Consider the following 110,528-nt stretch of genomic DNA (forward strand, 5'->3'; position numbering starts at 1 on the left):
GTGTTCCTTGTGAATATCCCATTATCCACGTGTGTGCTGCAAGCACAAAGCTCCCTGATTTTCTTGATAATGTTGAGTTGCCCTGCATTTAATCTGCCTAGGAGGCAGTTTGGCCTGCCACATCATGATCCATTATCATTTATCATCATGATCATCATCATCTTATTTTCTTATTCTTATTGCCTTCACAGCAATCTGGCATGCAAGAGATTTTGCATTTAAATAGATGTGAGTATTACAATAGATGTTGGCCTGCAATAAATCTTTTGCTAATTTAGACCAAAATAGTGTGCTGACATCTTGTCAAATATAGTGACAGAATCATAGATAGCTGGAAGTCAGCTAGAATGAGTTCCACAAAAGTAACAAGAGATGTGCCTCGTTGGCCACTGAGATGCCCAGCTGCGGAGGGCTTGGTTCTGATCCCTCAGAGCTCTTTTTGTATACCAGAAGCTTGGCAAGACCAGCCTAAACCATTTTGTGCCCAATGTAAAGAAGAATGTACCCCTACCCTTTTTCAAATATAAAAGCCAGAAACATCACAGTTAAATTTTAGTTTATATACATCATGTACTGTTTAGGTATTTTATTTATCTGCTTATGGAAATTGTTTATGTAATTTATGTGTTTTTATGTAATTTTATAAACCGCGTCGACCTTTTTGGAAAGGCAGTATATAAATAAATGCATTATTATTATTATTATTATTATTATTATTATTATTATTATTATATCTTCCTTCAACATGGATGATTGGAGAGCAACCTCCATTATACCTGAAAGCTGTAAGCAAGTTTATGGGGTGCAAACCAAAATGTATGGCACACATATTTCTGCTAACACCTTGCTACCAGCACCCAGCCTCTGCTGCCTGAAGCACCTGTCCCATTCCCATTGATAGGTCCAGCCCTGAAGTGGTGAGGGATACTGTTCTAGAGAAGCAAACTTAAAACATCAGTCAATGCCTCTATTTTAGTACAGTGGGGCTTGGTATCCTCTGGGGTTTAGTTCCAGGCATCCAAAATCCATGGATGTTCAAGTCCCACTAAATACAATGGCATAGTAAAATTGTGTTCCTTACATAAAATAATAAAATCAAAGCTGTCTTTTTAGAATTTATATATTCTTTGAATATTTTCAAGCTGTGGATACTTGAATCTGTGCTTACTGAGGTTATAGGATCAGGTACTTTTGACAGAACAATCAATTTACTGGGAAAGACAGGCCACACCAAAATGCTCTAAATTTTGATAACTCCCAGCCTAAATACTAAATCCAGCCTTGTCCTCTACCCTTGCTTCCTTCCAACACCGTTTCATGTTGCTCTCCCCCTGAAATAGCAAAACACAAAACGCCCATTTAAAAAGTAGGATGTTTTGCAATACAACTTGGCATCTTGATACCAAGATAGCATTAAAGCCAGAGATAGCTCTCCACGAAAACAGGTTCCTTGCTACAAGAAGTAACACGCTGTGTCCAAAGCAGACCTGTTTTCCAAAATGTTTTCTATTTTGGTTTCAGGCCTTTTGCCCCTGTCTGCAGCTTCATGTTACAGAGACTGGCTGGCAAAGGTCTATCTCAGGTTCTTTTAAAACTCTCTTCTGCCCTCTCCTGACTAGGATTGCTCCAAGGCAAGCCTTCTTTTACACTTCTTTTAGACTTCAGCCAATGCAGTGGTACTAAAAAAAATTACCTTTGGGATCCTTCCCCCTTTACACCTACGTAAGGACACTGAATTTCACCACTGGACATAATATATGTATACAAATATTTTGCTTATCTAGTGTGTGCATTTTCATTCACACATTCACATATATTTGGGATCCCCCTTATATGTCAACATACAGACATCAAGTTTTGCCACTCGACATAATATATGAATAAAAATATTTTGCTTATCTAGTGTGTGGATTATCAGTCATACGTTCACGTATATTCATATTTTAACATGTTATAAGGAAACAACATTGTTCAAATTAGAAAATTAGTTTTATTTAAATAAATTCAATATTTAACTCAGCATGTTTACATTTTACACATAAAAAAGTGTGGGAAGATGAAGAGAAGAAGGGATCAGAGCCTCCAAGTCTCATGCCTCCCAAGGGGGTCCCAATTCACCATTTGAGAATGATGGTTAATGGGCTAATGGGATCATCTTTGGGTTTTCCCCCCAAGGACCATTAGAATCTAGGTTAGGTCTTCCAAGCAGGGATCTTCCTGCTGGGATCTTAGGTCACATCTTGCAAGCAAAGCATAGTGGAAAAGATGTACACTCAGTCTAAAGAATCCTGACCCCAGGAATTTGTTTGGTGTCAGGACTGAATGCTGTCAAATCTGTTCCTGTTACAGACGGCCAAAATAAAGCTGCTTGGGGTCCCTTTGGAGGTATGCTGTTTAAATGCTGCATGCATCCAAAGAATCCGGAAGCTGCACCAAAGCTTCGCTCCAGTGCTTAGGAATTGAGTGTGGCTTTGGCGCGACCTCCGGACTCTTAGGACCCCTGCGTCATTTAAAGAGCATACCTCCAAAGAGACCTGAAGCAGCTTTATTTTGGCAGTCTGTAACAGGCCTAGGTTACTCCAAACTTTTCTGAATTTCAACAGTGTAAAGGGGGGGGGGGGCAGTCATTTTGTTTCTTGCTATTGTTGCAACTGATAGTCAGAAATGTTTGTCAGTTTATTGTCTTAGGCGCTTATCACATGGGGCTAGTAAAGCACAATTACAATAGAACAAGTGCATCTCAGCAGGTATTTATCATTAGTCTCTCTCCTGTTATTGCTTTGATTTGCAGCCCAGCTTACTGTAAAAGTTGCGGTACAAATCAACCCGGCTCCGCCATCTATAACTGGCGACTTAGGTTTACAGCGCAGTCCTGTAGATGTCTACACAGCCCCATTAGGTTGAATGGGGCCTGGAAGAGGTTCAGTTCAACTAAACAGGAATTGCTTCTTAGTAGACAGGTATCGAATTGCATTCAAAATATTGTTTTACATTATTTGATCCTTGATTGCACTTTTTAAAAAATGGTTTAGTTTCCTTTTCCTTAAATACCATTCTTTCAAAAGGAGGATCGACAGCAGACCTCTTACAAACGGCAGAGCATTTTTTCCACCACGGAGTATCTAGAACTAAATCACAGAGAGTAACATTTAGGTGGCAAACATCATTCCTTCTTGAAAGTAGTCACCGAAGGCAAAGAATGTGCTCCCAGAGCTCTGCCTTTGGCAGTTGATAACCCAGATGAAACCTCCCCTGAAATCTCAAGAGGAGATGCCCTCCTTTCACATTAGCTTTCTGTCTCTCAATTGAAAAAGATGGGAAACCCCACGAAGGAAAAGAATCCCAGGCTTTCCCTACAACCTGAACCCATGGCTCACAGTCTCTGGAGCAGCAGAAAACAAGCTTGCTCCCTCCTCAGAGTGGCATCCCTCCAAACCCTCAAACAGGGCTCTCCTCATCATATCCCCTCTTAACCTTCTCTTCTCCCGCTCCCTAAGCCTTTCCTCAGAGGGCATGGCTTCCAGACCCTTCACCATTTTGGTCCCCGTTCTCTGAACATCCCCTTTTGTAGGGACTGTGGTGCCCCAAACTAGACCCAGTCATGCTCCTCCAGGCGAGGCCTGAGTCAGTGACCAAAGCAGAGGAAGAGCGGCGCTACAGTGTCTAGAATGGCATTGGCCTTTTCAGCTGCTGCAGGACGCCTTGGGCTCCCTCGGCCGAGGCCTGGCCTGGGGAGGGGAAATGGCTGCCTTGCTCCGAGGCTCGGGGCGGGTTGCGCAGGCGCCCCAGGCCTTGAGTCCTCCTCCTGCTGCTCCTCAGCCGCCTCCCGCCCAGAGGATGAGCCCCGAAGAAGGGCCTCCGAGGCCGAGACCCTCGCCGCCTCCGCCGCCGCCGCCATGCGCCAGGCCCTGACCCAGGCCAGGCCGGCCTCCTCCTCCTCCTCCTCCCCGGCCTCCGGCAGCGCCCTCCCGGTCTCCGTCTCCCTCGGTGAGCCCCCGCCTCAGGCCCCCAGGGCGGCTCTCTCTCCTCCACTCGGGAGAAAGAAATCATAACCCCAGCCCAGGGCTCCATGTTGGGGGATGATGGGAGTTGTAGTTTGGGGCAGAGGAAAGGCCACAACACCAGCAGAAATAGTCTCTCTTCTTTGAGAGTGCTCCACGCCAAGGAATGCTGGGACTTGTAGTCTGACAGAGAGACCAAAGCACACTGAAGAAACAGTCCCTGGACTGCCCTGGATCCATGATAGGGGATGCTGGGACTTGTAGTTTATTGTGGCACTACTATTGTACTGTTGTAGCTATTTCCCAAGACCACTGAAGTGAATATAATGCCTGTGGAAGGCAGTCCCTCTTGCTACTGACTTGGCTGATTCTCCCCTTCTTTTGTCTGTACTGTGTATCTATGTCTTTAGGATCCTTCAACAGAAGAAAGAAGAACGCGCTCTACGTAACGGTGACGCTTCTCATCGTGTCTCTGCTAATTCTGACCATTGGCCTTGCTGCCACCACAAGGACCCAAAACGTCTCAGTCGGAGGTTATTATCCAGGGGTTATTGTAAGTATAGAATGCTTAACTTGGCTGAGAAACATCGTTGTCTGTCTTGAAGTCCATGTGAATCTTCCAAATCGTTCGGTCTGCAATGTCTTGAAGGGACAATGTTCACTTATTCACTTGCTTTGGCTGTTGAGTGTTTTCTTGTGACGTCTAGGTGGCCCTTTGGATATTGTTTAACTACAGCTTCCATCGGTCCTCACTGTCGGCTATGCTGGCTAGGGTTGATAGCACTCCAACAACCAAAGCCTGGTACTTTGATTGTGTATTCCTGCATGGCCCTTGTGGTCTCTTCCTACACACAGAACACATTTCAGTAGTCCTTAAACTGAACTGAGCTTATTGATTTGTATTTGAGTGTATGAAAATGTTCAGATGTAACATTTTGGAAATGGTTTTTCACTTTGCAGAAGCCTGGAATTGGCTGCAGCTGGGACTCAAACCAGCAGGTGATGTCCAAGGTCCCAGTGTGTGCCAGAAGCACATAGCAAGACGTCAATATACTGTGTCATCTTTGCCAGGGGGAAGATATTCCAAGATGCACAGGGAATTGTACAGGAAGGGGTTGAGCTAGATTGCCACATGGCAAATGTGTATATAAGCTCAGATGTCTGTTTGTACATTTTGTGGGTTTGTAGTTGGTGATTGTTCTCGCGTGTGTCTTTGGCAACAAACAAACAGAGTGCCTCTACGGAGATAAGCCAGGCGTCGGTGTGCCTTTCTTCTAGCAGCTGGCATGCTCCGGCAACTAACAGTTGTTTATCTTCAACACAAGGCTTCCAAGTTTACTCTGCGCGCTCACGTTTGCATCAACATCTCTAGTCACTGAATGTTGCCCTACCTGTAGCTTCTGAACAGTGCCTTATAGAATAGATTACAGTTGTTGAACTGAGAGGTAACTAGCTTCCCTCTCTAGGAAAGGAAACAGGTGGTTTCCCCAACCAGATTTGGGCAAAGCCACTCCAGGCTATAGTAGCTTTCCAGGAGCTCAGTTTAAGAGTGCCCCCAAGCTAAAAGCATGATATTTCAGAGGGAGCACAACCTCATAGAATCATAGAGTTGGGAAGAGACCACAAGGGCCATCCAGTCCAACCCCCTTCTGCCATGCAGGAACTCTCAATCAAAGCATCCCCGACAGATGGCCATCCAGCCTCTGTTTAAAGACCTCCAAAGGAGGCTCCACCACACTCTGAGGGAGTTTGTTCCACTGTCAAACAGCCCTTACTGTCAGAAGTTCCTCCTAATGTTGAGGTGGAATCTCTTTTCCTTTAGCTTGCATCCATTCCTCAGGGTCCTAGTCTCTGGAGCAGCTGAAAACAAGTCAGCTCGCTTCTCAGAATGACATCCCTTCAAATATTTAAACAGGGCTATCATCATATCACCTCTTAACCTTCTCTTCTCCAGGCTAAACATCCCCAGCTCCCTGAGTCGTTCCTCATAGGGCATGGTTTCCAGACCTTTGACCATTTTAGTCCCTCTCCTTTGGACATGCTCCAGTTTCTCAATATCCTTTTTTAATTGTGGTGCCCAGAACTGGACACAGTATTCCAGGTGATGCCTGATCAAGGCACTATTACTTCCCTTGATCTAGACACTATACTTCTATTGATGCAGCCTAAAATCGCATTGGCCTTGTTAGCTGCCACATCGCACTGTTGACTCATGTTCAATTTGTGGTCCACTTGGACTCCTAGATCCCTTTCACATGTAGTCTCGTTCAGCCAGGTCTCCCTCATCCTATATCTGTTCATTTCATTTCTCCGCCCTAAGTGCAGTACCTTACATTTCTCCCTGTTGAAGTTCATTTTGTTAGCTGTGGCCCAGCTTTCTAGTCTATTCAGGTCATCTTGAATTTTGATCCTGTCCTCTGGGGTATTAGCTACTCCTCCTAATTTGGTGTCATCTGCAAATTTGATGAGTATGCCCCCAATTCTGTCATCCAAGTCATTGATAAAGGTGTTGAATAGCACTGGGCCCAGGACAGAGCCCTGTGGGACCCCACTGGTCACTTCTCTCCAGGATGAAAAGGAGCCATTGTTGAGCACCCTTTGGTGCTTTGGGTTCAGCCAGTAAACCAATTACAAATCCATGTAACAGTTGCCTTGTCTAACCCATATTTTACAAGCTTACTGAAATTAAGATATACTATATCCACAGCATTCCCTTCATCTATCAAGCTAGTAATTTTATCAAAGAAAGAGATTAGATTTGTCTGGCATGACTTGTTTCTCTGAAACCCAAGTTGACTTTTTGTGATTATGGCATTGCCTTCTAGATGTTCACAGAGGGAGCCATCAGGCAGACCCAGCAACATCAGGGACTGCCTGAAGGAAGAGGCCCCTCCCTCCTCAACTGTCATCTCGGCCTCAGAGGGAGCCATCAGGCAGACCCAGCAACATCAGGGACTGCCTGAAGGAAGAGGCCCCTCCCTCCTCAACTGTCATCTTGGCCTCAGAGGGAGTCATCAGGCAGACCCAGCAACATCAGGGACTGCCTGAAGGAAGAGGCCCCTCCCTCCTCAACTGTCATCTTGGCCTCAGAGGGAGCCATCAGGCAGACCCAGCAACATCAGGGACTGCCTGAAGGAAGAGGCCCCTCCCTCCTCAACTGTCATCTTGGCCTCAGAGGGAGAGATCAGGCAGACCCAGCAACATCAGGGACTGCCTGAAGGAAGAGGCCCCTCCCTCCTTAACTGTCATCTTGGCCTCAGAGGGAGCCATCAGGCAGACCCAGCAACATCAGGGACTGCCTGAAGGAAGAGGCCCCTCCCTCCTCAACTGTCATCTTGGCCTCAGAGGGAGAGATCAGGCAGACCCAGCAACATCAGGGACTGCCTGAAGGAAGAGGCCCCTCCCTCCTTAACTGTCATCTTGGCCTCAGAGGGAGCGATCAGGCAGACCCAGCAACATCAGGGACTGCCTGAAGGAAGAGGCCCCTCCCTCCTCAACTGTCATCTTGGCCTCAGAGGGAGAGATCAGGCAGACCCAGCAACATCAGGGACTGCCTAAAGGAAGAGGCCCCTCCCTCCTAAGCTGACATCTTGGCCTCAGAGGGAGCGATCAGACAGACCCAGCAACATCAGGGACTGCCTGAAGGACGAGACTTCTCCCTCCTTTGTCACCTTGTATTTTGTATTGCATTATGATTTTTACTGTACACCGCTATGATCATTGCGGAATAGCGGTCTATAAATAAAACATATTATTATTATTATTATTATTATTAATGATCTGCTCCAGAATCTTTCCTGGGATTGATGTCAGACTAACTGGACGATAATTGTTGGGATCCTCTTTTTTCCCCTTTTTGAAGATGGGGACAACGTTTGCCCTCCTCCATTCTGCTGGGACTTCTCCTGTTCTCTAGGAGTTCTCAAAGATTATTGTCAATGGCTCCGATATTACTTTTGCCAATTCTTTTAATACTCTTGGATGTAATTCATCAGGTCCTGGAGATTTATATTCATTTAGATGAACCAGGTATTCCTGTACTATCTCTTTATTTATTCTGTGCTGAAATTCCCCTATTCTTTCCTCCACTCCATTATCATCATGTTGAGCACCCTTTTCCTTTTCTAAGAAGACTGAGACAAAGAAGGGGTTGAGTAATTCTGCCTTTTCTCTGTCCCGTTAGCATTTTGCCATTTTCTTCACACAGTGGCCCTACCGTTTCCTTCTTCTTCCTTTCGCTGCAGACATATCCAAAAAAACCCTTTTTGTTGTTCTTAACCTCTCTAGCAAGCCTGAGTTCATTCTGTGCTTTAGCTTTTCTGACTTTACCCCTACATGTGCTTGCTATTTGTTTGAATACCCCTGTGGTGATTCCCCCATTTTTCCATTTCTTATACATGCTCCGTTTAAAACTTAGCTCAGTTGAAAGTTCCTTAGTCATCCATCCTGGTTTCTTGAGACATCTCCCATTTTTCTTCCTCATTGGAATTGTTTGAAATTGTGCTTTCAGTATCTCTCCTTTGAGAAACTCTCATCCATCTTGAACTCCCTTCTCTTTTAGTATTTCTGACCATGGGATCACCCCCAGCATTTCTCTAAGTTTACTAAAATTAGCTTTCCTAAAATCTAGAAGGTGTGTCTGACTATGCCTGGCTTCTCTTTTCCATTGTATAACAAACTCCAGGAGAACATGGTCACTTCCACCTAAGGATCCCACCCCTTGCACCCCATTAACCAGGTCATCCTTATTGCTTAGGATCAGATCCAAAATAGCTGATCCCCTTGTTGCCTCTTCCACCTTTTGGACAATGAAATTATCTCCAAGGCAAGTGAGGAATTTGCTAGACCTGGAGGATTTGGCTGAGTTTGACTTCCAGCAAATATCAGGATAGTTGAAGTCGCCCATCAATACTATATCTCTCTTTTCTGAATGTGTGGTCATCTGTTCTAGAAAGACATCATCCAGTTCCTCAGTCTGACTTGGGGGTCTGTAGTAGACTCCCACATAGCATCCTTATTGTTTCCCTCCCCTTTAATTTTTATCCAGATGCTTTCCACCTGGCTTCCAGGATTTATGTCCTGAATCGCTTCACTGGTGTATATGTCCCTGACATATAAGGCTATTCCTCCTCCTTTCTTGTTTGGCCTATTTCTCTTGAAAAGGTTATACTCCTCTATTCCTACATTCCAATCATGAGACTCATCCCACCAGGTTTCAGTGATGCCTATTATATCATAAAATATAATCTCAACCCAGGTATTTTCCCTACAGTATTACATGATGTGGATTAGGCTCTATAATGAGCTATAATCCATACTTGATCAAATTCATCCTGAGTCTTTCTCCACTGTCACTCTAGTCTCTTGTCCAAGGGCTTCATTGGCGTGAGCTCCTCAGAAAATCAAAGAGTCTATGCTCTGCATCGAAATAGGATCAGTTCTGTCACCCACCCAGGCCATCTCCCTATTGCACAGATCAACCAGGGCATCAACAGATTTGCTAGCTCTAACAGTAGGAAGATTCTCCGGAGCATTTAGGTCTTCTCCTGGATCCCTTAGTCTCTGTGGGCTCACCATATGTGTTGGCCCGTCACCCCAGCAGAGAATAGAAGTCCCAGCAAATCAAAGCTATTTCAGGCAGTGTTTTGTTAATAGAGTTTTTTCAAAAAGCCTTACCCCAGATCATTCTCATCCTAACTGGCAAAAACCAGATCCAAAGCTTGCTTGACCCCATCCTGGGTCTAACTAACTAGTGTACAAACATTTTCAGACTCATACTGCACATATGCACATCCACAGTCACATTCCCTGTTCAAACACATGCTTGTTAAGGAATCAATCTCCACAAGGTGTTCAGGCAACTTGAAGTGATGGCTGCTTTGGGAGTCAGCTCTGGGCAACCCTCCTTACTTTCCCCATCAAGAGCATGCCAGTTCCAGTTACCTGGCACAACTTGAAGTAGCAGATTTCGAAAAAAGATGCTCCATTCACACTTCACATTTCTTCTCAGTGAGGGGAAGAGCTTGTAGGGGGAGGAAGAGTGAACTCTCTAGGAGTCCCGGAGGCATGTGGAGGAGGCTTATGGGCCTACTGTAGCCTGTAGACTCTGGTTCCCCACCATTGCTCTAGCATGACCTGGGGCCCTTTATATCACCATAATTTCACTTTAATTGCCATGGTTCCATCCTATGGAATCTTGGGATTTGCAGTTTAGGGAGGTATGCTTAAAATTCTTACACAGAGCTTTAGTGCCTCAGCACACTGCAAGCCCCAGGATGCTTCAAGATGCAGTCACGATGGTTAAAGTGAAGTGCTATAACTAGTGTAAAAGAGTACCAGAAAACAGAATGCTGGATGATGTCCTGCAGATAGAAGCAGGCTTTCATCTTGCTTGATTAAGTTCTCAAAACTAAAGCCTTTAAGAATCACTTTGACTTGCACCTAGTTGTGTCAGCAAGTGCACACACCTTCTTTTTCTATCAATAAGTCAACAATTGTCATGTGCTGGTATGAGGAAGGTATCATAATATGGGAACAGGGTGACACTGAGAACAAAATCTTCCCCCACCAGGGAACCCACCATGGCACAGTGTTTATCTCTGAGCACATTCCATCCTCCATCAAGTGTGGGCCTTTGAAAGCTAATTATTCTGGGGGGGGGGGGGGATTGTTTACTTCTGTGGCTCAGGTGGTGAACGTATTTCCAGCAGAGACCATAGGGACCTGCAAACAATCCTAATTGTGAGGGAACTGGCAGCACAGGCAGGCAGAATCTGTACATATTAAATAGTATTCTGAAGAAGAAATGTTAGTAATGATAAGAGCATCCATGTGACAGGATGCAGTTAAGGGAGTGTCTCATCGTAGAATGAATTATCTCCATTCTCCCTCATTCACATTCATTTGGTCTCACACACAGTTTCGCTCACACCTGCACAAACTAGAGGATGGAATATGTCTGTGGTGAACTTGGTCACTTGAAAGTTTTAATTCCTAAGTGTGTGTGTTTAAATTGGCTTCAGCAGGAAGGTTTAAGAGAATACTCAGAGTCAAAGGCCAGGTTCACACATACATGGACATCATCCAGTTATGCTTGCTGTTGTTCGGTTGAATGCTTGAATTGACTCAGTGAAAAGCATTGCATTTGAGTTGACCTTGGATAGCCCTGAAGTCCTGATTGTGTCAATAGAGTAGTTTACACATACAGGTCCATGCTTTACACTATAGTTAGCCTGTTTAGAAAGGATAGGACACAGAAAAGAAGTGCGTTAAGATTCTGGTCATCCCTGCAGCCCTTGGGAACATGCAAAAACACAGAATCCTTTTCTTGTTTATAGCCTGAATCTCTCTCCTCTTCACATTGCAGTGGCCAAAGTCACTTTAGCTAGAGCACTGTCCAGTGTGAGAAACAAATATTTGGCCTCATTTGACTGCCCTGGCATTAAGACTTTGTGTACTGTTTTTTCTCTGCTTTCACCATTCTAATAAAGAGACGTTTAGGTGGTACTTCTGAGACAATTTACTGCTAAAGCAGCACCACCAATGACAGCAGATTTTCTCTGGTGCAACTGAAAAAATTGAGAGACAGGTTGCATCTGTCCTGCAAACTTAATGCATTTTGACATCACTTTAACTGCCATGGCTCAATGTTATGGAATTCTGGGATTTCTAGTTTTGTGAGTTATTTAGCCTTCTGTGTCAGAGCACTCTGGTGCCCCCAACCACCTACAAATCCCAGGATTCCATAGGATGGAGCCATGACAGTTAAAGTGGTGTCAAACTGCATTAATTCTGTAGTGTGGCAGCAACCACAGAGTAGGTTCCCTTCCACTTAGTACTGTATTCAAAGATTCAGCTGTAGCATCACAGTAGTCATGAGTGTATTTATACTACACAATTAAGGTGGTTTGATGTGATTGTTACTATCCTCAGTCTGTCTTATGGAATCCTGGTGTTTGTAGTTTGGTAAAGTATTTAGAATTCTTCACTAGAATTCCCATGAATAATAAACTCCCATGAACAACAGTATAAGGGCTTTCTAGCAGAGAAGCTCCTCGTCAACTTACAAATCACATGTTTCCATTAGAGAGAGCCATGACAGTTTAAGGAATAAACAATGTGTAGTCTATATATACTCCTTGTGATGCCTCTGAAATTGGTGGCACCTTCTGACTAAACCCAAGATGGGGAATGTCATGTGTTTTGTTCCACTTGTCATTGGCCTGCAGTTTCCATAAGGTCTACCAACATAGAACAGTGAGGAGAAATGCTGGGAGTTGCAGTCCAACCATCTCTAGAGGGCTTCATTTTCCCAGTCTGTAAGTGAAATCCTAGCTTAAGGTCATTGGTTCAAATAGCTGTCTGCTTTCACTTATGTTGAGCTACTTCAGTAATATAAATATTTCTAACAATCTTGCTGCTATCTGTCAACCTTCAAAAATACATGTCTCTCTTTTCTTGCCTTCTCTCAGTTGAAAACTTTCCTGTTTTATCATGCTATGGGCAATAATTTTTGCCTATAAAAATTAGGAATGCTATTATGATAGTGTTCTTTTTGAAATTTTTGAGCCCTCTGGATTGGTAAAGTATTCAAAGTAATGAAATACAGTTGTCCCTCCATATGTGACTACTTGGAGTCCGCAGTCTCACTCTTTGTGGGAGGGACGAGCTGCTATCTTTAAAAAGGGAGCGCACGCCATTCTCTATGGTACTCGCATATGTGCAAGTCGCCATTTTCATGGGGGGGCGGGGGGGCGGAACAGATCCCTCACATGTTGGAAAAGGCAACTGTATTTCTCTGTGTTTTTGGTGATCCCTTTCCTCCTTTCTAATTCTGTGTATGTGCTAAGTGGTTATCCTGGATTACTTCCAAATTTAATGCTTTTCAAATCTTTGCCTTTCAGCTTGGTTTTGGGTCATTTCTTGGAATTATTGGATCAAACTTGATAGAAAATAAAAGACAAATGGTAAGTTAAACAGCTGTAAGGCTACTATTTTTTTAACATCATAGAAAAATGTTTTAAGAATTGCTGTGTATTTCCTTGTTCTAGAAGCAGAAACTGCTACCTTTTATGTTACTCTGTGAGGAAAATATAGTTTGGAGCAGGCTTGACTTTTGGACTTTAAAAAGTGATGATGTGGGATAGATACAGTCATGAACATTTAAATGGCCAATCATTCCACCTAGAAGTTGCTGGTGGTATAACTGGCCATTTCTTTTCCATATTATTTTCAGTCTAGCGGGTACCCCCATCTTTTGTTATCATCTTATAAAGTTTTGAGAATGCTTTGATTCTTTTCTTTTTTCTGGATTTCTTATGAGATTCAAAAGTATACTGGGTGCAATCCCAAGTGTGACTTGGCAGTGGATGATGGTACAACCATGCTGTTTCTAATTGCTATAGAGATTTCAGGCTGGTCATTGTTTGGATGGGCCACTACCTGAGAACCTTAAGTTCCACAATGAAGAAAAGCAGAACTCTCAGTGGAATTAAAATAAATAGTCAGCTCCCCAAGTGGCTATTTGCCCACTGTGCTCAGGTTCTGATTTAGTAAACAACAGTAATATTTAACCATGTGTTGCTTTCAACTTTTCTATAACTGAATGGTGCAAAAAGAAGGTCACAGGTTCAGTTCCCTGCAATTCCAATAGAAAGGATCAGGCTGCAAGCAATAGCAAAGACCTGTATCTGCCTGAGACACTGGAGAGTAGACAATATTGGACAACCTAGAACAGGATACTGAATTCCCACATACCAGCTTCATATGCTCATGCCAGAATAGCATTGAAAGCCAGCACCTAACCAGGTGCGTCCCTGCTTTCAAACATCCCCAGGGTGTCATAAGAATTGGCCTTTACTCCTCACTTGCAAATGTTGGTGTAGCGTCTAGCAGCTGGCTCAGGGCATCTTTATCTGAATAACTGAGGTCATATGTTGCAGCTACCCACATTCCATTCATGGTCCCTTCTCAAGTGACAGTGTGATTTAAAATTGACCCATGCTGCTTTTTTAAAAGCCATGGTTCACCTGAGAACCTAGCACCTTTATATAACCACCACAGAGTACACTAAACCTGTGGATTTGACACTCTTGGGTTTCCTTATAAATGGATGAGTGAAAAGATCCTTAAGTTGCTTCACTCTTGCCTGCAGTTCCTGATGTGGAAATATTCACCACATTTTAGTACAGGATCTGCCATTGAACTGTGAAGGCTGTTAATGGAGCTGCTTTTTTATGCCAAGTCAGAACTTTGCTCATTCTAGCTCTTTGTTGCCTTCGCTGACTGAGAGTAACTCACCAAGATCCGAAGCAAGAGGTTTTCCCCCAGCATATGCTACCTCAATTTGAGATGCTGGAGATTCAGTCTAGGATCTGTGGCATGGACTGTGTCCAAATCTGGTTCTGGAAAGAAATTCCCAGCCACCATTCTGGGAGGCTGAAGTTCAAAAGGTAACCTTTCCAGCCTCTGCATTTCCTCTACCAGAGAGCCTGCAGCTTTTATTCCAAAATGTAGATCAAACAGTAACTCCTAAACTACACTACACACTTTCACAGTTCAGATAGAATGGGATAGAAAAGCAGGGAGCCAGACCCAAGCCAGATGGTCACCTAGGCACTCAGACTAAGAGGCCAGCAGGAACCTGTCTGCATCAGAGGGAGAGGTGAGAGAACAAACCCTCTCCATTAGCTCAGAACAGTCACTGGACAGCTGCTTCAGTCAGCCATTGTTCCACTTGGCTATCCTTTAGGGAGAGCTGAGTGATGCAGCAATGACCTTTCTCACCAGCTCAACCAATTGAAGGAGCTACTTCTCTGAGTTAGCAGCTTTTATGATTAGTTAGCCCAGACTGAATCCCTCTATATATCTCTTCTACTCTTCATAGATCAATAGTTCCCAGCCTTTGTTCTTACAGATGTTTTGGACTTTTCTTCCACCAAGCCCCAAACATTGTGGCCAATGGTTAAGGATGGTGGGGGTTGAAATCCAAAATGTCTGGAGCTTCAAAGACTGAGTACCACTACTCTGGAAGGAAGAACCTAGAATCTGGACTATGTCATCAACTGTCATGGAGCAAAAGAGCTATCCATGGAAAAACACACACACACACACACAAATATTAAGTGGTTATTTGCCTCCTGCCCTCCCAAAACATATCTTTTGTAGTTCCATTGTATAATTTGATTATATACAGCATAATCCTTGAGTTGCCACATTTCCTCCCACCACTCTGTCCTCTCCCTCCCTCCTTTTTTTAAAATCCTATTTCTCAGCTGTTGTCAGAAATTGAGAATTAAGAGTAGAGAACCTCTTTAAACCAAAGGCAGAAGGGTGGGATGAAAAATAGCAACAGATTTTAGCAAAAAGCTCTTACTACCAGCGACTGAGCTGTGGTGGCACTTTTTCAACCTTTTAGAATGAAGGAAGGCCTGTCCAAAAACTGGGAAATCACCAGATGATGATGACATAGGAAAGGAGGGTGGCCATCTGGAGTTGAATTTGCCCCTTCCCCCGGGTCTGACATTTCCCACTCCTGTTATAAACCATCAATTGTGAGAATTTAATCTGTCTGTACCTTGGAGCAAGCAGCCAGGTAAATGTCAGATAGGTGGAACAACGGGAGTATGGCAGCCTTGGGGGGGATGTGTGTCCTGGTAGCTCTCCTCATTGACCAGTTGTCCAGGCTGCAAGAATCACATTGGGGGGAACGGCTCTCTTCTCATTCCATTCCGTAGCACATTCTCAGTTGTGTTTCCAGAGTTCCGATTCTTTGTCTTGTAATATCAACAGTCACAACAGTTGATGCCTACCACCGTCAGATAGTCTGAGCAACAACAACAATAATGCAGCCCCAGAATTTGGGAAGGAATACAGTCTGTGCACATAGCTGACTTGTGGCTACAGCATAATAGAGTGTGTGCTTTTGATATTTATTTCATAAGGGAGAAAGCAGATAACCATTAGCTCCCATCAACAGATTGTTCTGGTCACTATCTAGCAAAGGAATGAAAGATAGTCAGTAGCATCATAAACAACAAAACTGCAGGAGAGTACGTAATACACTTTGTGTCCTTCCACAAAGAACTCCAGATAATACAATTAGGAAACGGAGAATATGCCCCAAACATCTGGTAAAATGTGTGTTTGGGAGACACACATTTCAAAAAGCTGACTCTCCTTGTGCAATAGAAGTTGAAGTCCTTAGTGTTTTCACAAAAGGGCTTTTTACATGGATATGTTGTTGGTATGTTACACCCTTGACGCAGAAACAGACAGCTGCATGAAACATTCTCTTTTTCCTTCCATAGCTGGTTGCTTCGATCGTGTTCATCAGTTTTGGTGTTATTGCCGCCTTCTGCTGTGCCATTGTGGATGGTGTGTTTGCTGCCAGGCACATAGTGAGTATGCATCAAATGAGGTTTGTGGGTGACGATTGCCAAGTATGTAGGGAAGGCTGTGTTAATGCCTTTAAGCTTGGGGAGCACAGAATAAGGCATTGGGGGGCAAAATTCAGTTCTTAATATTTTTAACTTTAGATTTCAGAAAGCAAGGCACTATTCCTCATGGCTGTAAACATGTTTGAGAGTATGGGCATTTTGTAATATTATTTCAGAAGCCAGAGAGATAGCTGAAAAAGCTGTTAACATAAAGTGAGGAAAAGGATGAAGAGAGTCTCTCTTTAGAGACTGTATTAGAATTCATTAGAGGAAAGGTAGGATGTAAATATAACAATAAATAAAGGTAGGACTGGTCCTTTATCTGTTCACTATTTTGGTAAATAATTTGTTGAGCTGGAACCTAACTTCCATTTCTTTTTCCTTTAAATAAAAAAGGCTGCTGTTTTTCTTTTCTTTTTACAGGATCTTAGGCCCTTGTATGCAGGACGGTGTCATTACTACTCTAAAAGTACAGCCTCACCAGAGGTGGGTATTTCTGTCAGTGTGCCAAGTCTGCATCAGAGGTGGAGGCTTACAGCGAACTACTCTGCCCGCCGGGAAGGCAGGGCACTTAGCCTTTTCAGTTCTTCAGAAATTTGGTTCCCATAAATTGCTTTCTGGAATGCACCACTATAGCTGGCTGGGTAGGGAGAGGAAAGGATGTCCTCCTCTGTAGGAAGGAAAGATTCAAAGCTAGTAAAAATAGTTTTCAAAATGAAAGAGTTTTACTTGACATACTAGATTTCTGCATGCAAGGAATACCTTTGTTTATTTCCAGACAGAGCAGCATTCATCCATGTGGCTCCCCGACTTGTAGTCTGAAGGGGTACAACATCAGTAACAGGGTTTCTTGCAAGAATCAGCCTCAGAGCAGCACTGAATTGGTTTTAAACATTCTTCTCCAATCCAAGGTCCTGTCTCAGGTGTCATCCCTAGCCTTCACAACTGGCTGTGGGATGATGGGAGTTATAGTAACACCTCAGAAAGGGCTCCAGGTTGGGGAAGGGTGTTTTAAGACCATCCCACTGTGTTCTTTGGAATAACAGAGGAAGCTGCTCCCAGCATCCATATGCCTCTTTCTTTCTCATTCATTCAGGCTGTCTGCCACCCCCAACACCGAAGTACAAGTTGCATGCCCAAGATTAAAACTAACACCTGTTTCTGCTGTGACCTATACAACTGTGGAAGGTGAGTGAGGGAAGAATGGAACATGGGATGTGTAACTGAACAGGGAGCTAATCATAGGTTAACTCTGCAATTTCTGTGTGCAAAAGGAACATTCTTAGAGTGGGGTTTTAGATGGCTGCTTTCTTGAGTAAGTGAGTTTAGCTGGCAGAACCTATGGCTGATGTTGACTCAGTCTGTCCTACTTTGTCCTCTTTTCTGCCTGTTAATCTGGGTGGCCAACATAAAGCCATAAGGCCATATTCAGCTACTCATGTTCCCCTGCCCTGCCTTACTCTGTACCACACATGATCAGTGGTGCTACTCTGGTTTGAGCTGTTTGTGGGCTTTTAAAGGCCACATTAGCCTTTTTTTGGAAAGGCTGTTCTCAGCAGAACAGTATAGCCAAAATCCAGTTCTGTACCATGACTTTACACAAATATAGCTATGCTGGAGACATGCGGCATAGCCCCATTGCACAAAAATTTTGGCAGCATTGTTGTGTGTCACAACACCCAAAACTGCACAACTGTTTGTACAACAGTTAAAACAGATTAATATTGGTTTGCACAACACATTAGCATACCACCCTTGTGCAACATCCTAATAAATATAACTACTTGCACAATCATATCTATATTGTAAAGTACAACAGATTGGGGGGGGGGGGGACATTCCCCATTCCAGCAGTAACCACTTACCTGGGAGTAAGTCCCAGTGAGCTCAGTAGTGAATATACAGTACATGTATAGGACTGCATGATTCTTCTGACGGTAAATAGGCAAAACCATGTTCTTTGTCCTTAATTTTCAAAGGGCTGGATGAGGTGATGCAGCTTTTTCAGATCTTCACAGGGGTCAGTTAGTGCCAATGTGTGAAAACTGGAGCAAAATTGCACAATCAATGCCACTGTATATGCCACTGTATATATAGATGCACATTCTCAATCAATGTATATCTGTGTATAACCCATAACTCCATGTGGAAATTTACGAAACACAGACACAGCATTGTATCTCAGCCAACGTATTCAATTGTGTTTTAGTATTATAAACTGGGGGTGTGAGGTTGTCAACATCTTTTAATTGCATGAGCCACCCTGAGTCCCGGTCTTCATAGAAAGGTGCATATAAATCAAATAAGTAAATTAGGAGCCAAACTTTTCCCATATGAAGAAAAGTATATGTAGGCTGTACTAAGTACAGCTCCATCTCATGACAAAGTCCATTTCCCCTTCTTGTACAACTGAGCATATTGAGGTTGAGGATTTCTTTTAAAGCAGATGTTTCTTCAACAGAGTGGAGATTTCCGGTGGGTATTATGAGTACATTGATGTCAGCAGCTGCCAAGATATCATCCACCTTTACCATTTGCTCTGGTCAGCGACCATCTTGAACATTGTGGGCTTGTTTCTGGGAATCATCACTGCTGCAATCCTGGGTGGCTTTAAAGATATGGTAAGAGGATATCTGTAGAGAACTGTGGGGAGCCATCCAGTTTTCATTGTTGTTGTTTTTTCCATAGAAAAACTATCTTGGCAAATGTTGAGCTAGAAGATATGAAGTTGCTTTAGGCAGACTTGGGTTATTGAGTCATCTGTGTCGGTATTGTCTAAAGCAATAGTTCTCATTTTTGGCCTTCCAGATTTTTTAGACTTGGCCTAGCCAAGATGGTTAGTGGTCTGGAACTGTGGGCACTGAAATCCAAAAGTCTTGGGGGTGAAAGGCTGAGAAGGACAGGTATAAATCTGGTGCCCTTCAGATGATTTGAACTGCATCTCATAGACTTTCTGGCTGTTGGCTCAGTTGGCAGAGACAGATGAGAAGTGTAGCCCAAAACATCTGGAGGGCATCAGGTTGGCCTAAATAATTGGAGGCCACTCCCCAGATTTTCTGTTCCCCAGTTCTGCCTGGAGATATCAGGGGCTGAACTTGGGAATGTTCAAATACACAAAATAAAAATGAGCTTTTATTAAACTATGGCCAAAAATATCTACAGGAAGGCCCTTTCAGGGTTTCTCGTGAGAGTCTTTCCCATAGCTCTATCCACAGATGCTGTGTGTTGACTTGAGACCTTTTATATACAAAGCACATGTTCTCTAATTGAACTGTAGCCCTTTCCCAACTGGTTTAAAAATAATGGTGATGAATTGACAAAAAAGCTTTTATCTAGGGTGGGAATAATGAAGCCCTCCAGATGTTGATAGACTGTAATTCCTGGAGCCCCTGCCAGCATTGTCAAGGGTAAAGAACACAAGGAATTGCAGTCCAGCAACATTTGGAGGGCTGTGAGATTCCCAACTCTTTAAGTTGTGGAAACAACATTAGAAATTAAAAGTAAAAGGTGAGTGCTCTTTGGGGCAGTATCCACTAGTAAGCCTTCTGGGTTGAAATGAATGGGAACTACCCATGCAGGCTGGCCCAAGACATTTTGCTACCTGAGCCAGAGCAGCATATGGTGCCATTGTACACCGTTGTTTATCCTCTTGAATGTTACCTGTTTATGTACAGAGTTCGAAGCAAACAGGATTCATTTCTCTTCTCAGACCTCTCTGGCAATAGTCTCATTTCTTCTTTTCTTTGAGGTACACTGACCACATACTAAGTTTTCCATTCTCCATTATGTCTACAGACTCCCTCACTCCCTGCTCTTAACTGTACACCTGAAAATCCACGGTCAGCTGTATCCTATTATTCAAGACCCCAGGTGACATCTTACAATACATACTATCACAACACTCCCCACCTGCCACCATATTCGGCATATGACTTCCAGGTATGTGGCACACATCAAAATGCATCAACCAGTTATTCTGCAGTTGCCCTTCTTTGCTTTGTAGTCTGTCTGTATCAGGTTGGGAAACATAATCCTTCCATATGTTGCCAAACTACAACTCCTATCATGCCCATCCTATCACTGGTTGCTGGTTAGGGCTGATGGGAGTTTCAGGCAATATCTGGAGGGCCACATATAAAGTCCTGCTTCATAAAACCCTACTTTATAGTCTCCCTTTAGAAGAAAAGGGAGTTTGCATCTACCCTGCTGGTACTTTGTTTAGCTGTTCTTTGCACTAAAAGTTAATTTTTTTGCAACTCTGTTGCAACAAAGCTGATTACCCTTTTCTGCTTTGTTTAATTTGTGTAAATTGAAGTTTCCAGAAAAGAAAACCTGCTGCTCTTGGCCTTCATGCAGCCTTTAGCCAATTAATTGATTGATTAATTCTGTTTGTATGTTGCTTTACAATAGAGCTAGGGAAGCACAGGGTCTGAGGCCAAGTCAAGCCCAGCAGCATTTGGACAAGTTTATCCTTTATTCTAAAAGGTTGAAATTCCTGTCCTGTGGCTTAGATATTGGCCACAAGATCTTGAACTTAAAATATCCTGATATTTTTGGTCCCATCCTTTTGCCTTTGGTATGGCTGCCAGAGTTATGGCCCCTAAGAACTTGATTTCATTTTAGTCCTAGGAAAATAAATTTTAGGCTCAGGAGAACAACAATATATAAACAACAACAACAACAGGAAACATCTCTGGCTTTGAGAGATTTCTTCAGTAGGCCTAAAATGGCAGGAGAGGAACAAAAATGTGATTAAAATGCTGCCACAGTCCCCTAGATGGCATTTTGGGGCACAAAATGTTGTTTTCTAAAAATTGAATGTACTCCACTAGCCTCTGACAGTTGCCCACTCCTGCCCCAGAACTTCTCATACTGAATTCAGCTCCCAGACTGGAAAAGGTTGTCTGCTCCTTGACTTACAGCAAAAGTATGCTGTCAAGTCAAGATGGTTAATAACAACAAAGACACAAAAAAGCCCTGTAACATCACCAGCAGCCTTGGGCCTCATTTCTAAAGCCCTCTTCAAGTGATAAGATTAACAAATCATCTGAGTCACTACATGTTCTCTTCCCACATTCTTGGGATGAAGCAGCTGAGACCAGTCCATAATGAAGGCTCTCCACATTTGAAAAGTGAAGTAATCCATATTCATTATTGCCTCTCCTGTTTGTTCCAGCATTCCACCATGTTTCAAGCCTCCACGCCATCTGATCCTCCGTCATTATCGCCATCGCCGAGCTACGTGTGGTCTCCCATAGCACCTCCCCGTTACTCTCCACCGTATTTTCCACCTTTTGAAAAGCCACCCCCTTACACACCGTAGATGGAGGAGCGGGGAAGTACTGCCACCGGAACTCATTGTGAAACTTTTGTACTACAGTTAGAGGGGGGTAGGGAGTAGGAGAGGGGGCACATCACTGCATAACCAAGTATCACTATATAAAACATCTTTGCAACACTTCTTTTGAGTAGCTTTGGGCTGAGGCCAAATTGATGCTCATGGATAGCTTCTAGAACCTTCATTGGCCATGGCCATTTGTTTTGGATGGGCTTGGAAAACTGTGTTCTGCAGGATGGATAAAGAAGTGGCTTTTATATCTTGCTGTACTGTTGCTAGTTTGCTAAAGGTAAAGTTTGGGAAAATTCCGTTTTTGGAGTACAATTCCCAGAATCCCCCCAACTACCTCCCAAACTCTTGCTAAAGGCAACTGGTTAGCCAAAGCCTATTGTTGCCTTATCCTGCCCTGCTTTTCCCCAGAGGTGCTTCTAGAGCAAGGGTGGGTATGTTCCCGTGCCATAAAGAATGCTCCTACCAATTTTCAACTCCACTGTTGCTCTGGAAGATTGCAATGCACTTTAGTGGCCACCATTTTGGACAAATGAAAGTGATGTCACATCGTGCTCAGTTGTCTTTTGGTCCAGGCTGAAGAACCCCTGGAATGTAACTAGTTATGCTGATTTAAAAGGGAAGAGGCCTATGGCCATCCAAGGGTTGTAGGACTATATGGTTCCCATCATATCTGGTCATTCTGGCTGAGTTGGATGGGTGTCCATCTGCATGTGGAGGACCAGCTGGTTCTCCAGATATTAGATTGTAGTTGCCATCAACCTTAGCTAGCCTAATTAAAGGTAAGGGATGATGGGAGCTGCAGTCCAGCACTAGGAGGCCCCCCACATTCTGTTCCCATGTTAAATAGATTTAAGCTCCATAAAGGGAATTTATTATTTACGTTAGTAGGAGAGAGAAAATATATATGTGATATACAGATCTTTAATTCTGTGCCCAGAAAACAGACCTTTGAATGAGAATGAAGGATGAGCTGTTTGCTTTTGAGAGATGTCTTATTTCTTACGAACAAAAGCTTTACTTTGTCAGGAAGAGGTATTGAAATGCTGCTGTTTGCTGTGTGAATAAGATCTTACCGATATTTGGCAGCGGATTTGTAAGCACTGAATCACTGTAGAAAAATAATGGCTGCTTCATGCAAAATTTCTCCTTACACATACAGTATAGGGAAAATGTCAAAAATGGATTGCCCATTTATGTAGGTTTTTATTGTAGCAAATGAAGTGCCATAAAATAGACTGCTATTTGAATTACTGTAGTAGAAAAGCTACACAGTATGGTTGAATGTCTTAAGTAAATGCGGTTTATATTCCTCTTTTGCTGTAAAACTGAGGTAGGGAACGTTTGGGCATCCAGATGTTACTGAACTGCAGCTCACATCAGCACTAGCCAGATGGTGAAGGCGGATGAGCATTGCACTCCAACAACGTCTAGAAGACCACATTTTCCAACCCTGCTGTCAAAGGATGCGGTGAATGTAGCTGCTCTGTACTTGCAGAGGATTTCAAAGGCTCATTGGAACTTATGGATGACATATTAACATAAAGGTAACCTTAAAAGCATTTCTTGTTAAAATTGCTAATACTTTACTGAGGCCTGTTACAGACTGCCAAAATAAAGCTGCTTCGAGTCTCTTTGGAAGTATGCTATTTAAATGATGCATGAGTCCTAAGAGTTTGGAGGTTGCACCAAAGCCACACTCCATTCCTAAGCACTGGAGGGCAGCTTTGGTGCAGCTTCCAGATTCTTAGGGTGCATGCATCATTTAAACAGCATACCTCCAAAGAGACCCAAAGCAGCTTTATTTTGGCAGTCTGTAACAGGCCTGAGTTGCTTTTTGTCATATTGACGTGTACACTGGTAGTACAGATGCTGTTAGTCTAACCTTTGCCCCTCAAAAATCCAGATAACAAAGAGCTCGTTTTGACTTAGATTGAGCCAGTATGAAAGAGGAAAATTTGGCCTATGAAATTACTGCCGTTTAATAACAGAATTTTAAAAAGGCATACCAGGACATGTGAGAGCATACTGCCACAGGTAAGTATGTTTCAGTGTTGGTACATGCTTTCACATCAGTTTAGTGAATGGGACGGCAAGAGGCATTTTGGCAGCATCCACGTGCCGTTCTGCAGGCAGGCAAAAGACATTGTTTGCTGTTGTGTTTTAAAAATTTCCCATTTTAAAAGATTAGGAAGCAGGTAACTGGGAAATACTTCTGTCTGAAACCCTGGCAAGCTGTTTCCACTGAGAGTTAAGGTCTTTTTCACACTCCACAATTGTAACAGCTTGAGGTCACTTTAAGTGCCATGGCTGCACCCTACAGAATTGTAATCTGGCACGGCACTGGAACAGAATTCTAGCAAAGAATTCCAAATACCTCACAAAACTACAAGTTCCAGGATTCCATAGAATGGAACCATGGCATCTGAAGTGACATTATAGTGCTCTAATTGTAAGTTGTGAAAGAGACCACATTTTTGGGCAAATAGAACCAGCAGTCTGCTCTAGTCTATGGCAGCTTCCTAGGGCAAGTTCTGTCTGCTCTGGTTTTCAGGAAGGTGCTTGCAAAGTGTATTCATCATTTCCTATAGCCCCTTTGGCAAAACTGCTAGTTTAAGTGTAATTTAATTACACCTGTGGATTTAAAGGAAATGTGGGATACCTGAAGTTGTCCGGATGGACTGCATCTCTCATGGCTTTATCCTTGGCCTTCCTGGTTGGGGCTGATGGGAAATGGGAGCCCAACATTAACTGGTGTGAAGAGCTGTCGGAGAGTATTGCGATAGCCTGGGCCACAGACATGTGCCATATAAGCCACAATTGTGGAATCCTGCAAAATGCTCTTCATGCATTAAGAGCCATGTCATGTGCCACTGTTTTTTAAAAAAATATGTTTATTATATCTGTGGCTAAAATGCGCTCATTCACCCCAATTTTCTTGCATTAAGCCACTGAGATATACAAAAATGCTTTCATATCATTTGCTCAGTTTTATGGCTTTTAATCAAAACATTTTTAAATGATTGATTCTGAAAGCAATTCAGCAGATTTATCCCTCTTTCCCCCCAAAAAGCACCCCAACCATCTTATTATTGCTTTAGTCCCCAAGCTAAAATGCCATTGTGTTAAACTCATCTGTATAGCAAACACTGGTGTAGTATTCTGTAAATATACTAAAAAGGGACATATGTCAGGGATTCCTTCTATCATACAATACTTGCATTTCATTATTATTATGTGCCAAAGAGATTGTGTAGATGGCCTTGTGGTTGCTCTTTTAGGACAAGGGTGGGATACTATTAGACTACCTCTCCCAGCAACCATAGGAAGCATAGCCACTGGCAAAAAAAATGCTGGGAGCTGCAGTTCCAACATTTGGAGGGCCATATAATTACCACCTTTACTTTAAGAGGACACTTCTTACATTTTAAAGGAATTACTAATGACAACCTTTATCTTTGACTTGGTAGAAGTGTATACATTAAATATAAATGTAAATACAAGATATGCACTGTATCCATCCTTAAATCCATTTCTGTGAGGATGTAATATATACAATTCGTGTACCTTGAATAATTTATAAAATCAAAATAAAAGTGGTGACAATTTTGTCTGAGAATCAGATTTCTTGGCACAATGAAGGCTTGTGTAATCAGTACAAATCCTAGGTATAAGATTGCATCTAGATGTTAAAATGCTTAGAATACACCCATTGGAATCAGTAAGGCAAAACTCAATTTCAGTTATTTCCGTGGGTATACTCTAAGCATGACTAATGCTGGATCAGCCCAAAAGGAATGGCAAACAAGGGGCCTCTACCTTTGTAGGTGAGTGGTAAAAAAGGTAGGGTTCATGTCTCTCTATAATGGGCACATCTGCATATCACAATATCCATGGCTTGTCTCCTCATTTCTGGATTAACTCCCTCCCCATTTGTTACCTCCTCTGTCAGGGTGACATTGGGGAAAACAATTCAGGGTACAGTTATCACAAGTAGCTATACTTTATAAACAAGTCAGAGTTCATATTAGTTCAGATTACGGTTTGTGGATAGTTAACAAAGCATGGCTTGATAGCAGAGGTGATTTCAACCAATATGGGTTGTTGTGCAAACTCAGGCTCCTTTTAATGAAGTAAAGAACGTTTTCCACAAAAGGATGCCCTTGCATTGTCATTCTGCATCTGAGCGTAGCTGATTTTAGTTGCTGGAATTGCATATGGAAACATTAACACAGACTGGGGATGCTAGGGAGGGTAGTAGTAGGCAAGTGGAGAGCTGCAAGTTCAGCAAAGAATGGCTGAAATGGAAAGGAGGAGGCAAGTACAGCTGTTTGTTTTCCCAGAGTTTAGAAAAGTGGGTCTACAGTTCCCAGAATCATTCAGTCAGCATAGTATGCAAAGACATAGACATATTAGTCTGAAAAATCAGTATGCAAAGAGACTTTGCAATACCTTCAAGACTAACTGAAAGAAAAGCTAGTATCACGAGTATTCACAAACTTTACTCTTTTTCCTCAGATGGAGTCAGTATAGTCAATGGTCATGTCGGTGAGGACATGCTGGAAGTTGTAGAAAGTAAAATTTCCAGACTAGGCCCTGATAAGATGACAAACAGGTAGAGGCAGAACATGAAAACATACATTCCATTTTTGCAATGGCTTACAAAAAAGGAAGGCACGGCTCAGTTTTAGAGGCTATGCAGAACCTGGGTCAGGTGTCATCAACTGCACTGGGTCTGACAGCCAGATTTATGACCCTCTGTGGGTCAGATTGCCCCAAAAGGCCTACTTGAAGTAGCTGTTATCCTTGAACAATAGACAAAAGTTCTAAACAGTCAACAGTGCAGGAAGGTGTGGGGTTGAAACTTATTTTAAAAGTGAATGCCTACAGCTGGATGCTTCCAGGAGAGGCACTTCACCTTTTTTTGGCCAGAAAAAGTTTGCTCCATGCAGTGTGGAAAGTTCAAGGGCTACAGAAACAGTTTTGGAAGCCAAATTCAGCCCCAAGGCCATACTGTGCCCATTACTGCCCTAGATCTAGTCTCACCATCTTCAGAAAAGCAGCTGAAAAAGAAGTATCTTATAACTGCAGGAAGTTTTGAAAACCAATAATCCATATGAACAGAAAAGGTGGTGGTGGTGAGGATGAAAGAATTGATTTGCACTCTTTGGTGCACATCTGGAAAGGTCTCCATATGAGTGCCACACGCTTAGCTGGTCCTAATATGCATCTTTATCACTACTCTTCTGGGCCCTGTAAAACTGACACGTGCATATTTTTATTTGCTTCACTACCTAATAGCAGCAGTTGTAAGCACCAACTCACTTGTGACTGGAATCAAAATGTGGCTACTTTTAAAAGAAAACAGATCTTAAAATACCTTACACATATGTATATCCCTCCCCCCCATTCCCTTCTCCTTTTGTGTTGTGTCTTTTTAGATTGTAAGCCTGAGGGCAGGGAACCGTCTATTATCCCCTCTGTTGTAAGCTGCCCGGATTCCCAGTGATTGGGTGGCATATAAACAAATCCTATTATTATTATTATTATTATTATTGAGTACAGATGGGGTTACCATTCAGAGTAATCACCTCTGTCCAGTAGCTTATGCTTGCAATGTATGAACATTTACAGAAATCCATGCAGAAAAGCCATCAGTGGCTTTGTATACAAGAGGCACCATTTGTTCTTCAAAATAACCAATTTCACTTCAGTAGAATTAAAAGCTTTTATTTTTGCCATACAAAGCTCTAAGAACTAAAGGTCAAGTATTGGTTAAAGAAAAGCAAAACACAATTCCCCAAAGGTATGTTAACGAAAAGACTGTACAAATTATATACATTACAGTACTGTCTTGATTTCTTCCCCCCCCCCCCAAAAAAAAAAAAGAGTAATAGCTCGGTAAGACCCACTGAGCTATTAAACCGCTTTTGCATCTTTTAAATATGTTTTATGCTTTAGTAGGAAATAAGCAATGCATTGATTTTCTCTGTTATACTCATACACTGGAATGCTGTGGTATGAATTCTTAAAAGAAACCATTAAGGAGAAGTTACAGTCCCTCCCTAATACATTTACTTAGGACTAAACGCTGCTTGTACACATTATACAGGATGAAGTGGCACGCTTCTTCAGGTAAATTTGCAGGTCTGCAGGTAGGTAAAGGTGTCCTCTCTCTGTGCTAGAAATAAATCAGCACCAAAAGGGGTATGCTAAACGTTTCTCTCTGATGTACTGGCCCACTTCATGCAAGAAAACTCTTCAAGATGGAAGAATTCCATATTATGAATGCAGTCTGAAGCAATGCATAAAGCACCAGAACACCCTTGGAAGAAGTTCATTTGAAATGAAAGACACTTAATTCTAAGTAGGACTTGTGTGGAACTATCATGTCAAGACACTGGCCAAGATCCTACTGACTGCCAATGTCACCGGAGGAGATGGGGCTGAGGTACTAGTACCAAAGGCACTGCAACAGCAGAGGGACAGTGGTGAAAACTCGGGCGCTGGCAGGGCAACTTTACTTCCTAACAGACAGATTCCATGGTTGTCCTCCTGCTGCCACGTATGCCACCGTAATGGACCAAGATGATCCCTGCCAATGACTACAATTCTTGTAACCTGGGGTGTAGATTTACTATGGAATTTCTGCCAGAAGTACGTAACATTTCTCTCTTAAGCACAAATGCATTTTAGTTGCAGTAGCATACCGAGAAACACTTTCTTCCCACCTGAACATCTATAGAAAGGCCAGACTGAAAACTAAGGTTTTAAAAAAGCTCCTATAAAAAGTAACAGCCAGATGCTATTTATAAAAAACAATATGGTGTCATTCAAAAGTTAAGATACAGAGGGTCAAGCTTATTTCAACCCCCATAAATACTGGAAGCAAGGATTTCAAAAATATAAACACATTTTATAAGAACTCTTTAACTTTGGATATTGAAACTTTCTTCCTAGGCAAAGCTAGGGACCTGAGAGGTATGCAAGTACAAGTCTTCTAGCAAATCCACGCAGCTTTGAACCCTCATCTTCCAGTCTTCCTTGACATTTTATCAAAGGAGGAGGGGAGGACACCTTCAATAGGCACTGGTTTTACATTTTTAAAAGTATCAGGAACCATTATGGTCTGGAACAAGAGCATATATTAACTCCAGATTTAACATCTGCTATAGCATACACCAACTTGCTTTCTAGCAAATGGCAGGCCATCTTCACTTCGCACAAAGTAACTTCTTTAGCTGTGGGCAAACTCCGTGTTTTGTTAAGAAAAAAAGAAAGGTCTTGATAGAGCTGCTAAAACATCAGTGAAACTTAGCAATACTCACTACATCATGTGTCTTGTACCCGACCGCATACACAACTGGCAGCATATGTATTTTTTAAAGCCACCAAAATCGTGGACTTAAATCTGAAGTGCCAATTTCAAAACATGGTTTACAAAACTACTATTATAAACTCCACCTCTAAACAAGTTTATTCTCAGCCTAGAGAACAGAAGAGCTGCATTTTACACCAACACAGATTAATATTTCTCCCTCTCGTTACTACACACGCTGATTTCTGATGCTCTTCCATCATGGCTTGTTACAGTTCGGTCATTTACTCTTTAATAGAACTTCAATTTCTAGCTATAAAACATTGGTTTTTAAACTGACAGACTAAAAATTAAGGTCTAGGGATTATTGTTTTCAATATGAAACATGTTTACTGTGGAAAATGTCTCTGTAAAAAAAAAATTCCCAAAATGATGGAAAGAAATCACAAGCCGCCTCAATAATTCCCACATAGTAATTTACAAAATTTGAGTTGACGTGACATAAAGCAACAAGCTACATGACTGCTGAACTTTCAGGATCAGCATTCCTTGCTCACTCTGTACTCCTGCTATTACCAAAACACTACAACATGTGTACCAATCTGCAAGGGGGAAAAAGAGCAGGGTGGGAGAACAGACCACATGAGGCCTGATATGTTTATATCATAAAACCCCCATGAAGATGTTAAACTGAACCTTGTAAAACCTAAAAATATGTTCAGGAAGCAAAAGCATCATTTGCATGTAGCTTTGGGAAGCAGCTTTTGCATCCTTCAGCCATAAAAAACCTGTCAAACTGTATCGGTCACAACCTTTTACTATAACAAGTAAAAAGGCAAAACAAAAACCCCACATCAAGATATTTCCAGAAGAGAGAGGGTCCAACATAATTTATCAGCATGAGGAAAAACCATGGGCAGGTGGTGGTGGTGGTTGTTGTTTTCAGTGTCACTTGACTTTTTGATCGACAGAAACCCCTTCCCGTGCCAAAATATAAAACACAATGGTCCAGCCACCGGATAACGTTAACTACTAAACATAAATAAAACTTCAGTTTCCCTCAGAGGATCTCATTTCTCCTCCAAGATGGCTAACATTCACCTTGAGCATCTTGGTGATATATTTTTTTTAATGAAATTAGTATGCAGCTCCAAAAATAGCATGATTTATGGATGAAACGACTGGATCCGCACAGCACTGGGCTACAATACAAAGGTAAAGAGCATACAAAACAAAAAAAATCTTAAGCTATGCCCAGAAACCTATCCTGACTGCCCTTTTGTATTCTCAGACGTTAAGAAAGAAACCCTTTTCAGCTTTAAAGTGCTAATATGAACAAAAGGATTACACAGCAAGTGGTTCAAGTGGCAAGAAATATTCCCATTATTCTCGGTTTTGCTGGGGGCCTTTCCTATGCTTGGAAAGAAAACAAGTTTTTTCACACAACAATGTTCCAGATTTGATCAGTACTGATGAGCCAAATGCACTCAAGATGTAAGTTCCTAAATGACTTTGCCTGAATTCAAGTCAAGTTATTCTGCCCCTGCCCAATCTTTTTTCACAAGATCATGCAAAGATTACAGGTATTCTAGTCTTAAAATACTAACTTTTGCTGGCTAGGTAAAAAACACACTGACTTGTTATATAACATGAGATGTCCTACAACTTTTCTGAGCAGCCCATTTAAGAAGATTTTTCTTTGCTTTTTCTTTTTTTATATAAAACAGAAATGCTTCCATTTTAAATCATTTCAGTAAGATTCTGGTATCACAAACTCAAATTCAGTACTGCCGTCAGATGGGTTTTGTTTAAAGAGAGATTCGTTTGCCTGCGGAACAAAGATGTCATCCCATGTCATTGGCTTTGTTGAAGGATTAGGGGCTGGTTCCTGAGGAGCTTCTTTGACAGGAGCAGCTGGATAAATTAGAGTATTGTCATTCCCCATGGGTACGTTGCTGGAATTACCTGAAATATATGCATAATTTCTGATCTGCAAAGACCTACAAGGATGCAAACGATAGAGCTTGGACTCTCCAGAAGGATCCTGGCTATGAACAGACCTTATGTGTGTAGCCATGACCTGATAGTTGATGAAACACTGACCACAAGCCAAGCACTGGTACCTTCTCTCCCCAGTGTGGTGTATTTCATGTTTGGTGCGGTATTCAGCAAGAGGGAAAACCTTTTCACAGTAACGGCAGGGATATTTCTTCTCCCAGGAATGAACATTAAAGTGTCTCCGCAAACTTGTAAGACAAACATAGGACCTCCGGCACACAATACAGATGTAATAAACTTTTCCATCCATTATGAGCTCATAGTGATCATCATGCTTTACTTTCAGTCGTTTCCTGTTGGCAGAATCATCTCCTGATGTTCTGGGCAAGTCATCCAGCCGAACTTCTCCATCAGCCTCATCTTTCACTGGAATGACAATGTCGTAGGTGTCTTCACCGATATTTGCATACACCTTGCAGCCTGTTGACAAGCTTTCTATTTCAGTAGCTGTATCTAAAGTGATGGTCTTCTGGCCTTCGGTTATGTGCTTGGGTGCAACACTTGCCGAAGCATCCTTTTGGCTCCCTGAAAGAACATTTGAAATTTTTATTTTGAACTCATTAGGTTGGGGGACTGCATTTTGCAGAAAGCTGGCCAACTGCTTCTTCTGAACCGTTGTGCTGTCAGTTGTAGTGGCAATGGCAGAAGTAATAGGAGCAGCAACAACAGTAGTAGCAGCAGCAGTAGTAGCAGTAGCAGCAGCAGCAGTAGTAGCAGCAGCAATAAGCGGCTTAGGGGTAGTGGGTTGCTGGACCAAAGAACTGCTGCTTGCTGAACCTGGGCTGGATGAACCAAGGATGTCATCATCGTCTTCCACATCTGCATCATCCTCTTCCTCTTCATCAATGGCATTGGTTTCCATGTCTGTCAAAGAATCACTATTAGATGGTTGTTGATTCTCCTCGGGTATAGGAGATACCTCTATTTCGTGTGATGAACTAACATCCGGTGAAGCGCTAATCTGTGATGGATTTAACGTAAGAACGTTAGGAGTTTCAGCTTGAGGAGCAGAGGGGACAGTCACTTCTGCAGGCGTTTGGCTTTCAGTTGGGTTTGGCTGAGCAGTGGATGAGTCGAGCCTTGACGCTGTAACTGCAGCAGACTGAGGTGGCAAAGTACTACTGCTACAGTTTGTTTGCTCAGAGGCTCCTCCAGGGATTGAGCAAGGCTGGCTCTGTGTTGCCGCTTTGGGCTCTAGAAGACGGTTCTTTGCAGGTGCAAGCTCCGAACAGAAGATTACATCGTCATCATCGTCAGAATCACTAATAGTAATCTTTGTGTTGTCACATTCCTTGCCATACAATGAAAACGATTCCGTTATAACAGGTTTCTCAGCAATTAGATTCTGACCCAAAGACTGGGTTGCAGGCTGTTGTGTTTCAAGGCTGTTTGCTTCTGGGTAGGGCATTTCAGAAGTGCTGGGCCCAATACCACCAGACATGTTCTTCACCTGCTGCAGAGGAGCCCCCAGATCAGCAAGAAATTTGACTCCCAGCAACTGTCCTGATTTAATTAGCTCATCAAGCAAGTCTGATCTCACCCTGACTATTTTGGAGCTGTAGATGTAGTTGAGAATTTCGGCAAAAATCTCTGCTCTGATAAAGCTCAATTCAACCACTTGTCCTGCCACGGAGAAGAGCTGTTGAAAGTAAGTGCTTGAGGCTGAGAGGACATTTCGATGGGCTCGAAATTTCCGGTCCTCCACAATGACAGTAACATCACAAAAAAGCCCATGGCCACGTTGTTCATCCAAAGCCTTTAAGAGCATACCAGAATACTGGTTGTCTGTTGCAGTAATTAGCTTTCGGGTCTCCATTCCTATAATGAGAAAGAAATATGTTCATTTTCCCCCTATGACAGAACAGTTCAGCTTGAACTAGGATGCATTTTAAAATTAGAATATTGTTTAATTTACCTTCATTTTTTAAATGATACTATCTTGCTTGGAAGCTACATTTTAACAAACTGTGCCAAAGCTGCAGTCCAGTCCTTAGGATGGGATCGTGGCTTTGGCACAGCTTCCAGACTCTCAGTATGCATGCATCATTTAAACAGCATACCTCCAAAGTGACCCAAAGCAGCTTTATTTTGGTCTGTCTGTATGGGGCCTCAGTCACAGAGGAAAAGAGCTCTGGAATAACATCCTCACCCTATAAATGTAAGAAAGACAATCAGCCTAAAAGCAGGACAAGAACACAACTGTGCTTTTGAGACCTGCAGTCTCACCTCCAAGGCAACAGCTGGCTCAACCAATGCCACTTAAGAATGAAGCGGCATTGCTGTCAGTCTCGTTTTTCATCTCAGTTATGAATCTGTTTGAAATCATTTTAGTTGGGAGGTGATGGAGAGGAGAGGAGGAAAAGCAGTAGAGGTGGGTGAGACCACCTTCCTGAAAAGAACATTATGGGTTTTGGCTGAGATTTAGATGTAGAGTGCATCAACACTGTGGAAATAATGCAGTTTCATACCACTTTAAGTGCTGTAGCTCCATCCGATGGAATCCTGGGATCTGTCGTTTTATAAGGTCTTTAGCCTTCTCTGTCAAAGAGTGCTGGTTCCTCACAAAACTACAAATCCCAAGGATTCTGTAGGACGGAGCCATGGCAGTTAAAGTGTTGTCAAACCACATTATTTCTACAGTATCAATGCATCCATGCCTCTACAGGTATTTATTTAAACTGTTATCATTTGTCGAGTTTCTGTGCCATCAGCTCTTAAGGACAGACAATCTAAATCAGGGGGTGCAATTTGCACCCTCAAGATTTTGTTGAACTGTAATGTCCAGCAGTTCTGGTCAGCAATAACTAGTGGTGGTGGATGTTGGTAGTTTCAGTCTAATAAATGGAGGGCACAAACTGACAACATGTGATCTAAATTAAAAAGGAAGACAATGCAAAGAGACCAGTACCTATCATATTCTAATAACCAAGGAGCCCACAGAAGAGACACCAGTGAATATGGCTGCCATCTCTGTTTTTGGGTCCTGCTGTGATGCAAGTAAACCTGACACACAGGCCTGCTTCAGATGTTTTAATCTGGATAACCCAGAAATGAGATGTATGCACATTTTCTCCATTCTCATCTCACATAACTAGGTTTGACAAATAACTGGAACAGGACCTGGACCACAAAAACCTAGCAACTGAAGCTTCTCCCAATGTTTATCCACACTGCCAGGAACCATCCTCAACTCCAATACTCTTAAAGGCATAAGAAAAGTGCACCTGTCAACAAAAGCAGCTATGGATGTGAAACACAGAGAACTATCACACAGAGCACTTCTGTCAAACTGGAAAAACGGGTTTCAGTGGGAAAAGGGCAGGAAAGATCTTGGGAAACCTTTCCCTGCTTCTAACATGTATACTATGGACTATGTTCAGTTCTGTTCATCTTCTCACTGTGTTGAGATAGTGGCAATCAGGTACGCATGTCGTTTTTTTCTGCTTTGGGGATTTTTACATGAGCAAAACCTAATTCTCACAAGAATATGCATTAACCTGGGAGTAGTTACGTGTGGATATTGCTCTTAGACATTCTAGAAATTAAAAAAACCACATATTTTATGTATAAATGTTGCTCCACTAATTGGAACTGTGAGAAATTCACCCAAGGTGTAGCTTGAAATAAAGTTGGAGGAGGGAGAAGAGAGAGACAATACCAGCAGTTTGGAGGCATTCGTATTTCTGTACTTGGTAGCAAGTATGTTTGTTAACAAAACTACACATCCTAGAATTCCATAGCACTGAGCCATGGCAGTTAAAGTGGTGCCAATCTAGATTACTCCTGCAGTGCAGATACAGCCAAAGCCTCTGACAATTTTCATTTTTACAAAATCTTTTTATGCCTGCCCATCTTCCCTTTCCTTCCTTGTCATCTGTCTAGCTTGACTTTTTTAGCAGCATCTGCACTGGGAAGATGGTGAAAGAGGGCCGGAGAAACAGATTTCAGCAATGTGTCTACATTAATAAATCCAATAAAATGGGAGCTGGGAAAGAACGGTATTTCTGCTGCAGCCAATCCTACTGTAGCTCTGTGTGTCTGTCTACAAAAGGCAAGCTATACAGCAGCTAAGCTCTGATTCTCTCCCTTAGCATGTATGAACAGCAAACCAACCAAGAAGTGGAGGGGCAGATAACCCAGCCTCAACCAACTACCACTCACACATTTAAAAAAGCATATCTCTAGACATCCAGCCACCAAAATGGAAATCATAAGAAAAGTGGAAGCTGATCCCTGATGCACTTAAGAAGCTTTCAAGTGGTCTTGTTCATTTAAGCAAGACTTACCAGACCTGCTTGTTTCATTCCACATGTGTATATGGTTAGCTCTGAATAAAGTTTGCTGAAGGATGCTGGACTGCTCCGGTGTTGAACTGGGGAAGGAACCTATCCCTATTCTTTCCATTATTTCTGCCTCTGGTACCAAAATTTCTGTTAAAGAAGTATCCAGGAACATGTCTATTTCATCAACTGGGGGTATAGCGCTAGTTTCAGGCAGAACAAAGAGGATGCTGAAGGGGAAAGTGTTAGGGAAAGCATGTGTGAGTTGCTGAATGAAGCAAGAGGGTAATGGAGTGGAGAATGAGAAAAAGCAATGACAACAGCAACAGTGTTTATAGGAGAGAAAGAAGAGCAAAAACATTAGAGAGAAGTACAGAAAGTGCTATGACAAATTGGCAGGCTAGCTCTAAAGGATGGTTTCTAGAAACATAGCTGCCTTATCATATAATTGGATCAAAACAGTTGGTTCACCTGATTCAGAATTGGTACCTGACCTCTTCCACCCAATTTGGTGCCCCCAGATTTCAACTGTTTAGCAAGACAAGGGCACCACTAACTAGATCCAGCTTTCAACAATGTAATGCATTCACAGACATGGGTCCAATCTACACCACAGAAGTAACGCAGTTTGACACCACTTTCACTGCTATGGCTCAGTGCTTGGGGATCCTGAGATTTGTAGTTTTGTGAGACATTTAGCCCTCTCTGTCAGGGAGCTCTAGTGCGACAACTACAATTCCCAGGATTCCACAGCATTGAGCCATGGCAGTTAAAAGTGGCATTGACATGGATTATTTCTGCAGTGCAAATGCAGCCAGAGTGAGGTAAATTTAAAGAGAGAAAAACTGAGAGGAGATTCTTGAGAGGCTAACACTGAAAAATGAATTCAAAAACATCGCCATGTTAGTCTGAAAAAACCAGTTTGCAAAGGGAACCTGCAGCACCTTTGAGACTAAATGAAAGATAGACGTTGGTAGTATGAGCTTACACAGACTTGAGCCTACTTCCTCAAATGTATTTGGTGGAATGGAAAGCCCAGGGACAGACCTATATATAGCAAGCACTCTGTGTGTGAGAATGTCCATCGAAATGCAAAACTGTGTGAGTGTGGTGATGAGGTGACAAGTGCAGTTTTAACAATGGAGGGTGATTAGGGTACAAGGCAAGGATGTTGCCTAAAGCCAAGGTGAGCAGATAACCATATGAATGAGTATTGGGATTTAGTGAGGGAGCCAAAAAGAAGATGGGATGAACCGGCCAAGAGAGCCCCCATGAAGCTAGTGCTATAATGTGTGTAGTCTGGAAACCATGAAGCCCTATGAGGAATGACTCAGGGAACTGCTGGGGATGTTTAGCCTGGAGAAGAGAAGGTTAAGAGGTGATATGATGATAGCCCTGTTTAAATACTTGAAGGGATGTCATATTGAGGAGGGAGCAAGCTTGTTTCCTGCTGCTGCAGAGATTAGGGACAGGAGCAATGGATTCAAACTGGGGGGGGGGGATCCACCTAAACATTATGAAGAAGATCTTGATGGTAAGAGCTGCTTGAAAGGTGGTGAAGTCTCCTTTGGAGGTCTTTAAACAGAGGCTAGATGACCATCGGTCAGGAGTGCTTTGAGTGTGAGTTCCTGCATGGCAGAATGGGGTTGCACTGCATAGTCCTTGAGGTCTCTTCCAACTCTGTGAAAGATGAGGTCTGGTGGGAGCCGCAGGGCCGAGGAGGCCTGCAAAGCCATCACCACCTTGGTCAGTTTGCAAAGGGCTCTAGTAGAGTACCACTTTAGGCACTAACTGAGCGAGAGAAGGCAGGAGGAGCAGCAGCTTCCTAGATCTGAGCCTTGCAAAGGCATCTGAGGAAGGAAGTCCCTGCTCTCGTGAGTCTCAAAAGCCTTCCTAGATCCCAGATTTCCTAGTCGAATACTGCCAGGTCTTTGCATTTATTCCTAGGTTACTTTTTCAGACAGAGCCCTCTTGTTCTGGGAAATCTCTCTCAAACCTTTGACACGTTACTGAAAGAAAGAAGCCGGGAGCAGGGGCTTTCCTAGGCATCCAGGCGCCCTCCTTTTCCAGGACACGTCCTACATTCCAGCCTTCTGTCCAAGAGGAACTCAAGAGCGTCCTCCATTTGCAGCTCTCTCTATTTATGGGAGGCCCTACATTTTGTCTGGAACATCCTCCATTCTGCAGCGAGGATACCTCTGGCCTCCATTTTCCTAAGGATGTGTCCTCCCTTTCATCCTTCTGTCCAGGAGGAATGCCGAAGTGTCCTCCATCTCGAGCTCTCTCGATCTTTGGGGGGTGTCCTACAATGTCCTCCATCCCGGGATGAGGAAAGATCCACCTGCCTCCTCCTCCTCCTTTCTTTTCCAGGACATGTCCTCCATTTCAGCCTACCCAGGAGGAGCGTCCTCCATCTCGAGCTCTCTCTCTATTGGGGGGTGTCCTACAATGTCCTCCATCCCGGGGTGAGGACACCTCTGGTCCCCCGCCTCCTTCCTGCCCAATGCTGAGGACACGTCCTCCATTTTCCCCAGGACATGTAGGATTGGGGGGCGTCCTACAATGTCCTCCCTGTCTGTGAGGCGAGGCCCTCCTCCTCCGTCGAGGGAACCGGCGACACAAAGGCGGGCGGGCGGGCAGGGGACCCTCCCTCCGCCTGGGGAGAAGAAAGGGCCGCCTGGGCCGCCCCAGTCCCTGCCTCCTTGCCCTCCCAGCCGGCCCTGGCGAGCGGAGACGCCGGGGAAGGCGGCCTCGGGTACCTCTCCTCCTCCTCCTCCTCTTCCTGGACCCACCGACCGACCGACCTCCTCCTCGCCGACGCTTCCGCCTCCTCAGCCTCAGCCAGGCCTCGCAGCCACCAGAGGCCGCTCCCCTTCTCCCACGCAGCCTCGGCCATTTCCGGAGACAACTCGGCACCGCTCGGCAATTTCCGGCATCGCTCGGAAGAGAGCGAAGGCACTCGGCTGTTTCCGGAAGCGCTCCGAAAGCTAAAGCAGCCCCGAAGGCGCTCGGCTCTTTTCGGGAGGTTTCGCCACCAGCCCCGAAAGCAGTTCGGGAACTTTCGGGAGCGAAGGTGGCGGCTCCATTCTTTTTGTAAAAGCCGGGCGGAAGGAGGCAGAGGGCGCCTCCCGCGTGGAAGGGAGGGGGTCACGTGACCCAAAGCGCGGGAAAACGGGGAGGAAATGGCCCTCCTTCCCTCCCTCTGCAGCCATCAGGGCCCGAATCTGAAGTAAGGCTGCATCCACACTGGAGAAATAACCCAGTTTGGGACCGCTTTAACTCTTTGTCTGCCTCAAGGCTATGGAATTCTGGGAGTTGGAGTTTGTAGAGCTCCCAGAATTCCATAGCCTTGAGCCAGACAGAGTTAGAGCAGTACCAAACCGGGTTATTTTTCCAGTGTGGATGCAGCCTTACTCTGGCCTGTTACAGACTGCCAAAATAAAGCTGCTTCGGGTCTCTTTGGAGGTATGCTGTTTAAATGATGCATGCATCCAAAGAATCCAAAAGCTGCACCAAAGCTGCCCTCCAGTGCTTAGGAATGGAGTGTGGCTTTGGTGCGACCTCCGGACTCTTAGGACCCATGCGTCATTTAAACAGCACACCTCCAAAGAGACCCAAAGCAGCTTTATTTTAACAGGCCTCTGGCAGCCCAAAGCAGACTTTCCCACTTCTGGGCTTTTCTTTTTCTGACAATCATCTTTAGAAAGGCTGAGAGAGTGTGACCAGACGGCCTCAGCACAAAAGAGGACAAGGCGCCGCAAAATGTAGGCCTTTCGAGGGAAAACAACGGAGGGACCCAATACAAGTTAAAAAAACCCTTAATACAAACATGAATTCCCGCTTCTTAGGCTCAAAATGGAGGACGCTCTGGAATCCCTGCTGACAGAAGGGTGAAATGTCCTGGAAAAGGAGCTTAAAAACCTAAAAACACTTGAAACAAATGTACATTCTTAGGCTCAAAATGGAGGATAGCGTGGGATCCCTCCTGGATATAAAGAAGAATGAAAAAGAGGACAATATCCTGGAAAGGGGGCTAAAACAGGTAAAAACACTTAATACAAATATAAATCCCTGCTTCTTAGGCTCAAAATGGTTGCACATAAATTGGGTTTAAACGTCTGGTTACTCTGAAGGTCGCCCGGTGGGTTTCTGCGGCTGAGACAGGATTCGAACCCTGGGCTCCAGAGTCACAGTCTCCAACACTCAAACCACTTTGCCACACTGGCTCTATAGTTGGGTTGAAACTGTGCTTTAAATGTACGCTTCCAGTCTTCGCCTTTAGGCATCCTCTCCTGTCAGCAGTGGCTGAGGGCCAACAAATGTATGAATCAGCTCCTCAGCATTGCTAAAACCAAAACAATTCTAAAGCCAAGATTGAGAATCAAGGGGCCTGCAGATGTTCTTGGGCTGGAGCCCTAAGCAATAGGGCAGCAGACATGATGGCCAACGTCTGGAGGACAGCGTTAAATCCCCACCCTTGCCTTCAGTTGTACATACCTGGCCTTGTGCTATATGGCTTCATGAATACCAAATATCTTTGTACCATGCCTCCTGACATCCCAGTTAAACTGTTCCATAATAATCAGTAGGGGAAGCAAACGGTTTTAGCATCTTTAAAGGTTAGCCTTTATTCTACAAAGCTGCAGATTTTAGCATCCCTTGCTTTAAGCAGCTTAGTTCCCAAATCCACCATTCGCCACAATCAACCATGCTGGCTTGGTCAAAACATATTCCCACATAAGAACATCTGGCCTTTAAAAAGTATCCTGCAGCAACAAAAGATTTGTTGATTCTGCATTGGTTATATTCAAACTATCAGGGGAGCCATTTTAAAGATTTCTCAGTACTTTAAGCTGAGTACTTTAAGGCCCATTCACCTGAAATGACAGCAATTTGCTAATGAGCTTCCCTGGCTTAGAGCTACCTTCCTGTGTTGTGGTGTGCCTTCAAGCCATTTCCAACTTATGCCATCCATCCCTAAGGCAAACCTATCTCAGACTTGTCTTGGAAAGGTTTGTTCAGAGGAGGGTTGCCTTTGCCTACCTCCGAGGACAGGAGAGTGTGACTTGCCCAGTGGGTTTCCATGGCCAAGCGGGGATTCGAACCCTGGTCTCCAGAGTCGTAGTCCAGTGCTCAAACCACTACACCATGCTGGACCTGAAATTCATATGGTTTTCTCAAAAGGATCAACAAGTACACTGCGAAAATCCAAAGCCTGCCTACACTCCTCAGAATACTTTCTTACTAGGATGTTATCATGGGCCGCCTTCCAAAAACTGAGATTGAAGAGGTGTTTGAAACTCTTTTCCTCTCCCCTTTCTCCTCCATATTCTAAAGCGCATGACTGACTAATGTCACATTTTCATGGCCAAATGGGACCTAAAATCTTGGCATCACAGTCCAACCTCCCCTCCAATGATTTGCCCAACAATTCACATTAGCGCAAGAGAAGGGTAACAAAATGTAGTCCTAAACGTCCAAAAGGCTAAATGTTCTCCTTCCCATTACACCGTATAGTATTCTGGGGGAAACAAAAAGAAGGCAAGACAATACTTGCCTGTACTTTTTCTACCTGATAGGGCAACCCAGAATACTGGAAATACTTGTCCAGGTAGAGTCTCTCTGGACCAGTATTTCAAGTATTCCTCTTTTATTCGTATTCCTTTTTGCTAGAGTTTCAGTTCTTTAAAGCGAAAAATATTAGGTTTTATTATCCCAGACTCTATGGCTCCACTATTAGTTGCTTTTACTTTATCAGTGATTTTTTCAAGGGGGTGCTATACTATCCCTCTGTGACAGGTTTCAAAGCAAAGGTGGGCAGAGTTGCCTAAATTACTGGTGTTTAATCTCATTAAATATTGTGAGGTGAGGTTTCATAGGAACTGCAGCTTCTCTAGACAAAAAAATGAACACCCTCCGCTCTTAAACTTATTATCAAGTTACACTAATGGAAAGTACTTCTTTGCTGGGCTGCAACCATGGCCTCCCAAAACCTGTCCCCAATAATCTATAGGATCCAATCCAATATGCAAGCAGTTACCAAAAAGTTACCCTGCTTTTGGATACTGCAAGTCCCACAGGAGTTTAGGAAGCACACATATCTTTAAAAGGAGTGTACTACCTGGCTATTTAAACCCCCCAATTACAGCACATGCAAGTAAGCTGAAAGTGGCACCTAAATTTGTGTGAAGTTTATAATTACTAAGGCCTGTTACAGACTGCCAAAATAAAGCTGCTTCGGGTCTCTTTGGAGGTATGCTGTTTACATGATGCATGCATCCAAAGAATCCAGAAGCCGCACCAAAAGCTGCACTCCAGTGCTTCGGAACGGAGTGTGGCTTTGGCACGACCTCCGGACTCTTAAGACCCATGCATCATTTAAACAGCATACCTCCAAAGAGACCCTAAGCAGCTTTATTTTGGCAGTCTGTAACAGGCCTAAGACTTAACTGCCAACTTCTTTCTTTCAGTGAGTCTCAAAGGTGCTACAAGATTTCTCTACATACTGATTCTACATATCAACACAGGCTGTTATCTTTGAATACCTAGAAATTAGTACTCAGCTTGTTGGGAGCAATTGGCTTACAGACTATAAACCATTTAGAGCGCTGAGTTAGTTCACTATGAAGCAGCATAGGAATGTAAATGCTATTGCTACTGTTACAGAAATGGGGAATAGGGGTGACCTGGACTATACTAAGGCCCCATACAGACAGGCCAAAATAAAGCTGCTTTGGGTCACTTTGGAGGTATGCTGTTTAAATGATGCATGTGTCCTAAGGGTCCAGAAGCCACGCCAAAGCCATGCTCCAGTCCTAAGGATTGGAATGTGGCTTTGGTGAAGCTTTCGGACTTTTAGGACGCATGCATCATTTAAACAGCATACCTCCAAAGTGTCCTGAAGCAGCTTTATTTTGGCAGTCTGTATGGGGCCTAACTTTAGTACATCTTGCTTTCGTCTTTGTAGGACCTCAAAGGGACACAGATACCTCAGTTGTATGACACTACACTGTTACAGCGCTATTATTCCATTTTAACTGCTATGGCATTCCTGGGATTTGTAGTTCATGGAAACCTAAGAGTTGCCTGGCTGAGGATTTTGAAAAGCCCACTCCCTGAACTGCAAATCCCAGGATTCCACAGTGGAATAATAGTGCCATAACAGTGCAATGTGATACTGAGGAAGGTCTTTCTGAAATCTCTTCAAGGGCACAGTTTGGGGACCATTGGTCTAAAGGGATAAAAACGAGGAACGAAGGGGGCCTTGTGGGTATGAGGAATAAAGGTAAAAGGTAAGAGGAGAGATGGGGCATTCGTGAGGCGTGAAAGAAAGAAGAATGAGCATTAAGGAGGTAAAAGTTGGAAGGCAGGGACGTAGCCAAGGGGGGGGGTTCTTGGGGTCCGGACCCCCCCTTCCGTTAGAAAAATGAATGGTGCGTGCTGCTGCACCGCCTCCGCCCCCAAGCCCCGATATAATGGTGGCCCTTAGTCTGGACCCCCCCCCTTCCTAAAATCCTGGCTACGTCCCTCTGGAAGGGAAAAAGGAAATAAAAGGGTTAGTCAGTAGAGGATAACAATAAGAGGTATAAGGGATAAAGTCAAGGGAAGGCAGGGGTAAAAATTCCTTCCCCCCATTTATTATTGCTATATAGACGATATAAAAGCAAGATTGAAGGAATTAAAATCCAGATTAATAGATAAGATCTAAAGTAAGGGGAAGACGGGGTTCTTTTTGGTCATTTCTCCCATTTAGATGATGATGATGATGATGATGATGATGATGATGATGATGATGATTTTAGACTATATAAAAGCAGGATTAAGGCAAATGAATAAAGACGGGACAAAAGACATAAAGGAATTCAACCCCAAGTTAATAGAGAAGTGAGCCAGAGGTCATACTACGCGACTGAAAGGAAAGGAAGAGGATGTGTCACGACGGACTTATGTCTTTGGAAGAGATAAGGATTATGATACTGAAAGATTAAAAGAGGAAATGCAAATGCAATCGTAGAGCCTGAAGGAAGGAAGGAAGGGAGGAAGGGAGGAAGGAAGGGAGAAGTGGGTCATTCCGAAGAAAGGAAAGGAGGGCCTGGTGGGAAAAGGGGAGCCTCCGAAGGCCTCAAAGGCCGGGCCAAAGGGGCTCTGGGAAACCTCGCCCTCCCTCCGAGGCTCCTCGGCCTCCGGCTCGGTCCCCGCGGAGGGAAGCCGCTCTCACCTGCCGCCTCCGCGTTCATGGCGCCGGCCTCCATCCTCCTCCCGCAGCGGCCCAGGAGCAGCACAAAGGAACGGCCCCCGGAACCCCTTGCGGCGGACCTGGGTGCCACACGGGCCTCAATCAGCAACGCTCCCTGAGGCCTCGGGGGAAGGAGATCCGTGTGACACTCGGGCTGCTCATCGCGCGCGCCTCTTACGCCTCCGCTGGCAGGAGACCATAGAGATAGGAACATTGTAGAGAGAGGGGAAATGAGAACGAAGAGCTTCCGGGTTCACCATAGGCATTCATTAATTAATTACTTGCATTTTGTGACCAAGAACTGGGTTCGGATGCCTACTCAGCCATCCTCGAAGCCCACTCGGTGACCTTGGCCAAGCCACGCTGTCTCAGCCTCAGAGGCAAAGGCAAACTGAAGAAAATGGCCAGTATGCAAAGTAGGATAGAATCTAAACAGCCTTAGCATAGAGCCTTAGGGTTGCCATGAGTCAGAAACGACTTGAAGACACCCAACAACAACAACAACAACACATAATAATAATAATATATATATATATATATATAGAGAGAGAGAGAGAGAGAGAATTATATATATATATATATATAGAATTATTAATAATAATAGAACTAATAATAATAAAAATTATTAATAATCACAATATTACAATAATATAATAATGATAATAATGATAAAAGTAATAATATAATAGATAAAAATAATAGTATTAATATTAAAATATATAAAAATAGAATTAATAACAGAATTAATAACAATAAAATTATTAATAATAATATTACAATATAATAATGATGATAATAATAACAAAAGTGATAATAATAATAAAATATATAAAAATAGAATTGTATTAATAATAAAATTATTAATAAAATTATTATTAATAATATTACAATAATACAATATAATAATAAAAGTAATAATAATATAAAATAAAATATATAAAAGTAATAATAATAATAATACTGAAATTAACAAAAACAATAATAATGATGATGATGATGATGATGATGATGATGCTGAAGCAGGTCCGCATTATCCTTCTAGTTCCTGCTGCGAGCGCCTCTTGACTTTTCATGTTTCTAGGCAGGTAATTGCGCGCTGCCTGACTGTGGAACCGGAAGTGACGCCATTCCCCTCTTGGGCGAGTGGCGTCTCTGCGGTAGCGAAAGGAAGTGTCCGTTTGGGGCCGCTCAGTGATGGCGCCAGTATCCCGTTCGCGGAGCCCCGCCGCGGAGCCTCCTTCCGCCCGACGGGGCCGCGGCGGGAACGGAGCCTCGGGCAGCCCTTCCCCGCCCAGCAGGTCCAGCCGGGGCAGGAGGTCTCGCTCCCGGTCCCGCTCCAGGTCTCGATCCCGTCAGCGTCCGGGGGCCCCGCACCACTTGGGCTACCGGCTGGAGGCCAAGCCCCGGGGCCTTTGGTACTCCGAGGCCGGCAAGGAGCAGGAGGAGTCCCTCCGGCAGAGGCGAGTCGGGGCTGGCGCTGTGGGCCTGGCGGGCTTTGCTCGGCAAGGATTAGGGATGGGTGCTTTGTGGGACATTGAGCCTTCGTCGGCCCCAAACGCACTGCAGAACGGCTTGACCTGCCCCGGCTCAGCCCCAGGGGATCCACTGAGGCGCTGAGCCTTCCTACTAGACTCACAAAATGGACTTCCAGAGGAGGAAAGTAAGATACTGCGCTCAGGGCAGAAAAGCGAAATGCAGAGAGAGAGGATTCTGGGGGAGAGCTGGGTCTGAAAGGGAGCTAGGAGCCCAAGTGGGAGACAAGCGGAGCAGCAGCTAACAAGGCCAATGCCATTCTAGGCTGCATCAATAGAAGTCTAGCGTCTAGATCAAGGGAAGTCATAGTGCCGCTCGATTCCGCTCTGGTCAGGCCCCACCTGGAATCATCCTGGGTCCAGTGCTGGGCACCACCATTCAAAAAGGATTTGAACAAACTGGAGCCTGTGGCCACGAAAATGGTGAAGGGTCTGGAAGCCATGCCCTGCGAGGAAGGACTCAGGGAACTGCTGGGGATGTTTAGCCTGGAGAAGAGAAGGTTAAGAAGTGATATGATGATAGCCCTGTTTAAATATTTGAAGGGATGTCATATGGAGGAGGGAGCAAGCTTGTTTTCTGCTGCTCCAGAGACTAGGACCCAGAGCAATGGATTCAAGCTCCAGGAAAAGAGATTCCAGCTCAGCATTAGGAAGAACTTCCTGAGAGTAAGGGCTGTTTGACAGAGGAACACTCTCCTTCCTCGGAGTGTAGTGGAGTCTCCCTCCTTGGAGGCTGTCTTTAAGCAGAGGCTGGATGGCCATCTGTCAATGGGGATGCTTTGACTGAGATTTCCTGCATGGCAGAATGGGCTTGGACTGGATCAGGGCCCTTGCGGTCTCTTCCAACTCTGATTCTATGACTCTCCATCAGAGAGCCCTGGTGCCACAATAAACTACACTTCCCAGGATTCCCTATCTCTGAGTCAGGGCAGTTAAAGCAGTCTCAAGATGGATTATTTCTGCAGTGTGTTTTGGACCTCTGTCAGAGAGTTCTGCTGAAGGAGGAAAAGGAGTCTGAGAGGTGACTCATTCACAGGGAAACCATGATGGAGCTCAACACAAGGGCAGTTAACAACAAGTTCCAATTAGGTATTTACAGGTATCTAATTTTCATCTGATTTTAAGATTCCTATTAGAGGCCTGAATACCCAAAAGGCACCAGGAAGGTCCTGTCTGATCTTAGAAGCTGGTTAGTACTTGGATGGGAGACCGCCAACAAACATCAGGTGCTGAAGGCTGTATTTCAGAGGAAAGAACTGGTAAAACCGCCTCTGAAGTAACCATATGTCAACAAGTGACTTGAAGGCAGACACACACACACACACACACATGCGGTTCATGTTGCCAAAGGAGAAGATCACTGATTATTGTTCCAGTTGAGAAAAACAGAATGAAATCAAAATAAGAAATAGAAGCAGTATTAACTTCTCTCCAGCACTTTCTGGTGAGGACAGGAGCACTGCCAATAGTGAAATATGGCTAGGCTCCAAACCGCAGTTGAAAGAAACATTGCAGGTGAAGTCTAGTTGGAATATAACCTTTACTCGACACGATGTAAGTTTAATGTTGTTAGAATGCTATTAATGGAGTAGAATTAAACAGACGGGATTTGACAGAAATTCTAGCTAGATTATACCTAATCTTCTCTTTCTTGAGAACTGGGCCAAGTCCATAATAAAACAGAACAGTCCAGATTACCCCAGTTAGCCATCCTCCTTAAAACTGCTCTTCACAGTCCCTATGTTGAAAGTATGTACAGGCAAACAGTCTTCTGTGTCTTAACTGGTGTTTCTTTTACAGGCGATTAAATGAGAGAGAAAGGATAGGCGAATTAGGAGCTCCTGAAGTTTGGGGACTGTCGCCAAAAGTTCCAGATCCAGAGTAATGTTATTTTTAGCTTTGTTTTTCTTCCTTTTAGAGATCTCTTTACCATTGTAGTGATATAAAATACATATTCTCTGCTCCCTTGTCTTGTTTCTGCATCCAGTTTTCCATCTAAAATAAAACATCCAAGCAGAAAAAAAGTTGTAGGACTGCTTGACACATTTAGATCCTTCTTGACCAAATATAACGATAAGTTAGAGTTAGACCCTGGCATTTGTTTTTTGAAAAGAATAGGTACACTGAAGTCTGCCCACATAAGGGTTTCTTTGATTTTGGCCATGTAAAAAAAGCTTTTCAGTATAAGACTGCATTCTGCATTGTGCTGCATTCCCAGAACATTAAGATTGTGTGTGTTCTGCTTTAAATTTAGCTCTGATGAACATACCCCTGCAGAAGATGAAGATGGGACATCCAAAAAGAGTAGCACCTCTGATTCCAGCTCAGAAGGTATTCTGTCTTGATCTGTTGTTTTTGGGGCACCTCAGTGGCATTTCTAGACACTGAATTGTCTTGTATCCCTTGAATTAATGCACTGCATATGAAATTTCTAAGAGTAATTCAGTTTACTAGTTTCTGACTTGGGAACAGTTCCTATTTCTCTAACATCTTTGGACAAATGTGGATAAAGTGATTGCTCCCAATCTGTGCTATAGCAGTCTGTATGTAGTGTGCAAGACTGCAGTTGTGCTCCATAGCTGGGAGAATATTTCTGCAGCCAGCATACAGTAGGGATGTCTTGCATCCCTCAGTCTGTTACAGTCAAGAACAAATAATCCAAGAGCAGTGATGAGAAACATGCATCCTTCTCAGTGGTTCCCAAATTTTGTTCCACCAGGTGTTTTGGACTTCAGGTCCCAAAGGCACCAGCCAACCAGCCAGCTTGGCCAAAAGTCAGTAATTGTGGGAGCTAAAGTCCAAAACACCTGCAGGATCAAAGTTTGGGAACCACTGCAAGATGTTTTCAACTGCATTTCTTAAGGTTCCTCACCATTTGCTGTGCTATCTGGCTCTACCGGGACTTTTGACAGCATCTGGAGGCCAGATTATTTCTGACCTGCATGAAGGTGAATTGTTCTTTGCTATATCTTTCCAGAGGAAGAGAAGAAAAAGAAGAAGAAGAAGAAAAAGAAGAGAAAAGCTGCTTCACGTAAGTGTGAGCTTCTCATGTTGGGCTAATGTTCCTGATTTGTACTTCACCTCTCCCTTGTTTTAGACTGTTGGGTGTATGGGTTCATAGGAGTTGTTGTCCAGTCTGGAGAGCATCAAGTGAGGGAGAGCTGCTCTAACAAGTGCACTGTGTTGCTCTTGAGTGCCTTTCCTCTGCTCAGTTTTGTTTTTCTTTTTCTGCAATGATTAACATTTCAGGTGATGAGGAAAAGAAGAGAGCCAAGAAGAAGAAAAAGAAGCACAGAAAGTAAGCTGTCTTTTAAAACAGCAAAATGTTATTTTTAATTATATAATAGTGGTATCTAAATTGTGTTTTGTTAACTATTTTGTTGATAAATCCCAAACTGTTATCAAAAGAAGAATTTTTAAAGCCCTGATTCTACTCTCAGTTTCTGCTTTCTTTGTTTGTCTGTCCACTTTTCCTTCCTCCTTTTTGTTCTTGTATTCAGTGTGGACTAGTTGCATTAATACTGAGATGAAAACCATTAAGCTGATGAGATCATGTAAGGAAGGTAGCAATCCTCTTCCAAGATGGGAATCTCAGTGAATTATAATATGTCTGACTTCATATTATGGTGTATCATAAGGAAACTAAACGTTAGCAAAATTTACTGTATTCTAACTGTGAATGCTTATAAAAATGACCTCCCGGGTATCTGCGGTGAGATAGCGACTTTTTTCTGTGCTGCCTGCTGTGTTGCTTATTCTCCATGAATAAAAAATGATTTTGATGGAAAAGTTACCTGTAACTTATAAATGCCTTTATTCCTGCTTCAGTGACTTTCTTCTTTCAGCTGTTCATTATGCTGATAACTTCTAGCTGCAACAACAGCCTCAAGAATTTTGGTTTTGTAAGCTTTTTTTCTCTGTAGTTTTGATTTCTAGAAATTCACCCTGTGTCTTTCACTCCTCATCAGAAAGAAGTCCAAGAAGAAAAAGAGTAAGAGGAGCAGGAAGGACTCCAGTGAATCAAGCAGTGAAGACTCTGACAATGAGACATTACAAGGAGATGAGCTGTGGATTGAAAGATCAAGTAACTTATCACTCTCTTGGATGCCTGGCAAAAATCCCTTTATATGTACAACCTTTGCCGAAGCAAAAGGATCTAGCTGTTCGGCAGTGGAATAGATTGCCTCAGAGGGTTGTAGACTCTTCTTAGAAGGTCTTTAAATAGAGGTTGGGTGGCCATTTCTCAGGAGTTCTTTAGTTGTATATTCCTACCTGGTTAGACTAGATGGTTCTTGCACTCTCTTCCAACTCTGTGATCCTGTTAACATGAGCATGTGTAAATTTTGAATCAGTCAAAGAAATATTCAGTGCAAATAGGTCATAGACCCATGGGATGGTGCTTCAGCTTATACCGAGTGATTAGTTGGTGATGGAGTCCATTGTGGGAAGAGAAAATAAGCTGAGGCAGAACGACAAAAAACGTGACAAACAATAGGGTTATATCCAGTGTCATGCTAATGGGTATCAATCAGTGTAATGGGACTTTCTCACGCTTGTCTTTATTCTTTCTTTTTATTGTCTGTTGCAGAAAATGCAGATGCTGTGGATTTCATTGGGCCAGAAGCTCCTATTACCCATGCATCCCAGGATGACCGGCCCTTGAAGTAAGTGCAGTTTCCTATGGCTTATACAGTGCAGTTGAAATAGAACGTTCTCACATGTAACTTTCAACTATAACAAAGTTCTTTCCAGGTACACAGCACATTTAACTTTGCATCTGTTTTCTCTGTAATCCTTGCTAGTGGCCTGAAAAGTGTCTGGCATTATTACCATTTTTACAGGTGGAAGCCTGAGGTAGAAAGATGCTTAAGGCCATCTAAGTCATCTGTAGCCTAGATAAGATTTTATCTGGAGACTTCTTTTTCCTCAGTGCTCTCCTTTGTACTGTGAGATATAGATGAATGATGGTTCTTTTCTCTGAATGCATCATTTCACAAGTTGGAGGCTTACATTCCACACAAACTCCCAGTCTTCTCCTGCAAACGCAGGAAGGTGCAGCTGTATACTGTGGTATTGGATGATCTTCTGGTTTTAAGAGCAGATGTTTGCTGCTACCTACCCCTTCATTTTAAAACATGCCAGCTTAAGCATTAGAGGAAGTTGATTAGCAAGGTGTCACTGAGTATTTGGGGGTAGTCCAAACAAAGCAGAATTTAACCAGAGGAAAGACCAGGTGGAAGAATGGAGCCTAAGGAATTACTGTCTACCCAAGTTCATTCCATAAACAGAAAATGGCAGAAATGGTTCATTTGTATTTTGTTGAGTCCTCCACCCATGTTTAAATAAATAATGAGGTTTCTAGGCTTATAATAAAGGCACCTAATTAGACCAGCAGAGTTTGCAGCTGTGTAGCCTCCTAGATTGCTTAGCTGTAAAAGAGGTATATTTGGATTTAACAAACTTGATTTGTTGTTGTTGTTTTAAGGCATTAGGCTTCTTGGGCTGAAATTCTTTATATATATGTATTTAATCTCTTGAAGCTATGGGCATGCTCTGCTGCCGGGTGAAGGTGCTGCCATGGCAGAGTATGTAAAAGCTGGAAAACGTATCCCTAGAAGAGGTGAAATTGGCCTTACCAGTGAAGAGATTGCGTCATTTGAGAAGTCTGGCTATGTAATGAGTGGCAGCAGGTAGGTGTTTTGATGGGGGTTGCCATACAGGGTTTTTTTTTTCTTGCCTCTTTACTTCTTGGGGTGGTGGAGAAGAGAGAGATTCATGTTACAGGTGACCTGGGGTGGAAATACTATTTTGTTGCCAGTTGGTTGGGGAACATTGCTGACAAGCATTATGTTTCCCAACAGGCATCGGCGAATGGAGGCTGTGCGTCTCCGCAAAGAAAACCAGATTTACAGTGCAGATGAGAAAAGAGCTCTGGCATCTTTTAATCAGGAGGAGAGACGGAAGAGAGAGAACAAGATCCTGGCAAGCTTCCGGGAAATGGTCTACAGAAAAACCAAAGGCAAAGATGAAAAATGAACCACTTGCTGTTTTCTATAGCACATGCTAGAATGAATGTTGGCAAAGCATACCTGTTAATGGTGATTTGCAAGTGGGGGTGTCCCCTATGCCACAGCAATACTTGCAAGGTCTAGTGCTGCTGGAACTTTGGATGTTGGTTCATGCGTACCAGACAACAGCCTTTTCAGGTATCATTTGGAATGACTGTTCACTAGCTTGTAGAATATTGAAGAACATAGGCCAAAATGTGAATTAAGAAACTGAGAAAGGCAAACGGTCCTGCAGATGATACCAAAATATTGCTAAGAATCTGAATAGATACTGCCATTCTTGGAAAATAGCACTTTTTAAAAATTCTAGGCATACAAACAGGAACAAAACCTGAGATTCGATTAAGGTTGCTCTGTTCTGCATTTTTTTATCAGAGGATATAGAGACCACAGTATGAAACAAGACAAAAATAACTTGTTTTACTGGACTGGACAGTAAATGATGACCCAAATAGATTGTGTGTCTAAACCTTTGCCCCCAAATAAGACCAAAACATCCTTAACACTGGATGTCTCCTCATGAGCTTACTTTTGTTTGTTTTAGATTATTTCTTTGTTATAATAACATCAAAACATCTTAAATCATAGTCTATTTTGTGACTCAGACACCTTGTAAATAAGACTGGTTTTATTTCTTCATTTTGAAATATTGTATATTTAACAGCATGAAGAATCTGACTCAAAACTTAACAAAAGAGAACACCTTGACGACCGTATTGGATTTTGTTTTGTAAATAGTATGTCAGTTGGTTGAATGGGTTAAATATCTGTGTCTGGGTCAGTGTAAGGAGGCTTTTTAACTTTTCATTTATTCAAAATTTGGGACAGGATTCCAAGGATCATGTGACGGGGCTACACCACGTAGTGGGTCTTTAGCATCCCTCCCTCCTTTTAAAAAGAACGATGCTAAAATTGATCTCTAACTTCAGGAGCATCTCAGAGACAGCATATGAAGGTGCCATGTGAAATGCCTCCCCTCCCCAAAAGCAGGATGTATATAGAAGCCTAGGTGGGCTTTATGTGGTACGTTCTAAGTACCCCCTCTTTGCACAGTTCTAAAAATGTGTATTATTTCTGGGATCTTTTAAAAAATATTAAAGTGTTATTCCCTAGGTACGTGTGATTATTTTACTGCCACCTACAACCTTAAATGTACTAACTGCCAATAGTCATGTGGAAATGTAATGCTTTGAAAGCACACATGCATGCAATAGGCAGTGCACCACATCTGTGACAGACATATTTTGGTCCAAGACCAAATATTGCTGGTGGATAATTGTAATCAGTACTTTTCCAAGCTTGCTCAGTTGCTTATTTCTGTTAAGGAGTGATGGATAACGGTATCTGTATAGATGAGAATGAACTCATCAACCCTTGCCACTATAGCCAGTGGTGAAGAATGCAGAGAGCTGTGGGCCAATAGATTCAAACATTACAGTTAATGGAGACCAGGCTGCTGTGATCTCCCATCCCAGACCAACTGCAGTATTAACAACCTTGTTCATTCATGTGGCTGTGATTAATGTATTTTACTGTCCGCAGATCAAGTCATTTAAAACAAGGCAAAAAGACCCCCAAATCGCAATGTGCTCGCCTACACAGAAATGCAACTTTTATTTACAAAAAGAAGAGCAGAAAACATACATAAAGAAGAGCTTTCAGTTGACATCAGTTCTAAAGGAACTAAAAGTAGATTGTCTCCATCATGGTAATTTTGCTTTCAATTACATCTTTCAGCCATTTTTCTTTAAACCGAGACTCTCCCGGCCTATACAGAAAAAAAGTAGAGGAAACAGTGATTATTTAATGTCATTCAACATGTCATCCAGAGCTATGCTGTGAGAAGCCAATGCCCTAGAGTCAAATAGGAACTGTTCTATATGGCCAACAAGAACTATCTAGTATTATGTGCTTAGATTTCAGTGCTCAAAGAGAAGCTAACTGTTCAAACGGAGCTTAGCTGTACAGTTTCTTAACAGTAGCTTGACTTGCACAGAGTGACAGATAACATTTGTTTCCATGGAGTGAAAAACATTTTTACTGATTTCTGCATAATTAAACTAGATCTGATCTGTTCTCTTTTTCTGACCAACAGTTGATCTTAAATGCAAATCAGTATGACATTCAAGTTAGATGGTTCTGCCATGATCAGCAGGTTTTCTCAAAAGTAAATAATCTAGCAGAAACTTTGGGACAGCAGTTAATTCAGAGGAATGTTATTTAACCTCTAAATAATAAACAATGGAAAATACCTGTGAATAAGCTTATTTGTCTCCACTATAAAGTATACTTCGATGGGTAATGTCTGTTTTAAATGGAAAATAAGACTTCGTTAAACACCGAACTTCAATTTTGTGTTTAAAATACACAAATCAAACTTTTAAAAGGCTTTCTATTAAGCACATCTGTTCTATGTGAATTGCCCGATCCATATGTTCTTCAGAGAGAGTCTTCATTGGACATGCCTACCTCCTGAGGTTAAACAAGTGGTTGTTGGACAGAGGGATGTTTTTGCCATGCTGCCCAAATTGTAGAGCACTTTCCATCCCTCTGCACATCTGTTTCCCTTTAGGTCCTAAAGAAAGTCGTCATTCAAAACATTCTCAAGTTGAGTCTCTTCTGGGGGATGAGAATGGAAACCACCTAGCCCTCCTGGTATTATTTTTTGACTGCACTCAAAGTATTCCTCTCTTTTGGCAATACCAACTGTGTTGATGGGAACTGCAAGGAGAACTGTGCAATAACCACCCCTGTTTTAAATAGATGGCTTGGGTCCAACCTATCTTCGAGACCATCTCGTTCCATATAATCCTCCCCGCACACTTAGATACTCAGGGAGGAATTTGCTACAGCCTTATAAAACAAGGCTGTCCATGACCTCCCAAAGGACTTAGCTGTCACACCCAGATCGTAGAATGGCCTGCCGGATGGGATTCGTCAAATTACCACCCTAAACAGCTTTTAAAAAGCTATAAAGACGGATCTCTTCCGACAGGCCTTTCCCAAATAGTTTCTCCAGCCATCAGAAGAACTCTTAAGATCTCTGACCGCATTTTAGTCACGGTCTAAAGTTTCCTTTGTGTGTGTGTATGTGTGTGTGTGTGTGTGTATATATATATATATATATATATATATATATAATTTTATTTTTATGTATGTTTTTTAAACTCTTACATCGTTTAATTGTATTTTAAGAGGGGGGATTGAGGGTTTTGGAATACATGGGTTTTTTTTAATCTTTGTAAGCCACCCCGATTGCATCTTGTAGAGGGGTGGGATATAAATTGTTGTTGTTGTTGTTGTTGTTGTTATTATTATTATGTCAGAGAGTCTATTTAAATATATAGCATGTGTTAAATATATAGCATGTCACTCAATCTCCCTTCATTTTCTTTATTTTACAGTAATTCCTCTGACTTCCAGTTAAGGCTGCTTTTGCTTTTCTTTACTTTAACTAAGCATACATGGCACTCATCCAGATCAGGATCACCATTCACAGGTTGGAGAGGTTTAAATCTCCCAGCTGTTTTTTCCCTTCCTGAATCTCACATCGGAGCCAAAAAGCTGAAAGATAGCTAAGCAAAACTTGAAAAGTTGCTTTTCTGGATTCTTTGTGTGCCTTTAAGTCATTTCCTACTTGAGGTGAGCCAAGGCAAACCTATCATGGGGTTTTCTTGGCAAAATTGGTTCAGAGGAGGTTTGCCATTGCCTTCCCCTGAGGCTGAGAGCATGTGATTTGCCCAGGGCCACCCAGTAGGTTTCCTGGCTAAGAGAGAAATTGAACCCTGGTCTCCAGAGTCGTAATCCACTGCTCAAACCACTATGTCATGCTGGATCACATCCCACATCCAGTGTAGCCAGTGACCGTGTTGGGAGCTGCGACCCATAAAGTATTGTTTATGCTTTGCTGAGATAGAGATTTAAACAACTTGTCAAGAACTAGCAAACACTGCCTTCCCCATACTCAGTAACTGGCTTCTGAAATTCACAGATGAGCACTTTATTGAAGGAATGGAGGAAAAGGTCTTGCTAGGAAGATGCTTTCAGACAGATCTGAATTGCAAATACAAAATCAAAGATACATATGCAGTAACAGAAACCAGCTCTACCCGCTAAATCAAGAAGATGTTTTTGTTCCCACTCAAATACTTTCCCAAAACATTGGTGCAAAATACACAGTTCTCAAAACAAAATAATTCTTTTCCACCAATTATTTACCCTGGTTCCCAGAGATTCAAGACTTCAAAGGCTTAGTTCTTTTCGGTTAACAGCTTAACAACTTCCAAGTACCTTAGGGCAATAAATATTTGCTTTTCTCAGGGTTGTCAGGATAAAAACTGGAGAGGGTTTCTGTACCTTTAATGGTTGCGTAGAGGACCGAATTTCAGCTGGCATTGCTTACTGCAGGACAAGCAATGATTTATTAAACTCCTTCTTCCACACCACCATTAAAGGCACAGAAGCTCTTTCCAGTTTTCACTCTTAACTACACACATGTGGTTCTGGTAGTACTGATCCAGACCTTCAGCATTTACTTGGAAGGGGAAAGCAAATGTATTTGAATTAGATTTACAAGACATTCACAATGATCCTAATGAGGACACCCCAAGAATTATTGTTCATTGTGGGTATGCGTTCAAAGGAGATGTTACTGTGGAAGGGGAAATACTTACCGAGGGCCTGACTTTGGAAATCTCTAGGATGAAATAGACGCATGCTGTTGCTCGTGGGATGGGCTTCCGACAAGTGGGGATGCTCCATCGGACCCGGTAATAGTATCTTGTACTGTACTTTAGTTCTTCATCATTCAGATAGTTTGTCCAGTGAAGCCAGCTTTCATGAAGCTCCCATGTCTGTGGAATAAGTGTAAACCAAGATGCGGTGCCAACGTGAACAAGCCCTTGCATGTGTTCGCCCAGATGAAGGCAGGCATGAGAAGCAAGCCCCTTACCAAGAATTGCCATGTTATTCTGGAATATCAGTATGCAAAGGGATCGTGTAGCATCTTTCGGACTAACTGAGAGAAAGAAGTTGTAGTATTAGCTTTGGAAGATTTGGTCTCCTTCCTCAGATGTTGCATTTGATGGTGCATTGTACATAAGCTTATGCTACAGCTTCTCTCTGTCTGAAAGAAGCTACAAGATCCCCTTGCCAAGAAGTGAACCCCACTGAAGACAGTGGGAGTTGCTACGTTAGGTCCATTGTAGTAAATGCCTTGTATATATTGGTGAGGGAGAGTTGTTTTAGTTCATTTTTAGAAGATTTTGTTACATTTGGAAATTGTGCCGCATTTGAAGTGAAAAGAACTGGATAGTTTTTTGTTTGTTTGGCTCACGGCTTTGTATACTTATCTCTTACAGGTTTATTTGTGTTTGAATCCCTGTGCATTCAAAACCATGGTGGGGCTGAATTCAGGTTGCTACTTCTTTTTTTCTGAAAGGCTCTCAGACGTCTATACGACGGGCAGAAACAACATGATCCTCTCCATAGTCAGAAATGCAGTCCATATTGAATTTTGCCAATACAGATAAGTTAAATTCTTGCTTCTCTTCATTTCTGAGTTTAGCAACATACCAGGATGGGAACTTGAACAATTCAAAACAGATCAAAAGCAAGAAAAAACAAAACTGACAACGTTCCCCTTGTTCCCAAGATACTCCTTGTTCAGTGTTGCCAACAAGAGTCGAAGATATTCCCTGGATTGTTTTGCCAAAATCCATGGAATTCCCCAATATTTATTATTACTATTCAGTCAAAATTCCCGGAAAGAAATTAATTTAATTAATTTGATTAATTAATTTGCTCCCTCCTTAGAGGGAGTGAAAGGACAGGCCTGATGCCATCAGGCCCAGCCTCAATTAAGAAGAAGAGCCCTCCCTCCAGTCCATCTGCCTTGGTCCAGGCCTCAGAGGGAGAGAAGAATGCTGGACCTGATCCCCCCTCCACCATTCCCTTCTCCTTTTGTGTCGTGTCTTTTTAGATTGTAAGCCTGAGGGCAGGGAACCGTCTATTATCCCCTCTGTTGTAAGCTGCCCGGATTCCCAGTGATTGGGCGGCATATAAATAAATCCTATTATTATTATTATTATTATTATTATTAAATTCCCTGAAAATTGGCAACACTGTCCTTGTTACAGATGCCCCCAAAATCTGTAACAAGGCCTATTTCCAGCTGATGTCCAACTGTTTTCATTTTTGGACAGACCTGCCCTTTTGCCTTATACCAATGTTGTATATAAAAATACCTTACTTTCATATATTCCTCGATCTCCAGTAGCCCTTTTCCTATAGTGAAGTCTTTGCACTGCATCCATTTAATATTTGGTACTTCATATTTGGCTCCTGCAACTGAAGAAGACAGACAGTATAGATGGATTGCATATCCTCCAAAAAGGGTTCAAAAACACAGCAAAGCTTAGCTTGCAATACCTTTTTCTTCTTCTTTCTTTTGCAAGCCTCTAACAATGTCCGCTGCCCCTTTAATCACATCATCAACAATCGAGAGTGCTTTCTCCTTGATGGCTTCCAGATCTCCATTTTTATCTTCCATATCAGTATCTTCACTGTTTGAGTTCACTATTTACAACCTTAGAAGAGGCTGGGGAGAGATTAGAAGAACTTTTAGTAGAGAAAATATACTGCTAGGTAGTTTAGATGTAAAGCTATACCTCTGTTAAGGAAGCAGCTGTGTTCTCGGGCATTACTTCTTTAATGGAAAATTTGGTACCATGGAAAGAAATAACTTACTACATTCTGGTTTGTTGTTGCTGTGTGCCTTCAAGTTGTTTCTGACTTACTGCAACCCTCAGATGATCCTATCATGGAGTTTTCTTGGCGAGGTTTGTTCAGAGGAGTGTTGTCATTGCCTTCCCCTGAGGCTGAGAGTATGTGACACCCAATGGGTTTCATGGATAAGAGGGGAATTGAACTCTGGTTTCCAAAGTCCTAGTCCAGTACTCAAACCACTACACCATGTGGGTTTAGGCCATCACAAATGATGTTTACTTTCAGTTTTGAAACCCACCTGGAAAAGCTCCCCAGCACACACATAAAAAGTACACTTGTCACTCCACGTTTGCAGCTTTGACCTTTGCGGGTTTTATTTTATTATTACGTTATCTCTAGGAATCTCTGGGTCCTCCAGTGAAACCAAAAGTCGCACTGAAGGACTTAGAGATTCCTAGAGAGACCACTCCCTAAGCCTTTGTAGCATCTCCAGCAGAGTTCTATGTCAATGTCTGGCAGAAGTTGACCAGAGAGTTGCACTGGAGGACCTAGAGCAGTGATGGTGAATCTTTTAGAGGCCAAGTGCCCAAATTGCAATCCCAAACCCACTTATTTATTGCAAAATGCTGTGTCCCTCTGGCTTTCCTGTAACAAACTCTGGCAAACTCTGTGCTGGAGCGATGGCACATGTGCCCACAGAGAGGGCTCTGAGTGCCACCTCTGGCACACATGCCATGTGGCAACCCCATGGGCAAAACCGTGGGGTCGCGACCCTCTCTCAGGATAGCAATGCTCATCAAGATTGAAACGTGGCAGTTCTACTGGCAAACCATAGGACTTCGACTTTCTCTTGAGATGACAATGCTTTATCCATAATCAGATAGATAAGTCCATGCTGACTTAGCCGGTCTTCACATCCTGCTTCCACTGCAGAAAAGGGCACGTAACGTAGCAAATGATTGTAAGACAAACAACAGACTAATGTCAGCAAAATGACAATAAAAGGCCAGCCAGAAACCTGGCTGGAGGCAAGCTTGTGAGAGGCTTGTGAACCCCACTCTCGTCTCTGCGTCTCATTGCCGCGACAATGCCATAGGTTTGCCATCACTGACCTAGAGATTCCTAGAGAGGTATTCTCTCAGGTAAAAACATCGTGTTTTTGTTATTTGCAGTTTTTCGACATTCACGGGGCTCCTGTGCCCCTAACCCCAGCGAATGTGGAGGGACAAGTGCATAACAGGACTGGGCAGCCACAGGGAATGCATGGATCTGGTCCTGTTTCCGTATTCTTCCCATGCATGTCTGCAGACCAAACCCACTCGTTTTTCTGAAGGTGGAAGTGACCAAATTGTGGAGTGGGGGTACTCTTTGGAGTCCCCAAAAAGATCAGGAGGGAATCAAGCTAGTCAAGATACATAGGTGAGTGGCCACTGAATTCCTGCCTACGTGATACAGCAAGGTTACATTAATTTTTCCAAGGTGAAGAGGGTTCAGTGAGTTTTTAGGAGTGTCTATGGGTAATTGCCTCAGAGCCACATGTGGCCTATCCCTAGTTGGCACCGGGAATAGAGAAGTCCTGTGCTCCCTGATGCAGCTAACCATCAGCCAACAAATAATACTGATGGGCGCTACAGTTCAAAAGCATTCCCACACATTTATTAGCAGTAGTTCTCCAGGTTTCATGTGGAGCTCTTTCCCAGTTGCACAATATTTTCTGGGGGCTTTTTGTGCCATGTATATGCCAGTCTGCTAGCAAGCCGCATCCCTGCCTGGGTGAGATTTGTGTTTGCAAGTGCATCTTTGCCAGATTCAGCCACCACATTTTGAGGTGGATGCTTAAATGAATGGAAGGCCATTTCTTTTGTATTTGCTTTGTCTCGTTTCCAGTACCCTTTGTGATGCCAATCATGAAACATGCTGCCAGCTAGTGGCACAAGAAAGTGGATGTCCTATTGTTTTCAGAGCTAATAATCAAGGAACGCTGCATTGATGCCAAGCATTCCCTCTGCTCCTATCAACTTTGTTACCTTTAAAAAGCACTCTTCATAGCTTCTTTCCCTTTGTGAGGCCATCTGCCAGGTTTCCTCCAAGATGCAGGTTCCAGAGCTCATTGACTTGCAGGCTTCTGTGACAAATGTTTGGTCATAAGCATCGCCCAGGCAACAGCCATTCAGCCAACAGAACTGCATCTCCAATGTGCACAAACATTCTGTCATGCTTAAAGGAGAAGAGATTGTGCCACAATTTTGTGCCACATCAGATGCATGGACGATGTTATCAGGAGGCTGCAAAAAACCAAGAACTGAACATTGCTAGATGGATCGTGTTTTCAGAAGAGGAAGAAGGAGAGGGCAGTGGCTTCCTGAGCTCCACCCATTTGAATGTTTAATGTACATGATAGCTGGGAAAATAAAGCTGCTAGATCTGTTTGGTGCACAATCATGTATTTGTTAGTTTCCAATCCAGATGAGAAATGCACTTGGTTATTTTCAAGCAACTCTGTAGGTTGGTCATTAATTAATCTTTGATTAATTAATGGCTTTCACGAGTATCCTAATATATGCAAGTACCAAGGAGCTTGTCTGTCACTGTCACCAATTGTAAGGTTATTATGCTTAAGTAATTAGAAGCAATAAATAATGAATCATACAAGATACTTTTCATCATTAAACCGAGCAACAAGAAGTTTATTTCTTGTAAAACTGCAGTGTGTTCACAAATTAATTTGAAGAAGTGAACTTTCCATGCTTTGGTTTCAACCAGAAGGCACATCTTAGAAGTCTTGGGAACAATGGATCATCCTCTATTTTCTTCTTAATGGGAGAGTTCAGCCTCCCCAACTGCCTTTCTGGCTTTCCCTCTGCTGCTTGTGACAGGAAATCTGGCTTTCCATTTGAATCGATTTCCATGCTCAGACTAGTTCCTTTTACAGTGGTACGCTAGATCTTCCTGGAGAAAGAGGACAAGCTTTTTGGAAGAGGAAAATTACTGTGATTTGGCCATGGTTTTGTGGGTGGCATTTCAAATGGAGATTTCAGGCACACAAATACACACCTCCTTTTACTAGGAAACCCTCCACTACAAGGCTGAGAACAAACACTCTTTTATTAATCTCAGCCGACAGAGTGAGTGCAGGTGGTATGTTTATGAGACAAGCTGATGAAATGAAGACTTTGCAGAGAGGGTTGATAAGATGTTTTATCTCTTCAGAATAAAAATTCTGCGGTCCCAAAAATGTGGAGCCTGCCCATCCTCTTTCCTGGCTCTCAGCCCTTGCCAACATTTCTTTAGCTCAATAGCTGCATATTTATCATCATCATCATCATCATCATCATCATCATCGGATTTATTGATATGCTGCCCAATCACTGAGAATCCGGGCGGCTTACAACAGAGGGGATAGATAATAATCCATGCCCTCAGGCTTACAATCTAAAAAGACACGACACAAAAGGAGAAGGGAATGGGCTTGAAACTGAGGGTCCAATGAGCTTTTAAAGGGCACAGAGAGGAATGGAGCTTCCAGGCATATGAAAATGCACTTATAGGAATAGTTGCGGTTGTTATTGTTGTGTGCCTTCAAGTCGTTCCCAATGTATGACAACCCTAAGGTGAACCTATCACACTGTTTTCTTGGCAAGATTTGTATAGAAATATATAAATGCATACATTGTACAGATGTGTATAAATCCTTTGTTAGAAGAACGTTTGCCATTATGTACCTTCCTCTGAGGTTAGAGAGTGTGAAACCAGTGGGTTTCATGGCTGGGATGGGAATCGAACCCAAGTCTCTGGTTTGACACCACTTTAACTGCCATAACTCAATGTTGTAAAATTCTGTGATTTGTAGTTTGTTGTGCACCAGAACAGAGCCACAACTAAACTTAAGAACCAAGTTAGGAAAAGGGGATCCTTTGAAGCAGAGAAAGTCCTGGAAGCCTGACATTTTACCATGTACTTCCCTAAATCAATCTCCTTCCCTTATGATGGCCTCTACTTATGCTAAACCCAGAGAAATAACTCTAGTTCCCAGCATACAGAGCATGTGATGTGAGTGACGGCAGGGAGGGTGGGTTGTGTCCAAAATGGGTAGAAAATTATTCTGTTATGGGTCAATGAGCCAGCAGTTTACCCTTTCATTTTAAGGATTTTCTTCCAGCTGAAAGAATTCATTCTCACTTCCAAGCAGAAAAGCAGAACAAGCCCTTCTCTTGTGATCATGTCCAGCCTTCTTGGATTCTCAGTCTTTTGGACCTTGCTGAGTTCATATCATGCCTTTCCAACTGGCGCGCCTTCAGCCACCTGTGAAAATATGTTGCCTTTGCACACAGGGACAGAGCCCCAGCCATCTCCGGCCCCCTATGAATTCCTGGTTAATACACCTTCTTTCCTAAATGGTCAGCCAATTCATGGTAAGTGCTCTTTTTCTTGTTGCTGCTGCCGCTGCTACAATTGCTATTGTTATACTTAGGCTGAAATTCAGTTCATAGCTGTTCAATCCAAAGGTGACTCCCTGCCTTTAAATTTATTAGCAAAATGCTTTCTTTACCAAATATTTAATTACTTTTTCTCAATGGTTACCAATGGCTGTTGTTGTTGTTGTTGTTGTGTGCCTTTAAGTCATTTCCAACTTATGGTGACCCTAAGGCTATCATGGGGTTTTCTTGGCAAGATTTGTTCAGAGGAGGTTTGCCATTGCCTTCCCCTGAGGCTGAGAAAGTGTGATTTTCCTAAGGTCCGCCTGTGGGTTTCATGGCTGAGTAGAAATCAAACCCTAGTCTCCAACATCAATGGGGTATAAACAGATTTACGTACCACTTGAAATTGGTTCTCTTTCTCCAGTTCAGATCCTGGGGTCTGCATACAGAGGATTGCTATTGGAGGCTCGGACATTTGGTTCCCCTGATACACTGGGCTCTTGGCAAACTCCACCCAACAATACTAAATTATTAGAGGTAAGAGCTATTCTAAACCACACATCCTCACACATCTTCATTCTAATCTGATCTTTACCAGAATTGTTGCCCCTTGCCATTTGAGCTTAAAGCAAAAGATCCTAGCTTAAACGTCACACTTCATAAATATACAGTAATTGATTCTGGTTGAGATTAAATTGTTCTCTGGTGCCCAATGAAGCAGGGCGCAGTAAGCAATATTGGCCACTGAGGACAGGCCGCAGAACATCCTTCTGTACCTAATACCCTCCATGTGGGAGGAGCTACAACTCCCATCACCCTTGTGAAAGGTGAGGGAGATGGGAGTTGTAGCACACCACATGTGGAGGCTGCTGGAGTGAGGAAGGATGCTCTAGGGAGTAGGTCTATGTAGCAGTGGTAACAGGTTTAGGACAAAGACCTAGACATCATAAACCAGAAAGAGCTGTGGTAGTTTGCATGATTTTTATTCACCATAGTGGTAATTTCAAAGTGTACACAGTCTCCATGGTCGTACCTTAAAGGAGAATCTAGAACACAGGAAAGTATGTGGATCCATGTCAAACTAATTCCTAATCGTTTCATTGTGACCAGGAGCAGTCCTTTTCAACTCTACAAAACTAAGTGTGGAGCTCTGGTGATGCAATAAACTGCACTTCCCAGAATTCCATAGCACTGAGCATTGGCAGTTAAAGTGGTGTCAAACTGAGTATTTCTGCAGTGCAGATGCAGCCTAGACTATTCCATATTCTGTAGTTCACAGGAAAAGCCACCCACCCCGGCCGGGTAGACTAAGGACTACATCTAAACAGAGGAAGAATAGAGATGCCCAAAAGGATGGTAGATGGCATCACTGATCCTGCTAATAATAAGATTTCTGCCCCATCCTTCAACTCGGAAAGAGCAACAGATCCTCAACCAGCTTTAAAATATAGAAGAACTCACTGAATTGTTAAATTTATTTTCCCCCTTTGCAGTGTCCTGGGAACCCAAATGGTGCAGTTACTCATTCCAACACCAATTTAAAAACAAGACAGACTACTTATACATGGCTTCCACCCGACACCAACTGTCCTAAAGTTGTTATATTTGAGTAAGTGTTATATATTCTAAAATACTGCTGCAGAAATCATGTAGCCCATCACTTGTAGCTGGTCTGCAACTCCTATCAGCCCCTGATACATGCAGTGCTCAATAAATATGAATATGAGACTTTGATGCATAAGACAGGAAAGCTATATGTTGCCAAAGTCTGCACAAATTGTTAAGAAAGCATACTGGAATGGGAGGGCTGTGGCTTGAAATCCTTTGTCTGTCTTGGAAAAAAGCAAGGCTTATTCTAAACTCCAAATTCCTCTCCACTTACTGACAAAGAAATTGTTGCATTGACTGAGAGCAACCAGTGCTTTACTGTTTTATTAACTTCCATGGAATCGATATCTGTGAAATGGCTCAGACTGGCGCACTCCCCTTGTGAGGTATCCTGCAGCCTTCAGAGGGGCTGGCCAATATATCTGGATTTCAAAGAGGATAAATATCTATTTGGTGGTGTTAACTGCCTTCGAGTCGATCCCAGCTCCTGGCGACCATGTGGATAAGACATTATTTCCAAGACTCCCTAACCTCTATTGCTCTGCTTAGTTCCTGAAAACTCATACCCGTAACCTCCTTAATAGAGTCCATCCATCTAGCATGCGGCCTCCCTCTCTTTCTCCTTCCCTCCACCTTTCCTAACATTATTGTCTTTACAGTGAATCATGCCTTGTCATGATGTGGCCAACGGAGAACAGCCTCAGCTTTATCATCTTCAATTGTTTTATTTTATTTATTGGTACAGTGCGCCCACGTTATACGCGGGCGCGCTTTACACTATCTTGAGCGTACGCGCTCAAGCCACTGGGAGCGTGTGGGGCGGCGCGTCCCATTCAAATGAATGGGCGCATGCGCCCATGGCGCCCTGCGCGCCACTACACTGCTGCACACGAGACCCATTGTTTCTAATGGGACTTGAGCATAGGTGGAATTTGCCTTACTCGGGGGGGTCTGGAACAGATCCCCCGTGTAAGGCAAGGGCCGACTGTATTACTAATGGCAACATGAGTGATTTGTTCTAGGAACCTTTTTTTGTCCTTTTGTCTGCCCACAATATCTATATTTGATTGGCTTTTTGTCTTGGGTAGACATTGTCTCTGCATGTCCAGACCACTTAAGTGTGATTATCAGAACCTGAAGGGCACTTCACCTCTGCCCTTTGCAAACACATGTTTAGGTCACAGGTGTTGCCTTCACTCTGAGGAGTCCATTCCCCCAAGTTAGAAGGAGTTTAAATTCCCAGGCTCTCAGAGAGAGTATCTCTTGGATCTCCTCTTTTTTACCTGGCTCTCTTTCTCTGACCGTCCTCCTCTCTCTGAGGCCTGCTTCCCTACTCCAGTCGCCAGGAATTTTCTTCACATCAGAGAATAAGAAAATCCATGTGTGTTTTAACCTGTAGTCCCTTAAGTTTAGCTATACCTCTTTTAGATTGGTCAGGAGTAGATTTTTAGTTTCCATGCTGTTTGCCCCTTTGAGAAACACCTTGCATTTGAGTATACACCACTCCGTTGACTTTTTACTTGAAGTTGCTTTGGTTAATTGCCCATTTTTAAAACGTTTAAGCTTGCAATGTTTAGCAATATTTTTGAAAGTGATATCGATAGCAGTTTGAATGGATCAATTATTAATCAGACTTTGCTAATGGCATCATTAGAACAGCCCCCAGTCTTCAAACCTCTATGTAAGCAAACCTAGCAGCAAACAAAGCACCTGGTGAGGATATGGTTCCATGAAGCATCTTCAAGAACAATTTTGGATGTTGGGCCCCTCTGCTAGCAAAACTATTTTCCTACATAAACTCTACTGGCATTTTTCCTGAGAGATAAAGGCAGAGTAAATCTTCCCAGTTAATAAGGAGATAAATTAAACCCTCAGAGTTATTGGTCAATTAATTTATCGGACATAAGCTCTAAGATTTACAGCCACTTCCTTCTCCAGAAGCTGATGCAATGGGTGGATGAAAATAATATTCTTAATCACGAACAAATCCGAGGTTAGGAAAGGCCATAGCACAGTGGACCATATTTTTGTGTTACCAGTTTATATCTCTCACATTACATTTTGCAAACATGGTCTCCCTTTTCTTATTGAACCAGAGCGACAGTTGCCCAATCTCATGACATCTACTGGACCAACGTGAAATCCAAAGTGATCTGGAGAAGTGAGTAACTCACAATTTCATTGCTGAAATAATGTCCTGGTCTAAAAAATAGCAATGTATTTGTACCCGGACAAACCATCAGCCACAGATGAAGATGGCATAATCAAGGAAGTTAATTCATATCCTAGTGCAGTATCTAGTTGGTAGCAGAGCTTGGACAGTTACTTTGTAAACGTCATTTTTCCAATTGCGCATATTGTTTTATTTTATTATTTCTTGGTATTACTAATTGCAATATTTTAAAAAGTAACTTGTTGCATTGTTTTGTGTTGCTTATTACCTTTTTGCTAGTGCTCTTTTAAATTCTTGCCTAGACTAGATGGTTTTTTAATCTAATCCACTGCATCAGTTCTCACGGTTTTGTGTAACGGAGGGCAGGAGAAAGTTGGAAACTCGCACAACTGAAATATATTTTTCCCCTTAATTTTTATCTAGGCAAGCTTTTAAAAATGCTTTTTAATCTCCCTTCCAACATTACAGATGCCAAAGCAACATGTGGAGGAGGGCCGTTTGCAAACACTGCATCTGGAGTTGTGGTGCTCTTCTGTCTGCTCCTGAATTTGCTTGGATGCAATTAGAAACAACTTGAAAGCATACAACAATTAGAAACCAGCATGCAGAGCTGTACTTAGTTATTAATACATCTAGAGATTGCCAGTTTAGAACATACCCCCAAAGCTTTGCTGCCACAATAATTACAATTAACATCCTTCAAAAGTCATGTTTCCTGTTGTAACTAAAATCTGCAATTTTTCTGCTTTCTTTCTATATTTTTAAAATATTCTATAATCCATGAACTAGGAAGAAGAAAAGTGAGGCATTTTACAAAGGTAAAAACACTGCAAGTAAGGGGGAACCAGTAATTTACTACCAGGACAGTTCCCACATTGTACTGTATCTACCGCCTTCAAAAGTATGAATAAACCATAGCAGAACTTTAACACTGGCTCATTATTTTGTAATCATAGGTTTCTGCCTCCTTCCTTAGTTATCACAGCTATGTTTTGAAGCTAAATGAATATAACTTTCACCATCTTAGATCTGTGAGCTCAGTTTAATGAAAAATTAGGGATGACATTGGTAGCTGTAGAATGGAAAACCATGCATGCTTCCAAATGTTTCTGTATTGAATCTCCCAGTATTCTTTCCCATGGATTATTAAAGATGAAAGCCTCAAAGAAAGTTAAATGATCGTCTCTAGTACCTGGACTTCACATAGTTCTACTTTCCTTGATTTTCTTCACCATCTACATATACTGCTCAATAGTTTTGATGTTTTCATGGTTTAAATACTTCATAAAATATCATATGGGTGTCTTGTCATTATTAAAATTATACTGATCCATTCACTATAAAATTTGTTCTTCTCTAAGTTGGCTCTAACCAACATCATCTGGAAGGGCACATGGTTACCAACTCTTTGGTAGTTCAAACTACACCTTAATAAGATGGCTTGTTTCTGTAATATACTACAAGATCTCCACATTCCTGGGACAAAGAGCTGGGTTTTGGCTTTGGTAACTATCATGCAATTGTTGAGTTTGCTTCCCTGAAAGATCAAAAAGGTCTTTATCCTACTTTATCCATCTTTAGATGAGCCTTTTAGCCATTTTTAATTAAAGAAGTGCTTGACTTTAAAGCATTTTTGCTGCCTAATATTCCTGTTGCTGCATTTTAATGTTCTCTCAGTTTGAGTTTTAAGTCTATTTTTCTTTTCTAGCTGTTCTGTTCTTTGTGAATGCATACATAAGAACAAGCTTTGAATAACATGGCACGCATATCATGGTTGGCACAGAGAGCCCTGAGGTTGGGGTCAGTGATGGAAGTGTATCTAAATCATATGGTCTTTATTTAGTCTTACCTGCCACCAAGGAACTGAAGTGTATTGAAGCTGTCTTTTGCCAAGAACAGAAAAAGGATTTTTTCAAAAGAAATGTGGCTTGGTTCATTTGTGTAAATCAACTAATTGGGGATTGTCCGGTGCATTCCATTGTTAACTAAGGAGATAACCCATCTGCCACCACTTAAACTAGGAGTGGGCAACCATGGAAGGCTAGAGGGGCCGTATCTACTGGGCTTATCCTGTACCAGTTGCTGTTTCTAAATGGTGCTGTTTCTAAAAGGTAAAGCCACTCCATTATCAGCACAGCTGTAACTAAGGCACACGTGACCATGAAGAGATCCACTTTTTCTGGACACATCTGCAACCCAAGAGCCACTCCTAGCCAGCAACAAATAAATGGACACATGTTTTGTTGCCGTACTGCAAGCTGGGCAACAGAACATGCATCTAATTTTGAGGCTTCTACCATAATGTCCCAATGAGTTGCAGCTGATCACCTTTTGCTTCTGGCCACCCCTCCCACTTGTAATAGCTTACACACTGTAAATTGCTTAGAGACTGCTTAGTTCAGTGTGAAGTGGTACAAAAATGTCGTTGCTATTGCTATTGTAATCCCCACCAAAAACTCATCCCTGGAGCTTGGACAACAACCAAAAACGTTGTCAAATTTTGAGGGATCCAATGCAGTGTCCTAATGAGTTATGGCTACCACAGAGACATGCGTTCTCTTTTATTACAATAGATTTCAGTGTTAATAATTAGTAGAGTCTCTTTTTCTTCCACCTCTCAGGTTTATGGCTGACATATTGCACACTTCAGTGGAATCCATGTTTATCAGTGCTTGGCTGATTTCAAGAAAAGCCAGCAGTCCATAGTTTTTAATCAATATTCTCCAAACCCTGCAAAATACAAAATACAACAAAAATGTCAAGGTGCCTGACATTCATAACGTTGCTACTGTACTATCAAACAAATGTGATTATGCAATCACATTTAACAACTCTTTTCTCTGAGGTATTCCTTTCCTTAATCCCACTAGTAGAATAATGTTCTGACTTTACAATCGCACAGCAAATCTTTATAAAACAAAGGCCTGTTACAGACTGACAAAATAAAGTTGCTTCGGGTCTCTTTGGAGGTATGCTGTTTAAATGATGCATGGGTCCTAAGAGTCCGGAGGTCGCGCCAAAGCCACACTCCATTCCTAAGCACTGGAGTGCAGCTTTGGTGCAGCTTCCGGATTCTTAGGATGCATGCATTATTTAAACAGCATACCTCCAAAGAGACCCGAAGCAGCTTTATTTTGTCAGTCTGTAACAGGCCAAAGTGTCTTATAGAATCACAGAGTTGGAGGAGACCCCAAGGCCCATCCAATCCAACCCCCGCCATGCAGGAACTCACTATCAAAGCACACCAAACAGATGGACATTAAGTACTGGAGGGCATTTAGAGAAACAGAGACAGTCACTATCCAAAATGCTCTTATGTAACAGAGGAATCCTGCTAAGCTAGGGCCAGGCGGTTCATTCCTTCCAAAGAGATGGGAAAGTCCTAGAATTTACATTACGAGCTCTTTGTTTTTGAAATTAAACAATATTATGCCAATGCCATGGACTTTTGAGGGAGACCTTGTGAATGCAAACAGGTTACCGTAATTGGTTCAGGAGGCACTGCTTGGTACTTTGATATGTAGGAGACATCGAAATAGGGTTTCTAATATAAAAATGCTTGGTAAAGCTGCAAGAAATAGGAAAAGAGTACATGATGGGTAGATAAGACTCCAGCAATGAAGCTACTGCCCTGACATTGCAAGGCATGAGCCAGGCCTCTTAGTATCTGGGTGCCTTGGAGGATGTCACATAGCAACAACATTACTAAAGGTCCTTAGAAACATTACTAAATAGTAAGGAAGACCAGCCACAGTTCTATGCTCTGGTGTCCAAGACCCTGTTGCTTACTATGTACCAATCTGATCATTAGAGCACCACCAAGACACTTTGGGCAAAATGGCCATTAACACACCAGGGCTGGAATCATGTTAGTTAGACCAAACTAGAACAGACCCATTGAATCAACTGTCGAGTAGCGAAACAACACGCAAGTAAATCCAGCTGATTCAATGGCTCCACTTTAGTTAGCATTAACAATGAGATTGAAGGAAACAGAGCATTCAGACAGGCTAAAATACATCTGTTCTGGGTCACTTTGGGGGTACGTTGTTTAAATGATGCATGTGTCCTAAGAGGCCGGAAGCTGTGTCAAAGCCATGCTCCAGTCTTTAGGACTGGAGCGTGGCTTTGGCATGGCTTCTGGGTTCTTAGGAGGCATGCATCATTGAAACAGCATACCTCCAGAGTGACCAGAAGCAGCTTTATTCTGAATGCCTGTCTGTCTGGGCCCATAGATTTTTGCAGCTGGACAGCTTTGCTGAGTAAGGCTTTCCAAACCAACCTTGGAGTCGAAGTAGCGATTGGTTCCTGAAAGGCGCCTGTCTCTTTCCATCAGGTGCCATTGGTAGGTGTTCCGAGCGATCCTCTTCTCCTGAGCGCATAGGAATGAAGCGGGAGAGAGAGAGAGAGAGAGAGAGGAGGTCAGGCGCAATGCAAGGCAGGGGAGGAAGGAGGGTCTGTGGCTCATGGCAGACCCACCATCGCTCTCTCACTTATGAGGCTCAACCTACATAAAGGCAGGGAGTGTCTTAAAGGAAGAAGTCTCTCCCCCATTGAGAGAAGGAAGCACTTTGGCGCCGCCTTCACTCTCCTGGCTCCATCCTGGAATGATGGCAGTCGCAGTCTGGTCCCTGGCCGAACTACAAATCCCAGGGTTCTGTAGGATCCTCCTGGAAGTGAAAGTGCTGCAGAGCCGCGGAGACAGGCAGCCAGAGAGGCCGTTCTGCGCCTGGGCTGAAGCACTGCAAGGGACAGGGCTAGGAAAGATGGCCAAGGGATTTGTAGTCTGGCAGAAACAGCGGAAGGCCTCTTAAAACTACAAATCCCAGGATTCCATCGGGCGGCACCGGGCTCCAGCTAAGACTTCCCCCGACGGAACCTTGCTGTATTGGGATCTGGAAGGGCACTGGGCCTCTCTTCGTCCGCAGCCCCTTTTCGGCCTGCCCCGCTGCATGACCTCCGTCCGCCGCTCACCTTCCCGCCGTTGGTGTATCTGTGGATCCAGAGGGTGGAGAGGCCGGGGATGGTGAGGCAGACGTACATCACCGTCAGGCTGGGGAGGATCTCGTACCACATCCCGACCCTCGGAGAGGAGGAGGCCCTTCTTCTCCACAGACGGCACTGCTGCACTGCGCATGCGTCGCTCCCTTCTCAGACCCTCCCAACGCACTGCGCATGTGTCATTCTCCCTTCAATTCGCACTGTGCATCCGTCACTCTCCCTTCCTAGGTCTTCTTATGCACAGCGCATGCGTCACGCTTCCTCCTCGTGCACACCGCCCTCATCTTCCGCCACGCTCGCCATCTAGACCCACAATGCACCGCGGCAGCTGCTGTTGCTATGGCGACAGAAAGTCCCACAAAGCTGACATTCTCCCTTTTTTTGGGAAGACGCCAATTAAGGGACTCTATTGTTATTATTATTATTATTATTAGTTGTTATTGTTATTATTATTACGTCCTTCTCCTTTTAAGCGCTGTATATAAGTACATAAAGGAGCCTTCCGGGTTCCTCAAGGGCGAAACTACCACCACGGCTATAGCTTTGCATTAAAGGCCTCTAAGATGGCCGCCGCCCCGAGGGATGCCGGGAAGAGGAGTCTCTAGGCAACGGTCGCGGCCTAGTCGTCGTCGTCGTCGTCGTCCTGGTTCCCGCGAGAGGAGGGCAGCCAATGGGCGGGCGGGGCCGAGCCTGAGTGGGACGGAGACGGGCTTGTTGTTGACGATGAAGGAGGACAAGGAGAACGCCAGGCCCAAAGAGAAGCGGGGAGGGACGGCGCCGGGGCCGGGGCCGGGGCCGGGAGGAGCCGCCATGGCCGGGGCGGACGCCAAAGCCGGGGGGGAACCGGACAGGCTCGAGCGGCCCAAGGATAAGAAGGAGACGCTCAGCAAGGTGACCGGGTCGGCAGCCCTTTCACCGCCTTGGCTCCGTCTTATAGACACCTGCGTCCACACTGGAGAAATAACCCGCTTTGATACCGCTTTAACTCTTTGTCTGGGTCTTTGCTATGGAATTCTGGGAGTTGGAGTTTGTTGTGGGGCCCAGAGCGGAGCAGAGCAAACTCCAACTCCCAGAATTCCATAGCAAAGACCAGATAGAGTCCAAAGCGCTGCCAAAGCGGGTTATTTCTCCATTGTCAGGTCCAAAACTGCGGGAATAACCCACTTTCGAGGCCGCTTCAACTGCCCTGGCTGAGTGCTAAGGAATCCTGGGAATTGTGGTTCATTGTGGCCCCATTGCTCTCTGGCAGAGAAGGCTCAGTGCCTCTCAAACGCTGCAGTCTTTGCACCTGGCTGTTTCTGAAGTGTGGTTTGGGCAGAGGAGGCTTTTCGGTTGGCATCATGGCTGAAAACACACACAGATTTAAGACGCCAATTCTGATGATCGCAAGACCTGAAGGTTGGCGCTTCGAGGCCCAAGTGCCGCGTATTGGATTGAGCCCTGGTCCCAGCTTCTGCCATCTTAGCGGGTCGAAAGCATGCAAATGCAAGGAGATAGATGGGTACCACTTTGGTGGGAAGGTATCCGCATCCGGTGCAGCCATGCTGGCCACGCGACTACCGGAGTCGTCTTCAGACAACGCTGGCTCCTGGGCTTAGTAACGGAGATTAGCATTATGCATTATAATAGTATGTTACTCTTCAGTGGAAAAGTTGCAGATAGACTTGAGGGTTTAGGGCTCAGATCTTAGACCACAACTGGAGTCCCTTCTAGCCCACGCAACTAGTAGATAACAGGGAAGGGCGTGTTGCTCCATCCCAACAACATCCCAAAACTTGCAGGTTCCCCCAACTCTGATCATAGAATCGTAGAGTTGGAAGAGACCACTAGGGCCCTGATCCAGTCCAACCCCGTTCTGCCATGCAGGAAATCCAAATCAAAGCATCCCTGACAGATGGCCATCCAGCCTCTGTTTAAAGACCTCCAAGGAAGGAGACTCTATCACCCTCCGAGGAAGGAGTGCATTCCACTGTCGAACAGCCCTTACTGTCAGGAAGTCCCTCCTAATGTTCAGGTGGAATCTCTTTTCCTGTAGCTTGCATCCATTGCTCCATGGGGTCCTGTTCTCTGGAGCAGCAGAAAACAAGCTTGCTCCCTCTTCAATATGACATCCTTTCATGAAGGATGAAGAAGTTATTTTATTAAAGAGTGATTTATACTTGTCAAAAAATATAGTGCATATTGTTAGACATACGCCTTGTTATACTTTGGAAGGATAGTAGTGAGCCAAATGTAGTAAGCTACTACAGAGGTGTGATAGGAAGCTGATTAATGTTGTGTCAGCTCAGCGTATCTTAGGCCTGATATAGACAGGCCAAAATAAAGCTGCTTCGAGTCACTTTGCAAGTATGCTGTTTAAATGATACATGCGTCCTAATTGTCCAGAAGCTACACCAAAGTCATGCTTTAGTGCCGCTTCCAGACCCTTAGGACGCATGCATCATTGAAACACCATACCTCCAAAGTGACCTGAAGCAGCTTTATTTTGGCCTGTCTGTATAGGGCCTAAGTTTTGTTTGCATTTGAAGACCACAGCAGCACCTTTTCCAGACTGGAGATGACAGTGACATGCAAAGTAGATCTGCTTGTGGCTCCTGCTATACTTTGACAGTATGGAGAAGTTATTAACCTAACAGAGTGGAAAACAGGCTGACTCTCTTAAAACCAATTGGCATAGCTTGCTGTTTTTTGAGAAAGGATTTTAGCTTTACCTATTGTATTTGTGTTCTTGGTAAGGCAGCTTGTGTTCTGAAAGCCGGGGAGCAGAAGTCTCATTAACATCAGGTCACCTTTTCCATAAACAATCCTCTTAGTTCTGCAATTTAAAAGAAGTCAACGCCAACAACATATTTGGCAAGTTGAGGTGTTTGTAAAAAGTGAAACTTTTTCTTTAAGGTAGTGATTCGCCGCCTTCCTCCCAGCTTAACCAAGGAACAGCTTGAAGAGCATCTCCAGCCTTTGCCCGAACATGACTATTTTGAATTCTTTGCGAATGATTCCAGGTAAGAGGAACTGTGAGCATTTGGCTGCGTTGCATGTAACAATGGCATGTCATTTATGTCTTTCAGTTTGACACCCGTCTGTGTTGTGTATATTTACAGTCATCACTCAGCAACGTTTCCTTATACATTGCCATTTTCTGTCCTTCTGCAGTTTGTACCCTCACATGTTTTCCAGAGCATACATCAACTTTAAAAACCAAGAGGACATAGTTCTGTTCAGGGATCGCTTTGATGGTTATGTTTTTGTTGATCACAAAGGCAAGTATGCCTGTAACTTGGCTATGTATATCATATCTCTGTTTTTACAAAATGTATTGGCATACATTTGTAAAGTAACTAAACTGATCTGTTGGCCCCAGAAATTGGGAGGGGAGGAATGTGTCATGTGCATGGACTGTGCTGAGCCAGTGGCGTCTATAATTTACTCTAAAAATCCCATCACTACTAAGCCTTGTGAGCCAAGCAGAGAGCTTTGGGTGGGGAAGATACACTACTAGCTTCTTAGAAAAGCATCTGTACAGGCGTGCAGTCCATTGTATGGTACAGCAAGGTCTCTGGTGTTAGGGACAAGTGAGACAGACTGGGATTGATCCTGCCCCATACAATGGACCTCAAGCCTTGCTTGATAGGGGTGCTATTTAAGAAACTTCTCCTTGACCATCAACTGCTGAAGGATCATGTTGCTTATGTTATTTTGCTTCCTTACCATTCTTCATGTAGCCAAATTTACGTTCTGTGCCATTTATGATAGGATAGTTTTGTTGTTGCTGTTCAAAAAGTATTTATTAAGTAAACCCCAACAAAGGACCATATGTAAACATTTGCACTTTTATAACCAAAGCAGTAGCTTTCAGTTCACTATAAAACACTATATAAACTGTCTGCTCCTAGAGCAGTGCAAAATAATTATGCAGTTTAAGGCTAGTTCACCTAGTATGATCCTTACCCACATGACTAGTACATCTCAGTATACACTCATGTGGTCCAATGTAATGTGTGGGCCAGACAGTTTTGGCTACCAGTGCCAGAACTTCCTGCAATCATCAAAGCTTTTTGTCCCAGCTGCTGGTGTGGGAAGCCTCAGCAGAAAGCTACACGAGCAGGAATTGTTTTAAGCTGATCTCCAAAATCACTTTCTTTCATTGAGTTTACTTTTGAAACATACTTTAGTGCAAAAAAATATATAGCCTTTGCTTCCTTTCTTAACACAGTTCTTGGTTTAATTTTTCCCCACTCATCTAGGTCTAGAATATCCTGCCATAGTGGAATTTGCACCATTTCAAAAGGCTGCCAAAAAAAAGAGTAAGAAAAAAGATGCCAAAGCTGGGACCATTGAAGATGGTTAGTAGGTGTGGTTATGTAATGAAACTAATTTCATCAGAAGGATTAAGAGATTTAGATTGCAGCACACTTCCTGGAAGCAAATCACATTGAACACAGCTGGTTCTGCTTCAGAGTGAATATGAATAGGATTGCAGTGCTAGAACTGTGTTCTCAAATAATGTTAAATCGCCAGGAATTTTCTTCACGTCAGAGAATAAGAAAATCCGTGTGTGTCTGTTTTAACCTGTAACCCCTTAAGTTTAGCTATACCCCTCTTAGATTGGTCAGGAGTAGATGTTTAGTTCCCATGTTGTTTGCCCTCTCTTTTACTTTGAGAAACAGCTTGCATTCACTCTGTTGGCTTCTGCTGTTATCTTTTTCTATCTTTTCAATAAATAAATATTTTGCTGGAAATCAGCTTGTCCTTCTACCTCATTTTTACTTGGAGTCACTTTGATTAATTGTCTATTTTAAAAAAAATCTTTAGCAATATTTTTGTCAGTGATATAGATAAATGCAGCTACAATGAAATTCTAAGAATGCTTATTCAAAGGTTACGTATTGCATTGTTCAGTGGTGCCTACTCCCTGGTAAAAGCATCGAAATGCAGTGCCTTAAATATTTGGTGAATATTTAGGGGAAATCTCAGGTAGCTGATTTCCTAAATAATTGAGATAGCCCATAACATATTTGCTGATACAGTTTAGCACTCCAGTTATATAATTTAATACAATATCGTCATTACTGTGGCACACAAACTTTAACATGATATATCAGTTGGGATCTCAAGATCATAAATCTTTTGATCCAAATACAGTGAAGAGATAACAGCTACTGATGTGTTTGTTTTTCTTTAGTTCTCAGTTAAAGAGTAATATGACTAAGATGGATATTACTTGTTGCTTTCTAGTCTTAATGTCTTAAACTGATATTATGTTTTGTTCATGTTACACATCTGCATTTTTATAGAAAGCAATTAATATATTTTATTCAAAACTAGTATATATTTAACATGGCTTTGGTTGGTTGTTAATGTAGGCTTTTCTGTCTCTGTGAACATGTCCATCTTTTTACGTTCTGTATTCCTTGGTTCTTCGTTAGATCCAGAGTACAAGAAGTTTTTAGAAAGCTACAGTGCGGATGATGAAAAATTAACATCCACTCCTGAGACCTTACTAGAGGAAATAGAGGCAAGAAACAAAGAATTAATAGGTATAACAATAATTGTTACAATTTATATGTATTTATTTCTCTGAGAACATCTAGTCTGCTGTTGATTTGTATCTTTGAAATATACTTTTTACTATTTTCATGTTTTCTGAATGTTTGTAAGCACTTGTAAGGGATAGAGAATGTATTCTAACTGTTAAAAAGTACATCTGGAAGTCCCATTTTAGTCTAAATTCCTATCTTGTTTAACTTGGAGCTGAGCAACCATCTAGCTATGCTTCATGGCACATGATGATGAAGGACAGAGTAAGAAAAACTTGTGTGGCTTGTCCTCAAATCACCATTATCTGAAGATGGATACAACAAAGGTTGTATTATCCTATCCCAAAGTATCATAATAGGTTGCTACTGAACTGATCTCCACATCTTATTATTCAAATAAGGCAACGTTGAAAGTACCGCTGGTTCTCAGACCACGCATGTTTTTCAGTACAGTCCGTCCTCGCCTTACGCGGGAGATCCGTTCCGGATCCCTCCGCGTAAGGCGAATTCCGCCTATGTTCGAGCCCCATTGGAAACAATGGGGCTTGTGTGCGGCGGCGCGGCAGCGCGCGGGCCACAACAGGCGCGCGCCGCGGCTTGAGCGCGTATGCTCAAGGCCACGTATGGCGCAGGCGCACTGTATTATTATTTCCTTTAATGGTTCCAATGAAGGAACCTTCTAACACTTGCACTAAAAGCTAGTGCGTCTTTTACTTTGATTGGTTCACTAAGATCAGTGGGATTCATTCCCAAGTAAGTGGATACTAAAATGTAGACGGAATAGTACTTGGTAGTGCTGGTGGAAGATTTTTTAAATCTAATTAAATATGTGGGATGGATGGGAACATTTTTATTTCTTGTGTGAGGGAAATGAATTGTTATCTCTTTGTAATAAAAACTGGTGTTTTGATCATATGGCTTCCTTATTATAAGTATTTTTGTTGCAATATTTTCCATATAATCTTAAGGAAAAATAGAGTCAAGCACATTCTCTTTTTCTGTCTTTAGCAAAAAAGACAACTCCTCTGCTGAACTTCTTAAAGAATAAACAGGTAACAATTCTTTTCAGTATTACACAGAGGCCATGTTATCTGTGCCTCTACACATCCATTTGTGGTATCCATTATGACTTTCCTCATTACCATACTGAGGGGATATAATGCTAGACTTTGTAATTTTATTCCAGGCACATAGGTCATTTAACATTTTCTTGGGATAGGGGATAAGGTATCAATGCATGTTGTTTTAATATAATTATTCCTCTTCATTTCCTACTTTAACAGCTCTGAATTTTTATCATGTGCAATTTGGAAATAAAAGCATTTACCTGAGTGCCAATATATTTTCTTAATTTATTCACTGTACAAAAGCTCTGGGTGAAAATTCCTCATAGTCAGCCTTGAATAATAAGGTCTCATTCACCCATATGTTTTTCTCACAGAGGCTTAGAGAAGAAAAACGCGAGGAGAGGAGGAGAAGAGAAATAGAGAGGAAACGACAAAGGGAAGAAGAAAGGAGGAAATGGAAAGAAGAAGAAAGAAGGAAAAGAAAGGAAGCTGAAAAAACAAAAAAAGTGGAAAGGTGTCCAGAGAAAGAGAGGGACAGATCTAAGGATGAACCAAAAATTAAGGTATCACTTCATTCCTGTAGGATACATTGGCCATATATCTTGCACTCTCATACATGCTTTGAAATACTACAAGACAAATAATGTATTTTGCAGATGGTTGGAGTATGGGAACAAGTTTCACTGGATTCATTGAAGCTTGTTTCTGAATGTAAAAAGAGAGAGAGAAAAGGACAGGATAGTGCTATGTTACACAGCATATGAATCACCTAACAGAAAATACTAGAATGCAACCCCCTTGATGTACATCTTGAAAAGCCACCAGTAGTTGAGATACTGTGTATGAATTGACTACAATCTTAGATGAAACACAACTTGTGAGAGCACTGTTGCTCACATTCATCCCTTCTTACCATGGCTTTCCCTGTTCTACCTTCCCCCTCCCACTTTTTCATTACCAAAATTGAATTTGGAAGCTTCTCTAAGCAGGAACCTTTCAGTAGCAAAAACCCTATTTTGGTGGCACCCTATAAATGTTACACCAGTCAGTGGCAGTATTAGCAGAAGTGACAAGGGCTGCTGCCACACTGCAGAAATAAAGCAGTTTGACACCACTTTAACTTCTATGGCTCAGTGCTATGGAATTCTGGGATTTGTAGTTTGGTGGAGCATCAGAGCTCTCTGACAGGGAAGGCCAAGTCATTCATTGCATTGAATCGTGGTAGTTAAAGTGATGTCAAACCGCTTTATTTCTACAGCATGGATACACCCAATATCATCTTTATTGCTTTACTCAATCTGATGATAGTAAAACAGAATACAGAACAAGGCTGCAGTCCTGAACCCTGGTGTTCATGAGTAAATGCCAGCTGACAGTAGGACTGCTGAATGTAGGTTTCATTGTAAACCACCTTAAGGTAAAATGCAGATAAAATGAAAATTATGAAAATAACTAGTTATGCATGCTAAATATGCATGCTAAATATCCCTATTTTTGTATTGTCTACCATTATCCTCTTCTTCAAGTGGCAGGCCAGAGCACTAGCACAGTTTAGCATTAGAACTAACTTAGTAAGGAAAACTAAATTTGTTCTCTTCCTAGCTACTTAAGAAGCCAGAGAAAGATGAAAGAGACTTTGAAAAAAAGGAAAAGGTCAAGAAACTGGAGAAAGAGAATCTGAGGGAGGACAAGGCTGCTAGCACAATCGGCAGTATGCCAGCCAAGCGCTCTGATGGGGATGTGAAAGAAGAAAAGGCCAAAAAGTTAGTATTTTCTTTGCAGTACGTATCCTTGCTTCTCAGACATGCTGATTAATTGGCTGCCTTATCCCAGAATTACTTTTGAATTACATTTGGCTCACTTTCTGAATTAGGACTGTTCTGTGCACAGAAAGTTGTAGGAAGATCTGCAGTTCCCTTTGGTGTTTTAAGCCATTTGATAATGGCTCCGCTCCAAACTAGATGTGTAAATCTACAGTGCTATATAAATAAAGTGTAATAATATAATAATAATAATGGCCAAGTGCATGATGGGTAGAACCTCTGAATATATTATAATTTGAAGAAAAATCCAGTGAAACTCCCAATGTGACAAGTCCTTAAAGCATGTACATTACTTACGTTGGGGAGCTGGTTTTGGTTGCAGCAGTTGGCTGAACTACTCTTACAAGCCATGGTTTGCTGCATGGTTTACTTATAAGGAGTGGTTCGTTGCTGTGAGATGTGTGGAACTGTGTTTAGAAATCAAGATGTGAAAGATCTTTCCCATGTAAATTACAGAGGGGTTGTTCTTCAGTTAGTTGTGTTTTTAGGTGATATATGTTTTCAGTTAGAAATCTGTCTCAGTCTTATGTGAAATTGCCACAGTCATCAGTGGTCAGGGTACTATAGTATTTATCACTGTTGTCTTCTCACATTGAACTCCAGATCTCTTCCACACAGACTGGAAGATGACTGTGGAAAAGACTACAGGGAGAGAGAGAGAGAATATGACCGAGACAGAGAATATGAGAGAATCCAGCGAGATAAACTTCGACGCCAAGAAGAAGAGCGACGGAGGCAGAAGGAGCGCTTTGAGAAAGAGAAAGTTTTCAGGAGAAAAGAAGAAGATGTGAAGAAGGAGAGAGATTCATTACGGGAGAAAGGAAAAAGAACTGAATTGGCAGACTATATGGGCAATACAGAGAAACCAGAGAAACCAACCAAAGAGGATAAAAAAGAAGACATGGGCAAGAGGGATCGCATTAGAAACAAGGTGCTGGTTCTGTAATAAACAAGCTTCATTTATATACCACTTCATACTGCCTAAGCACTGTCTAAGTGGTTTACAACTGTAATTGCCCCCAACAGTCTGGGTACTCATTTTAGCGACCTCAGAAGGATGCAAGCCTGAGTCGAGCTTGAGCCCTTTTGCTGGTCTTGAACTCGCAACCTTATGGTTTTGAGTGAGTAGCTGCAGTACAGGCATTTAACCACTGCGCCACCAAGTAATATGCACTTACTTGTTCATAGGTTGTGATATGTAGCTCTTACAGTCACTTGTGTGCCATAGACACAAAGGTGTAGTAAGTAGTTAGGAATCCATACAAACATAGTCTATTACAAAGCATTTTTTCACTTCTAAAATATAATTTACTTCTGGATGTGAATACAAAGGATTGTTGTTAATTGAAGAACTCAATGGCTTACTTCCCCAATAATAGCACTTACATTCTGCCGTCTTTCTAAGAAGCTCTAATAGGTCTTTCCCATTTTCCTCCTTAGAAAAATAATAGTAGAGTGTAAGTGGCTGGCCCAGTATCTCCCAGTGAGCTTCACAACTGGCTCAGACTTTTTAAACTTGGCACACATGTAACCAACTCTCTAACTACCACATCATACTTGACTGAAATTGGAATCTTACAACTTCAACTTTTATTCTCGTTTCAGGATCGGCCAGCCATGCAACTATATCAGCCAGGAGCTCGGAGTCGAAGTCGTTTGTCTGCATATGACGAAAGCTCTGCCAAGTCCTCTGACCAAGGAGCAGATAAAAAGCAAGAGTGTGAAACCAATAACACAAAAGAGGTAGAGTGATGGGCTTTGCCTATTCTCACTAACCTACAAGCCAAAGAGCATGAACTGTGCAGTCCAGAAGTGCCTTGGAGAAGGAGGAAGAGAAGAAGAATAAAGAGGAGCAGTGCTTTTGGATGTTATCTGGTTCCTGAGCCTCAATGCAGAGTCACAACTCAAACTTGTGTTTCCTCAATGAATTTTCATTTGGATGGAGGTGGGTGGCAGCAAAAAGATAAAGGTTTTGTCACCCTAAAATAAGTCAGGTGGCTAAAGGTGGTTCTACAAGTCCTGTGTTTTCAAATAAAAGCCACAAACTAGTATTTGCACTTAAAATACAGCCATCTTGGAGCCTCAGTGGTTGAGCAAGTATTAACATCACCACTTTGTTGGAGGCGAAAACTCAACACTTTTTAGTGTTGAGAGGGAGCTGGCTGTCCTGTTGTAGTGGGGGCACTTAAGTTTTTTCTTTGTTCTTTTATTAAAAGATGTGTGTAGCCTCAATAAAATAGCTGAGCTCTAGGCTGTATAGAGGAAAGGATTTTTAAACACATCTCATGTGACATCAGATATTGTTAACAACATTTATTTTAAAGGCATCTCTGTAGTTGCTAATTTTCCCAGCCTTTTCCTTTACTCTTTTCCTAATGATCTGTAGGAGAAATGTTCTGTTTCTGTTGTGCATTGCCTTCCTTGATGCATTTGAGTAGCCTTCCCCAGCTCTGGGGCCCTTTGATGTGATGAACCATAAGACCCATCCTCATCTGCCTGCATATACAATAACAGCGATGCCTGGGGTGATAGGTATTGTAGTACAACACATCTGGAGGGCAGTGGTCTAAGAAAATTGGCATTAGAAGAGGGAGGAATCAAGCAGCCCACTCCATGTTGTTGGACTTAAACTCCCAGCAGCTTGAGTTGGCATTGTGCTGGTGGAGAATGTTGGGAGTTGCAGTCCAGTGTCTAGAGGGCTACACAATATTCACGCTTGTATTATTGAAATATCTGGCAGCCCAGAAAGAAGATGATAATGTGGCTGCTTGTGCTAATGCAACACGATTATTTTGTACTTAATAAAACTGAGATGCTGTTTAAAACGTCCTTTTGTACTTTCTTACTTGGTGGGAAAGAACATAAACTGGTCTGATCTTCATCTTGATTATATTTGTGATCCTATGAAAAGGAGTGCTCCTTAAATTCTCCCCCAAAACAGACAAATCTATGGGCCCATACAGACAGGCCAAAATAAAGCTGCTTCAGGTCACTTTGGAGGTATGCTGTTTAAATGATGCATGCGTCCTATGAGTCTGGAAGCCATGTCAAAGCTATGCTCTAGTCTTTAGGACGAGCGTGGCTTTGGCATGGCTTCTGGATTCTTAGGACACATGCATCATTTAAACAGCATACCTCCAAAGTGATCCGAAGCAGCTTTATTTTGGCCTGTCTGTACAGAGCCTATATTTAGGCTGTGCTTGAGCACATTACTGAATTTTCTGCAATTGCTTTTCCTTTCCACATACCAGTTGTGTTTTATCTGTTTTATGTAAAGTAGTCAGCATATGAATGCAATTAAAAGCAGAAGCTCCCTTGTTGCTGTATTCACAGGGTGGTCAGTACTAGGCTTTCTAAGACGTGAGGCAGCAGCCTTTCCAGCCATCTCATCCTTTTAGATTGAGATGCTAGAAATGAAACCTGAGACCTTCTGCTTCCAAGCCATGCGCCTTACCACTGAACTCTGATCCCTGCATTACAGAAGGGAAGTACTAGAACATGAACTCAAGATCATTTTATAGACATAAATTCCATCGATGGTTCTCTACTTTCTAATGATACTACTAATAAACATTCTAATAGTATAAAATAAAATGATCTTGATCATCAAAGCTATGCTATAAACATGGAGAAAAAAGAATTGATTTCAGTAAATCACGAGCCAGCATGGTATAGTGGTTTGAGTGTTGGACTCTGGAGATTAGGGTTCTATTCCCAGCTCAGCCATGGAAACCCACTGAGTAGCCTTGGGCAAGTCACACACTGAGCCCTCCAATAGTTTTTTGTGGGGTTTTTTTCAGGCTATGTGGCCATGTTCTGGAAGAGTTTATTCCTGATTTTTGCCACCATCTGTGGCTGACATCTTCCAGCCACAGATACTGGTGAAACATCAGGAATAAACCTTTCCAGAAAACAGCCACATAGCCTGAAAACCCCACAAAAACAATGGATTCCAGCTGTCAAAGCCTTTGACTTCACATGATAAAGTTGCCTTATGGTCACTGTAAGTGGGAAACAACTTGAAGGCACAGAACAATGAATTCACACTCCCGGGTACCCATAACTTTTAGAAATGGGTTTTCCATCAGAACACTAGAAATTCATAAATCCTCTGTTCTTACCTATCCAGACCAAGCTGATGCAACTTGCTTTTCTAAAATCCTGTATGTTGAAGGAAAAAAACTAACCTTGTGCAGTTTGGGCTCAAAAATCTTTGCTTGGGTAGAATACAGCTGTCAAAGAAGCCAGTGCTGTTTATGCAGGCTTTCTATTTAATAATTGGGCACCAGAAGCAGAGTTTGTCCTAAAACGCATTTGGAGTGCAGCTTTAGGGTGTGGTTTAAAACATTTTCTCAGACTGCAGCCAAGACAGAGCTAGAAAAGATCCTAAAGAGCAAAGATATACAACTGAGCACTAAAGTTAGAATCATCCAAGCTATTGTATTCCCCATCACTATACGGATGCAACAGCTGGACAGTTAAGAAAGAAGCTGCTAGGAAGAAAATCAAGTCATTTGAGATGTGCTGGAGAAGAAGGCTGAGGTACCATGGGCAGCCAAAAAAACAAATGGGGCCTTGAACAGATCAAGCCTGAACTCTCTCCCTGGAAGCCAAGATGAGCAAACTATGGTTGTCATACTTAAATCACATCATGAGAAGGCAATTAGAAAATACAATAATGCTAGGAAAGGGGGAGGGAAATAGAAAGGAAGACCACAAGCTAGATGGATAAACTCATGGAAGTCACAAGGATGGATTTGCAAGGCCTCAGCAGAGCAGTGGAGGACAGTGGGTCTTGGAGATGTCTCATCCACAAAGTTGCTATTAATTGGGGTTGGCCTAAAGGCAGTTGGCAAAAACAACAAATGTTGGGAATGGGAGAAGAAAATATTTGTGGTTATTCATATAGCACACCTGGTCAGCAGAAACCATGCTTTCATGCAGCAGCATGCAACAGCAATGGCTCTGGGGCCAGTTTTCTGGCAGGAGACCTTAGCAGGGGGAACACAGGCATTGCAAAAAGGCAAAAAAACAAATGGAGGAATTGGAAGTCCACTCCCAATTTTGCAAAATAGGGTTTTTAAGTGTTACACAGTGCAAGGGGTGGAGAATACATACAAATAATTTAAAATGTGGATTTATTTTGCTAGCGTAAGAACACTTAAGAGAGTTCAGGGGTCTGAAAGGCCAAAAAACTATTCACTGCTGCCTCCACGCTGCAGAAGTAATCCAGGCTGACACCACTTTAACTGCCATGGCTCAAGGTGAGGGAATTCTGGGAATTGTAGGTCTGTTGTGGCACCAGAACAAACCTACAAGCCCCAGAATTCCCTTGCATTGAGACATGGCAGTTAAAGGCTGCATCCACACGGCAGCAATAATGCACTTAAACTGCCCTGGCTCAGTGCTATGGAATCCTGGGATGTGTGGTTTGCTGGGACACCAGAGCTCTCTGACACAGATGGCTAAATAGTTCACAAAATTGCAAATCCCAGAATTCCATATTCAGTTCAGTTAAAGTGGGGTCAAACTGCATCATTTCTCCAATACAGATGCAGCCACAGTGGTATCAAACCGGATTGTTTTTGAGGTGCGGATGCAACCCTGGAGGTCAAAGCACCTGCTTTTCTATAAAAATCCATCAGTGATACCGTTTATTGGCCAAGCGAAATGCACAATATACTCGTTGCAAGCTTTCAAAGCTCCATGTTACATCTTTACTAAGGGCTGAAACAACATGCAGGCATCTGACTAACATCTCCAATTATTTTTTTCCTCCTTGGTTTGTAACATCTTTGCCTGATGAAGAAGCCATGGAGCTTCGAAAGCTTGCAACAAGTATATTGTGCATTTCGCTTGGCCAATAAAAGGTTTGCATTTGTTAAATGGCCAACACAGCTACTCCTGAACGTCCCCTGCTTTTCTATAGTCTTGCTTGGAGCGCTGCAATGGCACCCAGGAGCCGCTAGATGTCACTGTAGCCGCTACTCTGCGGTGCAGGAACGCCTAGCCGGATTTCTTCCCGTCTCCGCTTCCTCCCGTCATCCCTTGCGCCGCCTTTCCTTTCTCTTTTCCTCGTCGGCCATTGCGGTTGAGGCCTGAGCTTCGGACATGGTGAGTCAATCCGTTGCAATCCTTTGCCGGGGTCGCCTCCTCGGGCTCCGAAGGCCTCTTTTGACCGTCCTGAGTCTTCCTGGATGGGAGACCGAGTTGAATTGGGAAGCCGGGAATAGTCCTTGGGGCGCCTGGAGCCCCTTGGGGCGCGGCTTCGCTCCGCATAGAACCCTCCTTACTGGAATAGCTTGTGAGCATGCGCAGAACATCCGTGGCCATGCAAGTCTAGGTCCAAGGGGTTTCTTGAGCTTTAGGACAGTGATTCCCAATCTCTGGCTTTCCAGGTGTTCTGGACTTCAGCTCCCAGAAGCCTCGGCCATTTTGGCCAATGGCTTAGGATTGTGGGAGTTGAAGTCCAAAAAAATAAAACCCCCTGAAGGCCAGAGTTTGTGACACTGCTCAAGGGCCTTTCCTATTCTGCTTTGATTTACTACAGTGGTGCCAAACTCTGGATAGAGGCTTCTGGGAAATGAAGCCCAAAACAGTAAGAGTACCAGAGTTTGGGAGTCGCTGATTTACTACATTGCTGCCCAAGCAAGGAACCAGGGGTGGTTTGGGCTGGGGCTCTGGAGACCAGGGTTCGAATCCTGTCTCGGCCATGAAATCTTTTGGGTGACCTTGGGTAAGTCACACTCTCTCAGCCTCAGGGAAAGGCAATGGCAAACCTTCTCTGAATAAATCTTGCCAAGAAAACCCCATGATAGGATACTTTAGGGTTGCCATAAGCTGGAAAGGACTTGAAGGCACACAGCAACAACAACAAGGTGGATATAATGTCACCCTCTTTCCTGAATCATATCCACCTTGTTGTCATGGTCGTTGTTGTGTGCCTTCAAGTCCTTTCCGACTTATGGTTGCCCTGAGGACTGGGCTGTACTCTTTCCTGAAAAGGATTCGAACCCAGTTCTCATTCACTGAGGGTGTGTTTACACTGTAGAAGTAAATGCACTTTGACACCACTTCTAACCACCATGGCTCCATCCTACAGAAGCCTGGGATTTGGAGCCTTTAGGGGCACCAGCACTCTTTGGCAGAGAAGGCTAAGGAGCTTGTAAGACTTCAAATCCCAGAACGGAGCTGCAGCATTTAAAGTGGGGCCAAAGTGCATTATTTCTACAGTGTTCTACAGCAATGGTCCCCAAACTGTGCTCTTTAAGGGGTTTTGGACTCTAGCTCCCAGAATCCCAGACTATTGGCCAACATGGCTGAGGCTTCTTGGGAGCTGAAGATCAAAATCTCTTCAAGGGCACAGTTTGGGGACCACTGCTCTAAAGCCCTTGTTTAATATTGTGTGTGTGTATGTGTTACATATTTGTAATCTATTTGACTTACTCAACTTGTAACCTCACTTTATACAGTGGGTTCTTTTTATCCGCTGGGGTTTGGTTCCAGGGTCGCCTGTGGATAACAAAATCTGTGGCTGCTCAAGTCCCATTAAATAGCAGATTGGTGTCCCTTCTCGTAAAATGGCAAAATCAAGGTTTGCTATGTGGAATTTATACTTTTCTATTGGAATACTTTCAAGTCATAGATGCTTGAATCCATGGATTTAAAAAATCCATGGATAAGGAGGGCCAACTGTACTATCTTTGCACTACTCCTTGTGTTTGTCCTCTCTGTTGCATTATTTTGGGACTGTAGCTCAGTAGTAGAGCATAGTTGTTATTTTAGTGCAGAGTGCCTGCCTCAGTTCAATTCTCAGCGTCATCTGAGAAAAGGACCCCTGTCAGAGAAGACCCTGGGAATGTACCTGCTATTAAATTTGGGTGTCCAAATGGACATCTTTTTATGACAGCTTCTTCCTCCTCCTTTTTAGCATTTCAACATTATACCAAGCCAAGAGCATTGGGCCATTGTCCTTGTTATCTGCTGCTCATTTTTAAAATTACAAATACAGGAGGCCTTCTGTACATACAGTAGTTGTAACTGGGACCTTTTGTAAGTAAGGTCTTTGTATTTTGTTTTAATTCTGGTTGTAATTCACTTTAGGTTTAGGCAGATTATGAAATTAGAATGTGCTGTATCCCTTGGTTATTGTCCATCCCTTCAGTCCATCTAGGCTTGTTAGTACAGTCGGCCCTCCACATTTCCAGCTTTGGTTTTTGCTGATTTGATCATTCACAGATTTGATTAATATGTTCTCTTTAGGAATCTTAGGGTCCTCCAGCGTGACTGTGGTCAGCTTCTGCCAAAAGCCATGCTGGAGGACCTAGAGATTGCTAGAGAGAACTCTTCTCTAGACATTTGTAGGTCTTCCAGCGCAATTTCATGGTCAGCATCTGGCAGAACTTGACCATTGAATTGTCCTGGAGGACCTAGAGATTGCTAGAGAGAACTCTTCTCTAGACATTTGTAGGTCTTCCAGCGCAATTTCATGGTCAGCATCTGGCAGAACTTGACCATTGAATCTCTGGAGGACCTAGAGATTGCTAGAGAGAACTCTTCTCTAGACATTTGTAGGTCTTCCGGCGCAATTTCATGGTCAGCATCTGGCAGAACTTGACCATTGAATCTCTGGAGGACCTAGAGATTCCTAGAGAGAACTCTTCTCTAGACATTTGTAGGTCTTCCGGCGCAATTTCATGGTCAGCATCTGGCAGAACTTGACCATTGAATCTCTGGAGGACCTAGAGATTCCTAGAGAGAACTCTTCTCTAGACATTTGTAGGTCTTCCGGCGCAATTTCATGGTCAGCATCTGGCAGAACTTGACCATTGAATCTCTGGAGGACCTAGAGATTCCTAGAGAGAACACTTCTCTAGACATTTGTAGGTCTTCCAGCGCAATTTCATGGTCAGCATCTGGCAGAACTTGACCATTGAATCTCTGGAGGACCTAGAGATTCCTAGAGAGAACTCTTCTCTAGACATTTGTAGGTCTTCCGGCGCAATTTCATGGTCAGCATCTGGCAGAACTTGACCATTGAATCTCTGGAGGACCTAGAGATTCCTAGAGAGAACACTTCTCTAGACATTTGTAGGTCTTCCAGCGCAATTTCATGGTCAGCATCTGGCAGAACTTGACCATTGAATCTCTGGAGGACCTAGAGATTCCTAGAGAGAACACTTCTCTAGACATTTGTAGGTCTTCCAGCGCAATTTCATGGTCAGCATCTGGCAGAACTTGACCATTGAATCTCTGGAGGACCTAGAGATTCCTAGAGAGAACACTTCTCTAGACATTTGTAGGTCTTCCAGCGCAATTTCATGGTCAGCATCTGGCAGAACTTGACCATTGAATCTCTGGAGGACCTAGAGATTCCTAGAGAGAACACTTCTCTAGACATTTGTAGGTCTTCCAGCGCAATTTCATGGTCAGCATCTGGCAGAACTTGACCATTGAATCTCTGGAGGACCTAGAGATTCCTAGAGAGAACACTTCTCTAGACATTTGTAGGTCTTCCAGCGCAATTTCATGGTCAGCATCTGGCAGAACTTGACCATTGAATCTCTGGAGGACCTAGAGATTCCTAGAGAGAACACTTCTCTAGACATTTGTAGGTCTTCCAGCGCAATTTCATGGTCAGCATCTGGCAGAACTTGACCATTGAATCTCTGGAGGACCTAGAGATTCCTAGAGAGGTATTCTCTCAGGTATTAAAAATGTATTTTTATTTGTGTTTTTTCCACTTTCACGGGAGTCCTGTGCCCCTAACCTTTGTGAATGTGGAAGGTCCACTGTATAATGTACATTGTTGTTAAAAAAATATAGGACTAGATAGCACTGAACCTTTGCATGGTTCCCCTGAAACAGAGCTTGGAAAAGTTGCACTGCAATTCCTAGAATCTACCAGCCATCATGGCTATAGAGATCCTAAAGTATTGTGGATCAAGAGTTTCTAAGGATGATGGTTTCACAACCTTACCTAAGATCTTTTTTGTTTATAGTCTCACTCTTAATACCACAGTTGGTTTCAAAATGTGTGACTTTTCACTCACTCTTTCTCTTTTTCCAAACTACTAGTCATCCCACAAGACATTCAAGATCAAGCGGTTCCTTGCTAAGAAGCAGAAACAGAACCGGCCTATCCCACAATGGATCCGCATGAAAACTGGCAATAAGATCAGGTAAAGGCATTACTTGGCCTGCAAGAGGTAGCAGTAATGCAGAGGCCACTGTATTGGGGTGCAGGGTATTTATGGCTTCAAGAAGGAATAAATGCAGGGTTTGGGACTGATAGTGTGGTTGGCATGGTTTACATGACAGGCTGGCTACTTCTAAGTTCAGGAAAGGAACACTGCAGTTGTGTATTCTCATCTCAGTTCCGTCCCATGTGCCCTTGAGAACTCTAATGGTGTGAGAGCTGGAAACTGGAATCATACTGTGGCATCACAATCCCTCAAGAACATCAAGGCAGTTTTTAAAGGATGGGAAATATGTGTTATTTGTAGATCAGCACCATTTTTTTAGGCAAATACTAAATGCAAAAGTTCCTCACATCCTTTTGAATTAAGGTCTGCTTAAACTAAAAAGTTCACAGTTATTGCACTAACTGGTATCTTTCTTTATCGGGGTAATTTTTTGTTCACTGTTCACTCATGGCATGACTTAAAAAGTGGTGAAAATGTTTTTTCCTGGCTAACTAAATTGTGATGACCGCTGCTTGCTTGACCCCAGCTGCAGAGCCGCTGCCAGTCAGTATCCCCAGTATTTGACTTGGTGGACTTGGCGCACACTCCTATGTTCCATCATATGTTAGCGATTGCCATTTCATGGCCATTGTTCAGTTTCTAGTCTGTGTGAGCTTCCTAGTATAGAAGACCTTTCCTGACCGACTCTGAAATCTTTGCCTTAACTTTTGTTTTTCATTCTTACTGTTCTCTCAGATCTTGTATGTTGGTTCCTTTCCACACCACTTTATCTCTTCTGTCTCTTTTTTGTACCTTTAGTGCAAAGCTCTGCCTCATTTTGAGAAGGCGGTATTCCCCATATTCATCCACTAGTGAAGACTCTTAATTTAGAGGTCTGTTGTCACCGTTCTGCAAAGGTGCCTAAGGATTTCCCAAAGCAGGCTGCAATTACAGTGTTTCATTCTGTGGGAGCACTGCCATGTCCCTGCTGAGAGCAACTCTGGTTACTTGGAATTTGATCTCACCTCTACTGGTGAAATCAGTCTCCTTTTAACAGTGACAAGCTTTGAGAGGAAAACTTAAGAATGTAAAAGCTTTGGAGTCAAATTTCTGTTGTTATTTTTCTGGGAAAAGAGCACAAATGCACACTTGACTGGAAGTAGACAGATACATTTTATTAGGCTGGAACGGTAATCCAAACTTCTTAGTTTCAGCTCTGAGGGGGCTGGAAGCAGAATGTGAAGTTGTGCAAGAATTAAAGAAAAGTTTGCTGCTCAGACATGACCACTTTGGGCTTTTTAGGGCTAAAACAGACTGCAGAAATAATCCAGTTGGAGACTGCCCAGGCTCAGTGCTAGGGAATTTTGGGAGCTGTAGTTTGTTGTGGCACCAGAGCTCTCTAACAGAGAAGGCTCAATGCCTCCCAAAACTACAGTTCCCAGAATTCCCTAGCATTGAGCCAGGGCAGTGTTCTCAAACTGGATTATTTCTGCAGTCTGTTTTGGCCCTTAATAGCCAGACCTACTGAGAATTTCATCAGTATCACTGCACAGCTCTGTGATAGTACATTGTGGACAAAAAGGAACACAGCATTACAGAATGTGTGTAGCAAAGTACCCTATTGCATGCATCACATTTTTGAAGGCCCAAATAACTATGGACCCTCTTACATAGGCAATGTGTTTTCTTCACTAAGTAATAGTTTTCAGGAGTGGCATTTTTTAAAAATCAATATAATCATTTAAAAATTAACACAGACATAAGCTGATTGCATCTGAATCTGTGTGTTAGCCAGGGGCAACTTTGTTGAATAAAAATGAGATACATGAGCCTCTCCACTTACAGCTAAAATAAGGAATGAAAACATTAGATATCCTAATGAGTAGTTCTTTCTAGTTATTTGAATTCTTCGACTTCCCCTTTGGTGTTTCAATATAGTCCACTATGCTAGGATTGGAGGGTGTACAGATGTGTATGCTCATATTTTTCTCTTCAACTCAGTGGAAGAGGAATTCATGGAAACCTTGTGGGTCTCTTTAAAATAAGTTACATTGGGTAGATGTGTGCTGATGAGAGGGAAGAGGGAGGGCAGATGGGTGTGGGAAAGCACACTCCCCTTGCTAGCAACTGTGAAGCCCTTTGTAAAAGATGTCATACATGAATTCCAAGGGGATGGTGAGTTCACTTGCTTCCTATTGGCTTAATTCAGGCTGGGTTTTTTAGTCTGTTGGAGGCGCTGAGCTGTGCCTTGCTTACTAATGCTGTCCCTTTTGTTCTAGGTACAACTCCAAAAGGAGACACTGGAGGAGGACCAAGCTGGGCCTGTGAAAGGAAGCAGCTTTGCCCCCATCAGCATGCCTATCCTGTGTTAAGCTCTCAAGCCTAGAATGGCCCCTTTCTACAGATCTGCCACAGCTCTATTTTACAGAGCTGAACCCTGTCATATATTGTGCAGTTTTTCTCTTTCCTAAAACTTTATTTTCACAAGGAGTTTCTGAAAAGAATTAAAACTGAATAATGGGGACCTTTTGTGTTGAACATTTTCTGTCTTTCAGTTCTGAATCCATTCATATTGGCTGAGTTCTTGTTCCCAATGGAGAAAGGCTCATTAATAAATATGTGATAAAATACAGTCCAGCAAATTGGCAACTTGTGCTTGGATTTACTATTTACACTTGCTCTACACAGCAAGGCAGGGGGAGTTGGCAGCAGTACCAAAGGCTCATGGCTGTGAATTTGGCATCTGTTGCCTGGAAGGCTGAAACTTCCAACTGGGTCTTTGTGGGTGAATAGCCTGAAACAAGCTGTCAGAAAAGCATGATGCCAAGCAGGCAGCTAGAAATGGGTCTTCCATGGCTGCATCTCAGGATGTTGCTCCAGGCAGAGGTGAAGACATAGTAGGGAGAGGGGGGGTATGAGCCCTGAACAGCAAGGAATAAAGTAACGGTGGTGGTTGAGACAATGTTGGAGAATTGTTTGGTCTTGCTGTTCATTTGTCTATTTTTATATTGTTGAAAGTATAAATTATCAATTTTGGTTCACCGACCTTTAAAAAACGAATAAATAAATAATGGGTGTCTTTAAGGGGCGTCAAACAATTTTGATGTTTTTAGAGAGTTTTTAAAAATGATGTTGTTCTGCATTGAAAATGAAACTGGGCTGCTGCACTTCTAAAAATTGCAAACATCCTTACGCCAAAGCTGTCGCAAGTACAGTTGGGTTTTGTAGTATAGTGAGCAGTGGCTTTCCAGGATCTCTGCAGAGTTCCTTTCCCAGAACCTGCTGGTGAGACTTTGGCAAGAGGCAGAAGGAACATAACCTGAGAGATTTTTGCATGTGCTCTTCCATTGAGTAACATCCCCTGTCCAAATTCCCAATGAGAAAATAAAATAGATGCAAGCAAGAAAGCTTCCACAAATCTCCACAGAGGATAACTGGAGCTGTTTCTGGTTTCTGGGGCCTTCATATCCACACACAACTTGAGTTAACATAAAGAGTTCGAAGGAAAGTCATGTATGTAGACTAGAAACAAGGTGAAAAGTTTTTTACTCTTGTATGCTTTTCGAATATTATCTCCATGGTACTTGCTTTGGTATTCTGTGTAAGACTAGGAGTTCCCTTTCCATTCTACCTGAATTGGCTATTGCCTGGCTTGTTCTGTATTTCTGACTTTGCATTCAGGAAACGAAAGGGCAAATATAAAAGCTTGGCTGAACTGGAAAGAGTAATCCAGGTGTGCAGCAAACTAATAGATACATATGTGGCTATATTGTTAAGCTGAGTAAATAATGGAGGTTATGCTGTTGTACTATGAAATAGTTTCCTGGTTTCTATGGAACATACAATGATTGTGTGTTTGCAATGTCAGAGATAATGAAAGCAGTAACATGAAGGAAAAGAAAGCACAAGAGCTTAGAGTCAATTAAACTTGTGGACCTAAAAATGTTGTAAATCCTACCATATACTGCTGGCACTAATGTATTTGTGACATCATGACAGTATGAGGACCACAGTAGTAGGATACCGAAATGCATTGGTGATCTGATTGGGGAATAAAATACCTAGTCCCTCCAAGAGAGATAGTTTTGCTCCATGCTGAGCACAGATATGAACCAGTTAAAGGTCTGTATATATGCATGGCTCCATGGCTGGGTAGTTACTGGGGTCTTGTGGGATTTTTTTGTTTTTGGCAGGTTTCTTCCTGGGGTTTGCCATTGCCATCCTCTGAGGTTGAGACAGGGTGACTTGCCCAGAGTCACCCAGTGGGTTTCATGGCCAAGTGGGGATTCAAATCCTGTTCTCCAGAGTCGTAGTCCAGTGCTCAACCACTATGCTATGGTGGCTTTCAAAATAATAGAAGCATAGAATTGGAAGGGCATCTAAGTCTTAACCATGCATAAATGTACCACTACAGCACTCCCCAAAAGATGGCAATCCAATCTATTTAAAGACCTCAGAAATAAAAAAGGAGAGACTCAAGCTCGGAAAGCTAGGAAGACTTGTGTTAAATCAGCCTTGTATGAAGATTCATCCCAGGTTATTCCATATGGTAGCATCAGTTCCTGAATTATTTTTGTACCTTTTTCAGATCTACAGTAAAGTTTTTGTTGTGTGCCTTCAAGTTGTTTCTGACTTACGGCGAGCCTGTCATGGGTTTTGTTTGGCAAGATTTGTTCAGAGGAGGTTTGCTGTTGCCTTCCTCTACTATTAGTATTAGCAATCTTGGTTTCAGTTCCTTTCATAATGATTATGGATTTACCCTTTTCACAGCAGCTACACCCAACTATTTTCATTAAGCTCTTCATCTCTTTGACTCTTTCTTGGTCAGTCCCTACCCATTCAGACTATTTATCAGCATCTGTTTGAAGTTAATGGGAAGGGGGTTCTTTGTGTGCACCTCTTTACATTTTATTACATCAAACCACATTTGCCATTTAATGCCATCTTCCACACTGCCACCCTACCTCTCCTTCCATTAGGAGAGATCTTTGGAGCTCTTTGCTTTCCCTTTTTATTTTTAACTATACTAAATAGCTACATGTCTCCCAATCTGGGTTATCCCCCACCTCCATGAACAAGCTACAAATGACAGGATCTACTACACATATGCCTCCATTGTGAGAACTGGCCATTTAGTCCTGCTTGTTACTTTCTGTTCATTTAATAGTTTTCTGTTCAAAAGAGGCCTAAATTAAGCTGAACACATACCCTTCCAGTCCTGGAGCTCTCACATTTCCCTTCAAAAAGGTTACCTTTGACTAAGCTCTGGAAACCACTCTCTGTCCCTACACTCCATAGCAGATGGAATCACAAGAGACAAACAGTTCTACTTATGCACCATCAGGATTCTTTATTTGAAACTGCAAAGGTTCCCATGGTATTGAGAAACCTTTGAACAAGGAGTGTTGACATTATTTTTATTTCCTCCTTCATAACCCAGACTAGTTAATACTTTCATAACTTCATCCAAGAAAAAAGAAAGGTGTGAATTATCTTCTAGTAAGGAGTAACTGGTTGGGTCACCCAGGAATTGGTGACAATACCTCTTTACCTATCGTGAGAATTCATGAAAGAGAGTAGACTGTGCAAGGTTGAAGCCACCTCCACCCTGGATTTAAATACTATGTCTACCCCCATTGAAGTTGCAGTAGATGCAGAATTCTGTGTCCCTGAGAATCACACTACCAAACATCTAGTCTTCAAAGCTCTAAATATGTATTTGAAAGTGTGTGTTCATGCGCAGTATCTGCCAAACCCAGACTAATGTCTGAACATTACCAGGGGTTAAGCTTTACTGCTCAATATGGCATACTGACACTTTGCAATCATAGTCAAATCAGAATAAATTGTGTAAACAAGGAGAAGGAGTGTGCGTGCGCGTGCAAAGTTTCCTGCTTGAGTGAGTTGCAAATTTTTCCCCTCCAGGACAGAATTTCAAACTTTTTAATTGCAGTGTATAAACAATCCTACCTGCACACTTCCTTCTACGAAGCAAAGTGATATGGTAGACTTCTTCCAGTTCACAGCCTTAGCCACATCAACACCATCTAGCTCTACTCCATGCTGTTTTCTTGGAACTGTTGGCCCCTGAGTTCTACCTGTGGCCAAAAGGCAGGCCTGGGCAGGTTTGCTTGAGCCAACAATTTGGAGGCAATCTCTAGCCACATTGGACAACTCCTGGGCTGCCTGCCTCTTTCTATCCACCGTGTCAGGATGACTGGTGTTAGAATTCACTCACAGGTAACAGGTCAAACCACTTCAGCCACTGAGCAAACTTCTAAAACTCCTGGAAGAACGCAACAGCTTGTCTGAACATGTTCCTGAAATAAGACAATCCTGTGGAAGCCCTCTGGCTTTGTCTTCCACCACTGGCTTCCTTATAGTCCCCTTTCAAAACATTGATGATGCCACTTCGTTTTGATGGAGCGCAGTTGTTGTTAGTGTTTCCTCCACCTTCTACAGCCAAGTCTTCCTCGCTAGCACCTGAGAGCTCCTTCAACTCTCTGGAAGCATCTGCTTGGAGGTACTGCCATGCTTTGCGTCCATTGTGGTCCCGAAGGCTAGTATTGGCCCCAAAGGCTCCCACCAGCACTTTGATGACCATCTCATGGCCCTGAAGGGCAGCCAGATGCAAAGGGGTGAGCCGACCACTGGCTGTGAACATGTCGATGTCAATTGGGTAGTGATTCTTCTCGGCAAAGGTGATCACTTCAATTAGGTCTTCGTGGCGACCATGTTTGGCCAGCCAGTGGAGAACAGTGAAGCCGGTCACAAAGTCTCTCCTGGAGAGCAAACTGGGATCCTTGGCAAGCAAGTTAAGGATGTTCTCAGCATCTCCTTGGGCCACTGTCAGCATCCACTCATGCTCCAGGGGGTCCAGAGCTAAGGACAAATCCTCTGAGTTGACATCCAGATGTCCCTGATCTTCTGGAACATCAACAGAGATGCTGTCCATCTGGGAAGCGGTAAGCCATGTGGGTTTGACTTGACTGGTCTGCAGGAGGATCTCCTTGAGTCCTTTCCTCCTGGTGCTTCCCCAGCCCATTGAGAGCCTAGCTGTGTCCATCCCTGCTGTCCAGTTGCCTGAACGTCTGCTGGCCCTACTCAGGCTTCTATTGAAATTGGACAACTGTCCGCGATGGAGAATCAAGCTCCCAGCTCGGATGCTGGGACTGGGGGACTGGCTACCAACCGTGTCCTTCATCTGAGCCTTGAAAGCTGCTTCTTGTGCTAAATCATTGGACATTTTAAGCTGCCCCTCTTGCAAGCTTTCTTCCTTTTGCTTCTCTGCCATGTTGCCTCTGCCAAGGTACAGAAATGTTGCTTCCCAAAAGCTTCCAAGGCTTCCTACATCTATCCTTTAAAGCCTCTTCTGTTTCTTGCAGAGCTGCATTTTTGATGCTTCACTTTCCTGGTCAATAAGAAGGGAGGCTCTCGAAATGCAGGGCTTCCTGGTTCTGCTTGCATGCAAAGAGGAACAAACACTTGCATTCGTTACTTAGGAAGAAGAAAACAGTCCTTGTGAAACAGACTACAAGCAAGAAGGTTAAAGATTCAATTTGCAAACCTGCTAGAGTTTTGTGGATCAGTGGCTTTAAAAGTTTTTTGCAGTGATCCCTATAAATATCCTTGTCACTTTTAAGAAATATTTTCTATTCCCCTCCAAGAGGTTTGTAATACTCCACTGTTAAACATAGTTGTTTGACAATAGATACCTTTCATTTCACTTCCAATTGTACTTGCATATCTACTCTTCTTTCCTTCCTTCCTTCCTTCCTTCCTTCCTTCCAATGGGGTTAATAAAAGCTTTGGGGAACAGAATGTGTATAATTCAGCTTACTGGTATGGGAGGGGGGAGAATTTGCCATTATTTAATGTGCATGTGACATTCTCAGTGATTTGTCCTCGCACATTTTATAGGGCAAGGCTGTTTGCAAGTCTTAGCTTCTTACAAGCAATTTTCTAAATGCCTTCTGGTCCAAAGCTTCTATATCTGTTTAGAAGCCGCACTCTTACACTCAGTGACCAGGAGATAAGTCCCACTGAACCCAGTGGTGTTTATGGAGAAGACATGCAGAAAATTACTGGTACAATGATTGCAAACTGCAGGCTTTGGGAGTTTTCCATTATTCACGTTGTTTCTCTGTGTATCCACCCTCCTTTGTTTTGTTTTGCTTTTCCAGCTTAATGTTAAGCCTGAAGGAAGAGACCCAGAGAACTTAAAAGTTCTTTATTGGACCACTTGAAATCTTGCAGTTATTTTGAATCTAATAAAGGAATCACCCTACTGTGGCTTTCAGATTTTGGAAAACAGACAAATACCTGCTTACAAGATCCTATACAGCACAAGCTGCTCTCCCTCTTAAATTGTCATCAGCTCAGAATTTGAAAGGGGAAAAAAGGACAACTCACATCTGTCTCCTGCTATGATTAGAATTTTTAAATGGTGTTTGTGATAAATTTTCTGAATTATACAATATTTTAACGTGGGAACAAAATGTCTTTTTAAAGACGTTTTAAAATATTATATGTTAAAAGAATGTGGCTGGCAAGCGTATGAGTAGCAAGCCACAAAATGGGTTGCTGACGCTGCTGCCACAGACTACTTAGTTTTCCCTCCTTGGTTTTGTTTCAAAATATTTCCCAAAGGCTGCTGACCATTCTTCTCCTCTTTCCTTATTCTTCCAAATTTTGAATAAACCAGAAGACATGCACAATCATCTCTCAGCCTTCAGCTCTGGAAAAGGGGATAGTTAACGTATGACTTATTTACTTCAGAATACAGTAGCTTCCAGTATTTAGGATGCAAAAGAGGCTATGTGCGTATTAGATTTCAAGTCTTCCTGGAAACCTGGAAATCTTATCCACTGCTAAACCTTCTCTTCTGCAATCTAGAGATGACATTTCAGTCACCCATATAGCAGGCAGGTATAGTGTTTAGAATATAGGACCTTGGGAGAACAGCTTGATCAGTTCTATAGGATTGCTGTGAAGATGAAGTAGGAAAAAGGAGGGCCAAGTATACCACCTTAAGCTTATTAGATGAAAGGCGAGAGAATAAACATAACTAAATATTTTTTAAAAATTAAAAAAATAAATTTCTGTCTCATTAAATTGTTGGCTCTTTGCATTTGCGACTTTGACTTTTGTGGATCTGATGATTTGCAGTTTTGATTAATAGGTTCTCTCTAGGACTCTCTTAAGTCCTCCAGCACAACGCTGCCAGAAGTTGACCATAGAGTTGTGCTGGAGAACCTAGATGTTCCTAGAGAAAACACCTCTAAGCATTTGTAGGTCCTCCAGCATAATTCTATGATCAACCTCTGGCAGATGTTGACCACAGAGTTGCACTGGAGGACTTGGAGATTCCCAGAGAGGTGTTCTCTTCGGTAAAAAGAATAATGGTTTTTTTGTTTGTGGTTTCCCCACATTCACGGGGGTCTTTCACCCCTAACCCCAGTGAATGTTGAGGGACCACTGTGGTTAGTTAGATGCATGATCAACCTGCACTTGAAGTCTCCTAAAGTGACCAGATAACTCTCACATCCACACTCAAGAAATTACCTACCAGTCAGACATGGATGTTCGTTTCAGTTTTTCGACTTTAGTCCAAAAACGGCTCTTTCCCGCTTAAATGCCAGAAATGCCTTTCTGTGAAAGTACTGAATTTCATTTTCTGTTTCTTTGACTAAACTGAAATGAGCAAACATTACTGGGATTAATTCTTTCCATACTATAGTTAGCAGATTGAAAGAACTGAAACTGGGACTCTCCAGTTTGCTATATCGGTGCTTTACTTTCAGCCAGGGCTGGGCAGCTAGTGTTGCCAGTGTGAAAACTGGGGAGGGCTCCTATACTTTTAAAATGATTGCATAGAAATTTCCCTCTTTGACATAACCATTCAAGGTATAGAAGCCTGCTCCAGTTTTCACTCAGGCAATCCCAGTGGGCCCAACATTCCCCATCTTGGGGCTAATATGATGCCCCTGCATTCTGTTTTTGCACCTCTCAAACCTCTTGGAGGGAAAAGAGTGAGTGAATTGCCTCTCTTGGAAACAATTAATCTTTTATATAGACTGCAGGTCCTCCTCCCACACTGTTTAAGATTTTAAAAAACAAATAAATCACAAGATCAAGTGGATTTCCAGCCAATTCCTGCCCCATGTTTTGGCTTTTTTTTGGTGTTGTTTTGACCCAGAGAGAGACAGGGGCACAAAATTGGCTCCTAGACCCACCAAAGTTGCCAACTCCTGCTTCAGAGCCATATCAATTCTCCAGACAGACTCCAAAGGTAGAAAACACGTACACCGCACCTGCTCCAGGGTACTATCACCTGTTCTTTCTCTTGGCACCCAAATTAGGCCTAAGAATTCCCATTGTTCTAGAGCAGTCAGGTATTGTGTTCAACCACAATACATAAAAGCCCTTTTTGATCTCTTCTTATGCTTTTTGTAAAGTATAATGGTGTAATCTAATGCTGGCATAAGAATTTTATCCCTCCAAACTTTTCCACATTTCTAGCATAACAATAACTTAAATCTTTTGTTGAGCTTTTAGAAAGATAGTTTAGGCATCCCAAAGTAAAGAGGCAAGCAAAGTTACAAAGCGCATGAGAACACAGCAAATATAAAAGTTCAGGGTGTGAACAATTTTCAGTATCTTACAATGCGAGAAATTTGGGGAGTGAAGGAAAATTTAATGAGGGGCAGAGTTTGTATTTGGGGGGGACAATGCCCTCCTTCTCCCCACTTCGCTTGACCCCTGAATGTAAGGATGATGGGATACAAGACAGAAAGGGGCAGAAGACCAGCTCTTAGTCCAACAAAATGTACCTGCAAATTTCAAAACGAGGCATGACTTTCCTTTGGTGGGAAGTAGTGTTCAAAACTCAAATGAAAAGAAATGCAAAGGTTATCTAGCTCAACCCCCGGGAAGCAGGAGGCAAGTATAACATTCTTGACAAACAGCCAACCTGCCATTTTACTTACTAATGGAGAACCTACTACTTCTTCTTGCACCCTTTCCTATTGCCAGCGCCAAAGTGAGATTCAGCTGTCAGTCTGATTTGTGTCTGAATATGGAACGGAAGAGGAAAGCTGTCTTGGGGAAGGAGCAGCAAAATATCCTTAGACAGCCTTGGTTTACACAGACATCCTTACAACAACCCTTTAAGAGAGATCATATTTGTTGTCTCCTCTACTGAAAGCTAAGAGAAGGCAGCTGTTTGTCCAGTTGGGATCCACTGAGGAATTCACTGCTGAGCCTTGGGCACTTTCTTAAGCCCAGCACATTCTCTTCATGCCACAAAATGCTGAAAATGGAAGCACTGTTTTAAGAGTGACACGTAAAAACAGAGCAACCACTTGCCCACAGTTTCAGGTCACTTCATATCCTACTGAGTGACTCGATTTCCCATGGAATTTCTTTCCTTAGAGTTTTCCCTTCCTGCTTGACTTTCACATGTAAAAACAGGTGTCGGGAAGCCCAAGCCCACCCTATGGAGATGCAGCAAGATAGCTGGCCTTTTACCTTTCCAAATGCACCTGCCGGCCAGGGGTCGCTGCTCTTCTCCTGGGACTGTGGCCTCAGCCCATAGGAGCCACTTTGGGCACCTTGCCGTTGTCCTCTGGGCTCCTCCTTCTGCCAGTGTGTTCCTTCCGTGTCTCTCAGCACAGCCTCCAGCCGGCTCTTTGGAGCTCCTTTGTGCAAAGTTTGCCATCAGTGAGTTTCGCAGCTCGGCAGAAAAGCCGCCAGCGTGACCTTTGCTCTCCCTATTGACTGGGACAGATGAAGCTGCTGTAGGCGCAGTATGGCTCATTTTTGCACTTCCTCCTGCAGCTGAGCAGCCCAGGGCCAGTGATCTTAGAAACCATGGGGAAACCCACAGATCCGACCCTCCTTTGAGGGAGAAGCGGAACAACATGGTGGCGGTCCCAGCTATACATTTTGACAGAATGACAGATCAAGGGAGGGCACCCTCGTCAAAGGTGGTGCACCTGAAAAACCAGTTAAATTGCTCTACACACTTCTGGTTGCCAATAGATCGCAAGGGTGGAAAAGGAGTGCCAGGCATGTTAAGAATGGGAAGTCCCCTTTTAACAATGTCATCAGCTTTCAGTCTAGTATCCGTAAAAGGGACACCATAAGAGCACACTTCCTTGCAGGCTGTTGTAAGAATTGCTGAAAGCATGTATGTGAATTGTCATATGTTTTGTGTACCTTCAAGTTATTTCTGACCTATGGTGACCCCAAGGTGACCTTATCATAACCAAAATGTGGGGTTTTCTTGGGAAGATTTGTTCAGAAGAGGTTTGCCATTGCCTTTCCCTGAGGCTGAGAGCATGTGGCTTGCTCAAGGTCACCCTGAAGGTTTCATGGCAGAGCTGGGAATCGAACCCTGGTCTCCAGAGTGGCTCTTGAATTGTCATGTAGTGATATGTATATACGTATGCACAGAGGCCAATTTAATGGGGATGTATATAGGCTTTGCTGTTGTTGTGTGCCTTCAAATTGTTTCCAATGTATGGGGACTCTAAGGTGAACCTATCAGAGGGTTTTCTTGGCAAGAGTTGTTCAGAAGCTGAGAGAGTGTGAATTGCCCAAGGTCACCCAGTGGATTTACTCAACCGAGTTGGGATTCAAACTCTGGTCTCCAAAGTCATAGCCCAGTGCTCAAACCACTACACCATGCTGGCATGTAGTATAGGCTACCCTGAATATAGGCTACTCAGAAGTAAATTCCCCTGAGATCTGTGTGTATTACTCCCAGCCAGGTTGTCATAGGGCTGAAGCCTAAAAGACCAAATGGCAAATGTTGTCAAACATATTGGGAAAGTTACTTTAATGGACTGTAACTCCCAGAATGTCCTAGCTAAGCTGGCTGATGGATTCTAGAAGATGTAGCAGGTATTAAACTTCACATATGCTTGGTGGGAACACAGAGAAAGACTCTGAGGGTGTAAAAAGAACTTCTCCCCCAAAGTCCCAGAGGTTTAGCAACGCATTGGTGACAAACTACTAGCGGAAGGGAATTTTCACACAATGCTCATGTGTACCATAAGCGTATTAGGTTGCTATGAACGTAAGCTACTGTTATCTCAGCCTCTCCCATTATTTCTCTATCAACAGAATAGGGCTAATCATGTTGACCTACTTTAAATGTTATTTTGTCAGCATCGCTGAGCCAAAATATGCCAAATGCTTAGAACATCCTAAAGACCTAAATGTCAAGCGCAATCCTTATTTTGTGAAATGGTGGTGTGGCATTGTAGGAGTGACTGTAATGAAGTTCTCTCTTCTACTAGTTTCCTGGGCTGTGGTTGTAGGGCAGTGTTTCCTTGAGATTACAAGGAGCAAAGCCATTTCCTTAGAAAAGTATAATTCATTATCCATTCATCTCACAGCTCTTGGTCCTTGCAAGATAACCAACAAGGGTAAGGAAAGAGTTCAAAAGAGAAGAAAATGAAAGAAAGAAGGAGCAGTTACTTCCAGACCTTCTTGCAGCCTCCCCCACAAGAAAGCATGAAATGCACAGTGTGTATGGTTGCCACTTTTCCAGCTACACTGCTCTCTGGTGGCTGAATTCAAAGATACAGCCATGTTAGTCTGTAGAATCAGTATGAGTGTTCATAGACTTAAGTCTACTTCCTCAGATGCATTTGGAGGAAGCATCTGAGGAACCAAATGCATCTGAGCAAGTAGACCTAAGTCTATGAAAGTTCATGCTGTCAACTTCTTTCTTTCAGTTAGTCTCAAAGGTGCAACAAGATCTATCTGCATGCACAAATGTACCACTGAAACACTCCTAAGAGATGGCCATCGAACCTCTATTTAAAGATCCAAATGTGCCACACTCTTCAGCCCCAATCTGGCCTTTCTGGGATACAAAAAGGAGCCAAAAATTGCTCTTTTTTTTTTTTTGCACCGTAGCTACCAGCGCTGTGGCTTTATGGTGCTCCTTTGGCGCTGCTTCATTTAAACGCAGTGCCAGAGGAGTACTGTGACACTACACACCATGTGGTGCAGCTTGTGGCATCATGACACCATGGGGATGGAGCTGTCACATGCTTCGTGTGGATGCCATGCCCTGACTCTGCACCCAGGCTGGCCTTATTGGCTGGTTTGCCCAGGCTCTGACTCACAGATTAGGGTTCCCAGATGTCTCTTATTATAAAGTATGTTTCTTATTTGAAGACCAGATAGCTTGCCCTTTATTTTAAGGCAGCGATTCCCAAACTTTAGTCCTTGAGGTGTTTTGGAGTTCAGATCCCAGAAGCCCCAGCCAATGTGTCCAACAGTCTGAAATTCTGGGATCTGAGGTCCAAAACACCTGGAAGACAGTTTGGGAACCACCGTTTTAAGGGATGTCCCTTACTTGAGGATTGGATCGCTTTTCTTTTTATATAGATTAAACAACATATCCCCAAAATCTTGTATTTTGGGGCATGGCCCTTGCTAAAGACAGGAATGTGTGCATCATGTAATTTATGAATGTGGACAATATATTAATTTTGCAGAGGAGTGCGTGGTGAGGTTACATGAAAGCAATACTTTCATTTGGTATTTATATAAAACACCTAAAGGTAGACTAGCTACTTCTTGGTTATCCACCCGGCACGCCATTAATTTCTACTATCTCTTATTATTACACTTGCTACGTCTTGTTATAGAGAGCCAGCATTGTGTAGTGGTTTGAGTGTTGGACTATGACTCTGGAGACCAGGGTTTGAAGTCCCACTCATCCACTGAAGCCCATTGGACAAGTCACACTCTCTCTGGCCTAGAAAACCCTGTGACAGGTTGACCTGAGGGTCACCATAAGCCAGAAATGACTTGAAGGCACAGGACAACAATGACGACTCCTTATTGCTATTTTGAAAATGTGGAGACACCACATGAGACCCATATATGAGGAAAAGGAGAAGAGGTCTTTGCAAATGAAAGACAGTGCAGAATTCCCTTCCTTTATATCCCAATGTGCAGGTGCAGAATTCTGAACATGTGCAGAATTCCCTTCTCATATCACAGCGCACAGGTAAGAGATTTTGTTAAGAAAGTGTTCAGAAAGACTGGTGATTTTTGAATGGATCTCTATTTTCTACAATTTGTATGTAAGTTCACTGAAATACCATCCCTTTAGTCAGTGTTTCATTAGCTTCCTATCATATGTGCATGGTTCATTTCTTAAATTGTAAGTGCCCATTTGTCTCAGTGGCTTGGGGAATGGAGCATTTAAGAGGCAAAGGTATTACTTGAAAATGCCTTATGGCTTGCACACAGGTGCCTGATCAATGGCTACTAGTCCCAGAACTTAGAAACTTATTTATTTGGAAGTGGTTTGCTTCTTTTTCTTATAATAGTGTTTGTAAAAATCATGTCGTTGCATGACACGTTCAGCCGCTTATTACTTTTCATTCCTTGAGAATTAAAAACAAACAAAAACGTTAGGCCTGATAGGAGAATGACATTAACTTGAGAAATTGCTATCAAAGTGCCTCTAAAAATATGTTGCAAATGCCCTTAACAGGCAACTATGAAAAATACATGAGAAAGTTACTTGTTGCGCCAATTAAGTACTTTTGTTTCCATTTGGTACATTCTGGAAATACAGCTTTGTTCTGCCTCTATTACTGAAAAATAGTAAATTGTTGCAGGTAACTACATTCCTTGTAACTCAATGCTCTCGTACACTGATAAACCCTTTGATGTTGCTATGTGCCTACAAGTGGTTTAAGACTTATGGCGAATCTATGACTGGTCTAATCTGCACTGCAGAAACAATGCAGTTTGACACCGCTTTAACTAGCTCAATGCTATGTGTTAAGCATCCCTGGATAACATATGGCATTCTGTGATTTGTAGTTCAACCTCAGAGAGTTCTGCTGCCACAACAAACTACACATCCCAGGAGTCCACAGCATTGCACCATGACAGTTAAAGTGGTGTCAGCCTGCATTATTTCTACAATGCAGATGCAGCCTTAGTTGCCCAGGAGTTTATCAGACAAGGGAAATTAGAAGTATAATCCAATGGCAATCTGAACGTAATCATGGGGTTTAACGTTATTGTGTGATAGACTACCACACACAATTTTGGGCAATGGGAAGTCAGTCAGAACGCAATCATGGGGTCTCACATTATTGCGTGATAGACTTCCGCACACAATTTTGGGCAATGGCAAGCTATTTTTGGGCAACGGGGAGTCAGTTCAAACGCAATTCGAATTCACGTAAATTCACTGAACTAGCGAATTCACGTGAATGCGTTCTGGCCCCACTTTCTTTTCATTCGAAATTAAGAGAAATTCCTCCTATGTGATAAACTCCTATGTGACTCTTTTACATCAGAGAAGCAGAGGAGCCCCTGCTGGGTGAAAGCTGAGGACATAAAGCTGAGGCCACAACCTTTGCATTGATGTCCCTAAATAGTACATACTATTTCATATCAGTTCTAGAATCTTGGGCCTGTTACAGACTGCCAAAATAAAGCTGCTTCAGGTCTCTTTGGAGGTATGCTGTTTAAATGATGCATGGGTCCTAAGAATCCAGAAGCTGCACCAAAGCTGCACTCCAATGCTTAGGAATGGAGTGTGGCTTTGGTGTGACCTCTGAACTCTTAGGACCCCATGCATCATTTAAATAGCATACCTCCAAAGAGATCCGAAGCAGCTTTATTTTGGCAGTCTGTAACAGGCCATAGAGTTGGAAGAGACCTCAAGGGTCATCCAGTCCAACCCCATTCTGCCATGCAGGAAATCTCAATCAAAGTATCCCCATTGACAGATGGCCATCCAGCCTCTGTTTAAAGGCCTATAAAGAAGGAGACTCCACTACACTCCGAGGAAGGAGTGTGTTCCACTGTGGGACAGCCTTTACTGTCAAGAAGTTCCTCCTAATGTTGAGGTCGAATCTCTTTTCCTGTAGCTTGTATCCATTGCTCTAGATCAGTGATGGTGAACCTTTTAGAGGCTGAGTGCCCAAACTGCAACCCAAAACCCACTTATTAATTGCAAAGTGCCATGTCCCTCTGGCTTTCTAGTAACAAACTCTGGCAAACTCTGTGCTGGGGCGACGGCACATGTGCCCACAGAGAGGGCTCTGAGTGCCACCTTTGGCACACGTGCCATAGGTTCGCCATCACTGCCCTAGATGCTGATGGATGTGGAAGGAAGGGCTTCCCAGGAGCACTCTGGCCAAAGTGAAAATGGCAGGTAGCCCCACAATCCCTTGGTTTTCCCAACATTATTCTTCATGTCAAAAACGCCCTCAAATGTCCCACACCAAAATCTGCGTATTTGGCCTATTTTATTCCCTTGACTCCCATTTCCCACCCCAAATGGGAAACCAGTTGAAATTCAGCCAAAATTAAAGTAAATCCATCTGAAAACTGTTCCTGATTACTTTGTAGTTACTGGGACTTGATTCCAGGAACCCCTGTGGATATCAAAATGTGTGGATACTCAAGTCCCATTAAATACAATGACATGGTAAAATGGTGTCCCTTATATAAAATGGAAAAATCAGTGTATGCTTTTTGTAATATATGTATGTATGAATGTATGTATGTACCGTATGTATAATATTTTCAAGCAGTGGACGCTTGACTCTGTGGCTATGGAGAGCTGACTGTACATTGAGGGGCATTTTGTGACATATCCACAAGGGGCAGTGTGTGATTACCTTATTTCTAAAGGTGAATTTCAACCAGTCAGACAAAATCCCTTGGTATTATTGTTAGATATATTTTATAGTGGGGAGAGATATTGGTCCACTTTCCTGGCACGTTGTCTTCTGAAGAGAAATGCAGAGGGGCTGTGAAGCTGATTGTTGGTTGGGATGAATGGTCATGTATTACAACGCCTGTGTGTATATAACTTGAAGAGAGACTGTGGTCGTCACCTCCCACATTACTTTAAGGCTCTGGCCATGCAGACGTAATTGCTTTTACATCAAGGCAGCCTTCCCTCTTTCTCTCCTCCAATCTCATTGATAACATCTTCCTTGATGAAGAGATTAGTAATTTTATTCATACACTGCCTTTTCCATAGTTTGTTTTTTGTGTTCACAGACAACAAATGCAACAGTCATACTTTACAATTATAATGCATTAATATCATAGCACTAACTCAACTGCAATCTCACTTCTGCTATGAACTTTTTTCTCCACCGGCAGTTTAGGGAATACAGTGTGCCCTCCACCTTTTCTGGGGTTAGGGGCACAGGATCCCCGTGAAAGTGGGGAAATTGCAAATAAAAGACCACTATTTTTTAAAGCCGAGAAAACACCTCTCTAGTAATCTCTCTCTAGGTCGTCCCCCAGTGCAACTCCATGCTCAACATCTGCCAGAAGGTGAGCACAGAATCATGCTGGGAGACCTACAGATTCTTAGAGAAGTGTTTTCTCTAATAATCTCTAGGTCCTTCAGTGCAAGTCTATGGTCAATGTTTGGCAAAGTTGTGCAGGAAGATCTCGAGATTCCTAGAGAACATATTAATCAAATCTGCAAAAGTCAAAGCCGCAAATGTAGAGGGATGCTGCTGTCTTTTATATAGCAACGGTGGCTGTTGGGCTGCAAATCACATCACCTTCCATAATTGGCTAATATGTACAACTACATACAGTGCTTTGCACCCTTAGTGTGCTGCAAATATTAATACACGTAAAAAGAAACACAAATAGTAAACAGTGGGGCCACATGGCCATGCCACGAAAAAGATACAGTCTCATCAGCTCCTTCCAACCCTAAGATAAACTGTTATAAAAGGTTACTTTGCTGAGGTTTTTCACAGAGTTGTTACAGACTGTACTTCTTGCCTGTCGGGCCATTGACTTCACCCTGTTCCAACTCTCCCCCCCTCCCCGCTTTATATTTGGGTTAGTCCGGAAATGCATAGACCAGGGACTATATGCAGTCCTCCCCTAAATTCAATGCCCCGTCCCATTTAAGTAACCAGAATCCCTTGCATCTTCCGTCTGCATCTTTATATCTTCTATGTTACAGTTTCCTCTCTCTCCTCTTCCAGTCTGGTTCCTACTCCAGGGCCAGCCCAAGATAGTCTGCTATCCAAAGCAAAGGCTAAAATGGTATCCTTCTTTTTCTCTTACTGCTAATGGGACAGCATCCACCACAACTGAGAACAGCTAGATTGCTTAGAGGATTCAGGGCAGGATCCATAAAAGCCCATCCAGTCTTCAAGCACCTCATTACTAGGCTGACCATATCTACCATTTTAAATAGGACAGTACCATTTCCCCCCATATTTCCAGACTGTCCCATCTATTCAATATTAATGTCAATTTTGTCCCATTTTCAAGAAAAATATTGTGCCCTCTTATCTGGTGAAAATGGTTTGAAGATCCCTGTTTGAGGCTGTGGTTGTCAAAAAGCAAAACAAAACCAACCATGACAAAAAACGGTGTCATGGAGTGTGAGATGTTTTACGATCAGGGGTTGAAAGACTGCCATTGACTGTGTAAGATCACTTCATTGGAGAAATATTCATGGGACGATGGAGGAACTCATTACTTCCTTCTGCACAGTGTTCTCTCCCATTGCAGGCAGCTGTTAGCACACCCCACATACCCCACACTGTATTTTGGGGTCCTCCTATTTCATATCGCCTCTCTGGAGACAGAATGTTCTTGAGAAGTTGAAGACCTTTCTGGAATACTAGATTAGGTTCCCAGGAGAAAAGGAGCATAACCCAAGGCATGTGCACATCCAGGTGATAAGACAATAACATCTAAATGGATGTATACCAATAGCACCTTCTTTCCCCCAAGTCATCTGCATTTCGTCTTGCACCTTGAGACAAAGGATCTCCTTGCACCCAAAGCAGTAAGCCAGCTTCTCTACCTACCCCCTGTTCTGTTCCCAGCCAAATTTCCATCTCCATCCATCCTGGGGATATCCTGATCCAAACGCTGTTTTTCGTCACACTAAAATTAATGCTGTCAAGCAGTCTGGAATTGCATTGGCAGTTCCTGGGAAAGGACATCCAGCCTTTCTTACCTGAAAAGATAGCTCACTGCATGGGGCTAGATTTTAGGTACAAGTATGGCTCTCAGAATCTCTAGGTCCTCCAGTGCAACTCTGTGGTGAACATCTGCCAGACACTGACCATAGAATTGCGCTGGAGGAGTTACCAATGCCTAGTGTTTTGCTCTCTCTGGGAATCTCTAGGTCCTTGAGCAGGACTTTTGGTTCAGGTTGACCAGAGGAGTTGTGCTGGAGGACCTAGATATGCCTAGAGAGGAAGACACTAATAAAATCTGTGACTAATCAAAACTGCAAAAGTCAAAGCCGCAAACGTGGTGGGACAAGTATGCTTCTCTTTCTTCATTGTCTAGGTGCCCCAAGCAAAGACAGAATCGGAGTTGGAAGACACGCCAAGGGCCATCCAGTCCAACCCTCTTCTGCCATGCAGGAACTCACAATCAAAGCATCCCTGACAGATGGCCATCCAGCCTCTGCTTCAAAATCTCCAACAAAGGAGACTCCACCAATCTCTGATGGAGTGTCTTCCACTGTTGAACAGCTCTTACTGTCAGGAAGTTCCTCCTAATGTTGAGCTGGAATCTCTTTTCCTCTAGTTTGAATGCATTGCTTAGCCCTGTTCTCTGGAGCTGCAGAAAACAAGCTTGCTCCCTCCTCAGTGTGACATCCCTTCAAATCCTTAAACAGGGCTGTCATATCCCCTCTTAACCTTCTCTTC

At 42.9% G+C, this 110,528-nt stretch overlaps 9 protein-coding genes and 1 non-coding gene across 19 annotated transcripts; 6 read left to right on the forward strand and 4 right to left on the reverse strand.

Annotated features, from left to right (window-relative positions):
* The first annotated feature begins 3,668 nt into the window (after positions 1–3,668).
* Positions 3,669–23,432, forward strand: LOC149308936 (transmembrane protein 255A-like). Its single transcript, XM_089537154.1, has 9 exons — positions 3,669–3,987; positions 4,412–4,554; positions 12,905–12,967; positions 16,310–16,399; positions 16,862–16,924; positions 17,535–17,626; positions 18,900–19,059; positions 20,234–20,377; positions 21,615–23,432. The coding sequence occupies exons 1-9, from the start codon at positions 3,669–3,671 to the stop codon at positions 21,759–21,761; spliced, it is 1,221 nt and encodes a 406-aa protein (XP_089393280.1). The 3' UTR covers positions 21,762–23,432.
* A 4,067-nt stretch (positions 23,433–27,499) lies between these two features.
* LOC149308937 (transcriptional regulator Kaiso-like) lies at positions 27,500–43,737 on the reverse strand. Of its 5 annotated transcripts, none has more exons than XM_089536735.1 (2): positions 43,660–43,737; positions 27,500–32,979 (listed from the first exon to the last, which is right to left on the reverse strand). In XM_089536735.1, the coding sequence occupies exons 1-2, from the start codon at positions 43,691–43,693 to the stop codon at positions 30,854–30,856; spliced, it is 2,160 nt and encodes a 719-aa protein (XP_089392861.1). In that variant the 5' UTR covers positions 43,694–43,737; the 3' UTR covers positions 27,500–30,853. The 5 variants fall into 5 exon arrangements, with proteins under 5 accessions (XP_089392861.1, XP_089392864.1, XP_089392863.1 ...); XM_089536738.1 differs by lacking the exon at positions 43,660–43,737 and adding an exon at positions 40,485–40,557; XM_089536737.1 differs by lacking the exon at positions 43,660–43,737 and adding an exon at positions 38,246–38,296.
* Positions 43,738–44,796: 1,059 nt separating this feature from the next.
* On the forward strand, positions 44,797–54,649 carry LOC149308938 (NKAP-like protein). 3 transcript variants are annotated; one of them, XR_016282200.1, is made up of 11 exons: positions 44,797–45,137; positions 47,010–47,090; positions 47,464–47,540; positions 48,187–48,240; positions 48,459–48,507; positions 49,178–49,293; positions 49,798–49,873; positions 50,750–50,899; positions 51,071–51,415; positions 52,820–52,985; positions 53,850–54,649. XR_016282200.1 is itself a non-coding variant. In XM_089536743.1 (9 exons), exons 1-9 carry the CDS (start codon positions 44,872–44,874, stop codon positions 51,243–51,245), a joined length of 1,044 nt encoding a protein of 347 aa, XP_089392869.1. In that variant the 5' UTR covers positions 44,797–44,871; the 3' UTR covers positions 51,246–52,389. The 3 variants fall into 3 exon arrangements, 1 of the variants encoding a protein (XP_089392869.1); XR_016282199.1 differs by having other exon boundaries at positions 52,820–54,649; XM_089536743.1 differs by lacking the exons at positions 52,820–52,985; positions 53,850–54,649 and having other exon boundaries at positions 51,071–52,389.
* LOC149308939 (A-kinase anchor protein 14-like) lies at positions 52,961–57,827 on the reverse strand. The gene is made up of 5 exons (XM_089536747.1): positions 57,707–57,827; positions 57,528–57,625; positions 55,951–56,130; positions 53,530–53,582; positions 52,961–53,045 (listed from the first exon to the last, which is right to left on the reverse strand). Exons 1-5 carry the CDS (start codon positions 57,825–57,827, stop codon positions 52,961–52,963), a joined length of 537 nt encoding a protein of 178 aa, XP_089392873.1.
* A 43-nt stretch (positions 57,828–57,870) lies between these two features.
* On the forward strand, positions 57,871–67,401 carry LOC149308940 (putative defense protein 3). 2 transcript variants are annotated; one of them, XM_089536744.1, is made up of 6 exons: positions 57,871–59,422; positions 62,163–62,415; positions 62,846–62,958; positions 63,915–64,030; positions 66,126–66,190; positions 66,671–67,401. In XM_089536744.1, exons 2-6 carry the CDS (start codon positions 62,223–62,225, stop codon positions 66,766–66,768), a joined length of 585 nt encoding a protein of 194 aa, XP_089392870.1. In that variant the 5' UTR covers positions 57,871–59,422; positions 62,163–62,222; the 3' UTR covers positions 66,769–67,401. The 2 variants fall into 2 exon arrangements, with proteins under 2 accessions (XP_089392870.1, XP_089392872.1); XM_089536746.1 differs by lacking the exon at positions 57,871–59,422 and having other exon boundaries at positions 61,375–62,415.
* Positions 67,402–68,748: 1,347 nt separating this feature from the next.
* Positions 68,749–71,338, reverse strand: LOC149308941 (NADH dehydrogenase [ubiquinone] 1 alpha subcomplex subunit 1-like). The gene is made up of 3 exons (XM_089536748.1): positions 71,177–71,338; positions 70,485–70,574; positions 68,749–68,932 (listed from the first exon to the last, which is right to left on the reverse strand). The coding sequence occupies exons 1-3, from the start codon at positions 71,276–71,278 to the stop codon at positions 68,912–68,914; spliced, it is 213 nt and encodes a 70-aa protein (XP_089392874.1). The 5' UTR covers positions 71,279–71,338; the 3' UTR covers positions 68,749–68,911.
* A 502-nt stretch (positions 71,339–71,840) lies between these two features.
* On the forward strand, positions 71,841–81,455 carry UPF3B (UPF3B regulator of nonsense mediated mRNA decay). Of its 3 annotated transcripts, none has more exons than XM_089536742.1 (10): positions 71,841–72,094; positions 74,099–74,205; positions 74,357–74,463; positions 75,448–75,546; positions 76,630–76,740; positions 77,749–77,792; positions 78,182–78,370; positions 79,410–79,570; positions 80,249–80,561; positions 81,236–81,455. In XM_089536742.1, the coding sequence occupies exons 1-10, from the start codon at positions 71,927–71,929 to the stop codon at positions 81,380–81,382; spliced, it is 1,446 nt and encodes a 481-aa protein (XP_089392868.1). In that variant the 5' UTR covers positions 71,841–71,926; the 3' UTR covers positions 81,383–81,455. The 3 variants fall into 3 exon arrangements, with proteins under 3 accessions (XP_089392868.1, XP_089392867.1, XP_089392866.1); XM_089536741.1 differs by having other exon boundaries at positions 71,842–72,094; positions 79,419–79,570; positions 80,234–80,561; XM_089536740.1 differs by having other exon boundaries at positions 71,845–72,094; positions 80,234–80,561.
* Positions 81,456–85,646: 4,191 nt separating this feature from the next.
* On the forward strand, positions 85,647–92,338 carry LOC149308943 (large ribosomal subunit protein eL39). Its single transcript, XM_089536750.1, has 3 exons — positions 85,647–85,744; positions 89,708–89,811; positions 92,094–92,338. The coding sequence occupies exons 1-3, from the start codon at positions 85,742–85,744 to the stop codon at positions 92,140–92,142; spliced, it is 156 nt and encodes a 51-aa protein (XP_089392876.1). The 5' UTR covers positions 85,647–85,741; the 3' UTR covers positions 92,143–92,338.
* Positions 90,749–90,879, forward strand: LOC149308944 (small nucleolar RNA SNORA69). Its single transcript, XR_016282267.1, has one exon. It is a non-coding gene; the product is annotated as a small nucleolar RNA SNORA69 (small nucleolar RNA).
* A 2,611-nt stretch (positions 92,339–94,949) lies between the features above and the next one.
* Positions 94,950–101,431, reverse strand: LOC149308945 (ankyrin repeat domain-containing protein SOWAHD-like). The gene is made up of 2 exons (XM_089536749.1): positions 101,344–101,431; positions 94,950–97,271 (listed from the first exon to the last, which is right to left on the reverse strand). The coding sequence occupies exon 2, from the start codon at positions 97,106–97,108 to the stop codon at positions 96,092–96,094; it is 1,017 nt and encodes a 338-aa protein (XP_089392875.1). The 5' UTR covers positions 97,109–97,271; positions 101,344–101,431; the 3' UTR covers positions 94,950–96,091.
* Between the last annotated feature and the right edge of the window lie 9,097 nt (positions 101,432–110,528).

The sequence above is a fragment of the Sceloporus occidentalis genome, unplaced genomic scaffold (assembly GCF_023333645.1).
Source record: "Sceloporus occidentalis isolate IW3139 unplaced genomic scaffold, rSceOcc1.0.p SCAF_8, whole genome shotgun sequence".
Classification (NCBI taxonomy): domain Eukaryota; kingdom Metazoa; phylum Chordata; class Lepidosauria; order Squamata; family Phrynosomatidae; genus Sceloporus; species Sceloporus occidentalis.

Excerpts from the sequence above, each read along its gene's own strand:
- LOC149308936 (XM_089537154.1), top strand. The coding sequence starts at position 3,669 with ATGGCATTGGCCTTTTCAGCTGCTGCAGGACGCCTTGGGCTCCCTCGG. Across the intron at positions 3,988-4,411 it reads CCCGGTCTCCGTCTCCCTCG|GATCCTTCAACAGAAGAAAG; the intron begins GTGAGCCCCCGC and ends CTATGTCTTTAG. Across the intron at positions 17,627-18,899 it reads GACCTATACAACTGTGGAAG|AGTGGAGATTTCCGGTGGGT; the intron begins GTGAGTGAGGGA and ends TTTCTTCAACAG.
- LOC149308937 (XM_089536735.1), bottom strand. The coding sequence starts at position 43,693 with ATGGAGGCCGGCGCCATGAACGCGGAGGCGGCAG. Across the intron at positions 32,980-43,659 it reads CATGAACGCGGAGGCGGCAG|GAATGGAGACCCGAAAGCTA; the intron begins GTGAGAGCGGCT and ends TTCTCATTATAG.
- LOC149308938 (XM_089536743.1), top strand. The coding sequence starts at position 44,872 with ATGGCGCCAGTATCCCGTTCGCGGAGCCCCGCCGCGGAGCCTCCTTCC. Across the intron at positions 47,091-47,463 it reads CCAAAAGTTCCAGATCCAGA|CTCTGATGAACATACCCCTG; the intron begins GTAATGTTATTT and ends CTTTAAATTTAG. Across the intron at positions 50,900-51,070 it reads TATGTAATGAGTGGCAGCAG|GCATCGGCGAATGGAGGCTG; the intron begins GTAGGTGTTTTG and ends GTTTCCCAACAG.
- LOC149308939 (XM_089536747.1), bottom strand. The coding sequence starts at position 57,827 with ATGGAAGATAAAAATGGAGATCTGGAAGCCATCAAGGAGAAAGCACTC. Across the intron at positions 57,626-57,706 it reads AAAGAAAGAAGAAGAAAAAG|TTGCAGGAGCCAAATATGAA; the intron begins GTATTGCAAGCT and ends TGTCTTCTTCAG. Across the intron at positions 56,131-57,527 it reads AGATCGAGGAATATATGAAA|ACATGGGAGCTTCATGAAAG; the intron begins GTAAGGTATTTT and ends CTTATTCCACAG.
- LOC149308940 (XM_089536744.1), top strand. The coding sequence starts at position 62,223 with ATGTCCAGCCTTCTTGGATTCTCAGTCTTTTGGACCTTGCTGAGTTCA. Across the intron at positions 62,416-62,845 it reads AAATGGTCAGCCAATTCATG|TTCAGATCCTGGGGTCTGCA; the intron begins GTAAGTGCTCTT and ends CTCTTTCTCCAG. Across the intron at positions 66,191-66,670 it reads ATCCAAAGTGATCTGGAGAA|ATGCCAAAGCAACATGTGGA; the intron begins GTGAGTAACTCA and ends CCAACATTACAG.
- LOC149308941 (XM_089536748.1), bottom strand. The coding sequence starts at position 71,278 with ATGTGGTACGAGATCCTCCCCAGCCTGACGGTGATGTACGTCTGCCTC. Across the intron at positions 70,575-71,176 it reads GATACACCAACGGCGGGAAG|GAGAAGAGGATCGCTCGGAA; the intron begins GTGAGCGGCGGA and ends CTATGCGCTCAG. Across the intron at positions 68,933-70,484 it reads ATCGCTACTTCGACTCCAAG|GGTTTGGAGAATATTGATTA; the intron begins GTTGGTTTGGAA and ends TGTATTTTGCAG.
- UPF3B (XM_089536740.1), top strand. The coding sequence starts at position 71,927 with ATGAAGGAGGACAAGGAGAACGCCAGGCCCAAAGAGAAGCGGGGAGGG. Across the intron at positions 75,547-76,629 it reads AGCTGGGACCATTGAAGATG|ATCCAGAGTACAAGAAGTTT; the intron begins GTTAGTAGGTGT and ends GTTCTTCGTTAG. Across the intron at positions 78,371-79,409 it reads AGGATGAACCAAAAATTAAG|CTACTTAAGAAGCCAGAGAA; the intron begins GTATCACTTCAT and ends TTCTCTTCCTAG.
- LOC149308943 (XM_089536750.1), top strand. Across the intron at positions 89,812-92,093 it reads AAAACTGGCAATAAGATCAG|GTACAACTCCAAAAGGAGAC; the intron begins GTAAAGGCATTA and ends CTTTTGTTCTAG.
- LOC149308945 (XM_089536749.1), bottom strand. The coding sequence starts at position 97,108 with ATGGCAGAGAAGCAAAAGGAAGAAAGCTTGCAAGAGGGGCAGCTTAAA.